Source organism: Dendropsophus ebraccatus, chromosome 6 (assembly GCF_027789765.1).
Source record: "Dendropsophus ebraccatus isolate aDenEbr1 chromosome 6, aDenEbr1.pat, whole genome shotgun sequence".
NCBI lineage: Eukaryota > Metazoa > Chordata > Amphibia > Anura > Hylidae > Dendropsophus > Dendropsophus ebraccatus.
In genome coordinates, this window is record NC_091459.1 from 91,092,049 (window position 1) to 91,236,227 (window position 144,179).

Sequence of the window (144,179 nt, forward strand, 5' to 3'; positions counted from 1 at the left end):
TAGTCCCCACTAGGTGTCACCACTGTTTTTGTCTTTTATGCACAGCTGTCAAAGGGTTAACTGTATTGTGCCATTTGTTTCTATGCTGACCAGTCACAGGTGCTCTTTCTTCCTATACTATCGTATGCTTTTTTTCTCTCACTCACACTCAGCCCCACCACTGACAGAAAGGTTTAGATTTACCCCTGTAGGAGGAGTTAACCTGGTGGGAGGAAGCACAGAGAGTAGTCTGAGGTCTCGAGTGGATAGAAATGTGAGAAGCTGGCTCTTAGAGAAACTGTCCTTATGCAAGTAACTACTTTCGTTATGCAGTATTAGGTTTACCTCGGGAGAGAAGCCACCTAGGATAAATCTAGCCCACACCAGGAACCCTTCAAAAACGTGTAGGGCAGTTTTCTGACACTAGAGGAACTGACTCCAGTAGGACAAAGCTAACAGAGTAAAGGCCTACATATCCTACTGTGCAGTGTAGGATGCCTTGGTAATCTCGGGAACCTGCTAAACAGGATAACCAACGAATGGGCCTTGTGCTACCCACCTAGGATGGGTTCTACGCAACTAGGGGGCAGAAGGCGGTCAGACTATAGTCTATATGTGAGTATGAGTATCACTTATTTCTTCTTATCTACACTTGTTCCAGCAGAGTACATATTCTACATTGGGAAGGCTCCTCTGACAACTCCTCTCCTCTTCCTTCTGTTTGCAAGGCACCTACCTCAACAAAGCATTTACTTCTACAAAGCACTGGTTCTACTCTACTGTCAGCAACTACATTTTCAATATTAAGATTTGCACGAACTGTATTAAGTGTACTGTTCACCTTTAACCTTGTTCAGTAAAGTGTTCTATTTCTACTAAACGCGCGGGACTCTGTCTTATCTATCTGCACCTACTCACACAACTGTTTTCCTTGGGTTATTTTTCCCCATTCTGTGGGTGGCGGTACCTACATCCCGGGTGGGTCTACTACTGATCCAGGTTACCGTGAGAAGTGCCCAAGGGACTCTTAATACTCCCGGAGGTTACCGACCATTTGGGCACAATAAACCGGCCAAAACAGGTATCAACATGAAGTGGCCTTAAGAACATCATCATTGGATCTGAAGCAATGGAAACGGGATGAATCACATTTCACTGTCTAGCAGTCTTATGGACAGAAACCAGTAAATAATTCCTGCCAAAGCAAGTAATACTTTGGAGAAATGATGGCCTGGGCTTGATTCTTATGTTTTGGGCTGGAGACCTTAGTTATGATAAGGGGAAATATTACAGAACAGTGTCTCCTAGAGTTCCAAAGCCGATTTCTTACAACGAGTAGAAATGACATCAAAGCACTTTCAAGAGAGTGGTCATATTTAGGCAGGGCCGTTTTAATGCACTGGCGCACCCCTCTGTGCCCCCACAGTTTTAAGATATCCCTGTGCCCCCACACAGTCATTGAAAGGGCAGCAGGTGCTTGTGCTTTTCTCTGAAGAGTTACACAGATAAAAAGAGAGAACACTATAGGAGAGTGACTAATATGTGAGGTGTGTTGTGATCTTTTATAGCAGACTTACTAACATACCACAAGAGTGAACACATATAACCTATTGCAGGAAGTGTACAAAGAAAATCAAGGAAGCAGGTCTAAAAATGTGTAGTCATGGAAATATATCATTGTTGTAGTGTGTGTTGTGAGTCCGGACTGGCAATAGAAGATAACGTCACTTTATGAAAAACACCTTGCCTCCTCCTGTTCTCATAATGCTGCAGCTGTTGGAATATCATGCTTGCTCTGAGGCTGTCATTGTTACCTCAGTACACTTAAAGGAAACCTGTCACCCCCCGTGTCGGGGTGACAGGCTCCCGACCCCCCGTTACAGCCCCCTATACTCACCTGATCCGGTCGGGTCACGGAGATCTCAGCTGCTGCAGTCCGGGGCGCGCTCTGAGAGATGAGTCCAACGCTCATAGAGAATGACGGGAGAGTCCAGCGCACCGGGCTGCAGCGTCTGAGATCTCCGTGACCCGACCGGATCCAGAATCAGGACCCGGCGGGATCGGGTGAGTATAGGGGGCTGTAGCGGGGGGTCGGGAGCCTGTCACTCCGGCACGGGGGGGGTGACAGATTCCCTTTAAAGTGATACTGTCACCCTTCCCTTACCCTATGTGAGGTTCTCCGCACCATCCACAAGCTTAGATGCTGCACATGTGATATATACCTGTATAATACTTGTCTGTGTCTTCTTTCTGCACTAAAATCGCTTAATTTCAAAGAAACAGTGCTGACATCAGCTAACAGTCCAAATATCACAAAGAGAACACACGCACAACAAGAGTTTCTTTTTAAACTGCTCCAAACTTTATTTTCTCTTCTTTTTCATATAAACATATACATGTTCACAAATAGAAGAATTGTAAATATATCACCCAGTGTGTTGTAGGGGCATAGTCCTTTTTGAACGTAATAATTCGTCTCTCAGCCATTCGGACGTAGTTCACAGCAAGGAAAGAAAATCCAACAAATCCATGATTGGCGATCTTTTCAGTCTGATACGGTGCTCTCTGCTGACATCTCTGATACCAGGTGATTTGAAAGAAAAAGATTTTCGCTGGATAACCCCTTTAGGGTGCATTCACATGTACCGTATCCACAGTGGAGTAACTGTGGCGAGGTCGTGCACTGATTGGCTGCGTGGGACCTACAGGATCCTCAGATGCAGCCGGATCGTAGAGCAGGTAAAGTACCTTTCCGGCGGGCGGTTTAATGGGGCCAGCATTTACATACTCGCAGCAGGATGACAATCCCACTGCCAGTATGTTATCACATTCACTGCAGATACGGTACGTGTGAAGGTAACCTTAATGTGAAAGCTGCAATATTTGTTTTGCCTTGTTCTTTTGTAAATATAGATGACATGGAAATAAAGAAAAACACCAAAACGCGCAAAAATATGCCTAAGTTAAACTTTTTTTTATTTTAAGGGGTACCCCGGGGGGGGGGGGGGCTGAGGGAAACAACGTCCACTCACCTCCCCGGTTCCAGTGGCGGGTCCCGCATTGCGGCGCTCCGGTTCCTGGTTCCCGGCCGCTTCCTGGTGTCTGACGCGGGCCCGAGACGTGGCGTCTCAGGTCCGCTCAGCCAATCAGTGACGGAGGCGGGATCCGTTTCAAGTCTGCTCAGATCCCGCCTTTGTCACCGACTGGCTGAGCGGACCTGAGACATCACGCCTCGGGCCCGCGTCAGACACCAGGAAGCGGCCGGGCACCGGAGCACCGCGATGCAGGACCCGCTGCTGGAACCGGGGAGGTGAGTGGACGTAGTTTCCCTCAGCCACCTCCTCCCCGGTCCCAGGAAAAAAATGCCTTCCCCCCCCCCCCAGCTGGAGTACCCCTTTAAGTAACAGGTCAATGTTGAGGGCATGTGCTACTTTTGACCAATGTAGTAACTTGTTGGGTTAAATGACTAAGGAATAGTCTTGAGGAATACACTTGTATTTAAGGGGAACTTTTCTAGTTCTAGTTCGACTTTTCTAGGAAACAACCTCATTAGGGAAATGATTTCTGGCAGACATTGTGCACACGTAGTATATATGCTGTAGAGATGTAAATATGCAGCCAGAACATTCCAAACCCACCATATAATCATCAGACTCCAATGCTGAACCTCTCACCTAGCATGGGCCATATATAACATTGGTGACCTGTGTAGCACAGGGGCTTTTGGGCCCTCCAGGCATCGAGGTGTTGTCCCTGCACCCCTATAAGCTTTGTCCCTGTTAAGCACGTCTCAAAGTTAAATTCTACAAACATATTATTTTTTTATTTCAAACACACAGATGCTTTAAAATTGCTTTATTTATTGGTAGAAAACAGTTTTATTCCTCAGTGTAAGAGCCGTGAAACACATATTACAATCTGGAACAATATACGGAACAGTGGCTGACATTTAAGAGACATGATGAACAAAAGACCTAGACAACCGCTTTCTACACTGTTACGCAATGCACAGAATATGACGACCCAAAACATTACTACAGTTTGGTTTGTAGGAGACATTACCATAAAGCTCTACTCCTTAACTATACAGTGCAGTCAGCAAATGTTAGATTTAGTTACATTACAGCTTCATTGCCTTTTCTGCTTTTTACAAAAAATTTTCTGTTAGTTTTTTCTCTAAGCAGAACTGGAAACCGTCAACAAGTAGGCTATTTACTACCAACATATATTCAGACATTATCATTATTCTCATTATAGAAGAGTAGACTGATAAATATTTTTTGCAGGTTTTCGTATGAGGGGGATCTCTTCACCCAGGCTAGGTGATTAGTGTCTCATCCACGGAGGTCTGCCCACTTGGACCCCCACTGATCAAGAGATCAGAAGTCTTCTGTCCCCTTGAATGAATGGAGCAGCTGTCAAAAATGTCCATGGATGCTTCATTTTACGTTATAAACCCAACAAAGATGGTGAAGTAAGCACCCAGTTAACGGCCTCATAATCCGGGGTGAAGCAAGTGCCGACCTGTCAGCTTAGCACTCACTTCCCCCTTCCTTAGATAGACCAGGCAGCCACTTTTACATGGAACGATGCACTGCAGACCGTTGCTGCACAAATCGGGATCCTTCAACGTGTTGAAAGACCGTGATCATCTGTCATTGTGCATGTGGCTGATCAGGGCCTCTCAACATGCGCTATTACATGATTATTGACACAAATAGTCAATAATCAGCCAAGTAAGGCCAATCATTGTTTAGTTTAATGGGGCCTTTATCTTCATCAGTCCCATACAGTTGAGCAGATATGCACATGTCTTACTACCACTCCGTTCAATAAGGGGGGCACAGGACCCATGTTCTAATGATCAGTGGGGGCCCAGCGATCAGATCACTATTTTTTTAAGAGATATAAATAAATACTAGATACTCAGTAACAATATCTATTACAGTATCTGTAATAGGCAGGGCTGCTGGGGTTATCAACATGGTAATAACTCATTCACAACAACAACTAGAACATCATAAGACTATGTTTTCATTAGAGAAAAATGACAGCCATTATAAAAAGATGGACGCTAAATCACGTTGTGGGAACTTAGCCTTAAACTAATCAGATTGCACGGCTACCCTGCTTTTTCATTTCCACATAACTACAGTTTGTAAAAACAAACAGATTAAAAAGGTCGATAAGATGTAGCATTTGCTGTCTGTAACTATGTTACTTAATGGTGGAGCTTTACTTTCATGTTTCAATGGTACATGGATAAACACTTGAATTGCACAAGAAAGCAAATAAAACAAAAACACCCAAAACATACAAAGCAGAACATTGATACTGTTGTCACCACCCCTCCATTCCGACATGTTTGATGATACCCATCCACTTTTAAGCATGTGGAAATGACTAGCAATATATATCTCATTCTTTCTAAAATTCTAGATTGGCTAATAAACAGCGTGTAAGCTAAGAGTACGAAAGCTACAGGAATATGGCGTCTTTTGCGGCATTTTTACCTTTTTTCTTTCTTTGAAAGTCATTGGGGTAGCATAGAATGCACCGCTGCATTTCTTCACTTGTGATGCATTTTATAGGTTACTAGGGTATGCTGTGTATGGGAGTATTTAAAGGCAATTTGTGGCATTGATCTCTCATAGACTCCCACTGTTTTTTGGTGCATTTATTGACATTGCAAATCATGTGATTGCAATTCAAAATGAAATCGAGTCACATAATCTGAGAGTCACATGATTGACAATAGAAAAAACACAACAGCAAAAATGCAAAAAAAAAAAACCACCACATACACTAAGATAATATTTGGGGAAAACAACACAATAAAACAATAAAAAAAAAAAAAAAAAAAAAAAAAATATTATATATATATATATATATATATATATATATATATATATATATTAAGCATAAAAAAAAAAAAAAACTGGCTTTTTTAGATGCTTAAAATTACTATAGAAAGTTGGTTGCAAATCTGGCAAAGAAACCAAACGCAACATCCAAAGAACTTTGAGCTGAGCTGGAGACATCTGGAGTGATGGTGTCAACCTGTTCCATACACTGAACATATCAGGGCTCCCTGACAAAGGCTAAGGAGGATCCACGGCTTAAATGTGACTGAACGTTGTCAAAAAATGACTTAGATAAATCATAGTACTACTGGGAGAATGTATGGACAGATAAAACCAATGAGATAACGTATATAGAGAACAAATGGAAGCCAATAAAACTGCTCCCTACCTACTATGAAACATAGTGGAGGGTCCATGCTGCTTAGGACTGGGATCCTTGGAGTGTCAGGCTAGATTAAGGCCTATACAATGAGAAATTCTATGGCATTCATTGGCAACCCTGGAGAGTGGGATGCCACCATATACCATGGCATCTCCCTACCAGATGCAATGGCTTGAACTTGCCGAATGTAGTCTAAAATGATAATGTTCTGCATATTTGTAGGCATAAGACATTTTATCTTGAAAGCGTACATTTTTAGCTTACAAGTATACCAATTTAAAGATGGTCTAAAATGTGTAGATGGAAATCCACAGGTAAAATCTACAGTGTGAAATATAATCTGCCCCTGATACCGTGAATTTGATGCTTAGGATTTCTTGGTGGATCCTATGCTGCAGCTTGTATGCTGTGTCCAATGATTGAAAGAAAAAAAAATGAATACAAAAACTTGCTGATTATACATGGTGAATTTTCTTGCGTTAAATTGGCGTTATAAGGCTGCATTCACACGTCCCATGTTCTGTCAGTAAAACGAGGACGTTGAATGCAAGTCCTGGACTGTTTGCCCAGACAGCACGATGTTGATACAGCGAGGAAACTCTATGAATCGCCGCCGCACTGTAATAACAGAGCCGCACGGCATTTCTGTCACTAGTTTATACTGTCCTCACTTAAGGTAGAATAAACCTGGTGACAGATTCCCTTTAAAGGGATTGTAGGAGACTAGTAAAACATGGTTGCTTTATTCCAGAAACAAAACTATATTCACCATGGATTATTGTCTATAACTGAAACTTGGCTAAATGTGGTTTAATGGGATGAAGATGATAAAGCCAATGTACAATAGTATTTAGAAGGCAGCAGCCATGTATTAATTATGTCATACTGCCCCTTTAAAATAAGGCTTCATTTGTATGGCGGTATCTTTCTTTAGATGATTTACTTTTGTTTTTTAGTCTGGATAAAACTTTTAACAACAAAACATGACCGCTTTCTTCCACAAACAGCACCACTCTTGTCTCCAGTCTGGATAAGGTTTTGCAACTCAGTTTCATTAAAAGTGAATAGGCCTAATTGCAAATTCCACTCAAACTGGAGACAAGAGTCATCTATATTCAGAAACCATGTTTTTCTTATCCTGGATAACCCCTTAAAGGATCATAGATACAGACACACAAGTAATGCCATGTTCACACTTTGTTTTACGACTGTCGTAATGCAATATGTTCAGTTAGCAAGATAGGAAACAATGCTCATAGCCTGTGAAGGAGAGACAATAACTTAATAGACTGAAGAGTATCCTTGTTGTATGAACTTTTTCCGCTCTATTTTGCTGCATTCTATACATTCTTGTACACTGTCCTCTATAGATCTCTCTGCTTACATGGCTGCATGTCTAGTTTTCAGATTCCACGTTTCGCTGTACAATAATGTGCTAACAGCGCACCCACCTGGTAAAAATAAGTATGACAGCCATTTCTGCACAGCACCAGCTTAGATGTGCACGGTTAATAAGAAACATTAGACTAAATGTTTATTAGGAACATCTACAGATATTAAAATCTAATTATCTGAGGCTTAGTCTGTCCTCCATTATGGTGAAGGAAGAGGCCATACGTCAGTCTTATCTCCTATATGCAGCTGAATGCACACTATTACAATTATCTATACGCAGCCATTCCAGGCTGGAGGAGAGGCTGAATACAGCTCAATGTTTTCTTCTCCATTTGATTACAATGGATCTGAATGGGGGTTCACCTGCCTTGCTGAAACCAACACTTCCATTTAGTACAGGAGCCTGTCAATAATTTTGGATTAGTCAACAGCCAGACTAATCTTCTGTATATGGATATGTTCACAAACCATATAATAAAGGTAAAATAAGCAATGTTGAGGTAAAAATACATCCGTATGAAAATATGTGATCCATTAAAGTCAATGGGGAATTGGCCGGCAGAGCACACAACGCATAGAACAACGGCCAAAATTGATTTTGACTGTCAAAACAATGAACAATGCTTATTAATTTACCTTCGGCTTTTGCAAAAACTGCCACTTTTTTTTTTTTTTTTTTATCTGTTGATACATTGTTTTATTTTCACTTAAAATTAGTCATATTTTCTTATTTTACTGTGTGAACAAAGTTTATACATACACTGGCCAAATCCACCATCTAATGTGTATATGATGGTCTCCCCACTAAGGGCTCGTTCCCACTGAGCAAAAGCAGCTGAATTTCTGCGCTGAATCAGCGCTGAAATTTCAGCCGTTAAAATAGGTGCAGAGCTAATTTCCATTGTGTTGAATGGAAATTCTGCTCTGCAGTTCACACAGTGGAATTTCCGCACTGAACTAATCCGCTTTCCGCCAGAAGAATGAACATGTTCATTCTTCCGCTAGCGGAAGCCTATACAAATCAATGGGGCTCTGATTTTCTGTTTCAGCGCGGATTCAGCGCGGAATACAAGCGTAATACAAGCGGAAATTACTCGCTGAATCAGCGCGGAAATGGGGAAAAGGGGGGGGAGGAGGATTCTAGTATATGTTCTGGTATAGTCTAGTTTACTCACCAAATACTCGCTGAATTTCAGCGCTGAATGCATGCGGATTCAGCGCGGATTCCTCGAGTATTCCGCGCTGAATTTGTCAAGAGCTGATTACGAGCTGAACACTTTCCTAGCAGAATACGCAGGGATTCTGCTTGCATTCTGCTTATATTCTGCTCGGAATTCAGCGTCAGTTGATTTCAGGCGGAAATATTTCCTTGCGTAATCCGCTCCTTTTGCTCTGTGTGAACGTAGCCTAACCCCAGGCAGTAGACACTGGAGGAGAATAGGACTGGGCATGCTGCTACGGTGTGTGATTGCACCTATGTTTTTCTTAATTCTTTATTGATCCCTTTAAGGTTTTGTTTACACAGTAAACATTTAGCATATATGCTGGGAAGACCCCCAAATGTAAAAGCCCAATAAATGTTATATAATTTTGAGGTCTTTGAGGTCTTTGTAAAAATAATGCACCATGGTTTTTTTTATAATAATGTACCATATGTAATAACACTGGTATACATCAACTTTGCTGACTACAAGACAACTTGTGATATTTTATGTATTTCGGGGTGCTAAATCCAAAAATAACATCCGTTTCCTTCAGTCACGTCCAGTTTTTTCGCAAAACGCTTTTTACAAGTCAACGTTTGCAGTTATAACGTAACATTATATGTAATTATTTGGAAAAGCTGAGTGTGAAAAAAGATAATAGTGTGCCGAAAGATATGCAGTAGGTATAACTAAATGGAAGAATACTGAATAAGTAGTCTAAAACTGCTGACGTTGGCATTTTGTGGCTATATATATTTATGGACCATAGATATCAGGGCAGATGAAACACAAACATGATGGCAGACTACTGCTGGTGTTTACAGCGTGACAACCCTGATCATAACTATTCTAGGGCATCCAAAAAAAGAATTGCAGAGGGGAGATCCCTTCATCTTACCCGGCTGGGCCTCAGAGTCGCGCTGACACTCATCCCAGCTCGACAATCTGTAGATCTGGGTTGCAGCAGCCGTAATACAGCTCTGACCTAATCAATCAGTGCTGTAATATGTATACTACACTGATCTCTATGATAGATCAGTGCAGTTGTACTATAATTCTCCCAGGGGGAATTTAAATTAATGTATGTAAAAAGGACTTTTTTTAATTAATAAAAAAAAATAAAAAATCCCATGCCCTAGTAAAAGTTTAAATCACCCCCTTTTCCCATTTAACAAAAATAAACAAACATATTTGGTATCGCCGCGTGCGTAATAGTCTGAACAATTAAATGATCACATTACGAATTATGCATAGTAAATGGTGTAAGTACAAAAACCCGCCAAAGTGCAAAATTGCAACAACAAATGCAGAAAAATTGTAATAAAAAGTGATCAAAAAGTCACATATATGCAAGCAAAGTACTGATAGAAAAAACAGATCATGGTGTAAAAATTGACACCTTACACAGCAACATACACCAAAAAATAAGTGTTATAAAGATGGGAATAGGGCAAATTGAAGTTGTTTTTTTTTTCTTTTTTAAAGCCATCAAATAAAATAAAAGTTATACAAGTTACATAATCGCTGTAATCGTACCGACTTGAGGAACAGAGATAACATGTCAGTTATACCATAGGGTGAATGGTGTAAACACAAAACCCCTCAAAATAAAAAGAATTGCACTTTTTTTTAATTTCAGTGCACAAATAATTTTTTTTCTGTTTTCACGGTATATTTTATGGAAAAATTAAGTCTGGCATTGCAAAGTATAATTGGTGTCGCAAAAAATAAGGGCTCATGTAGGTGAAAAAGTGCAAGCGCTATGGCCTTTTAAACACAAGGAAGACAAAATAATAGCACAAAAATTAAAATTGGCTCAATTAATCAAACATTTCTCATTTGTGAAAAAAAATTGACGTATTGCATATTTTTTGGCTTCAAATATGGATTGATTTGGGTAAAATCAGCAATAATAATTAGGTCAGCTGAATTTTTTTTTCAAATGTAGACCAGTGTAATTTATAATGAACCATATACACAGGTTGCTTTTCATCTGAAAAGTATACATCAATGAATCTTTATTTAAAAAAAAAAAAAAGTATTCTAATGCATGTCTGAACATATGCCAAAATTGAATTACACACTATGGATGTATTCAGTGTAAATATGATGGCTGTACATCAAAGCTTTCCATTTACAAAAGTAATGTAAACTTTTTTCAAGCAATGCCCAGACTACAGTAGGTGAACATGAGCTGTTCGGTATAGGCGTAAAACTAAAACATATAGGACCATATACAGATACTACAGCATGGGCGGTTCTATGAAACAAGTAATACAATATGGCTAACAAGAGCACAAAAAAAAAAAAAAGCCTCACACTAGTAAAACAAACACAAGTCACTGCCAACTACAACACTTAGGAATGAGCTAAAGGGGTACAGTGGAAATCATGGCTACTTTCTTTTAAAAACAGAGACGCACCTTTCTATAGGTTGAGCCTGGCATTGCTGCTCAGCTCCACTGGATTGAATAAGGCCTTATTCCCACATTCTGTGTTTTATGGACTACACAGGCCTGTAGTGGAACCCCCATCCCCCACCGCACGGCTGCGAGCGGAGAAATTGTATGAATATGCGTGGCAATGTTTATGAAGTGGCCGTGTCATTACGTGGACAGGTTTGGCGCTGTTTTTAAAAGAAAGCAGCTATGATTTCCTAATCCTTGAAACCCCTCTAAATGCTTTTTTCGACCTTTAATTTATTCTAACGTCTAAAGCTTGTGGCCACTAAATGAACTGCAAACTTAGGACATTTTGTTACAAACAGACCCATATGCGGTGTTAGGTCAGTGAGTGACAGCCTCCTGTATATTAAACCTCAGCCACATCTCCAACCAGAAGTCTAATTGCCAAATCATATGACCGCGTAATAAGGCAGTAATGTTTGGGGTTTCTTGGTCTTTCTGTACATATTGTGGATATGATGGTACTGAGAAGCCAATAAAGACATAACCAGACACAGTGAAATGTCCAACATTTATATATTCTAGATCACAAGTGTCAAATTTGTGACCCTCCAGCTCTTGTAAAACTACATTTCCCATGGTGTCTGCACAGCTAAAGCTTTGTCTGTCCAAGCATGGTGGGAAATGCAGTTTTCTAACAGTTAAGGCCCTATTCCACGGAACGATTATCGGCCGCTCCGGACAATAATTGTCCCGTGGAACAGAGTGCAACGATCAGCCGACGTCGTTTATGTCGGCTCATCGTTGCAGTTCCTTGTTTTTCAACATGTTGAAAAACAAGCGACTGATATAGCAGCGATCTGCTGCCATCGCTCCGTTGAATATGAGCGTCGGCAGCAGGCGCTGCTATATCCTATGGGCTGCCCGGACGATCAGCCATCACCCGGGTAGCCCCCCCGCAGCCCCTCCCGCACTCACCCACTCGCTGCTGCTGCGTTGAACGAACCGTGGAATAGGGCCATTAGGGGGTACAAGTCTGATACCCCTGGGAGGTTTATAGATCAGCATTTTGCAGTAGTGTACTATAGTGAACCACAAGTATTTCCTAGCTACAGTTATTTCTTTCAAGTTGGCAAATGCTAAAATCGCAGTCAGTCTTTTTTTAAAAGGGTATTCTGGTTTCCACACATAGAAGTTATTTTGTAACATTATAAGGATCCCCAGCAGGCATCAGGGATTCTATGAGGAATTAATAATGAAATTGCAGAACTCTTCATCATACAATGATTAACCTTTATTAGCGCCAGACGGACTCTGAATAGGTCCAAAGTTCTGTGCCGATCAATTTCATAGTACATCTTCACTGGGTGGATCTCGGTTTTTCTCATATAGCGCTTCATATGCCTTACACGCCACTACATGTTCAAGGCTATGGAAACCTTGGCATTTTGTGTTATATTGTTGATTTATTAGTGGAAGGATACACCCAAATGAGACAAAACTCAACCTTGGAGCAGGCTACAAACCGCATATTGGTAGGTCCTGAAATGAATGAAAGAATAAAGACTGCCTAGCCATCAGCTACCTGGGGTGGGGAAAAGGGGCCATGTTTTTGGAGAGCTAGATAACCCCTTTAATGAGAGCATGTGTATCTATGTAAGATCTGATTTTGTCTATAAATGTACCGCCTAGAAAAGTAAAGTGCTGCGGAATATGTTGGCACTATATAAATAAAATATTATTACTGCTAGTATTATTTATAAATCCGGATGACCACTAATCTGAAATGGTTTTTAATTTTTTCATTATAATGGTGTAGCCTTTAAATGAGGAACGTGTCAGCCTGCAAACAAGACTATAGGGTGGGAAGACATTTACAGAATACACATTTAGGCTACGTTCACACTACGTATCAGACCGGCCGTTCCGTGACCCGGCTGGGTCACGGAACAGCCGGTCTGTGCCTGGATCATCGCGGCCGGTACTTAAGTACCGGTCGGATGATCCGTCCGGCTGCAGAGCTCTGATGCGGGCGCATCAGAGCGCACCCGCATCAGAGCTTCCCATAGCGCACAGGCCCCCCATTTGATTCAAGGTGGTTGTGCATTACGGTCTCATTGTTGTGTGTTGGTATCCATGGAGACCCGAATTTCCAGATAAACAGAGGAGCTTGCTGATAGTCAACGTGTATGGTGCAAAATCCACCACACAAATCTGCAACAAATACATGTGAATGGGGTTTTTGCTCACTCTTATGTTCGCTCTAGGGCATCTGTAGGTATACACAAGTTCATCAATATAACACTATATACTATGTGTCTCGGTAAAGGATAGCAAGGCATTCAAAAAAAAAAAAAAAAAAAAAAAGATTCTGACCCCTATGATGCTATATTATAAACTGAACCTGAATTTGTACAAAATGTTTGAGCCAAAAAAGTGACAAGGTGTTTAAAGACAGCACTCACTTTATACTAATACAAGTTATTCCACACTAGGAGTCCTCAAACTACACAGATATGTCTTCATTGTGCAATCTAACGCATCACAATACACACAGCACATATGTACAATTAAGCAATGTCCCTAGGTTAAAAAAACAAAACTAAAAAAAAAAAAAAAAAAAGAATGTCATGTTTGATGTAATAGTTGTACACTGTTTTAAACAATTAAAAAAAACAAAAACTAAATCTGTAAATAGCGGTTTCTACTGAAACGGCAAAGTACCATGTAAAAAAGATGCAACTGCAATTGCACTAAAACACATGACACATATGGTCAGAAAGACACTCTTAGTACAGCTAATAAATGGCTGGTATAGCGCTGCTCAGCTGCCCTTATTTGAAGGGGTTGTTCAGGGTCTTTTTTTTTTTAAATGGCTGGGAACCCTGGAAAATGAAACTAAAAAAAAAAAAAAAAAAAAAGATACATTCGTTATCTCCCCATTTTAGAGACATGTGCAGTTCCCTGAGGTGGGATCTAACCAGTGGATATGCCATATATGATTGAAATGGAGGTACCCCTTTAGTCTATAGGTAAATACTGAAAAGCTTACATACAAACAGTTTTGGTATTTGACATTTTATAGCATTTTTTTAATGCTTACACTTGTATGTATTAAGCTCTGTTCAGAGAGATTCAGTTTGACTATTTTTGTAAACAGAAGCCACAACACAGATGTGAACGCCGCCTTATAGAATATACAGTACATCTGTATATTAGGCCTTGCAGATTCATAACAGCCATTTAGGTCACATTCTTAATGTAAAGGCCCAGATAATGTTTTTGGGGCTTTGTTCAATCTGAGCTTCTGTCACAGATTACATTATATTTAGCGTAGCTTCACACACACACTGTATCGCAGCTGATTTTATGCTGCGGATCCGCAGCAGATTTGATCTAAAAAACTGAACACAACATCAAATCTGCACCATCAAATCTGCTGCGGATCCTGCACGTGTGAATGCACCCTTAAAACGGACAAATATCAGCATGTAGCAATATTTTTACTGTTAAAATGATGCACATTGCACTGGAACTGACTGCCCCCCATTCAAAGTCAATGGGGTCCTATTGGCATTGGTGGAATCCATTAAAAAAATCTTAACTTTAGGATTTAACACTTTAGTAAGTGGCATGGCTGCAAAATTCTGGAGCATACTGTATCTGTCAGACATTGTTTTAACAAAGAACATAAAAGAGGCAAACGGGTGCAAATACATTCTTTGTCTAAGGTCACTGACGCATAGCGATAATTTAGTCATTACTTCACCTTAGTATTTCTAAACCAAAACTAGAGGTCGAACCTAGAACGTTCTGCACTTCATCTGTATTTTGGAACCACTCCTAGTTTTGGCTTATAAATAATGACCAAAATACAGTCATGTAAAGTGGCAGAAATCTGCTCAACACCTAAAGGTGGGATGTAACTGCAGTAAGAGGCCCAATATTCCTTCCCTCTATTTTTACACTCACATGGATCTAGGAAGCGAAGATATCAACAGATGGGCTAGGTGGTCTTTTTCTGCCAAAAACCATCTAAATGTTTTTGAATGGCCTATATAAATAGGCCAGTGATCGGACAATAAATGCCTGTTTGTTGGCTGATTGGATAATTTATGCAGGAATTATAATAATCTTTATCAGCCTCACATTTCTCGGTGTGACTGACAATAATGAAATTGAAGGGGCACATGAACAACCCACTGATTGCTTGTGTGGCCTTACTTGTGCAACAATGGAACCAGGTAAAGGCTTATTTAAACATAGCCAATTTCACCCACAAGCCTGCCTCCAATCGATGAATCCTATCAACTCCATTCTCCACTGCTAAAGCAAGCAGTATATGGAATTGCCAAACGTCCCATAGACTTAAATTGCAAGTGTACTGCAATGCAAATCTGTAGGACTTCTGGCAACTCTACTTCTCACTTTAGAAACAGAGCATGGCGACGACAAGATTTAGCACTTGGTGCCAGGAACCTGAGTGGAATCCTTTAAATAAATTCTATTCAATAAGATCAGCACTGGTTATCCAGACCTGCTCAGCTGGTGTAAAAGGCCTCTTAGTGTTATATGTGTATTATTTACACTGGGTATTCACATTATCTGCCTCTGCCCTAACTTATGAAATTGCAGGTGAGAATACAACCATAAAAACTCACCATAAAGAAATTCACTACTGATAGCATTTTCCTTCAGTGTTATAGGCAAATGCAGCTAAGGGAGCAGACCCTGTAAACAACTGCCCATACCCCACCTTCAAGAATCCCTGAGAGTGATATGGCCAAGTACAGGGAAGGGATTTGGGACAAACTGCGGTCACACCTGGAATTTCAGGTCTTGGACGGAGTCAGGCTTTTCATAAAACGAGAAACTGCGGTTAACGTAACGCAATACAATCTCTGCCTTATGCCTTACATAGAAGGCTGGCGCCTTTTCATCAATCACTGGAGTTAGCTGGACTGTGGAACAAATCTGCATGGCAGACACGCTGCTCAGCTGGCAGCTTAGTGTGGTCTGTGCTGTCAACATAAGCTGCAAAGGGCCTTAGTGTTGACTTTTATTTGCACAGTTACTGAACCAAGATGAACGCCTCTTGTCGATGTTACAATGAAATAATAGGCTTCTAAAACAACCTTTGATGACATGCATCATAGTAACTGGTACTGTTCAGGGCCGAAAACATTTCTTTCTTCACAAAGTTGACAAATTTTGATAGTGGACAGAGAGGTCGGTTTGAGTGCCTCTGGTGTTCTCTACAAAAAGAGGTCTGAAAGGTGACATCCTCCCCATTGTATAGAATGCGGATGTAGTGTTCCTTCTGTCTGTCAGTGTTCTGATATAGTTCAAATACTAAGCGGGCAGCAAATCGAGGAAACCTTGCCTCGGTGAGACCAATGGCACTGAGGATGGGGGAGAGAGTCACATCATGGGCGGAGTACAAGGCAAACACTTCGTTTTTTTTGCCTTCTGATATCCGTTGCATTCGGCTGACAGTCTGGTTTAACAAGGGGTAAGTTGCCAATAGTGCATACTTATAATAGAGCTGCTTCTCATGCCTCTCCCGCTCATCCTCAATCTGATGTGCCTTTATCACCTTAAAGTGCTCAATGTCTATACAGCCATTCTTGGTGCACGGGAACGTGACATTGTGACAAAAATGACACAGCAATGAGTCAATGGGATTGGACGCTCTTAATAGTCGAGTGGGGACCCCAACCACTTTGGCCATATTAATATATGTTTTTTCTAGCAGGGTGTTTTTAATCCTATAGCCATACTGGCGGCGCTGCTCTTCTTCAAGGTAGTGGTTCCTCATAGGACAGTCACAGTGGCTGGAGCAGAATATGCTGCTCCATTGGTGTTTAATGTTTATCTTCTTCCAGTCAAAGCGCGGCAGGAAGCTGTAGAGTAAGGCCAGCCCACTTTGCAGCGTCCTGCTTTTTCCAGTGGATTCAATGTAAAGCTGCTTTGCTGTCCAGTCATTTGATAGAAGTTTATGTTTCTTCAAGTAAGTCTCCCTTAGGATTTGTCCATTATGCAAATGCTGTACAACACCTGCATTACAGAGGTAAAAGATAAGGGATTAATAAAACAGTGAAGTTATTATGGATTTGCAGAACATGGTAAGTGCAATCATGTGACTCCCCCTAATCTACCGCTAGTCAGGCAATAGCATTTTACCATTGGTAGAAGGGACAGGTGTGTGGTCCAATAAATTCCTTCTAAAACGCCAGATTGTAGGATAACTATCAAAATAAGTAAATCTCTTCTTCATACAAGCCAAGTGGTTGGTGTTGTTTTACAACAGAGTTATCACCCCCATACCACACAGTCTTGAAAATTTTTTATTGAAGTGTTGTATTGCACCCCGAAAGCTATAAAAATTACCAATAGACACTTACTATGGGAAAGGCACATAAAGTGCTTTTTTCCCTGCACTTACTACTGCATCAAGGCGTCACTTCCTGGATAAAATGGTGATGTCACGACCTGACTCCCAGAGCTGTGCGGGCTGTGGCTGCTGGAGAGGATGATGGCAGAGGGATGCTCAGTGTCCCTCAGTGTCTCCTGCCATCATCCTCTTCAGCAGCCACAGCCCGCACAGCTCTGGGAGTCGGGTCGTGACATCACCATGTTTTCGAGGAAGTAAGGCCTTGATGCAGTAGTAAGTCCAGGGAAATAAGCACTTAATGTGCATTTCCCATATTCAGTGTCTATTGGTAATTTTTATAGCTTTTGGGGGGGCAATATAATATGTTCTCCTTTAAAGATCAGTCTATTTTGGGCTCAAAGCAGTTATCCAGCTTTTCAAAACCAATGACCTATCCTCAAAAAAGGCCGTCAATATGAGATCACTAAAGCTCCAACCCCACCAATCAGCTGACTGAAGGGACCACAACGTTTGGGCAAGCACCACAGCCTCTTCAATGTTTATACTTTCTTTGTTCCAGCACACAATGCAGGAAAATGCTGTGTTACTCTGCTCACTTGAATGCGATGACACTGCATTTCTTTACGTTGCAACTGCTAAGAGTACAGTGTATGCAGGAGTAAAGTACACAAAACAGCAAAGAGACTGCAGGGCTTAGCCATCATTATGACTCCTTTAATCATAATCATTTATTTTGAAAATCTGGATAACCACTTTTATTAAAAGCCAAATAGGAGGGTCCTCCATGCTAAACTGGTAGTATTAGGTAATCAGAAATTTTTTTACAGATCACAATGGTATCTTTCTTTTACATTTATTTTTCTTTGCAAAACTGCGACAATAGTATTATGCAAATGAGCTTCTTCAATATATTGGGGGAGTAAGTCAAGTGCACTGCTACAAACATCCTCCAGTTCCAGTTAGAAAACCTCTGCACAAATATCCATAGACCTCCCCTGCAGTGATGTAGCCCCATGAAATGTTACTGCACAGGTACATAAAGCTGGTCTTCTGGTTTTATTGGCACTATTTTGAGGTACATAAAATACATCGATCTATAATGTTCTATTATTTTTTTCTTATTTGCAGTCTACAGTGCAGTAAAAGACTAGCATATATACCATAGTTGCTGTTGTTTTTTTTATTTTTTATTATTAGGTATTGTCATAGCTGCCAATCTCTGCTAGCTCTGGAGAGAAGCTCAGAGAAAAACTGACAATTATAGATTAGCGAAGGGGAAAACAGAAATTCTGAAAAGTCACCTGGAACAACACAGCAGAAGTGACAGAAATCCTTTATTCTTCTTTTTTCCCTATAATAAATGGGAACTTTCCAAGTATTTGTAAATCTCACAGGATAATAGAGAACAAAGTTCTACCTGTTTGGGTTAATTCTCCCATCTCACACAGTGAATGGCTAGGAAAGCGAGGCAGGCTGCTCAATGTGCCATCCATCTGGGCTTCTGATCCTTTTGTCATGTGACTAATAAAATCTGCCAAGTTTGGATGGGAGGGAATCCTATAGAATGTAAAGAGAACAATAAGCAACTGGTTGTCATTAAATAATAAGGTTTGAGAACATATTAAATGAAAAAAAATAGAAACCATCCATTTATACTATGGTCTATCGCTGCTCAGAAATATATATATATATATATATATATATATATATATATATATATATATATATATATATATATATATATATATATATATTTTTTTTTTTTAAATAAACAAATAATTTTTTTTCATCACTATATATAAGCCAACATGCAGCAACAAGCAGAGGTCATTTGAAGTACATGCTATCTACCTGTCTGGCTCCAGGACACAGTCAATATCAGGTCTCTTAGTTCTAGGTATAGCGTACAGTGGATATCTATCTCCATGACGGATCATCACTTGGACGGAAACTAGTTTAAAGTTATGAGGTACGTGGCCTAGAGGCACAAAATATTTGGTTTAATAATAATCACAAATTTATACAAGAATCTAAGTTATTAAAGTTATTTCAAATATAAAAAAAAAATAAACACAAAAAAGGTAAAGCTGGAGGAACTTCTATTTCACTGGAATCTGTTACAATGGCCAGTACAGTACTGCTACATAAAAGGCTACTAGTAATGGACATTCCAATGAGCAATGAGATAAGGACTATCTTAAAGGGACATTATTGCAACTAGCAAGCACAATATTAGACCTTATCATCCCATAATGAAGGGAGGAACAATGTCCCTTTGGGATGCAAGATAACAGCTGACAGCTATGTTCCCCAGCTCTCCCATGAACATGCACTTTTGGCAGATTTTTACATGCATTTGGGATAGTAAGTGTCCGACAGATAATTCTGACTTATAAACAACCTGACAATTGATCCTTTTTCTCACTATAGAGGGGATATAAAGGATCTGTCTCTACTCACATGAGATCCTCAGATCTTGTAGTTATTGGTAGGGTTTGCCAACAATATCTCCGTAGGCACAAAAAGTGTGTAAAACTTTGTATCTTGTATATCTCCCCAAATATTCTCTGGCATTTCCAATGATTTTATATTGGTTTTATTGTGGCTTGTTCACACAGTATATTACCTTCCATACTGCGCTCAGTTACTCCAGGAGTATTGCAGTACAGGTTGGCCTCATACAGTGGATCAGGTACAGAAGGCTCAGTCAGCAGGTCAGGCATGATTCTTTTACGATTTTTGACAGTCAGTGTTTCTTCCTTCTCTCGAAGAGCGGGAATAAGTCGTACTGGTAAACCTGTAAGAAGTAATAATTAATGTACATATGAAGCCAATATCCCCAACAACATACAAATGGTTCTGGTAAACTAGCACACAAGGGGTTACAGAAGAAATTCTAATTTCTTCCAAATAATCTGCCTCTTGCCTTAAATTATAAGTCGATCTGCTAGATTAGTGCCTTCTTACAGAGAATATGAGACCACTTAATGATTGTGCTGCAAGGGCTGCACAGACATCATTAGCGATGTCCACGCAGCCCGTACTTATAAAAGTGTTAATGGGTGTCGCTATAAAGAAAATAATAAACATGTTATGTTAAACATGTTCCGCTGATTTCCTCATGCCTGGTCCCTCACTGACTGCAGCCGCCACCCCCGCAACACTCCTAAATCAGTTTCTCCACTGACAGCTTAGCCTATCACTGGCTGTGGTGCTGTCCTGTCTCAGTCAGTGATTGGTTGAGCGAGCTGTCACTGCAGAGATGGGTTCAGAAGCGTTGGTGGCAGCTGTGATCAGTGGAGGATCCCACAGACCAGGTAGCACGACACCTGGGGAGCATGGAGAGACAAGTATAATGTTTATTATTTTCTAAATGCCAGTCTTTACTCTGTTCGCAGCGTGGTAAAACGGACATGTTATCTAAGTTCCGTGATTACAACAGGAGCCAGTTTATATAAAACTTTTATTTTACCACTTAAAATAATTACTTTTTAAAAGTTAATAAATGTGCTTAAAATTTCTCTGTTCTGATCCTCTAAAATTCTTAATTTTTTGGTCTATGGCGCTATTTGGTGCGTAATTTTTTTGAGCCATAACCTGTAATTCTTAGAAGTACCTCTGTTACATAAATGTTACTTTTTATCACAATTTTTTTCTGGATTTAATGTAACAAAAAAATCTGAAATTTAGCAATTTGGCGGATTTTTGTGTTTATGCAGTTTAGGGTAGGAGATCAGGGATATAATAATTTAATATTTCGGACAATTGCACAGATGGCGTTACCAAATATGATTATTTTTTGTTTTTATTGTTTAATCCAAGAAATAGGAAAAAGGGTGTGATTTAAACTTTTACTATGGGATGGGATTTTGTATATATTATATTTTTTTTTTCAACAGTTAATTTGGAGTTTCCCTAGGGGACTTCTATGAGCAATACACTGATTGCTCATAGGGATCAATGCAGTACATATGTACTGCATTGATCCATTATCTCGTGGCTTGATTGCTCCAGTCTGCTGCAGAGGGGCTGAAGCAATCCCAAATGTCAGATAGCGGGGAGCCGATTTTGCCACCGGTCTTTATCCCTGGGCTGACAGTGTCAAAGTGTTGTGTCTCTGACACCATCTGGGGTCGCACAGCCCCTGCTATATCTTCAGGCCGCTGTCAATCATTCTAGAGGAGGCGGGAAAGCAGCATGAAGATACAGCATTGGACGAACAGCAGGGCGGGCATAGACAATGTCACAGACACACCCCTGTGACATTGTCAGCCCAGGGATGAAGATAGTTTTCTAGGAACAGGCCAGATCACAGAGCACCACGGAAGGTAAGCATGCTCTGCTTGTGTGATTGGCAACGGAAAACCTGCAGCACGGATATATGCGTATCTCGATGTTAGTTTCCCTTTAAATGGCTAAATAGCCGGAATGGACAATCAGCCTAAGCTGGCAATAAGCTGCAGCCTCTGGCTGCTGATAGCCGCCTTCTGTCTTTGAGAGGTTAGGTGTACCGACTGCACTTTCTGACAGTAGCCAATCGTTCCCTGGCCCTAGCACTACCATGCCTCACTGTGCAGTATGCCCACCCCTTTGCATAATCAGCAATGTATACTGTGCATAAAGCATAGTGAAGCTAGTAAATCAATAGGCTTCTGATAAATAGTTGTGCGGCCAGTCTAGTGGGCAGTCAAGGCATAAAAGATTTGCTTTAAAAGTAGCCTTTTTCCCCCCTACATTTTTTTCGTCCTTTAAGACAAGACTGGGCAGCAGATCACAGAGCAGTCTACTGATCAACAATGATAAAGTGATATAATCCTTATAGTGAACACCATGTGTCAGGCAATTCATAAATCAAAAATACACACAAAGTCAGCTGAGCCACATGCCTCATCTACAATGCTTCACAAGTCTACGCTGTGCACACTGCGCACATAACCTATAGCATTATAGCTTTGTGATTACAAATGTCCATTTGGCTTGCAGCAGCTATTACTTTTCTTACTTCTCTATCTAACATAGTGGACCAAAGGTTGTCAGCTAAGTTCCTTCTGGGAGCCATAATAATGACTGCTTTCCATTTATGAGCCTAAATCACAGAGGCAGAGACGCATGTGGGCCAGCAACAACTTTAGAATGATGAACACATTCATGGTTAGCAAAATTTCACTTTTCCAACTCAAAGGGCTCTGAAGAGTATTCTGCTGCTCCAGCTGAGAAAAAAGTCAGACAATGGTCACTTCCGATAATCCGCTCACCATTTATTGCATTTAGAAAAAAAAGTCACTGATAGGTGACAATGCAGCTATGGAAATCATGCTCTATATGTCCCTATTGGTTCATTTGCCTTAAAAAGTCTTTTTTTTTTTTTTCCCAATAGTCTAGGCGATTTTAGGAAACTTTGCAATTAGGTTTATTGGGCAAATATGGCATTATATGCATTAAAAAAGACTTTCCCCAGGTCCCCCGGCCTCCTCCTTTCCATTCACTGCTCATTATCAGGAAATTGTGTCTTGTTGCATCAGACATGCCCCTGTCTGTTCTATGGAGAGGGGAGGGGGGAGGAGGGAGATTAGTCGGCAGCAGAGAACAAAGGATTACACAGCGGGAGCCAAGTGAAAGCCTTTATTTAGAGGTCAGAGAGGTCAGTGCTGATTTAAGGGGAGATAGCCCAGTGATGTAGCTGTAAATTAACTCTTTGTTGTCCTGTTTTTGTTCCTTATCTCCCTCCACCCAATTACAACCCAATAATTAATAATAATAAATAAAATTTAATAAAAAATGTAATAAACCCCAATTACAATGTTTCTTAAAATCGCCTGTACTATTAATTTCTGCAAAAAAAAAAAATAAAATTAAGCGACAGGTTCACTTTAATCCCTACAACATCCGATAATGCACAGACCTCTGAGTTTGGTGGCCGGTTAAAGTGACTGTACCACCAGGCCCAGGCTGAAGCACTGGAGACAGGCCGACCCACCCTTAGTGGAAGGAAACTCTAGCCCCTCTATGATAGGGTTCCATTGATTCTAATGGAGTCACGTCATGGAGGGGCTGGAGTTTCTTCGTACTAAGGGTAGGTCGGCCCGCCTCCAGTGCTTCAGCCTGGGCCCTGTGGTACAGTCACTTTTATTTCACTAAGGCTATGTTCACACTACGTAAAACTACTGTCATAGTTCTCGCCAGGTGGGACATAGCTTTATTTTTAATGGGATCCTGTCCGGAGCGTACACACATCGTATGCGCTCCGGCCGGGAGCCCTTGCAGCACCAGAAAAAACGACATGTCAGTTTTCTGCGGCCGAAATTCAGTGAATTTCGGCTGCAGAAAGCCCTGTTAGTTCACACAGTGAAGCGAGCGGCTCCGGCTCACTGTGGGCTATGGGAAGCTCTGATGCAGGCGCGCTGATGCGCCCGCATCAGAGCTCCGTGGCCGGAAACATCATCCGTCCGGGATGATCCAGGCTAAGACCGGCCGTTCAGTGACCCGGCCGGATGTTCACGTAATGTGATCATAGCCTAACCCTGTATGTTAAAATGTGGAGAGGTGAGAAACCACAAATCATTAAAAAACATTTCAATGTAACATTTGGCATTAGTACTAAACCATTCAATTGTGTTCTGCTATTGTTATATGTGAGCATATGGTTATAACTCAGGACTGCTATAATGAACCACACAGCAGGAGGTTACTTGCCACTAATAGGGGACCACTGGCATAGCTAATATCAGGACCCAAAGCCAAACATAAATGGACATATTATTTCCCTCTGTTTATAAGTCTATAAGAACAGGGTATCTTGGAAACTATAAATAGCCTGTATACACATAATTATACATATTTTTCTATAGGCCATCCTTATAAAATACATTGCAAACACAGCTCCCAGCTGCTCTGTGCATTAGTACTGTAATTTCTAGGGTGTGGAAAGCACAGAATTACAAGTCTGCTTTATCCTGCGGTACACTCTCCAATTTCTCTGATCTCAAAGAGCAGGTCTCCTATTGCACCCTGGTGTATACAGAGTTCACCGCAATGTATTGAGGTAGCTTGGAAACAAAATGTGTTTACTTTAATTACTATCATTAAATCATAGAGAATGGTACCGGAGAAGCACGGCTACTGCAAACAAGCCGCTCCTTTACAGAAAACTAAATTAACTCTGTGGTTCTTCCACACCGGATTCCGCAACTGTAATATTGTGCCCCTCATTGTACATTACCTGGGAGAACATGGACTTGTGTATTAAGCTGCATACTGACAGGTAGCCATCTGGAGACTGGAGACAAAAATGATATAGAAAACAATTGTCACACCACAAAACAATAAAAAAAGTTATATTAAAATCATGCTTAGGATGAATGTCTGAGTTTCAGACGCTAGACCCCTGGTGACCAGCTAATGGCGCACGAGTGAATACAATGTTGCAAATATAGATACGCACCATGGTATTTCTGTATAACCCAGTAAAGTCTAGCCAAGCACAATATACAGTAATCTGTAGCAGAGATATGGTGCTGAATACAAAGAGCTGCAATAAGTCTGCCACATCTAAACGTGGCCTTTCATGTCCTTTGCCTTTTATGTAAGAACTAGCTTATTAAATCTTATTATTTTACGTATACGTTTATAATAAATATATATGTATATATATATATATATATATATATATATATATATATATATATATATAAAAAAAAAAAAAAAAAAAAAAAAAAAAAAAAAATCGCCATTTTTGGCCATTATTGAAGAGCAAAAAAAAAAAAAAAACAGAAGAAAGGGCAAGCCAACTGTGTTAAAAAATCATTCCGATTACAGACCTTTACGCAAATACTCCACTAACATTTTACTACACGGGAGAGACGGGTGCAGAGTTAGAAGAAGAATGAAGAGGTTTATTAGAGTGTGGAGAATATTCCGCTTCAATCATTCAGGGGCGCTTCTGATTATATTCATGCTAGTAAAATCCCATCAATGGCTTGGAGAGTTATACCAGTGCTTTCTTTATCCATATACCATCAAGTAGAGACTTTTTTTTGAAAGGAAAATGACACCTTAAATATACTTAAATAGCAGTATTAGTATAAGAGTAACTGCATATCAGCCAGTAAATTCAGCACATATAGCACAAAGTCAAGAAGATACCAACAATATACAAGTGGGCACGCACCTATAAGGAACAGAGATAGAAGCCAGCTGCTGCTCATGTTGTAGCCTTCCAGTAGTCCACTATGGAAATGGCAGGGATATACTCATAAACACTGTATATCTTAATGTTAGGTGGGGCACCTCCTAAAGAGGACAGGGCGGCCTTTCAGAGTTCTGCATACCTAACAGTTTATTCAGTTTCTTGCTTGGGAAAAAGGCAGACTTTAGACCACAGAAAGAAAGGATGTCTTGTTCTCTGAGGAACGAACATTAACTTAAACATCTGCAAGTGAGGTTTTGTGGTCTTTGCTCTGCTAACATGTTCAGTCCTGGCACAGTGCTCTCCAGGCCTGCCAGAACATTTAGTCTTGTGTCCTGAAAGGGAACTCTGCTCATATTTATAATAAAGGGGGTTTCTCACTAAGCAAGTTTGGTAAATTATGAAATGATATGATACATATAGTGTGTGTGTAAAAATAAGTACAAATATGCTGTAAGTAAAATGACCTTTAACCCCTTAGGGACCAAGCCTATTTGGACCCTAATGACCAGGCTCATTTTTCAAAATCTGACCTGTCTTTAACATATGCTAGCAATTCTGAGATTGTTTTTTTGTAACATATGGTACTTTATATTAGTGGCAAAATTTGGTCACTATCTTTTGTGTTTTTTGTGAAAAACATAAAAATATTATGAAAAATTTGCACTTTACAAACTGTGAAATTCTCTGCTTCTAAAAAAAGAAAGTTGTATCACATAAATTAAAATTAGTTACTAGGTCACATTACCAATATGTCCTCTTTATTCTGGCATAATTTCGTAAACATATTTTACTTTTCTTGGGTGTTACGGGGCTTAGAAATGTATCAGCAAATTATCAATTTTTCATGAAATTTCCAAAACTAATTTTTTTAGGGACCAGTTCTTTTTTTAAGTGTGTTTAGGAGGCTTGTATACTGGAAACCCCCATAAGTGGCCCCATTTTGGAAACTACACACCCTAAGAAATTAATCTAGGGGTATAATGAGCATTTTAACCCTACAGGGGCTGGAGGAAAGTATTCACAATTAGGCCGTAAAAAAATGGAAAATAGAAATTTTCCAATAATATATTTGTTAAGATTAAAGTATCTCATTTTCATAATAAACCCCAAATTTTGTAACGCAGGTTCTCCTGAGTACAACGGTAATCCATATGTGGGCGTAAACCACTGTATGGGCACACATGAGGGCTCAGAAGGGAAGGAGCGCCTATTAGCATTTCCAGTTTAGATTTTGCTGAAGACGTTTCTGAGCGCCAGGTGCGTTTGCAGAGCCACTGTAACGTTTGCAGAATAGAACTCCCCAAAAGTCACCCCATTTTGAAAAGAACACCCCTCAAAGAATTCATCTTGCGGTATGGTGACCATTTTAACCCCACAGGTATTAGAGGAAAGTATTCAAAAGAAGACAGTAAAAATGAAAAATAAGAATTTTTCCAATAATATGTTTGTTAAGTTTGAAATTTCTCAATTTCCCGAGGAACAGGGGAGAAAACTCACCCCAATATATGTAACGCAGGTTCTCCTGAGTAGAACGGTTCCCCATATGTGGGCATAAACCACTGTATGGGCACACAGCAGGCCTCAGAAGAGAAGGAGTGTCATTCTAGTTACAGGCAATATGTGGGTGTTTACTGGCTATCTGGTGTGGTTATGGGCAATCTGGGGTGGTTACGAGCAGTCTGTGCCAATCTGGGGTGGATATGGGCAATCTGGGGCACTTGACTTTGGTGACAGGGGTAAAAAAGTGCCGGCACCATTTGGAACAAGCGATCAGCGGTATATAGTATATATCGCTGATCACTTGTACTGTGACCACACCGGTTGTTCCCTGATCATTGCCCCATGCTCTCAGTCACCTCCGTTGGTGGAGAGAATGGAGCATGGATCATTTTTAGGAATCCATCACTGTGAACAGAGTCTGTTCACAGTGATGGCGGTGGCCATCTTTGATCAGATGGCCGCACAGGGAGGGGAACGTCAGTGACCAGGTCACTAGGGTGAATTCTGGGGACGGGGGGACAACATTTTTTCATCTCTCACCGTGGATTCACTGTGAGAAGAGATGAAAGCGTTCAGCTGCGCTGGCAATGCCCGTTACCGGTTGCCGCCAATACACTGTTATGAACAGTAATCGCCGGTGAGGGGACTGGCCGGGACTGAGCCCACACTCTGCCCCAAACCCTCAGCGACCTCCGGTAGCTGAGAGAAGGGGGCGGCGGGCATTACCGGCACCGCTGCACTATTCTGCACCATCGCCATAAAGAGCTGATGGCAGCAGAATAGAGCCCATTAGTGATCGCCCTAAAAATCCGTATCGGCGGTCACTAATAACATAATACATGTATTCTCTGGGTCAATACGGTTACGGCGATACCACATTTGTGTTGTTTTTTTTTTAAACTATTATCACTTTGGCGCAATAGAAACTACCTTCCTAGCAAAAACCTACAAAAACTGTCGCCACATTGCAAGATCCATAGCGTTATCTTTTGCGTGACAGAGCTGATTTGGGGCTTATTTTTTGCGGGAAGATCTGTTGTTTCTATTGATACCAAGTTTTATATGTATATGACTTTTTGATCTCTTTTATGACATATTTTCTAAAGTGGATTGATAAAATACAGCTATTCTGGTTCTGTTTTTTTTAGTTATTTTTTACAGCGTGTGTCGTGCGGTATAATTATTGATATAGTTTTATAGATTGGGTCGTTACGGGCGTGGCGATACCAAATATGTATAGGACTTGTGTTTTTGATCTTTTTTGTGTAACTTTTTATTGTGTATGGGGAATGTAATGCATTTTTATTATGGGGGAGGGCTGGGGGGGGGTATTGTGTGTGTTTGGTGCACTTTTTTTCACTTTTACACTAGTGTACATTACTGTACACTAGTGTACTACTGATCAGTGATCAGTAATCATTGATCACTGATACAATACACTGCATTACCGATGTAATGCAGTGTATTGTGTACACTTTCAGACAGGCATCTGCTCGGCCATACCTCTGTATGGCCGAGCAGAGGCATATCCATGGTGAGCCCGGGGGCCTTCATTAGGACCCTGGGATCACCATGGAGACCGTCGGGTGCCGGACTTCGCCCTAGGACTTCTGATCAGGTCAGTATACCCGCGGCGCCGACCGGAACCAGTTAGTTGCCGCTGTCATGCTTTGACAGCGGCATTTAACGGGTTAAACTCTGCTCCGGACAATTACGGGGGGGGGGGGGGGGGGGGGGGGGGGATCAGCTGTCACACTGACCGCTGATCCCCCGCTCTGCAGCCGCCACCGGGCAGCAATTTATTCTGATGCGTCCACCGTTAAAAGGCGTACACATCAGAATAAAGCCCATTAGTGGCCGCCGCGAAAAGGCAGCATGGCGGTCACTAAGGGGTTAAGGGTCCATGGCTCCATAAATGTAGCAATGTAAAAAAAAAAATAAAATTATATATACAAGGTACCTTGGTTTAGGAGTAACTTGGATTAAAAGCGTTTTGCAAGAGCAGCTCACAATTTTTCAAAATTGTGACTTGGTTTAAGAGCAGTGCTTTGGTTTAAGAGCCATTCACACTGTTGCTATAATGTGCCTGCACTTACACTCAGCTATACACATTGCTGCGATAAAGTGCCTGCACTTACACTTAGCCATTCACACTGCTGTATAGAAAAGTTTCTGTCCCTGTCCTCCTGCACAGCTCTGTGATTCTCACTTCCTGATTGGTTCATGCTGAACATGCCACCCTTTCCCATTGCTGTCATGTGACCACACAGACCTCCAACAGCAGCCCTGCTTCTCTAGTCTAGCCTGTAGCAAACTATGCTACTGCATCATGGTTATCTGTAGTTCTATCCTGTATCTACAAACTGCTGCTGTTTTCTCAGTTTTATGCACTTACAGTACTATTCAGTAACTGATAATATGACATATTCAGCTGTTTGTTTCATTTGTTTTACATGTTATTCAGAATAAAAAAAACATTATTTTGGGGGTGTACAACCAATTCTCTGCACTTTAATGATTTCTTATAGGAAAATTTGCTTTGGTTTAAGAGTGGATTTGAATTACAAGCACAGTCCCGGAACGAATTACATACACACACACATACACACACACACACACACACACACACACACACAGACCAATAGACTCTTAAATGAGTACTCCATTGGATTTTTTTCACTGATCTACCCGTGTATAGTGATTGTTGCGTTTTGTTGGTCTATTTTTCATTGCCCCTGGTAGCCAGAATCCTGCTCCACACTGACGAGGGGCAAATACCCCGAAACAGCTATATTAGGTAGAATGCCTTTTGTTGTTTAGTTTTGGCCTGTAGAACAGAATATGATCACATCCTAAACCAGTTAGTTATTCTCCATCTCCCCCCCCCCAAAGAAGCCACTCAAGGAAAAGTACAATAAACAATCTTATATTCAATAAAAATGATATAAAAAGTAATGACTCATACAAAAAGCTATTTTGTCAATTATGGTTAATGGTAAAGTGTCAAAGCTGCTGAAACCCCTTCATCTATGCTTTAAACAGCTATAATAAGTGGCCCACAGAAATATACTTCTGGCAATTCTGTATACAGAAGTCCCATAGACGGCCGTGAAAAATGTCAACCATTTGCCACAGCTGTTCAGAACAGAGATGAAGGTGTGCAGCCATGCAGTTTGGCCCCTTCATTACAGCGATCAGTGTATTAACTTTTGACTTGTCAAAAATTTGTCCAAATAAAAGCTACGAATAGACGAATCTAACCTGGTGATAGCTCCCAATAGCACCCAGGACACTGAGGTACGTGTCGTCTTACCTTCCTCCTTGGCGCTGGTCCTGCGCCTTTAGTCTGTATAATATTCGTCTGGGAGCACTGTAAGGAGCAATGCCTGAGTGGGCGGGCCAGATGACACTGTAGGGACGGGAAAGCACTCCTGACAGTGCTCCCGACTGAAGATTATGCCGACTAACAGAGTGAGACTGGCGCAGAGGATAAAAGTAAGACACATACCTTCCTCCTCAGCGTCCCAGGCACCATAGATTCATCTAACCTGCTGATAGTTCCCCTTTTTTTCTAGGACTTTAAAATTGATGGCCTGTCCTTATGCTACGTTTACACAGACAGATTTATCTGACAGATCTTTGAAGCCAAAGCCAGGAACAGACTATAAAACAGAGAATGGGTCATAAAGGAAAGCCTGAGATTTCTCCTCTTTTCAAATCCATTCCTGGCTTTGGCTTCCAAAATCTGTCAGATAAATCTCTCGGTGTAAACACACCATTGGGATAGGCTATCAGTTTTAAATAGTGTGGGTCCAACTCTTTGCATCCCTGTTGATCAGCAGATTTCCATGTCATGAGTGCCATTTCCCCTTTAGGCTAGGGCTCCACTGTGACTTTTTGTAATGCTACCAATTTTTTTTTTTACTTTTGATTGACAGCCACAGTACACAACACTGCATGAAACTCAGTGTATTGTTTTATATATACTTGTAACGATATAGATAAAGTTTTCCCTATCCGGATAACCCCTTTAAGGCCCTTTTCCTCATGGAAGCGAGTATTCATAGAAATGCTCCTTGCAGGTAGTTGGCTCCGGTAGAAAGCGATCAGCTTGTTTGTCTGATGATTGAATATTTTGTGTGGCCTATAAGATCATTGGTATTGCCTACACATCTCCCTAAAAGGGGACTTGCAGCCGATGATGAATTTGAATGGCTGAGTGATAGATAGAGCCTTGTAAAGACTATCTGATTCGTGTGTGTTATCATGGTGATGTCAGGATTTTGTGTCATTGTTTATATAGCTATACACTACTTTTTGTAGTGAAGAATCTGGTATTTCAGCTCACTGCATCTCTGTCCTGTTTAAGGAAATGGAAGTAAACTGCAAGACTATCCACAGCCACTACTAAAAGGTATAGAGCAAAGATGGCAGGAAGACACTGAGGTTACTGAACACCATGGTCCCTGGCCATCAATGAAAGTCCTGGAAAAGCTGACTACAAATATGGCTATATGACATCCTTATACACAGTTATGTGAAATCCAGAGCACAGACCTACACAGGTATTAAAATAACACATAAAAACATACCAGTCACTACAAGCCTTTTCAGCAAGGTTACACTGATCATCATACTTACAGAACTGAAGACTGAGACTTAGAAAGGCCAGAAGGGCAGCCAGGGCCAGCAGTAGGATAAAGCGGTTTCGGAGAAGCATTCTTCAATTTCTTCTACTTGGTCTTCATGGTTTCTTTGTTTCTGCCATTAAACATCTTCAAAAAAGATAGTAGATAGTTATTTCTCTGCAATGAGACGCATTTCTAACATAGTTGTAGTTACAGGACTGGAAACTGCCAAAGTGCTGCTCCTATACTCTGACCTCAAACGTCCAGTCCATCCTATGGCTCTAGCTCTTACTGTATGGGTGTATACAGTATGAAGGCCTAACTAAAGAGGAACATTACAGTTTAGGAGCCTAACAACATACAGTATAGTGGCTACCCTAAAGAGTGGGAATGCAGTGTAGGAGCATACAGTGTTTCTTCTAAAATAAGACCCAGCCCTTTACTGGAGAAAAATATAAGACCCTGTCTTATTTTTGAATAAATACGATAGATAGATAGAGCAACAGACAGCAAAATAACATGGACTTAAAGTGTAACTACCATTTTAAAAATCTTCTGACATGTCATAGTAAAGTGTATATCGGTCAGGGTCTGGCTGCTAAGAGCCCCGCCAATAGCTAAAACTAAGGGGCTGCTGTGTGTCGAAACATACGCTCTGCCCCCTAATCTCTGCTAGAGGGAGCTGAAATTGCTAATAAAAAAGTGCATGCTCCAGCACACATCAGCCCCTCCGTTTTAGCTATCAGCGGGGATCTCATCAGCCGGACCCCGACCGATAAACACTTCTGACATGTTGCTATGACATGTCAAAAGTTTTTTAAAATTAGTTATACTAGTTACACTTTAAGGCTATGTTCACACTATGTATCTGTGCGGTTGTATTTTTTATGCGGCTGGAAATGTGCGGATGAAACTACGGCCGTGGGAAAAAATAGACATGCGGCTGAAAACATACGGTCATTTACTTGGAAATCTGGTTCAACTAAAAATAAAATAAAATCTTTAGAAAGTGATGCAAACACCTCTGGATGCATCTGGGAAAGCAGGGAACACAGTTTACAGGAATCGCTATTACCAGGGTTTGCGATCCTCTGCAGTAATGCCAATGCCTCTCATGGTTAATATATTCAATTAATAACACACATTTTCGTTGTAATAAAGTCACTTTCGTTGTTCAATAATTTAATTTAATTTAAACAAATCCATCATTTTGCAATTAAATATACTGTTAAAATAAATATATATATAAATAAATGTATATTTATATATTTATTTTTTGACAGTATATTTAATTGCACAATGGTGGATTCGTTTAAATTAAATTATTGAACAACGAAACTGATTTTATTACAACAAAAATGTGTTTTATTAATTAAATATTAATTAGTACAGGAAGCTCCATTAGGCCGTTAATTCATATTCCCGGTAATAGAGCATTCTGTACTAATCAACACTTTAATTAAAACATCAAATGTTTCTTCTAATTATGTTATCACAATAGCATTATTAGAAGAAACATTTTGAATTATATGTGCGCTCAGCTGACTATATGTGCGCTCAGCCGATCAGCCAAAGAGCCGGTCCGCAGTACAGTGACTTCATTGTGCTGCGGACCAGCGAAGAGGACACATCGGGGTGAGTATAAAGCTCTCCCCACCCCCTCCCCAGCACTGCACCCATCCCAGCAAGGAAGGGGGGGGGGGGGGGGGGGGGTCACTTAACCCCTTCCTTGCTGGGATGGGTGCAGTCTGGCCCCCAAGGGGTTAAGGGGGATGCAATACATCCTCCCTTAACCCCATGGGGGCCAGATTGTAAGCAGCGATCTGTAAAGATGCTGCATACTGTAAGGTGCACAACACCGCTCACAATGATGGGTGTTGTGCTCCTGTTTGTGTGTTTTTTGTGTGTTTCTCCCTTTGTTTTTCAGATATCGGTATCCTGTGGATTACATCGGATTCCGTGGACTACGTCGATGACCAGCGGTTGTTTGGTGTTTTTTTTAATAAAATGGTCAATGAGGGGTGTTTTTATTTGAATAAAAAAAAATTCACTTGTGTGTTGTCTTTATTTCTTTACTTTATAGACTTAGTAGTGGAAGCCGTCTAATAGACGGAATCCATTACTAAGTCGGGCCCTAGTGTTAGCCGGTATAAAATGGCTAACACTAACCCCCTATTATTACCCCAGTACCCAATGCCACCAGGGGTACTGGGAAGAGCCGGGTGCCAGTGGTCCCGGAGCGTCAAAATTGGCGCTCCAGGACTGGGGCGGCAGCAGGCTGGTAAGATTTAGGCTGGGGAGGGCCTAAACCAATGGCTCTTCCCACCTTGGTGTTACCAGGCTGCTGTCGCTTGGTTTTTAACCCGGCTGGTTATAAAAATAGGGGGGACTCTATGCGTGTTTTTTTTTTTTAAATAAATAATTTAAAAAAACGCATAGGGTCCCCCCTATTTTTATAACCAGCCGGGTTAAAAACCAAGCGACAGCAGCCTGGTAACGCCAGGGTGGGAAGAGCCATTGGTTTAGGCCCTCCCCAGCCTAAATCTTACCAGCCTGCTGCCGCCCGGTCCAGGAGCGCCAATTTTGACGCTCCGGGACCACTGGCACCCGGCTCTTCCCAGTACCCCTGGTGGCACTGGGTACTGGGGTAATAATGGGGGGTTAGTGTTAGCCATTTTATACCGGCTAACACTAGGCCCCGACTTAGTAATGGATTCCGTCTATTAGACGGCTTCCACTACTAAGTCTATAAAGTAAAGAAATAAAGACAACACACAAGTGAAATTTTTTTTTTATTCAAATAAAAACACCCCCACACCCCTCATTGACCATTTTATTAAAAAAAAACACCAAACAACCGCTGGTCATCGACGTAGTCCACCGAATCCGACATAATCCCCAGGATACCGATATCTGAAAAACAAAAAGGGAGAAACACACAAAAAAAACCCACACAAACAGGAGCACAACACCCATCATTGTGAGCGGTGTTGTGCTCCTTACAGTATGCAGCATCTTTACAGATCGCTGCTTACAGTCTGGCCCCCAAGGGGTTAAGGGAGGATGTATTGCATCCCCCTTAACCCCTTGGGGGCCAGACTGATGTCAGACTGCACCCATCCCAGCAAGGAAGGGGTTAAGTGACCCCCCTTCCTTGCTGGGATAGGTGCAGTGCTGGGGAGAGCTTTATACTCACCCCGATGTGTCCTCTTCGCTGGTCCGCAGCACAATGAAGTCACTGTACTGCGGACCGGCTCTTTATATGTGCGCTCAGCCGATCAGCCAATCAGCTGAGCGCACATATAATTCTAAATGTTTCTTCTAATAATGCTATTGTGATAACATAATTAGAAGAAACATTTGATGTTTTAATTAAAGTAAAGTGTTGATTAGTACAGAATGCTCTATTTACCGGGAATATGAATTAACGGCTTAATGGAGCTTCCTGTACTAATTAATATTTAATTAATAAAACACATTTTTGTTCTAATAAAATCAGTTTCGTTGTTCAATAATTTAATTCTAACGAATCCATCATTGTGCAATTAAATATACTGTCAAAAAAAATATATATATATATATTATATATATACATTTATATATATATTTATTTTAACAGTATATTTAATTGCACAATGATGGATTCGTTAGAATTAAATTATTGAACAACGAAAGGGACTTTATTACAAAGAAAATGTGTTTTTTTAATTTAATATATTAACGATTAGAGGCATCGGCATTCGGCATTATTGACGGCTATTTTTGAAGTACTCCGTACGGACCGCCTGTCAATCCACGGCCGTGAATTTGCACAGTTCCAGCAGCAAACAAACAATGGTCTTGTTCATTTTTTACGGGTCCGTTTACGATCGGGCCGTAGGCTCATACATAGTGTGCACTGTGCAGCCGTATATCGTATACTTTCCAGCGTACGCATGAACCAGAAAAATACGGCCGATGATTTACCGCCCGCAATACAGCCGCACAGATACATAGTGTGAACCTAGCCTAAGGCTGCGTTCACACTACGTATATTTCAGTCAGTATATGTATATTTCAGTCAGCATATTTCAGTCAGTATTGCAACCAAAACCAGGAGTGGATTAAAAACACAGAAAGGATCTGTTTACACAATGGTGAAATTGAGTGGATGGCCGCCATATAACAGTAAATAACTGCCATTATTTCAATATAACAGCCGTTGTTCTAAAATAACAGCAAATATTTGCCATTAAATGGCGGCCATCCACTCAATTTCAACATTGTGTGAACAGAGCCTTTCTGTGTTTTTAATCCACTCCTGGTTTTGGTTGCAATATGAGGACCACAATACTGACTGAAATATACGTAGTGTGAACCCAGCCTATGGGTAAATTCACACTGGCGGATCCGCCGGGAGTCTCACGCACGAAATCCGCAATACACGTATTAATAATAATAATACATGTATTGCAGATTAGCTGCGGATTTCATGCGCGAGACTCCTGGCGGATCCGCCCGTGTGAATTTACCCTAATAGTTGTTTCTGGACATGTTTTTTCTTTGCGCTGATAGACTCAGCCTGCCACATGTCTTCTTACTTTAAATGGTCACTGTTCTTTCAAACAACTTGCCTCCACTAAAAAAAAAAAACAGCTCTTAAGCGTTGGCCACTAGGTGTCTCCCTTCCTTGTAATCTGCTGTCCGCTGCCTGTTGGGCGATATACGTCTCCAGTAACAGCCTCAGCAAGACAGATTACAGGAGGGGGGACATACTATGTACCCTGTGTAGACAATCTGCACTCTCCAGGTGAAGTCTCACTTTAGCAGCAGTAGAAGAGCTTACTGTAACCCTTCGCCTGCTGTGCAGAACTTTATTTCCTTTTTTCTCATCTAGCACGCTACAAACCCAGTCATTCAGTAATTCCTTCTCCACATGCCATCTATAGTAGTGTAATATAGGTCATCCTGTCGGAAATAAAATGTTGGACCAGTTCAGTGCTAACTGCAGGTTGGATTTACCATGGTTTACAGATTTGTGAGGATTGTAATGCAGATTCAACTCTTAAGGCCAAGGGTGAAATGAACATTAGAATCCCCCACCTTCCTGCAACATACTGCAATAATATTCTCTTCTGACAATGTAATTCAAGCCTAAATACTGTGCGGATTCACAATGTGTTTTTATAGCATAGTACAGTAGTTTCCTGCAGATATGCAGTGCAGAGTCAATGTGATCTATTGTGCCCATTGTGAACAGATCCTAAAGGTGACCCTCTATTCTGATCCGCAGAACAGTACATTCTGGTCTCATTGTAGAATTATTTTAAATGTTTTATAAAGGACAAAGCACACAAGAAAAAGCATTCTTGTGATGTTTCTCCGTAATTGCCTCTATTATATTGCAGGCCAATAAACTACAGACAACTTGGCGGGGAAGAGTAAGTGAAATGTGACATGGGCAAAAAGGAAAACGCAACTTTTTCCAAGCAAAATGTGTCTCCAAGTCATTACAAGAAATCCGCCATCAGATAGACCCTTTCATTTCAGGGCACTTAAAGGATTCATTACTAAGGAGACGCTAGTCCACTGAATGCTCCCCGAGTCCTGTGATCACCGTATCATTAGCACTGGATTTCAGCCCTGCTTCAAGGACGCTCACATGTTGGCTTTGCAGTCTAATTCTTCTCTTGGTTTTCTAATGGCCAAGAAGGGTTTATTCCAGTAAATAATGTATAAGAATCATTATAACATTGCATAAAGCAGTAATATTGTAGATATACTGCAGAAGGTATGTTTGCTGGCCAGTTGCATCCTTAGGCTAGTTAAAGGGGGTTATCCAGCACTACAAAAACATGGCCACTTTCCCCCTACCGTTGTCTCCAGTTTAGGTGGGGTTTTGAAAGTCAGTTCCATTGAAGTAAATGGAGCTTAATTGCAAACCGCACCTGAACTGGAGACAACAGTAGGGGGAAAAGTGGCCATGTTTTTGTAGCGCTGGATAACCCCTTTAAAGCAAACCTGTCAGATCGAATAACTATTCATAAATCCATGCCAGGTGAGGTCCGCACATGAGCCCTAGTGAATGAGAATCGAGCTTGTGCACAGATCTCACCCCATGTGGACTTATCCATGGTTACACAATCTTCCTATGACAAGAGATCAGGAAAAGCAGTAGAATGGTACGTTTTAAATAGGAGCTGTAACCTACCCCAAACAATTAGATTTTTCTATTGTTAATTTTTTTTTTTTTTTTTTTTGCAGACATCAATAGTACAGGCAATTTTAAGAAACTTTGTAAGTGGGTTTATTAGGCAAATATGTCATTATCTGCAGCCAAAAGACTTTCCCTAGGTCCCCCCCCCCTCCTCTCTCTCATTCACTGCTCATTATCAGGAAATCTTGACTCTTTTACATCAGTCGGCCCTGTCTGTTCTATGGAGAGGGGAGGGGGGAGGAGGAAGATTAGTCACCAGCAAAGAACAAAGGATTACACAGTGGGACCTGTGTGAAAGCCTGTATTCAGAGGTCAGAGAGGTCAGTGCTGACTTCAGAGGAGATAGCCCGGTGATGTAGCTGTAAATTAACTCTTTGTTGTCCTGTTTTGGTGCCTCATCTCCCTCAACCCCTCCCCTCTCCATAAGAGAAACATGAAGACAGGGGGGAGAGCTTCAAACAGATGGGCGCAAATTTCATTTTAATAAAGGAAGTGAATATTAGGTAATGGGTGTACAGTCAGAGGATGTTAACATATGTCTGTGCCCACCCCTGCAGCTTCTTATGGTAAGATTGTGACCATTTTATTTATGTTGCAATAATAGATATACTTTTACATTGTAAGGCTATGTTCACACAAAGTATCTTTTACATAAATCCCGTCCGTTGTTGCAATTTGCAACAGATACGCTTTATTTGAATTAATGGAATCCCGGCCGGAGTGTATACACATAGTATAAACTCCAGCCAGGATCCCTAGCGGCTGTAGCGAAAATTTATTTATTTCTGCAATTCAGGAATCTGTCAGCTGCAATTCAGATTCCAAATTGCTGAAAGTGTTACATAGCTGTTAGGTCAAGGAAACACAAGGTACCTTTATATATCTGTCTGTTCTTCTACAACGTAGAAAAAGAATGTTTTTATTCTTCTGTGCAAAGTGTCAGAGAGGCCTTCCCAAGCTACAAGCTGGGATACCTCTTCTCGCCCCCTCCCATACTTGATCCTGCTTAGGATTTAGGCTATGTTCACACTACGTAAAGAGCCCGGCCGTTCCGTGAACCAGCCAGGTTACAGAACGGCCAGTCATCTGCCCAGATCATCGCGGCCGGTACTTAAGAGCCGCTCGCTTCATTGTGTGAACTGACAGGTCTTCCTGCGGCCGCAGTTCACCGAATTGCGGCTGCAGAAAACTGACATGTCAGTTATTTGCGGCCCCGTACAAGATCCCGGCCGGAGCGTATACGATGTGTATACGCTCCGGCCGGGATCCCACAGAAGATAAGGCTATGCCCACACCTCACAAAGTACGGCCATTGTTGCCGATGGCAACAACGGCCGTACTTTTACGTAGTGTGAACATAGCCTTAAGCTGAGCTTTAATCAAGGCAGGACAGAGCTAGGAGGGGGGAGTGAGGAGGCACTACAGTTTGCAGCACATCTGAGGCTTGAGAATTTTTTCTACAGATTCATAGAAATAAAAACAAAAACATTCTTATACAGAATGGAAGAACAGACTGGTATATGACAGACAGGTATATGCCGGGTTAGGCTAGGTTCACACTGCGTTTTCAGCATCTTAACGGATCCGTTTTTTTTAACGTCCAGAAAAATAGGGTCAGCAACGTTTTTTGGTCCGTTTTGGTCTGCCAAAAAAAACGGATCCGTTTTTTTTTATAATGGAAGTCAATGGAAAAACGGATGCACACAAATGAATCCGTTTTTTGCAATCCGTTTTTCATGCGTTTTTTGCAAAAAATGGATGCTGAAAACGCAGTGTGAACCTAGCCTTACCTAACAGGTATCTGGCAGCGTCAGCTGTTTGGAACATGAATTACAGCTGACAGACTGCCTTTAATACCAATGTCTTCTTTGCAGAATGTGATAATGGAGCACTGTAGAACTAATGTGTGTGTTTTCCCTTCTCATCTAAGTATTCCCTTTTCTAAAGAACACCAGTAGACTCTACACGGCAAAGTAAATATTTATTGGGAATATAAATGTGTATTTGGCATGAGCTGGAAAGAACAGATACTTGGCAGCAGCTCACATGTACTGGGCACTGCCTACCAGTAAATCAGTTCATGAATAACAAAAGGATCGGTTACATAGGAGCTGTATGGAGCAAAGAGCACAAACTACAGCTGCAAATTATAAAGGGTTACATACAGACTGCTGGGGGTGTACTATATATCATAAACCAAGGCTATGTCTATATAAAATTGTATCCTCTTAGCAACAAGTATACACAAGCAGCATACATTTTGGGCTATAACACAAGGTAGCTTACGTTCCAGATGCATACTGTGCCTTCCAGAAACAACACAAAACTGCTTAGAGGGTTTTGGAGATTATGCAAATAGAGATGTGTGACTCTTTGACTTTCTATTCCTCATCGTGTCTCAACAATGTTTTTGCAGTGAATCAAATCATGTTTATATTCAAAGACTAACAATCTTTCTTCCTGGTTATGTCTTTTAAGGGTGCGTTCACACGTACAGGACCTGTAACAGAACTGCAGCAGATTTGATGGCCCAGATTTGATTTGCTTTTAATCTGCAACTTCAAATCTGCGCCATCAAATGTGCTGCAGATCCTGTACATGTGAACGCACCCTTAAGAGGTTGTCCAGGAGTAAGAGGAAAGAAAACATACCACGAGAGTTCTCACCAAATGTGGGAGCGATCATGTGATGTACTTAGCATAACTGATGGTCCTCACACCCAGGATGTAAGGAAACACTGCCAGGGGAACAATGAAGCATTTGCACCAGAGAAGTGGGGGATGGAGGGATACGTCTTTTTCTTTTACTATTTGCTATTTAATTACAAATAATTTTAAAGAGTTAAAAAAAAAACTTCAGTGGACCGTGTCAGAGGAATGAACTTTCTATAAATCTGTACACCACATTGAGTGAAAACATACAGGTACAGCACACTTATTTAATCAATGTTGCCCATCTGATTGGTGGGGGTCTTTGCTCTGGACTCCAGACAGTCAAAGCTTTTGCATGTGGTTATGACATGAGAATAATTTCAGATAGATACCCTTTAACCTCCAACATCCCCCTAAAGGAGCAGCACATTTGCACCAATTTCAGCCCCCCTCCCCAGCCACATACACAATCTGTAGATACATGTACTCCAACAACAGATGCTGCCCTAAGGCTGCCTGGAAGACATTGGCTATATTCATGTTTTCCAGGACTCAAATGCCACATGCTGGAGGTTCGCTCATTTCTACAAGTATTTTGGGCAGTGTCAGGAATGGGTGCCAAACAAAAAGGTACGAATCTTTCCATTATAGTTTCTAGTGTCATTTCCACCCCAGACCACTATAAAGTGACCTGATAAAATGAAGAGTAGATACCAACCAAAGTAATGTGTGTAAACCCAGCCTCACCATATTTTATTAGGTACCCACAATCTGCCCCCCCCCCAAACTGCTTGTACTTTCGGATAGCTGCTTTTAATCAAAGATCTGTCCTGGGGTCTGTTCAGCAGGTGATGCAGTTATTGTCCTGAAAAACAACTTTTAAACTTGCAGCCCTGTGCCAAACTGGCGTGACCTAGAGTGTCAGTGCATTAGGCTGGCACAACCTCTCTGTTCCTCCTCCCCGCCCTCCTCATCATCATTAGGAATGCTGTAGCCAGGTATTCTCCTATTCCTCACTTGTCTGAACATTGCACAGGTGCCTAAACGATCCAGCCCATGTGCTGTGCTGTGACAGGTGATGAATAGTAGAAAATCTGCCTGGAGCATTTCTAATGATGAGGAGGGCGGGGAGGAGGGATGGAGAGGGTGTGCCAGCCTAATGCATAGACACTCTAGGCCACGCCAGTTTGGCACAGGGCTGCAAGTTTAAAAGTTGTTTTTTTCAGGACAATGACTGCATTACCTGCCAAACGGACCCAGGACAGATCTTGGATTAAAAGCGGCTATCCAACAGTACAAGCAGTTTGGGGTGGGTGGGCAGATTGTCGGTACAGTCACTTTAATGCCCCTGACCCAAACACCAAACACTGAAAAGCTGTATGTTTAGACTTTTCATCGCACAATATCAAACTCTGGTGCATGGACAATAGAACACAAGTCAGATATAAGTGGCTCGCACCTAGTAATGGACTGTGCACATTCTAAGCCTGTGCTCTTACATCAAGACTGATTATTACATTATTAAATCAAAAATGATTATCTTGAGAAATGTCCCCCAGTGTATGAATCCAGTCTTAAAGCGACTCTGTAAGCACAATCTGACCCCCCCAAACCACTTGTACCTTCAGATATCCGCTTTTAATCCGATATCAACCCTGGGGTCCGTTCAGCAGGCGATGATGCAGTTATTGTCCTAAAAAACAACTTTCAAACTTGCAGCCCTACGGGCGTGGATTAGAATTTCTGTGCCCTAACTTTGCACCACCCCTCCATCCCTCCTCCCCACCCTCTTCATCATTAGGAATGCCACTGGAACATTTTCTCCATGCTGAACATTTGCACAGGTGTCTTAACGATCCAGCCCATGTGCCGGGCTGACACAGCTGACGAATAGTAGGCAATCTACGTGGAGCATTCCTAATGAGGAGAGCGGGGAGGAGGGACAGAGAGTTTGTGCCAGCCTAATGCATACACAATCTAGGCCACTACCGTAGGGCACGGGGCTGCCAGTTTAAAAGTTGTTTTTAGGACAATAACTGCATCACCTGCCAAATGGACCACAGGACAGATCATGGATTAAAAGCAGCTATCTGAAGGTATAAGCGGTTTGGGGAGGGGGTGTCAGATTGTGGGTACAGAATCGCTTTAAAAGGTACTCCAGATGGGAGGCGTTTTTTTAGTATAGCCAGGGTGGGGGTGGATGAAGACAATGAAGTCCACTTACCTACCTGGTTCCAGCGTTCGGGCCCGACTCGCACCTCAAAGGGAATCCGAGAAAATACAATTCTTGCATCTGCTCTTTTCTTAAATTTTACAAGAATCCTGGGGTTTATGCCCTTAATGATATCCAGTCTGGACTATGACAACACCCTTCTCTGTGGCCTCCGATCTAACACTCTTGCTCCCCTCCAATTTAGCATCAACTTTTCTGTCTGGTAAATTCACATCTCCCCCAGCTTCTCCTCTGCCTAGCCCCTTACTGGCTACCCATTGCCCAACAAATTCTGTTTAAACAAGTGCTTCTCAGTTCCAGTCCTCATAGCCCAAAAACAAGTCATGTTAGGAGGATTATACTCAGTGCATCAGGTATTATCACAGGTATTCTTTGTAAGGGAAATCCTCAAAACATGACTAGTTGGTGGGCCATGAGGACTGGAATTGAGAAGCACTGGTTTACACTGCTCCCAATGACATGCAAGACTATCCATAACTTTCCCCCTCCATACATCTTTAACCTAATCTCCTGACAACTCAGCACATGTAGCATCTGGTCCTCACAAGACATTCATGCTTTTGTCTTGTCCGCTTCTAAAACAGCCGTCTCCAAGGGCCCTATTACACCAACAGATTATCGGACAGATTTTTTGGAGCCAAAGCCAGGAACAGACTATAAACAGAGAACAGGTAATAAAGGAAAGACTGAGATTTCTCCTCTTTTCAAATCCATTCCTGGCTTTAACTTAAAAAAAAAAAATCTGTCAGATAATCTGTTGCTGTAATAGGGCCCTACGAAATAGGGCCCTAGGGCGCCCGACGAAAATAGGTTCTAACCTATATCAACGATCAGCCGATGATCGTTGTCATCGGCTGATCGTTGCATTTATTACACGGAGCGATAATCGGCCGAATCGGGCCAATTCGGCCGATTATCGTTCCGTGTAATACCACCCTAAGACTGCTCCCGTGCTTCCTAGCTATTACCCCTTCAAAACTATTTCTTCAGAAAATCACCTACAACAAAGTTAAATCCTACAACATGATAAATTTGAAGTACACTTTATTAAAGAAAAGCTAAAAAACGGCTTTAAAACCAGACCAGGAGGCCTGAAAAACATTGGATACAGATATAACCAGTATCTAAGGTGCCTCCAAAATCACACATATATATTGCATGTAAATTGGCCCTCTGGTGACAGGAGAGATAACAATATGCAATGTGCTAAATAGTACTGCCTCCCATCCCAGGCCAAACAGTGCATATGTAAATATATAGGGGCTTATGTATCATTCTTTTTGCTCTATTATTCTGGCATATTTAGAGTATATAGAGTATATTTTTGCAATAAAACGGATGGAAAAAATGGATTGCAAATACACAGTTTGAAGCTAGCCTAAGGAGGTATGTATCATTAGCACAAAATTGTGCTAATGATACATACCCCTTAGGCTAGTTTCAAACTGTTTTTGCAATCCATTTTTTTCTATTCGTTTTATTCCCCCCAAAAAAATGAAAAAACATGCGTTTGTGTGCATCCGTTTTGATACATTTTTCCATTGACTTACATTTTAAAAAAAGGTTAAAAAGTACACAAAAATATAGTCCACCATTTTTTCATTTTTTTTTTTTTTTTACCCAGCGTAAGAGATGCTCCTACAAGTTCAATACTCACTGGTGTGAACTGTCCCAGCCTCGTGGCCTCCAAAATACCCACAGCCGAGCTTCCACACCCAGACCAAGCACTCCTGATCCTCATGCTGATGCAGGAGGTCATTTAATGCGGCAGCCTCAATGCTCCCAATAAATCAAATAACTGTCCAGTACCATTCCGTATACAAATATATATTTGTGTTAGTCAGCATTCCCTACTTGTATAGTGATATTCTGAACATTTCACAGTAGATCTTTAATAACCTAATTTAGTGAGTGTTACCCAAGTGTGCGCTCAGCAAAGATCTCATTTACATCAACTGAAGAATCTGCCTTTAATACCTGTTATTTCAGCTCTGTCATTATGCCAGAAAGCACAGCCTCTGAAATCACTGTTTTCTTCACACAGCGCAGCATTTATATTGGCAATTACCCCTATTGTGCCATGGGATAAAGAAAAACAAAGTATACTGGAAGAACTCAGACCTTTTTCAGTACAAAATAGCATTTATGTGAACTGGTCTATTTTGTATCTCAAGTTTCCCAAGATATATATAGGACAGAGTACCAGAAAACATTATTGGAAAGAGGTAGAATTGTATAAAAAAAATCTTGTGGAAAGCTAACCATTTACAATAAAAGTCAGCGTAATCCATAGGTTTGGCATAACTGGGCGACCGTCCAAAAGGTTTAAGGGCCTCCCTACCCCAACCCTCCACCCTACAGAAGATACAAGCACACCCAGCCAAGCATGCGCGTATACTGGTCAATGTGGCGTGATGGCTGTTGGCCAAATGAGCGTTTGTCTAGTAGCCATCTATTGTGTTGACAGCTTAAAGGACAACTCCCACAAAATTTTTTTTAGCTTATTTAACACACGTTACAAAGTTATATAACTTTGTAATGTGGTTAAATACCCGGTCTGGCCCCCTTCCCTCACTTTCGGACCCCCGACCCCCCCGGAAGTTAAAGAATGTATACATTACCTATTACGGTCATCACGGTCCTCTTCTCCCGGGCAAGCGCACTGGCAGCCTTTTCTATCCCCTGGACCCGGAAGTCAGAGACATTGCCGGACGGCGGGCGAATCGAGTGGGGATCGTCACCGGAGGGATGGTGAGTATGGGTGTCTGTGTTTGGTTTTTTTGGGGGGGTCCCGCAGGAGTTGTCCTTTAAACTATATATCACATCAGATGACTTCCAGAATATGCTACTTTGTGTACACGGGAACATTTTACATATTTAATTCTAGCCACTACACCTACTATTAGAGGGGTATTTTGGCATCAGAATACTTTTTATATATTGCCACAGTTTATATAGAAAATATAAGGATGCTATTCTTACCTCGCACTCTCCCAGTGTCCTCCTGTGACATCTTATAGTCCCCTGCTGAACAATCCCACCACCACTTCTAAGATGGACTCGTCTTGGCAGTGACAGCCCGCTCAGCAAATCATTGGCAAAGGACCCTGTCCCGTCTCAGTCAGTGATTAGCTGAGTGGGCTGTCAGTGCAGAGGCAAGTCCTTCACGAAAGTGGCAGCAAGATCATTCAGGAAACCCGAAGACATCTAAAGAGGACACCGGGGGAGCACAGTGAGATAAGGATAGCATCTTTATCATTTTCCAATGTATGTTGTTAGGTTATATATAAACAGAAATGTATAAAAAGCTTTTTAATGCCAGAGTATCCATTTAATTTTTCTGTTTTGTACAGATCACTTTCCAGCAGTCCCCTCCTTATAATTACTGACAGGATTACAGTGAATAGTGGCACCAGTATATAAATAAGGCAGGATCTTCATAATAGGTGATGCTCAAAGTTTAGCCTCCCTCTGCACAGGTCACATAGCATGCCCATTAACCTCTTCATGTTTTGTAAATAGGGTCTGGGCCAGACTTGTGTCTCTGATGACTATTATAAGTCCTCTTGTTCCAAAGTGCTAGTAAAATGGTTGGTGTGCTATTCTGATGTGCAATTATTTGTTTGTAGCGTATATATCCTCTGTTATGTTATCATCTTCCACTGGCGTATGCTGTGTCTTAGTTTACAATTAGGGGTTGTGAGTCAAAGAAATCCTTCTGAACTTTGCTTTGCCCCTAGTGTATATTAGAACCATGACCCTCTGATATATTTTCATTAAACCTTCATGTCCCTTTCATCGGCATTGTCTTAGCCCATAGGGCCCAGACAATCAATCAGGGCAGGAGCTGACAGATGGGCTTATGATGTTGACCCTCATGACACATAATGGTCAGAGGCCTATGGCTTAAATCCTATTATCAATGTGTTTTATTGTACTGTTAACAGCAGCAAAATCTGGAGGCTCTGAACGGTGTAGAGGTTAATTATAGGTCATGTCACTTAGGAAATCTTGTCTTATATATAGACCGCTGTTCTGTTGCGATAAAGAAGTTGCTACCACTGATACCTGCTCCCAACCTTCAAAAAAAAAATCTACGGCTGTTTTGGTAGAAAGCAATGAAATTAATTTATTCCAGCATTTGCATGAATAATGACTCCCAATCTTTATTAATGACTGCATTAAAAATCTGACAACACAGTAAATAGTACACCATGAACAAAATGTCCATTTGCTGATGTTTTTGAAGTGCCTAAAGCACTCTTAGGGCCCTATTATATAGGGGAATTATCATTCAAAGAGGCCGATACTGTCCAGTGTAACAGGCCTCGCAATCAGCTTGTTCAATGGATAATGGCATAATTGGCAGATTAAAAAAAGAAAAAAAAAATCCTATGTCTTTGGCTGCACATCTCCTTGTATAATAGGGGATATGCAGCCAACAAATAATTGAAGGGGCCATATAAAAGACATCAGACCTGCTGGATGCCTTAAAATTTTCTATTGCTAAAATACTGCGGAGACACCATCGTGTTTCTTTATGTCAGTAAGCTAGCCAGACCTTTCTCCAGGAAGGAACAACAAAGCAAAGGAATGTCTCCAGTCAACGAAACCAGTCAAGGAAGCAAGGTATCTATCCACAGACAGCTGTTTCAGGGTGTTTGCCCCTCATCAGTGTGGAAAAGGAGTCTTCCTAGTGGGAGCTATGCCTAGTAAGAGCATGCAAAAGGATGCTGGTTGACCTCAGGGAGATCAACCAAAACACTGCAGAGACACCATCACGTGTCTCGATGTCAGTGTATCTAGGACATTGCCCCTGGAAAATCAAATATGCAAAAATACTGATAACTAATGCAGTGCGGTTCAAGAGTTTTGCAAGTTTGGCATCTAGAAGACTGCTATAGATATTAATGGTAGAAGTACACATTTAAAAATTGCCAATATAGACCATACAAAAAATGTGTCAATTCCTAACGCTTGATAGAGTAATGTTACAGAAGCACACGTCAGTACCTGTCTATATGAAGTCCACGTACACGTTGCCACCCTCACAATAGGTTTGTTCTTTACTCGCAGAGACCAGTAATGCATTCAGCTTGCATAATGTCACGCATGAAGTAGAGTGCATCCTATCCTCACGTTACCCTTGGTTACATTTGCCTTTTTTATATAGAAGTGTTCCCTGTAAAAAAAGATTAGTATTGTGTAAAACATCTGGCTCCAACAACAATCAATAGCAGCGCTCTGTGTCTGTCTCCAGTAAAGTACGGGACTAATTCTATCAGATGGCTCCAGACATTCACCATTATAAAAAGTAGACTGCACTTACTGAACACTCGTGTGTGTATTAAAAAGGATCTCAGTCAAGAACCAAGGGATTAATTATGAAACCCTTCACCGTAATGCTCAGCACTGAGGGAAAGGATGAAGTGGAGGTGCGCTGTACACACACAGCTATCTGTCTACATTTCTATATATCTATTCCAGCCATTTGTTCTAAATGTTTTCAGGTGTGCCTTTAAAACACTACAATAATAAGAAGAACAACAACAGACTGTAGGTCTTACCATCTAATAGGGCATGTACATATAATTTCTTTTATAATGATGTGACTCATGGGTGTCGTTAGGGTTATTATATCCTTGTCATTACTGGATATTACCAGATACTATAGGGAGACAAACCTGTTATTGTGTATTGGCCTAAAATAATTGTGCTTCATTAGAATGCAGTGTAAGAAATCTCTCCAAATAACTGATTGCAGGGGCCGTCACTAGACCCCCACCAATCACTAGAGTGGTAGCCATGGGTCCCTGTTCAACGCATTACTGTATTATGGTGTGTATGGCAATGGACATGTCCACTTATTGTGCCATGTGTTGGAGGACATAGTCATTCTCTGATCACTTCAGGACAGTCAATGAAATTAGGCTTTCTCTATATCTATGAAGAACCACAGCCTTTACATTACCAAGGCAGTATAACCAACAAGACGACTTCTCTGCTTGCTGGGATTGTATTGATGGATTGGAAAGTAAGAGGGGACGGTCTTTGAGTTGCCAAAGGGAGACCAATTCTGGCCAGAGGACAGCCCCAGCACACAGAGTATACATAAACGCAAAAGATGATGAAAAAGGTCATTTTTATGGCAGGAGCAACCGAGGCAACTGCTTCTCTATTCATTGTCTATGGAATTGCTTGAGATAGCAGACTACTGTACCCACAACTCACTCCCCATTCTCATTATTGTGGAGGGTCTGACTGCTCTGGATAGGGGATACATGTCATTAGTTGGCATACCCCTTTAGGCTGCGTTCACACTACGTATATTTCAGTCAGTATATGTATATTTCAGTCAGTATTGCAACCAAAACCAGGAGTGAATTAAAAACACAGAAAGGATCTGTTCACACAAAGTTGAAATTGAGTGGATGGCCGCCATATAACAGTAAATAACAGCCATTATTTCAATACAACAGCCATTGTTTTAAAAAAACAGCAAATATTTGCCATTAAATGGGGGCCATCCACTCAATTTACACATTGTGTGAACAGATCCTTTATGGGTTTTTAATCCACTCCTGGTTTTGGTTGCAATACTGACTGAAATATACTGACTGAAATATACATATACTGACTGAAATATACGTAGTGTGAACGCAGCCTTAACCAGTATTTCAGGATTGCAAGTATGATTATTATTCCTAGTATTATTCCTTATCAGATCACAGTACAATATTTAAGACAAGAACAAATTTCTAACGTAAACAAGAACACAAGAAACAAGATCTACTAAAAATTCACTGAAATTCAATGGAAAATTCCAAAAAAGCCACCACATTTATGGATGAATGCATGCCTACTGTGTTAAGGCTTGGAACTGGAATGCACCAAAGTCATGAACTTTTTTTGAGAATAGAGAATATGGTCAGATAACAAGTGTGTCCTTCAGTGGACCCTCACCTCCCCCCCCCCCCCCGCCCCCCATGCATGGTATAGGTCTAAATCCTGCAACAAACTCTGCTAACTCTGTAGTGTCTGCATCATTCATAGAGTTAGAAGTAAGGGCCCTTTTACACAGAAAGATTATCTGACAGATTATCTGCCAAAGATTTGAAGCCAAAACCAGAAACAGACATTAAACAGAGATCAGGTCATAAAGGAAAGCCTGAGATTTCTCCTTTTTTCAAATCCATTCCTGGCTTTGGCTTCAAATCTTTGGCAGATAATCTGTCAGATAATCTTTCTGTGTAAAAGGGCCCTTAAGGTCAGAAGGTTTCACCTGCAGAGCAGTACTGGGGATGTGTGTAATGGTGCATTTACACAGACAGATTTATCTGACAGATCTTGGAAGCCAAAGCCAGGAATGGACTATAAAGAGGGAACAGGTCATAAAGGAAAGACTGAGATTTCTCCTCTTTTCAAATCCATTCCTGGCTTTGGTTTAAAAAATCTGTCAGATAAATCTCTCTGTGTAAACGCACCATAATAGACACTGGTTCCCTTCTGATCATACGGGAACAGTAGCAGAGCCCGCAGCACAGACAGAGGAGTGCGTATGCTCATCATAATACAGCTTCTGGCTGACGCTCACACATACGCATTACAAGCTGGCATCATGTTAAAGACTTGTCATTTTTGCGATACAAAACACTGCTGTGCTGAGTATATATGTTTGCCGGTGATATTTGGAGGAAAAGTGTCAATCGACATCAACAGGTAGTTGTGCCACATATGTTAATAAATTGGAATAATCTGTAATGTTTTCACCCATCCTATGAATTCATTCACCCTAAGGCACTATTAATAAACCTCTCCTATACTAGCTAAAAATTCTAAATGGTTTATTTCATGGTACATTAATATAACTCAAAGTTTGTCAAGCAGAAAAGGAGAAATAAAAATCACATGAATCTAATAAGATTAAAGTGCGCTTTACTGGCATAACAGTAGTGAGATTTAATATTCCCAAATCTAGCTGCTTAAGAATTCTTGAAGATATGATGAAAGGTTCCGAACTTGTCCTGAAGATTAGGATAGGGCTTAAAGTGTGTGTAGCCTGGTGTTCTTCAATGCTAGGATTCTCTCAGGACACAGTTAATAGAAGGTTCCTTTATTTTCAGGCTCATTTGGCTCAGTATGTGTCTGAATGTTAGCAGATAGTCAGATTTTTATCACTGGTGATTTAGTTTATAAGCACTTTATCCTTGATGTATGGGAAGTCAGCTCTTGGTGTACTGACATGGGGATGATCCCAGCTGTGGGCTGTGGCTGCTTAGCCTGTGTTTACACTGTTGCCTTGTTGCATTTTTTTAAGGGGTACTCTGGAAAATGTATTTTTCAGATCAACTGGTGATAGAAATAATTTACAAATCTTTATAACTTACTATGTATTAAAAAAAACAGAAAAAAAAAAAAACACAATTCAAATATTCCAGTACTTATCGTCTACTTTATGTCATGCAGGAAGTGATGTATTCTTTCCAGCCTGACGGTGCTCTCTGCTGCCACCTCTGTCTGTTTTAAAAAACTGCCCAGAGCAGTATCCAATCCCAATTAAAAAAAAAACACACAAAACACACCTCTCCTGCTCTGGACAGTTCCTGACACGGACAGAGGCGGCAGCTCAGCTGTTTTTGGTGTCTACACCAGCTTCTGCATATACAAGCAGGCTGGAGAGGATTTAGGAGCCCTTGTTCTCAAGATAGGTGAAGGTCAAGGTGGGACTGGTGTCTTTGATAGAGCAGCAGTCTAGAGATATGCCTAGAGGTATGCCATAAATGCATAAATTAGGAGCAACCCTTTTAATAGGTTTAGCAATACAGCTCAGCAGTACAGTCATTTTACCGTTATTTATATGGTAACATATTCTACAGAAATGACTACATCATAGTCACTCATGTCATTCCTTGTCACCATTAGAGCTAACAATGTAATTTCCCTCCTTTGGAAACACACAGTCTAAAGGAAATATTCCATTCATTAGAAAGCCTATTAGTGTTATTGGAGAGTGGGAGGAAAAACACAAACACATAGGAAGTACATACAACATCCATGTAGAGCTTTGGCTACATGGCCATTTTGACCACAGCATGGGTTGTGTCGCCAAAGATCACAGTGTCGCATTGCAGGGATAATGTTGCATTGTAGTTTAGGTGTGAATGGGATTGCACAGCAACCCAGAAATGGCCACGACCGCAACACAACAGTCCCAAGAAATCCAGTTTACATAGTCATGGTCACTGGTGGGTCACAACACAACCCCATTCACTTATCTAAGCTGCAATGCGGCACAATCCCTGCAGCATGACAACCATCATGGCCACAATGTTGTCCACAGCAGCAAGGTAACAGTATCAACCACAGCACCGCCAGCGGCTAGTAGAAGGCCACCCATTTACTGTCCGTCCACTATCCTGATATAAGCCATAAGGGCTGTTATTATGCAATAGAATCATACATAAAACATAGACCATGTGCCTTACAGATACACACATACCAACATAATACCTATACAGAAAAATCATCTGCACAGAACTATGCTATCGGGAACCTGCAGCTTTCATTAGTATCCAGCAATTGTCCTTGGATCATCTCACAATACCGATTCTACCATAATGAGATTAAATGACAGACTATGGAGTGTGTAGCAATAAAGTATTAATGGGTGCACAAGCCCATGAAATGCAACCAACTGTTTAACACTCTCTGTCCTAAAATCGTCTTCACACCGGTCACTTGAAAATGAAATATGTGATCAGAGAAAACCGCAGAAGGCAAATTCTTTCAAGTGTAACGCTGCGTGACTCTGCCTAATGATTATTTACAGTTTTATTATTTTCAGCTATTACTGCCGGTACCGTATAGATCTTGTTCAGAGCTAGAATCACAAGAGGAAATTGGAAATATGGTTTTCACGGATTCTTCTCAACCTGCTTTTCAAAGTGTCCTTCAAAACTTCAAGGTCCCAGAGGGAATGCCTAAGGGCTCATGGCAAAAGGAACAAAAGGTCACTGTGGTATAGTCCTTTTTATTGGGGACCCAGCGGGACCATTATGCTGCTTGATCTCACAGTGTCAGGGGAACATGCTGAGCTATATCTATCTGATTCATGTTTTCATTTGTGGTTAGGGCTTAGCTTCCGAGCACAAAAGGTGTAAAGGGCAGAAGAACTGAAGAACTGACAACCTTCCCTGCATACAATGTAACCTTCACTCATCGGAACACACAATATTGGAGGGGTAATGATAGCCCATGCACAAAGCTAGCCATACACATGACACGGCTATCTCCTACAGAAACATCAACACTTGAGTCAATGTCTTTATTTGACTAGATAAGCTGCTGCCGCATGTACCTTGAAAGATATGACATTCTCAATTCTTGTAAAGCTTTATAACAGACATTAGAGTACCCTGCCATTATTGCCAGATTTGAGAAATTTGTATCCAGTATGTTTGGGTAACTTCAAAGAGGTTTACATATGACTAGAGTGGTGGAAAAGTAAAAAAACAATGTACACTTTACTCACCTACCCTGATCTCCCACTGCTCCTGCATTATCACTATGGGCCTCTGGTCCTCTATGCTATTTCCTGGTTCATGATGACACATGGGCCCTGCAGAAATACACCCCCCCCCACCCCGCATCCAATCATCTAGAAGGCACAATGCATCACCAGGAATTATGAAGTTGCCAAGAGGATTACGAGTGTTGGTGGGGCAGCTGCAGGAGTGAGTACACAGTCTTTTATTTTTATACCCCCATGAATATGTAAATAAAATTTGGATCACCAGAAAACCCCTTTAGGCTATGTTCACACTGCGCATGAGTCCGGCCGCATTTCGTACGCCGCCGTACATGTGCGGCTGAAACTACGGGCGTGGGAAAAATAGTCATGCGGCCGGATGCGTACGAACCGCGAACATACGCCCGTAGTACAATTATGCTTCCCTAGCTTGTTTCGAAGCGATCTGAAAACAGGTCATTTACTTGGAAATCTTCGCCCAGCCCATAAAACTCACAGAACCTTTTGGATCGAAAAATCAAGTTCAATTTGGCTGAAATAAGTACTTCGTACGGGACCGCATGGAAATCCACGGCCGCAAACAATGGTCTTGTTCATTTTTCACGGCGCGCCGCATACAATCCGGCCGTAAGCTCATACGTAGTGTGCATTGTGCTGGCGTATATCATATACTTTCAAGTGAACGCATCAACCTCAAAACTATGTGCGTTTATTCGCGGTTCGCACTACGGCCGGACTCATACGCAGTGTGAACATAGCCTTAAAGTGACTAAATACCTTGGAAAGCTGGTGGCTGGCCTTTTTTTAAAAAAAGGGGGAAGCGAACAAGCCCTTCTGGTAGCTTATGTCCCATGAGAACAAAGCATCGGGCATAGTAAAATCCAACAAGCCGGATCCTTCCCTCTCCCAACATCTGCCAATAGGGGAGTTTCGGGACACCACATAATTGTTGGGTTTGTTTCCCTTTGTAAGGATACTTGCAGAACTAAGTTACAGGTTTGCCTTAAGAATAAACTGGAAATTATATTTTCTAAAAGAACTAGAGGCTTCGGTTCCTAATAAAAGATGCAGTACCATGGACTGTTGTTGGTTCTACTCCATTACTTACTCCCGAAATGATATATGAAAAACCAAACCCCACATATCCCATAGGAATCAAATTGAAATTACATTTTGAAAACTTTTAGCTAGACACTTCTTTCCCTAAAAGATGCAGTGCTGAGGATTATGGTATATGTTGCTGGTTCTGCCCCATCACTTTCTCATGCACAGATGTGTGGCGGGCCTTCTTTTACACAATGTGTATGAAAGAAGGATCTAGCAGACGTGCAGTGTACCTGCTATTCGCATGAGCAAAAATCTATAATTTGTTAATTCTTAATGTAACATCTACAGAAAAACAACTGTGCCGCTATTGATAAATGACCAGAGCACAAAGTTGTCCAGAGAGGACAATGCAAGTCTAAGGCCTTATTCACATGTCCCGTAAAGTTGTCCGTAATTGCGGATCCATAATCACGGTTCAACTTAGACCGCATTGATTTATATTGGGCTATTCACACAGTCCATGTTCATTTTGATCCGTAATCCATTCCGTAAAATAAAGGACATGTCCTAGTGCAGATTGTAGTTGCAGTACGGATTACCAATAGAAGTCTTTTGGAGTCGTATTTTTTACGGACATCACAATCTATGGAAATCTATGCAAACTAGTACTATTTTACAGATATGGAAAAGGATGCAATTACGGATACAAGGAGGTTCTGCGGCCCAGAAAAATCACTGATCGTGTGAATGAGGCCTTAGGAAATAAATAAAAGAAGGGTATTTTTCTAAAGCACTGTACCATTATATATGGACCAAGTGGCAACTCTACAAAAAGGATTCCACACCCTGTATGGATAAGCTTGTCTCCTTACACTTTCTTCTTACAAAATATGACATAACATGCCTTTATATTCTGTACAGTAACGTCCTTCATACCCCAGGCTAACACAGCAGTGCTATGTAAAGTCTGATAGAAGCCGTATCGAGCTTCTCATCTCAATATGTGTTTGTGAAGAGCTGTTCCCTGGAAAGCAAATCACTTTTTCCATTTGCCACAATTGGAGATCTGTAGTGGGTGGCTGCATTCAGAATAATTGGCATGATACAAGGCAAATGTTGTAATCTGAGCAGATGTATTGAAAAACTGTAAACTAAATAAATAATCAATAGACGTATTGAGGCTGGAAAACAAAGTGGGCAGAATGAATTATTAAACTCCCCCGTGTTTTCAGTAATAACTATTAAAAGGCTTTTCGCAGTAATCACTATATATGCACAGAGGGATTAGGAAGAGACAAGCGATTGATTTCAAATTGAGCCAAGTCTCTGGGAGTTATTTCTAATGATTTGTGGTTTACAGAATGATCACTGTCTAATAGTTACAGGGTACAAAGTATGTTATTACAGAAATAGACAACATGCAAAGTTCCCTTGTAAAACACCCATTCATAGAGTACAGTACCTCCCGTGCAACTGGAGACACCATTAATGAACGGAATACAATAAGGAACTATCGGTAGGGTAGGCCATCGATGATCACTGGAAGTCCAACCTATAGGACCCTAACTCATCAGAAACAAAGGCGGCGATACAGCGCAGCAGAGATGTATGCGCCACAGCCCTATCACTTGCAGACGTCCCAACTGATGTTTATTCTAATATTTCCATCTGGGGCATTTGATCAATATTTGATAGATCTATGTTTCAGCTCTGGGACCCGCACCATCTCAAGATTAGGACATAGACTCATATCCTGGTCCATTGCAATATGTCTACAGCAAAATGCATACTCTTTATCAGGCAGTAACTTTCCCTGTAAAGACATACAGGGAAATGGATGTAAGGCTTCATGCACAGGATTCCATTATATATCCAGAATACTAATGCTTTCAAACCTATATTGAGACATCCAGTTTTTTTTATTTTATTTCTTATAACCTTATAGGTGTATATTTTCTTCAACCAATCTGCAGTAGATCCAAAGCAAAACAGTTTGTAAACATACATTCAAAAGTAAAGGAGAAAATGGTGCCTCCAGCAGACACTATACCAACATATGATATGTCTCTACTCCAGGCAGCTGCTTTTCTGCATGTCTATGCATGGATGTGGCTACTAGGACAGAGTAATGTATTAACCACACTGTGCCCTCCAAAGACAGCTGAATTCCAAGGATTATTTTTGAAAAATTGCTGATCCACCTGTATCTACTTGTACAAATCAATAATATAAACTACTGATACTCATGAAGTCATTGGTTCAAGTCTGGACCAAGGATCTGGTCTAATAGATGCACAGGGAAGAGGGCAGAAACAGGGTCCAGCACATGAGGTCCTGACCCTGGCTAGCATTAAAGGGGTAGTGCGGCGGTAAAAAATTATTCACAGAATAACACACATTACAAAAGTTATACAACTTTGTAATGTATGTTATGTCTGTGAATGGCCCCCTTCCCCGTGTCCCACCACCCCCACCCGTGTACCCGGAAGTGTGGTGCGCTATACATACCTGTCACGTGCCGACTCGTCTCCGATCTTCAGTCAGCGATGTCGTCTTCGGACGGCCGGGCCGAATCCCTCCAAGCGTCCTGGGTGCCGGCCGCCCTCTTCAGCGTCATCAGATGCTCAGCCGCGATTGGCTGAGCACAGTTATGCTCAGCCAATGGCGGCTGAGCAGCCAATGACGCGGCAGCGGGCGGCCGGCACTCAGGACGGACGGAGGGATTCGGCCGAAGACGACATCGCAGACTGAAGATCGGAGACGAGTCGGCACGTGACAGGTATGTATAGCGCACCACACTTCCGGGTACACGGGTGGGGGTGGTGGGACAAGGGGAAGGGGGCCATTCACAGACATAACATACATTACAAAGTTGTATAACTTTGTAATGTGTGTTATTCTGTGAATAATTGTTTACCGCTGCACTACCCCTTTAAGACATTGTACACAGCAGTGTCTGGAAGAGGACTGAGAAGCTGTAAATATACAGTATTCAGTTATTTAGTATTTTCTGGGGTCTTAACCCCTTAAGGACGGGCCAATTTTCGTTTTTTCCTCCTTGTGTTTAAAAGGCTATAGCACTTGCATTTTTCCACCTAGAAACCCACATGAGTCCTTATTTTTTGCGTCACTAATTGTACTTTGCAATGACAGGCTGAATTTTTGCATAAAGTACACTGCAAAACCAGAAAAAAATTCAAAGTGTAGTGAAATTGAAAAAAACAAAACAAAAAAACAAACAAACCGCATTTCTTTTATTTGGGGGGGGGGGGGGGGGGGAATGGTGTATTTACGCCATTCGCCCTGGGGTAAAACTGACTTGTTGTGCATGGTCCTCAAGTCGTTACGATTAAAATGATATATAACATGTATAACTTTTCTTGTATCTGATGGCCTGTAAAAATTCAAACCATTGTTAACAAATATATGTCCCTTAAAATCGCTCCGTTCCCTTCCCAGGCTTATAACGCTTTTATGCTTTGGTCTATGGGGCTGAGTGAGGTGTCATTTTTTTGTGCCATAATGTGTTCTATAGGTACCTTAATTGCGCTTATACGACTTTTTGATCGCTTATTACATTTTTTCAGGATTTGATGCGACCAAAAATGTGCAATTTTGCACTTTGGGATTTTTTTGCGCTTACGCCGTTTACCGTGCGAGATCAGGAATGTGATTAATAGTTCGGGCGATTACGCATGCGGCGATAGCAAAACATGTTTGTTTAGTTACTTTTATTTAAAACATGGCAAAAGAGGGGTGATTCAGACTTTTATTTTTTTTTATTAGGGAGGGAGCTTTTTACTAATAATAATCCTTTTTTTTTTTTTTTTTACGTGACGTCTCAGGTCCGCTCAGCCACTCAGTAAAGGAGGCGAGATCAGTTTCAAGTCCGTTCTGATCCCGCCTCCTTCACAGAGTGGCTGAGCGGACCTGAGACGTCACGTCTCGGGCACGCGTCAGACACCCAGAAGCGGCCAGGAACAGGGAACCGGAGCGCCGCGATGCGGGACCCGCCGCTGGAACCGGGGAAGTGAGTGGACGTCTTTTCCCTCGGCCACCTCCTCCCCGGTCCCAGCAAAAAAGTGCCCCCCCCCCCCCCGCTGGAGTACCCCTTTAATACATTTAAGGGGTCTGGTCTGTGTCCTAAATCAATCTTAAGAGTCTGGTCTGGCATCTGAATTCATTTTAGGGGTCTGATCTGACTTTCCCCCATACCAAACAATAAGGGGGAATTTATAAAATATCATATTTCCCCCATGCGGCTGCCTTGGATATCTACACCAGCTCTAAACTGGCAGATTTTAGCTAGAATTGTTATGCCTGCACGAAGGTGTAATAATAAATCTCACAGAATGCCAAAACCACTTCCCTCCCACTTGGTGGACAGGGAATAGACCGCTGCAGAGTCTTAACTTTTGTAGGACGGAAACAATTCCAATAGGCTCCGGGAACCGATTTTTGTCTAGCTCGATATAGAACAAAAGTCAAAATGCTGTTAAAAGTAATAATCTGATCTTTTTCCTTATGAAGCCAAATATCCCTCTTAGAGATATCCATTTCAAATCCTTTCCAAAAAGTATGATTTTTGTGTAAGTATATGTTATAATGTATAGACATTGTATATCCTCATGCCTGTGTTCCAAAAAACAAACAAACAAACAAAAAAACTAACAGATGTGGTTAAATCCATTTCAGAAACTCTTTTACAGTGTAACACCATAAATATCATCAGGTTGTAGAGATTATTATCCCGACATAGTGAGGTCATAAGACTCTGCTCATTCAAGTGTCATGTGTATTTTTTAGGCAATACTGCTGCTCCATCAGGTGTTACATATAGTTCTCCAGCAGCATAATGCTTCTGACTACTCTACAATAGAAAGAGACCATAAGCAGTATCAATGGGCCGGATCTGATATGTGTAACTAACATATGGAGAAAACAACAAAGGGCAGCGTATTGCATCATAAATGCTACTCCAACAAATTACTTTATATAGATGTGAAGGAACAGAAAAATAATAATATACAGTGGTACCTTGGTTTAAGAGTAACTTGGATTGAGAACATTTTGAATTAAGAGCTCTCTGTATAGGGTGGGAGGGGAAGCGGGGGGGAAGGGCATGGTCTGCATAGCGGGGTCTACAGCACTGTACTCTGACCAGGAAGTCTCCCTCACCTTCCAAATCATGGGAGATCCACTTCAGGCTGGGGCTTGTATCAGGGGACAGGACTGTGGAGGTAATCTCTTCATAGCTGTAATCCCTCTTTCCCTGGACAGAGAGTGCAGCTGTACTGTGCTCACCCTATACCCTGCTTATTCCTTCCTGCAGTCTCTGTCAGCCCTGGTGTTTCCCATCCTCTCCATTCCTGCTATAATATGCCTGTACTTACACTAAGCTATACACACTGCTGTATAGAGAAGTTTCTGTCACTGTCCTCCTGCACAGCTTTGTGATTCTCACTTCCTGATTGGATCATACTAAACACACCCCTTCCCCATTGCTGTCATGTGACCACACAGACCTCTGACAGCAGTCCTGCTTCTCTATTCTAGCCTGTTGTACTACGCTAATGCATTATGGGGATCTACAGCTCCTTCTACAAATTGCTACTGTTTTTTCATTCTTATGCACTTACTATACATTATACACCACATGCTGATTGCTTTACTCTACAGTAAGTTATAATATGACATATCTAGCTTTCTAAATGTTAGTTTCATATCTTTTCCTTGTTATTCAGAATAAAAAAAGTCATTTTTTTTTTTTTGGGGGGGGGGGGGTGGACCCTATTTGTCTGCATTTCAATTATTTTTCATTGGAAAATTTGCTTTGGATTAAAAGCACGGTCCCGGAATGAATTATGCTTGTATTCCAAGGCAACACTGTATGTAGATACAGATGTATAGTAATATTTGGTTATAGACCTAGTTGGTGGTATCAGTTAGTGAACCCTGACGTAAAAAGGAGAAATAGAACCAGGTCTTCTTATAATCTGACAAGACAGTGAGGAAGGAAACACAACTAAGAAGATAACAACAGGGAACATGTGACAACTGTATGACTAGAAGATATAGTAAAATATGCAAAAAACTTTTTTTTACAAACATGTGAAGAGCTGCAGAATCAGTTGGCACTATACAAAATAAAAGCATTATATACTATAATGGGGCAACTCTGTGACCCATTATTGCTGTGCATAACACATGTCCGCCTCCAGTTTACATTTCTCATACTTTACAACCTACAGTTCCTTGTACCCAGCGTGGGTTATTGCCGCCTGCAGGCTTCCCTCCTCCTCTGTTTGCCTTATGGGAGTGTATCTCTACACCAGGCACTGTACAGTAATAGTCTTCAGAACCTCTGCCCCTATTTTATATGAGCTCATCTAAGAGCTGCTCATCGAAGAACTCTGAATACAGCTCTGGATTATAATACTGACTATTGTGCTACATGGAGGTCATGAAAACAGTTCCTCAGTTGTTGCTGATGCTCTGGAGAATTCGCAGAGACCATGTATATTACAAGGTCTTGTGTTCATTTTTATAGGTGCCATGTGATAATACATAATACATGTGATGCTGCAGTAAGATCTGCCCGCAGCTTCCCCCAGTAATAGTTCATTTCATATATGATCTAATGCCGGAATATGATCATAACCTTTAAGGCGGGCGACTGGAAAGAAGGAAATATTACTGTAATAACTAAGCATTTCTGAAAGCCTGTATGAGAGTGTAGTCTCACTGCTGGCCCAAGGGCAATGCTGGAGGTGGAAAAACGTACCATGATGAGAACTGTCCGTTAAGTACATCCCATTGACTTTCAAAGGTATTCGTAAAAAAAAGTAGGAAATAGAACTGCTTATTCTTTATAGATACAATTGCCTAATAAAATTCTAAGAAGCGGAGGAGCACATCTATAAAAAAAAAACATCTTGAGTGGATTAGTATAGGGGGCTGGGAAGGGACATGCTCATACACTCCTGGCATCTAGCTGCCATTGGTATATACTTTCCGGTGACTGACAGATTTGGGGGAGCACTGAGTCCTATAGCAAACAGGTGGTAGACATATAAAGCATGGGTGACATTTCCTACACTAAGGTTGTGATGTGTGACATGACATACACACAGAGGGAGATAAATAAGAACGGTCAGTTCTCTTTTCTTTATCCCCCTGCCCCCACACCCACAGTATTGGTAGCAAGGTGAACAAAACATAGATACCAATGTCTTTGCGGTTATTTTTATAATCTGATAGCAGCTACATGTAACACATTCTACCTTTAAGTCAGGATGAGACGAGTTCTATGAAGATCAAATAAACTTTATAGAGATTGGACACTGATCTCAAGGACAAGGACTAGAACATTCCTGGACATCTATCTGGATCACATGTATCCTATACAGCCGAGGTACAATTGTATAAAATAACAAATTACAATCCAAAGAAGGAGACATTTACACATACCCCTTTTAAAGGGGAACTCCAGGTAGAGGTAAAAAATGAAACTTCTGCAGAAGCATAAAGCATTGCTTACCTATCGATTCCAGTTTTAAAACAACCAAAAATTCATTTGTTTCGGGAAGTTTTGTTCTGTTTTGTGTTTCTGCACTTCCTGGTTGAGCAGTTGTACACAGTACTACAGGTTCCAGAATGCAATGCTTTCCCTCAGCTGTTCATCACAGTCCTCCACCATGCCTATTCCCCGCCCAAAGCTGTTGCAAAACATCTAGGCTGTGTTCACACATTGCAGTCTCATTGTGTTACTGAATTATTTGCAGTAATTTATCATTTCATTGTGTTCCACCCACACAGCACGCTGTATTCTCTACCTGTAACACCACACAGCACACTGTATTCTCTACCTGTAACACCAGACAGCACGCTGTATTCTCTACCTGTAACACCAGACAGCACGCTGTATTCTCTACCTGTAAAACCGCACAGCACATTGTATTCTCTACCTGTAACACCACACAGCACGCTGTATTCTCTACCTGTAACACCACACAGCACGCTGTATTCTCTACCTGTAACACCACACAGCACGCTGTATTCTCTACCAGTAACATCACACAGCACGCTGTATTCTCTACCAGTAACACCACACAGCACGCTGTATTCTCTACCAGTAACACCACACAGCACGCTGTATTCTCTACCAGTAACACCACACAGCACGCTGTATTCTCTACCTGTAACACCACACAGCACGCTGTATTCTCTACCTGTAACACCACACAGCACGCTGTATTCTCTACCTGTAACACCACACAGCACGCTGTATTCTCTACCTGTAACACCACACAGCACGCTGTATTCTCTACCTGTAACACCACACAGCACGCTGTATTCTCTACCTGTAACACCACACAGCACGCTGTATTCTCTACCTGTAACACCACACAGCACGCTGTATTCTCTACCTGTAACACCACACAGCACGCTGTATTCTCTACCTGTAATACCACACTGTATTCTCTACCTGTAACACCACACAGCACGCTGTATTCTCTACCTGTAACACCACACAGCACGCTGTATTCTCTACCTGTAACACCACACAGCACGCTATATTCTCTACCTGTTATACCACACAGCACGCTGTATTCTCTACCTGTAACACCACACAGCACACTGTATTCTCTACCTGTAAAACCACACAGCACGCTGTATTTTCTACCTGTAAAACCACACAGCACGCTGTATTCTCTACCTGTAACACCACACAGCACACTGTATTCTCTACCTCTAACATCACAGCACGCTGTATTCTCTACCTGTAACACAACACAGCACGCTGTATTCTCTACCTGTAACACCACACAGTACACTGTATTCTCTACCTGTAACACTACACAGCACACTGTATTCTCTTCCTGTAACACCACACAGCACACTGTATTCTCTACCTGTAACACCACACAGCACACTGTATTCTCTACCTGTAACACCACACAGCACGCTGTATTCTCTACCTGTAACACCACACAGCACGCTGTATTCTCTACCTGTAACACCACACAGCACTGTATTCTCTACCTGTAACACCACACAGCACGCTGTATTCTCTTCATGTAACACCACACAGCACACTGTATTCTCTACCTGTAACACCACACAGCCCGCTGTATTCTCTACCTGTAACACCACACAGCACACTGTATTCTCTACCTGTAACACCACACAGCACTGTATTCTCTACCTGTAACACCACACAGCACACTGTATTCTCTACCTGTAACACCACACAGCCCGCTGTATTCTCTACCTGTAACACCACACAGCACACTGTATTCTCTACCTGTAACACCACACAGCACACTGTATTCTCTACCTGTAACAATACACAGTACACTGTATTCTCTACCTGTAACACCACACAGAGCACTGTATTCTCTACCTGTAACACCACACAGCATGCTGTATTCTCTGCCTGTAACACCACACAGCACACTGTATTCTCTACCTGTAACACCACACAGCACGCTGTATTCTCTACCTGTAACACCACACAGCACACTGTATTCTCTACCTGTAACACCACACAGCACACTGTATTCTCTACCTGTAACACCCCACAGCACACTGTATTCTCTACCTGTAACACCACACAGCACACTGTATTCTCTACCTGTAACACCACACAGCACACTGTATTCTCTACCTGTAACACCACACAGCACACTGTATTCTCTGCCTGTAACACTACACAGCAAGCTGTATTCTCTACCTGTAACACCACACAGCAAGCTGTATTCTCTGCCTGTAACCACACAGCACGCTGTATTCTCTACCTGTAACCACACAGCACACTGTATTCTCTACCTGTAGGTTGGGATGTCGCAGTGGCTTTCCTCTTTCCATGCATTACCCTAATGGCATACTGATTGTAAAGGAGTGCAGCAACTAAGGGTCCATTTACACAGAAAGATTATCTGACATATTATCCGCCAAAGATTTCAAGCCAAAGCCAGAAACAGAGATCAGAGCCTGAGATTTCTCCTCTTTTCAAATCCATTCCTGGATTTGGCTTCAAATCTTTGGCAGATAATCTTTCTGTGTAATGCTGAGTTTACACAGAGCGATAATTCGCCCGATTAACAATTTCGAAGTAACGATTTTTTTTAATAACAGTCAGCGTTTAGACGGAACGATATATCGTACAGAAAAATCGTTTTGTGATCGCTTAAGCCTATCTCGCACATAGGTTAAATCGGTGAACGACTGTTTACACAGAACGATCTGCGAATTTTTAGTGAACGACGATTTAAGAACATGTTGTAAGATCAAAATGAACGATTTCTCGCTTGTCGTTTGATCGTTCGCTGCGTTTACACGTACGATTATCGTTTGAATTTGATCGTTATTGTGCAAATTCAAATGATAATCATTCCGTGTAAACGCAGCATAAATGGACCCTAAGGTTTATATCTAAATGTGCCCAGGCTGTGCTAAATAACTTGTACCCACCTGCCCCAATTCCCTGCCACCACTGCTGTTCTGAAAATACATGTTTTTACCAGCCTGTTCGCATGTAGACATACAAAAAAGTATCTGTAAAACCACTTCAATAGATTATATAAAGAGGTGCAAAAATAAAACTGAAGTAATACTCCCCTACCCCAAACACCTGTAGCTGCCATTCTGAGAGCATCCTGGTCACTGCTTCATCCTACTTCCATTGGCACATTGTCCCGGAAAGTGCTGCTCGCTTTGCCAGTCACTGTAGCGTCTAATGATTGGCTGAGCAGGGCGGTTCCTGTGGGGACAGAGAACGTCCCAAGAACCTGGCAGGAGCAGTGCCAAGCTGCAACCAGGAGTCAACTGAACTGCAGCTATGGAGGATCAGTAGGCGACTATCACTTCTTTTGAGACAATTCATGTACCGAGCACTTGCCTGCAGTAAAAATGCCCTTTACTAAATACTATACAGAACATTATCATACAGCCAGTGCTACAATAATAACCTAGATCTCATATAGTGTCAGATGGATCAGAAATAAGTCCACTACAGTAAATATCTGCTAATATTCTACAACTTCTTGGATACATTTCTACACATAAATGAATAGTAATATTTAAGGACAATATTATCTGCCTATAATGTTCTCCAAAGAGAACTTTACATCCCATACTGGCATCCCAATGGTTGATGAATAGTAAACAACTCATAAAACTCAGTAAAAACTCATAATAAATACTGCTATATTTCTATATATCATTAGACTTTAGAACAGAGTTTATCAACTGTTGCAAAACTACGACTCCTCTTTTGCCGAGATGGTCTTCAGCTGTCTGGGCATAATGGGAGTTGTAGTTCTGGAACAGCTGGAGGTTGGGCAACACTGCTTTAAAACCACAACTCTTGATGGGGATGTAAAGGAAAGCCTGTACATAATCCATGCTGCACCCACCACAAGCATGCCGAGCTGTCATAATGCAGAAGGTGGGGGCGGGCTGCAGCCCCCCAGGGACAGGGTCAGCATCAGCACAATGGGGGTGTCATGGAGAAGAACAGAAAACTGCTGACCAAGATAGCGAGGAAAGCGGCACATCAGATCTCTCCTGACACAAATGTACAAGGGACACAATGACCGACATCTTGTACAGACACATATACTATGACGGCTCCCAAATGACCACCTCTCTGCCATACATGACCACTTTCCAATGCAATATTGGGTGGTCTTTTCAAGGAGGTTTCACTGCATAGGGTCTCATTCTATCCAAAGACAGCGTCATCATGATGAATATACTTCCCAGCCCCCCACTTTTCTCCATGAAGCCCCCAGTCCCCATCCCATGGTCCGCAGGTTACACAGAGATCTCAGCCCAGGAATCCTCACCAGCTGCTCAAACAAATGGGGGGAAGAGACCACCCAGAGGGTCCTGGTGACATCACTGGGATCTGAGGGAGGCCACCCAATGGGTCCTGAGGACATCACAGGGATCCCAGAGACATTTAAAGGTTAACCATAAGGGAGTCAGTGACCTGGAGCTGTCTGCTGGGGACAACTAAATCATAGGGAAGCAACATGTCCCCCCAGAGCAGCACAGGGACCCCCCCAGCCATAGAGCAGCACAGGGACCCCCCCCCCAGCCATAGAGCAGCACAGGGAGCCCCCCAGCCCCAGAGCAGCACAGGGAGCCCCCCAGCCCCAGAGCAGCACAGGGAGCCCCCCAGCCATAGAGCAGCACAGGGACCCCCCAGCCATAAAGCAGCACAGGGAGCCCCCCAGCCATAAAGCAGCACAGGGACCCCCCCCCCCCAGCCATAGAGCAGCACAGCGAGCCCCCCAGCCATAGAGCAGCACAGCGAGCCCCCCAGCCATAAAGCAGCACAGGGACCCCCCCCAGCCATAGAGCAGCACAGCGAGCCCCCCAGCCATAGAGCAGCACAGCGAGCCCCCCAGCCATAAAGCAGCACAGGGACCCCCCCCCAGCCATAGAGCAGCACAGCGAGCCCCCCAGCCATAGAGCAGCACAGGGAGCCCCCCAGCCCCAGAGCAGCACAGGGAGCCCCCCAGCCCCGGTGCCTCATACAGGGGGAGAAGTAACATTGCCTACCTGGCAGCCTGATCACTCAGCCGGATGATCGCAGAGAAGAGGAGGGTGGATAGGACTGAGCAGAGAAGGGAGGAGGCGGGGACTGAGCGATGAATGAGAGAAAGTGGTGGAGGGAGGAAGAGGAGGAGACACGGAGGGGACTGGAGCGGCGGCGGCTGCTGCAGGACACGGCGGGCTAACAGCTGTGCCCCTCATGCCCTCCGCTCTCCAGTTCTATGTGCCTGTCTGAGCCGCAGCACCGCCCCCCGCTCACCTTGGAGGACTCTTGGTGCTGCTTAGTAACCGTTGCTATGTAAACGTCACTTGTCTGCTACTTTACGTGTCCTCAGGTGGGCAAAAAGGAATGCTTTCCGCCATTTTTGTCTCGGGCGAGAGGGACCCCATGTGAACGTGAAATAGTTAATCCTCACATAGACTTGGCTGAGTAATAAAAGCTAACGCGGACGTGTTCCCCATAACTAGTGAGAGGATGAGGGCAGAGAGCTGCAGGGAAGCTACAGACAGCCCCTCCTGCCTGGTGGGACTAGTGAGCCCCCAGCAGGGCCGTCTTATCAATTGGGCAGGGTAGGCGGCTGCCCGGGGGCCCTTGCGTCCTAGGGGGCCCCTGCCCTCTGTCACCTGTATTTTTGGCTTTATAAGACGCACTTATAAAACTAAGTGCGTCCTATAAAGCAAAGACGGCTCCCAAGCAGTGCTGAGCACCGCAAGGAAGCCGTCCTGCCCGCCCCCTCTATTGCCGCTCACTATGCTTATGCATAGTGAGCGGCCCTGAGCCGCCCCCTCCGCCCGCCCCTTCTATCGCTTCTCAGCTGACAGCCGATCAGAAGCCCAGGAAAGTGCAATGAGCAGCACTTTCCTGGGCTTCTGATCGACTCAGCTAAGCGGCGATAGAAGGGGCCGGCAGTCTAGTTACTCACCCGTCCGCTGGCCCCAGCAGCTCCTCTCCCGGCAGCGCGCGCTCCCGTCATCCTCCGGCACAGGCAGCGGGGTACAGAGACGCTGCCTGTGTCCTGGATGTGTCGTGCAGCCGGACACTTCCGGCACAGGCAGTCTCTCCGTACCCCGCTGCCTGTGCCGGAGGATGACGGGAGTGCGCGCTGACGGGAGAGGAGCTGCTGGGGCCAGCGGACGGGTGAGTTACTGGTTTGTTGTTTTGGGGGGAACTGGCTACTATGGGGGGGCACTGGCTACTATGGGGGGCACTGGCTAATATGGGGGGCACTGGCTACTATGGGGAGGGACTGGCTACTATGGGGAGGGACTGGCTACTATGGGGGGCACTGGCTACTATAGGGGTGCTGGCTACTATGGGGGGCACTGGCTACTATGGGGAGGGACTGGCTACTATGGGGGCACTGGCTACTATGGGGGGCACTGGCTACTATGGGGAGGGACTGGCTACTATGGGGGCACTGGCTACTATGGGGGGCACTGGCTACTATGGGGAGGGACTGGCTACTATGGGGAGGGACTGGCTACTATGGGGAGGGACTGGCTACTATGGGGGCACTGGCTACTATGGGGGGCACTGGCTACTATGGGGAGGGACTGGCTACTATGGGGGCACTGGCTACTATGGGGGGCACTGGCTACTATGGGGGGCACTGGCTACTATGGGGGCACTGGCTACTATGGGGGGCACTGGCTACTATGGGGAGGGACTGGCTACTATGGGGGCACTGGCTACTATGGGGGGCACTGGCTACTATGGGGGGCACTGGCTACTATGGGGGGCACTGGCTACTATGGGGAGGGACTGGCTACTATGGGGGCACTGGCTACTATGGGGGGCACTGGCTACTATGGGGGGGCACTGGCTACTATGGGGGGGGGCACTGGCTACTATGGGGGGGGACTGGCTACTATGGGGGCACTGGCTACTATGGGGGGCACTGGCTACTATGGGGGGCACTGGCTACTATGGGGGACACTGGCTACTGTCGGGGACACTGGCTACTATGGGGGGCACTGGCTACTATGTGGGCACTGGCTGCTATGGGGGGCACTATATGGGGGGATTGGCTGCTATGGGGGGCACTATATGGGGGGATTGGCTACTATGGGGGGCACTATATGGGGGGGATTGGCTACTATGGGGGGCACTATATGCAAAGATGTGGGGGATTTGATGGTGGCGGTTGGGGGGGGGGCAATTCTCACCTCTGCCCAGGGGCCCATAATACTGTTAAGACGGCCCTGGGGGCACTGGCTACTATGGGGGGCACTGGCTACTATGGGGGACACTGGCTACTATGGGGGACACTGGCTACTATGGGGGCACTGGCTACTATAGGGGCACTGGCTACTGTGGGGGGCACTGGCTACTGTGGGGGGCACTGGCTACTATGGGGGGCACTGGCTACTGTGGGGGGCACTGGCTACTGTGGGGGGCACTGGTTACTATGGGGGGCACTGGCTACTATGAGGGGCACTGGCTACTATGGGGGGCACTATATGGGGGGATTGGCTACTATGGGGGGCACTATATGGGGGGATTGGCTACTATGGGGGGCACTATATCGGGGGGATTGGCTACTATGGGGGGATTGGCTACTATGGGGGGCACTATATGCAAAGATGTGGGGGATTTGATGGTGGCGGTTGGGGGGGGCCAATTCGCACCTCTGCCCAGGGGCCCATAATACTGTTAAGACGGCCCTGGGTATACATCACATTATACTGATGGACCCACCAGCATAGTCACCTAGAGAGGACATTCCGTCTCTTTTCTGGATGTGGTTGTAATATTGCAGGACTTGTAACATATACATTCAGAAAAGAGACAGATTGTACTTATCTTGGTCTATTAAACTCTGTGGGGCCAGAATCCGGAGTACGCTATGGTATATGTGTGAATCCCTTTTATAACAGGGCAAACGGTGGGGGGGGCATAGCCTATGGTGCCTTCCACATCATGCTTTTGTGCATATGTTTCTATTGACCTCTGGCTCTATTAGACAAGGCGACATTTGTAAGATAATTTAGCAGATAATCTTTCTGTGTAATAGGATCCTAAAGTGTACCTGTCGTTTGTAAAAATGTTTGACATGTCCGTGTCGGAGAACAAGGAGAACGACCTGGATGAAGACCACGCTAAGCGCTGTCCTCTCCTGGCTCCATGTCACGTGATGAGTTTGGCTCATAGTGTAAGTCTATGGAGCCCAACTCTTTTTTTCCCACCCAGAGCAGGGTGCGGATGTTCTGCAGCTGCGATCCTCTCCCAGCTCGCTCTCCCGACCAGTATGGGTTTTAACGCTCAGACCCAGACCGATCAAAAGTTTTGAAATGTCTCTATAACATGTCAAAGGTTTATACAAATGACAATGACATTTTAACTCTGATCCCGGCTGTCTAAAGGGGTTGATGATATGATATCAGGTGTGGCGAGATGCACTGTATGTTGGATGCAGATTGTAATTGCAGCTGAACTTTGATGAGCCAAGCTTGCTTCAATTCCATTCATATGAAGCATGACACTCAGCTTTTCAATTCCAATGTCTGAGTGCTCTGTGGAAACAGCCCAAGGATTGACTGTACGGATAGCTTCACACGTACCGACTCGCAGCGTTAATAACACTGCGAGTCGGCTAGGTCCTGGCAGATCACTTTCACTACATACACGCAGCGGTCTGAACGACCCCTGCGTGTATGTAATTCTGCCGGCCGCTTAACCCCTTCAGCTCCCGCCCAGCTCCCACTCTGTATACATTACCTGTCCTCGCTGCACGGGGTCCCGGCGTACTGCTCTCCCGCCCAGGCAATCAGTGTGTTGCCCTGCCGCCGGGCGGCAGCTGAAGGGGTTAAGCAGCCAGCAGAATTACATGCACGCAGCGGTCGTTCAGACCGCTGTGTGTATGTAGTGAAAGTGATCTGCCAGGACCTAGCCGACTCAGAGCGTTATTAACGCTGCGAGTCGGTACGTGTGAAGCTACCCTAAAACATGTATGCATGGAGGCTTTCTCCTCTTTTCAAATCGATTCCTGACGTTGGCTTCAAATCTTTGGCAGCTAATCTGTCAGATATTCTTTCTGTGTAGGCTGACCATTTATATAATGCTCACTGCATGCTGGGTGGGGTGGGTATGCTCAGTGAGTATAATGCATGGGCCCCATTAATTAGAATTGGACCTGTATGACACCTGCCTGATGTAGGACAATTGCCTTGGTAACTGGTCCATCCAACAGGGCATCTTGCCATACGTATTGTCATATCCAGTCAACCTCTTTAAATTACCTCACATAGACTTGGCTGAGTAATAAAATCTAACGCGGACGTGTCAGAGGCACTTTATCAAAAGAGGTGCAGAGGAAAAGTGGCACAGTATCTAAATTATCCAAAATCCCTTTGGAAAAAGAGAGCGATCCAGTCAGGTGGCAGACTACGCAGGGCAAAAATCAAAAAATACCATAGCACACCTAGATAGTCCTTCAAAGACTCAAAAATGATGAAAGAATTGTATAAAAATTAGATGAAACAAAGTTACCATTCCTGTAGTCCGTCAGGACAAAGTCCATAGAAAAAATGCAAAGGTAACAGCATCAAGGCGTAGTAAAGTGCAAAAAATGAGATATTTATTCCCTCATGGCAATAACATAACAGCAACGTTTCGACAACACGGTCTTTCTCAAGCTGATACAATATACAAATGAACAGGGTATATATACAACATACAACCAATCACATGTTAGGGCTAGCCAGTAGTTGCCAAGTACATAATTAACTTTATTAACCCTCACCACCCAAATAAAGTGTGTCAGTGAACATAGTAACTCACGTATTAAAAGCAGACAATATCCCAGGACTTGTATCCAACCAACTCCACGGTACCGCTAAAGCGCGCTGACATCGGCGTCTTGCCGGTGTCACTGCGCATGTGCAGGGTTTAGCCAATCAACAGTCCGCTGATGCTAACACATCGGTCAGCTGACCGGTGCTATAGCAACCGCGACGCTCACACGGCATGATAGTACAAAACAGAAAAAAGGAGACAGAATCAGGATAAAAACCAATATAATTCAGTTCACATGATAAGTGGACCTCGGTCTGTATCATGTAGCTTCCATTATCTGAAAAAATATAAAAAGTAAAAATAAATAAAGTCCATGATCGTTGCGGGCAAATCAACAAGCATACATCGGTAACAAACCGCAGAAGCTGTCACGGAGCAGCGTTGTCCAACTTGTGTATCTTCACCATATGAGGCTAGACCCGCAGTCCTTCAAGTCCAACTAACGGCATAGAGGCGCTTTAGTGTGTACCGTCCCAATATGCGCCGTCCTGTCCCACTCAGCTTCCCGATGGACACGGGGACCAACATACAAATGTATGAATGTACAAACTCTTACGCAGTGGCACAGGAACTCCAGATGGCAATATGTAGAGCTTTAGTTGAGAGCACGCCAGACTTGCCGTAAATATAGCATTATATGCTTGGCTGTCATCATCACCGATTCCCCACCTATGGAGGTCGTGCAGGTATCAGAGCCCGCTCCGGGCGTTCCATTTCTGCTACACGGTGACGAACTGATAGCGTATCACATAGCTCACCTAATCCATGCCAGATATAATGTCATCATAAGACGCATCACTTTCATGCCTATGTGAATGAACGCCAAAGAGGTCGCTGAGAAGATATCGGCAGCACGCAGTCATAGATGACTCCTTGAAAAGGCTTCATGCACACTATGGACTGTAATTCATGACGGTAGCCATTCCAGCTTGCTAAATGGTGGTATGCTTGTGCCCAAAAAAAGAGGAAAAGAGAGAAAGAATAATTCTTCATGATCATGGTACACATAGATAGTGTGAACTGCAAAATTGCAAAAAAAGGAAAAAGGAAAAAACACAAAAAGAAAAAAACACAGCTAATTTGGGTATACTCATCATGCCATTCAAAAAGTAAAAACCCACAAAAGCTGAATCCAACCAATGGAGAGTCGAGAACAAGTCACTGGGGTAACTGCAATGAACAAAGTAAAATAGTTAATATACATGATCTAAAAACATTTAAAATCAAACACAAATGTATATTGTAAAAATACTGACGAGGAATATCACATACCTGGAAGTACCTTGTACTCAAGGTTGAGTCCCTTAGGACTCAGCGTCTCAAGTACAAAGATCCATCTAAGCTCTAGTTTTTTAAGCCTCAGTTCTCTGTTTCCGCCTCTAACCAGTGGGGGTACATGGTCAATCACTCTGAACCTGAGTTGGCTCACTGTATGCCCTGCTTCACTAAAATGTTTCGGAATGGGCAACTCTGTTTTCTGTGTCCTTATCGTGCTTTTATGTTGTTGTATTCTATGTCTGACCTCCTGCGTGGTCTCACCGATGTAATATAGACCACAGGGGCATACGATCATATATATGACAAAGTCCGATCTACAGGTAAATCTCTGTTTTATTGTAAATTGTTTGGTGGTGTGTGGATGTGCAAATGTCTCACCTTTCAAAAGGTTACTACAACATGAGCAGCCAAGACAGGGAAAGCAGCCCATCTTGGTTAAACCTAATGTAGTTTGTCGCGGTCCCCTGGATACTCCAATATCTGATTTCACAAGCAGATCTTTAATGTTCTTAGTCCTCTTATATGACATCATCGGAGGGTTATTAAATTCCACTACCTTGGGACAACCTTTACTCAGTATACCCCAATTACTCCTCAAAATGCCACCAATACGTCCACTAAGGGGACCATACGTAGATACAAACGGTATACGTGGTGTGGCCATACGTGTCTCTCTCCCGTGTATAGAATCCCTATTCACATTTTTAACCTTTTCACAGTGTCTCTTGACCAGTGCTACAGGGTAACCACGTGCAATGAATTTACCACACATCTCATCTAATCTGTGGTCAACCACAGATTCGTCAGCCACTACCCGCCGGACCCTTAATAACTGGCTCCAAGGTAACGAATCAACCATTTTCCTGGGGTGATTACTTTGATAGTGTAAGAGTTACTATCAAAGTAATCACCCCAGGAAAATGGTTGATTCGTTACCTTGGAGCCAGTTATTAAGGGTCCGGCGGGTAGTGGCTGACGAATCTGTGGTTGACCACAGATTAGATGAGATGTGTGGTAAATTCATTGCACGTGGTTACCCTGTAGCACTGGTCAAGAGACACTGTGAAAAGGTTAAAAATGTGAATAGGGATTCTATACACGGGAGAGAGACACGTATGGCCACACCACGTATACCGTTTGTATCTACGTATGGTCCCCTTAGTGGACGTATTGGTGGCATTTTGAGGAGTAATTGGGGTATACTGAGTAAAGGTTGTCCCAAGGTAGTGGAATTTAATAACCCTCCGATGATGTCATATAAGAGGACTAAGAACATTAAAGATCTGCTTGTGAAATCAGATATTGGAGTATCCAGGGGACCGCGACAAACTACATTAGGTTTAACCAAGATGGGCTGCTTTCCCTGTCTTGGCTGCTCATGTTGTAGTAACCTTTTGAAAGGTGAGACATTTGCACATCCACACACCACCAAACAATTTACAATAAAACAGAGATTTACCTGTAGATCGGACTTTGTCATATATATGATCGTATGCCCCTGTGGTCTATATTACATCGGTGAGACCACGCAGGAGGTCAGACATAGAATACAACAACATAAAAGCACGATAAGGACACAGAAAACAGAGTTGCCCATTCCGAAACATTTTAGTGAAGCAGGGCATACAGTGAGCCAACTCAGGTTCAGAGTGATTGACCATGTACCCCCACTGGTTAGAGGCGGAAACAGAGAACTGAGGCTTAAAAAACTAGAGCTTAGATGGATCTTTGTACTTGAGACGCTGAGTCCTAAGGGACTCAACCTTGAGTACAAGGTACTTCCAGGTATGTGATATTCCTCGTCAGTATTTTTACAATATACATTTGTGTTTGATTTTAAATGTTTTTAGATCATGTATATTAACTATTTTACTTTGTTCATTGCAGTTACCCCAGTGACTTGTTCTCGACTCTCCATTGGTTGGATTCAGTTTTTGTGGGTTTTTACTTTTTGAATGGCATGATGAGTATACCCAAATTAGCTGTGTTTTTTTCTTTTTGTGTTTTTTCCTTTTTCCTTTTTTTGCAATTTTGCAGTTCACACTATCTATGTGTACCATGATCATGAAGAATTATTCTTTCTCTCTTTTCCTCTTTTTTTGGGCACAAGCATACCACCATTTAGCAAGCTGGAATGGCTACCGTCATGAATTACAGTCCATAGTGTGCATGAAGCCTTTTCAAGGAGTCATCTATGACTGCGTGCTGCCGATATCTTCTCAGCGACCTCTTTGGCGTTCATTCACATAGGCATGAAAGTGATGCGTCTTATGATGACATTATATCTGGCATGGATTAGGTGAGCTATGTGATACGCTATCAGTTCGTCACCGTGTAGCAGAAATGGAACGCCCGGAGCGGGCTCTGATACCTGCACGACCTCCATAGGTGGGGAATCGGTGATGATGACAGCCAAGCATATAATGCTATATTTACGGCAAGTCTGGCGTGCTCTCAACTAAAGCTCTACATATTGCCATCTGGAGTTCCTGTGCCACTGCGTAAGAGTTTGTACATTCATACATTTGTATGTTGGTCCCCGTGTCCATCGGGAAGCTGAGTGGGACAGGACGGCGCATATTGGGACGGTACACACTAAAGCGCCTCTATGCCGTTAGTTGGACTTGAAGGACTGCGGGTCTAGCCTCATATGGTGAAGATACACAAGTTGGACAACGCTGCTCTGTGACAGCTTCTGCGGTTTGTTACCGATGTATGCTTGTTGATTTGCCCGCAACGATCATGGACTTTATTTATTTTTACTTTTTATATTTTTTCAGATAATGGAAGCTACATGATACAGACCGAGGTCCACTTATCATGTGAACTGAATTATATTGGTTTTTATCCTGATTCTGTCTCCTTTTTTCTGTTTTGTACTATCATGCCGTGTGAGCGTCGCGGTTGCTATAGCACCGGTCAGCTGACCGATGTGTTAGCATCAGCGGACTGTTGATTGGCTAAACCCTGCACATGCGCAGTGACACCGGCAAGACGCCGATGTCAGCGCGCTTTAGCGGTACCGTGGAGTTGGTTGGATACAAGTCCTGGGATATTGTCTGCTTTTAATACGTGAGTTACTATGTTCACTGACACACTTTATTTGGGTGGTGAGGGTTAATAAAGTTAATTATGTACTTGGCAACTACTGGCTAGCCCTAACATGTGATTGGTTGTATGTTGTATATATACCCTGTTCATTTGTATATTGTATCAGCTTGAGAAAGACCGTGTTGTCGAAACGTTGCTGTTATGTTATTGCCATGAGGGAATAAATATCTCATTTTTTGCACTTTACTACGCCTTGATGCTGTTAGACTACGCAGGGCATCCTTGTATGAGATAAATGGGGACGGGTCTAGTTATATCTCACTTACAGCCCCTCCAGTATCCTCAGCCTCCCCTGATTACTAAGCTGCAATCACAGAATCACTAGGCAACATTAATACTAATAATATCAGTGGAAGCCACATAGAGCTTCTATATTGTTTCCATCAGGAAGGACAAGCGAGCCACGTTTGGTGCAGCCAAATTCATTGTCACTATGGAAAAATACGAGTCACCATCTAGGGACCTTATAGAAAAGGTTAACTTTTCCAGTGCTAAAAAATAAGATTTGAACAAAAAAGATGGCAGCTTTTTCCAACAGCTGTGTCTCTTGTATAACCAATTGAAGATGAAAGTCATCCACTGATCTTATGTGCATTAAGTAAATGGGGGTCACTCACATCCAGCCCTTTGATGCTGCAGGTGATAGGAATTCTAAGTCTTCAAAGACCGCAGTAAGTAGATTGGTTGGTTTCCTTCTTGAGACAGGATATAAAACTCAAGACAAAGAAAACCAGCCGAACTTGCAGGGGACTCATTCCTTATGACTGCTTTGAGATGCCTTCAGCAGAATGCGAGCCCCATTTATGAGAGCCCATATTCTATTTATGGAGTGGCAGATGATATTTATGCAGTTCCCTAACTTTATTAAACCAGCAGTGATGCTTTGCCATCATAAATGTAAGTGAATAATGAATGAACAATACAATACTGCCAGTATTTTCAGTGTATAAATAAATGGATGCTTGGAAACATAATGATAAAAACAGTAACCTATAATTCAATAAAAAGAAACTATAGCGGAATATTTAGGTTTATTCAGAGAGCAGTGACATCCAGGGGGAGGAGGATATTTATATTCTATTCTTGGTGTTACATTTACCTTCATCGTATTGCTGGTATGAGTATAGTATGACTGTTGTCTGAGTCTTATGTAAGAAGGGTCATAACAGCACCCAACGAACGCCTTTTACTTACAATGTGATCTTTTGGGATTCCATAGAGGGCTACATTATTTTCTATAGAACAGTATTGCATTCATAAGAGAAAAAAAAAACTTGTTGATATGTGAACATAGTCAAAGACGCGACCGCTTGTAGCTAGAAGTCCTTTTGTTGTCCCAATATCTACTAGATATTCAGTGATAATTCCCCTGCTCCTGTATCGCTGGCTGAAAACAATTCAGCTTTTGTAGAAAACAGATGAAAAGAATTTTTTGACAGTGTGACGGGGGAAAACATCTCAGGCGCATAAATTTACATATATACAATGCTGTGAAAAATGTTGTGTTTTTGCTAATTTATCACGTTCAATTGAAAGCTAAAAACTGCTGACATGTCTGCTGTCATTTTTCTGTTCGGAGCCGTTCAGAGATGGACTTATCCTGATGCATAACCGAACTGCGCTGGAACTATAGGTTGTTGATGGCCGAAAATCCCCCTTTAGGAGGGAGAGAAAAATTAATGGCTCCATCTGTATTGACAAGTCAGGCTGGAATCACCCACTGCAGTTTTTTAGAGTACTACCACTGCAGTTTTTTTTTTTTTTTTTTGCCAAAGCCAGAATTTGATTCAAATTGGATGGGAAATACAAAGGGAGGATTTGTACTTCTCTTTCCTGTTGGATCCACCTTTGGGCCAGGTCCTGGGGAAGCAAAGAAGTCCGATACTCCATTACACCACTACCACTATTCCAAAAGTAGAGATGAGCGAACCGGCCGAGGTTCGGGTTCGTATGAACCGGAACTCTCGGCTTCTGATTCCCGCTGTCTGCCCGCTCCGTGGAGAGGGTGGATACAGCCTAAGGACCGCCTGGAAAACTGGGATACAGCCATAGCCAAGTTGCTTTTATTAAATAGGTTTTCTGGATCCTGGAATATTGCTGCCCTGGCTCCTATTCACTTCAATAGGAGCCTCAGGCAACAGTGCCGCTGCAACACAGGGAATGGAGCCAACTCTTTCTGGCTCCATTCACGTTGTAGTGCAGGTGCCAAACAGCTGATCAGCAGGGGAACCCACCGATCAATTATTGATTGCTTATTGAATCCTGTGCATAGGCTATACATTGTTTTATTCTCTTTAATGCCTTTTCACTTGGCATTGATTTAGGACATCATGTTCTGCTTTTTTGCATCCTTCTAGCAGTTTTGTATTGTCTGGCTATGTCCACACTAGGTTTAACATAGCAGCGAGCAATGTTAAACTGCCGGCCGCCAGTCTGCTTTTAGGACGTTCCTGCAGCTGATACCTCTGCATCGGCTGCAGGAACGTTCTTTTTGTACTATTGATTTGCGGGCAACAGCGGGTGTGCCCGCAAATCAATTAGTCATTCACTTCAATGTAATGTGTGGCCGCCGCAGCCCATTACATTGTGTTAACAGCTATTATTTCCATTGCTGTTCACTGAACAGCATCCGGAAATAATAGGCAGGTACATTATTTTAACGCCCATTCTAAAGAACAGGTGTTAACATAACAGTATGTGAACACAGCGAGTGGCATTGCATTGACTTCATTGCATTGCCACCCGTGCAGTAAAGAACGGACACTGATTCCATTGCTATCAGCATCTATTCTTTACTCAAAAGTTACGTAGTTTAAACATAGCCTCATATATATATACACCATATATATATATATATATATATATATATATATATATATATATATACACACACACACACAGTATATATATTTGCTTCCATTGTAGTGGCCAGAACATGGATATTTAATTATAATCTTGTAAATGATCACCTAGTGCATGATGTACTTATTGGTTTTACAATATACAAGGTCATCAACGGGAGTGATGTAATTATGCTCAATAATAAGACAAGCGCTGTACATAGATTATCCTTGTTAATACAGTGCATGTACAATATATCCATATGATCATTCTCATTGTTTAGCTGTAGAGCCCTCTATAGCATACAGTAGCCAAATACACATCTTATCTTTATGGTACACAAACTGCATTAAAAACTGAAAGACTTTACAAGTATATGTGCTCTGTTAAATAGTTACTTTCTGTTTGCACGTCACAGATGACCAGGTAAGGCAATGAGCATGTGATCCCCTTTACTGAATGTAACTCTTTAAAGCATCTTTGCATGGAAAATGGCAGCAAGGAAGACAAAAGATTTTTCCCTTTTTCAAGTAATGATCCAATTTCCACTCATTATTGTGAATGATGTTTTCTCTAGGAATTACTAATATAAAATATTGTGTTACCAAAAAAGAATGATCTGATTACTGTTTGCCTGCTGCAATGTACACGATAATGACTATATGGACGGAAAAATCTTTAATGTAAATCTCCATGCTGTTCTCAGGATCATTTGCTTCTGCATACCAGTGGCACTTGGTACTTCATCTTCTTTTTCTCGTTTGTGGATTCATTTATAATCATTATATACTTGCGGTAATGGAAATCAGAACTCTCTGTCCTGGTGATGTTAGGTTGGGCAGCCCCAGTAGATGATTATAGATGTGACCTAATGGGAAAAATGTAAAAGGCATTCAGCATTAGGCAGCATTCACACTGTGTTTTTGCATTTGCATTTTTAACATTTGCTTTCTCTTTTGACTGATGGACTCTTATGTCAATATATACAGTAACCCGGGCTATCGAGGTGATGTTAGCTAGGGCAGATGGTAGCATACCTTCTCAGCTCTTGCCAAAGGGCCTGAGTGGACTTGAGAGGAGAAATATCTGCATCCGCAGCTATGAGGAGCCGTCTAACATTTTCCGTGGGCACAGAGTGACACAGAACCAGGAACACAGGTCCCACCTAATAGGTAAAGCTAGCCATCAGAAAGACCCCTAAGGAAACCTGGTAGGTTACAGCAGAGTTCTCGGCTTTACTTGCTCATACCTAACTGTTGTGTTAAAGAGAAGATAGTCCCCCAGTGTATATAGGCCAGATCCTGGAAAATCTCTTCAGAAAGGACAACACTCTTGCTTTTTTTTCTTAGTTATAGCATTACTGATCTGACCTTAACCTGCCCTACCTCATACTCCATACCCTTCAGGGCGCTATCTTATTGGAGAAAACACATCAGGAGACATAACATCAGGGATTAGCCCTCAGTGAGTGCAACAAACAGCAGCATACACAGGAAAATACACTTTCACAGTTAACCCCACAAAAACTTTGCTTTAGCTTTGCCAAATAGTACCTAGGCCAGACTCGGGCAAAGTATGGGCTGTATGCGGCCCGCTTACCATTTCTGCCCACCCGGTGTCTGCCTTTCAGCACCCCTAGAAGCTAAGGCCACACAGCTTCTAGGGATACGCCGCTGCTGTTATGTTCAGCCTGCTCACTGTAGTGTGAACGGGCTGAACATAAGGAGAATAGAGCAGAATGACCTGTCTATTCATTGTCTTAGGCTGTGGGCACCTTGTGAAGAGCTGCTTTTTTCCTGCAATAGCATAGTTGACAACAGTCCCAGTTTTGTGGAGACAGTCCCGGGAAAACCATGGCCTGGGAAGCCCCACGCCTTAACTTATAAGCTCCCGCTGCGACAGTATCTCTTGTGGTTGCAGGCAGTATCTGCCTCCAGCCACAAGGGGCCGCTCTCTTGTCCTGGCAAACAGCGCTAGTGACGTCACTCATGCAGAGTAGGGAGAGGAGTCGCTGGGGGACTAGAGGAACCATACAGGTGAGCTTTTTTGTTTTAATTTCAGATGAAATGGGTAGCAGTGTGATGATAAAGGAGCAAGAGAATGAAAGGGGTAGTAGTATAATGATGGAGAGGCAGGAAGATGAAGGGGGTAGTAGTATGATGATGGAGGGGCAGAAGGATGAAGGGGTAGTAGTGTGATGATGGAGGAGCAGGAGGATGAAGGGGGTAGTAGTATGATGATAGAGGAGCACGAGGATAAAGGGGTTTTAGTATGATGAAGGGGGTAGTAGTATGATGATGGAGGGGCAGGAGGATGAAGGAGTAGTATGATGATGGAGGAGCAGGAGGATGAAGGGAGTAGTAGTATGATGATGGAGGGGCAGGAGGATGAAGAGGGTAGTAGAAAGACGATGGAGGGGCAGGAGGATGAAGGGGATAGTAGTATGATGATGGGGGGCAGGAGGATTAGGGGGGGTAGTAGTATGTAGTTTGCATAGCAGGGGACATTATTACTATATGGGGGACACAGCAGGGGGCATTATTACTATATAGACGTCATAAAAGAGTATATTATTACTATATGGGGGATACACCCCCCTCCCCGCCCTCTAGGTATAAATGTATAGTATTGTTATAATTTGGGCTCCTCTTCTAATTATGTACTTCAGGTGTTAAACATTGGTAGTAGTATGGGTCATATTTAACGGCACTCTTGGCACTGTCATATGTGCCACCATTGCCACAAGTCAGATTGGGAGATTTCTGCTCCACAAAAATAATACTGATTATGATGGACATGAACTGTAGAAATACTGAAATACTGTTTGATGAATGATAGATTGATACATGTGAGTCTTCTATGTATTGCCAGCTTATAAGTGCAGTGTTATATATACATACACACAATACAGAGCTGTAGTAGCAGTGTGTACGAGGCTGTACTATATTACTGAACCTGCTGTTTGAAAAATTGTGGCTTTTGCCTGTTTTGTCAGCTATGCCAAATTTAATAGGTAGAAGGGTAGGTATATGATATTCTAATTTGGTGAAATGCTAACACTAGTTGGTTGTGGTTAATATAATGTAAGAATTGACTGATTTTACATAGCATGTAAATAGATGACGTTGGTAAATATGCTGTAGAGCAGATGTGTGCACGCTACATGTAGACAGGGAGCAGCTGGCTGTGCTTTGCCTTTGTCCTGGCCACTCCCGATCCAGAGCCTGCTGGAACATTGTGAGACCTTTTAGAAAGAACGGAAATATGAAAATCCTAATTTACAGCTCTGCAGAGAACTGTTTTATACTGCACAGCAATCTTCAGCGGCGTTATTAATCCTTCTCTTGTGTTTTATGAAAAAAGACCCAGACAAAATACTGTTTTGCAGGCAGCACAAGTTTTACAAAGCTGCAGAGGTCATTGGGTCTAAGGTTTATCCGTATTGTATTACCGTAAAAGGTTGAATTCTGTACAAGGCTTTTGGGACTAAATGAATAATTAGGATTCACACTGATAGAATATCCTCAGGTAATATACTATAAAGGGTATATACACATTCACTGCTATTCTCTTTATTAATCCATCTAAATTTAAGAAATTAAAGGGATAAATCTAACCTGCTTATTATAGCGCACAGGGTCTCTAACCTTCATCTTGGTTCTGTTTCCATGCAGTTTGTAGTTGAATCTAGTACCGCCACCAGAGCAGTCCATCCCTAGTCGGCCCACTCATTCTAATGCTTATCAATGTAGCGGTGGGCTGGAGTGGTGCTCTGTAGGTTGTAGCCCTGCCCCCAGTGCTCCAAACAGCCTTACTAGGCATGGGATTAAACTACAAACTGCACAGAAATGACTTAGAGGAAAGAGACTTACCTTCATCCTCAGCACAACATGTGCTATAGGGAGCTATCAGCAGGTTAGATTCGCCTTAGCTGCTGATAGTTTTCCTTTGGAGTGCCTTTACATACTCGGATCCGCAATGGATTTCACACAGCAAAATCAGCTGGGGATCTAGTGTCAGTGCATCCCTATGAGAATACATACTCGCAGCGGGATTGACATCCCGCTGCAAGTATTTAAGTTAACCCCCCGGCAGCCGAAGCATACATCACCTGTTCCCTGCTCCGGCTTGCTTCGAGGGTTCCCGGCGTCTGCTCGTCCCACTCAGCCAATCAGTGCCCTGCCCTGCTGCAGACACTGATTGGCTGAGCGGCACGTCCTGCCGAGAACCCCTGAAGCAAGCCGAAGCGGAGAGGAGGTGAAGTATGCTCCGGCCGCTGGGGGGTTAACTTACATACTCGCAGCAGGATGTCAATGCTGCCTTAAATGAGGGTAGCATAAATTATTGACAGAAATGCTGAACAGATCTGTGTATTACTTACATCATTTTGTTCAGCCGTTCTCCTGATATGCAGGAAAATAGGATTCTTGCCACCCCTCCCCCCGCCCTCCAGCAGCTGATTGACAGTTGACTGCCTATACACAGCATGGATAGATAACTGCCAATCAGCAGCTAGTGGGTGGAGTTTTCTGCTTCTCATGAATAATGAGGACTACTGGGCTCATGGACATAATGGAGAGGACTTATTGTCCATGCTATTCAGGAGGATATCTCTGAATGAGCTGCACAGAACAATGTAAGTAATACATCATTCTTTTTAGCTTCTCTGTCACTAGTTTATGCTACCCTAAGATAGTACACCATAAACCTACTGACAGAGCCTCTTTAATTTCTGCAAGAAGGAGGAGATGGAAGAAAGTAGAACATTATTTTTACAGTAGTACAATATTATTATTTTTTATTTTACTGTTAAGTGATCGCCAAAATGCCTTTTTACAGTAGTTACTAATGGGCCTAATTCTGACCATTATGCTTTTTTTTTTTTACAGAGTGGTTGGGGTAAGGTGGTGCAGGGCTCCAGCAAAGCTCTCCAATCCTAGCCGTTTAAACTGTTACCTGCCATGGTCATATCATCACTGCATAAAATCTGCTGCCCTTCAAAGCTGCCGCCTGAGCAATATATTGATTTCACGTCATGGCAGAAACGGCCCTGTTTGAAGTTCAATGATGGACAAGAGTCTTTTGTGTTGAGGCGATGAGTTCAAACGTAACTGCAGGACTAAAGTATACACATCTGCCTGGGAGCTGTGTCAGATTGTCAAGTACATGAGGCCAATGTCATTGCAGATAAGGAAGCCATTTTTATACATAGGTAAACCGTATATTGGGGAATTGCGTATTGTGATTGATATACTTGTGACAAAAATGAGACCACTTATAGACGACATTCACTGAGCTTTTTTACCTCATAACAAACACACACATCACTTGTATGGCACAAAACAGTGTTTAACAGCAGAACCTTCTGGATTCGTCAGCCACACCTCAAACACACTGAAAGAAATTATTTTAATTAAGATCATTTGTTTCCTATGTCAAGTGGAGGAAAACACCATGGAAACACTCAATGCTGAAAAATGATTTTGCCGCCCTGTAATTAGCATTTTAACCCCTTAATGTTGCAGCCTGTTTTTTGCATTTAATTTTCCTCTGGTATTCCTGCTGAATATTTATAAGCAAATTGGCAATTGGCCATTACCATTCACTTTGTCAAAAAGGTGTGCCTCAGGACAGTCTGGCTTTGTCATCACCGATCTGACTGGGCCACAATCAATAGATTGGCCACAGCTTGGCAACTCCCAGTCATTCGTAAATGAACATTTTTAGGAAAAATAACAGAGGAACTTTTTTTTTAATTACCATGTTTCCTTGAAAATAAGACATCCTCTGAAAAAAAGGTGATGGATTTGCATGATATTTTAAAATAAGGCATCCCCCTGAAAACAAGACACCCCCCCAAAATAACACATTCCCCAAAAATAAGCCCCCCCCCGAAAATAAGCCCCCCCCCCCCCAAAATAAGGCATCCCCCTGAAAATAAGACATCCCCTGAAAATAAGACATCCCCTGAAAATAAGACATACCCCCAGAAATAAGAACCTCACCGTCATCATTCTGCTACCCTCTGCCACCAGCCCCTTGTGGTATTTCACTGCTGATGCCGCAGGCATACCACTGGTCTATGGCCCCCACATCCCACCGCACGCCCAAGGTCACGTCCTGCAACTCAGCAAGATTACGCCTGTGGTGTGAGGGGAAGAGGCGGCCCTTTATGAGGGGAAGATACAGGCTACCAGCGTTATAACATCTATGCACCACTATGTGAAGAGGCCGGGAGGCGTAATGGGAATGCAGAACATGGGGGAGTGAGTAGCTACTGCCACTCTGCTGTCTCCACCTAGAGGTTTGGCAGTTGCCGCCTTGTGCGACCACCGTGGTCTCACACTTGTCTCTGCACCACAATGCTCTTACCAAGACCCGGCAGAGGTACATGGACCATTCCTGAGGGGGACTAAGCCGTGAGGGGAGAGTCAGGACTGATGGGACAGTGAGGGGAAAGTCAGGATGGATGGGACAGTGAGGGGAAAGTCAGGATGGATGGGACAGTGAGGGGAAAGTCAGGACGTATGGGACAGTGAGGGGAAAGTCAGGACGGATGGGACAGTGAGGGGAGAGTCAGGACTGATGGGACAGTGAGGAGAGAGTCAGGACTGATGGGACAGTGAGGAGAGAGTCAAGACTGATGGGACAGTGAGGGGAGAGACAGGACGGATGGGACAGTGAGGGGAGAGTCAGTACTGATGGGACAGTAAGGGAAGAGATAGGACTGATGGGACAGTGAGGGGAGAGTCAGGACTGATGGGACAGTGAGGGGAAAGTCAGGACGGATGGGACAGTGAGGGGAGAGTCAGGACTGATGGGACAGTGAGGAGAGAGTCAGTACTGATGGGACAGTGAGGGGAGAGTCAGTACTGATGGGACAGTGAGGGGAGAGTCAGGACGGATGGGACAGTGAGGGGAGAGTCAGTACTGATGGGACAGTGAGGGGAGAGTCAGTACTGATGGGACAGTAAGGGAAGAGATAGGACTGATGGGACAGTGAGGGGAAAGTCAGGACTGATGGGACAGTGAGCAGAGAGTCAAGACTGATGGGACAGTGAGGAGAGAGTCAAGACTGATAGGACAGTGAGGGGAGAGACAGGACTGATGGGACAGTGAGAGTCAGGACTGATGGGAGAGTGAGGGGAGAGACAGGACTGATGGGACAGTGAGGGGAGAGACAGGACTGATGGGACAGTGAGAGTCAGGACTGATGGGACAGTGAGGGGAGAGACAGGACTGATGGGACAGTGAGGGGAGAGACAGGACTGATGGGACAGTGAGGGGAGAGACAGGACTGATGGGACAGTGAGGGGAGAGACAGGACTGATGGGACAGTGAGGGGAGAGACGGGACTGATGGGACAGTGAGGAGAGAGACGGGACTGATGGGACAGTGAGGGGAGAGACAGGACTGATGGGACAGTGAGGGGAGAGACAGGACTGATGGGACAGTGAGGGGAGAGACAGGACTGATGGGACAGTGAGGGGAGAGACAGGACTGATGGGACAGTGAGAAGAGAGACAGGACTGATGGGACAGTGAGAGGAGAGTCAGGACTGATGGGACAGTGAGAAGAGAGACAGGACTGATGGGACAGTGAGGGCAGGGCTGTATTACCAGCTGCTGCCCTAGGCACTTTACCTAAAGACGTCCCATTTTGGGGAGCGTGGAGGAGAGTGGTTTTGGCCACATGCATTTCTCTACATGGAGAAACATTATATGAATCACGTTTTTCATGGTTTTTAACAGATTAAAACAAACAACTTTCCACATTGTGGCTGGGTTCACACTACGTAAATTTCAGTCAGTATTGTGGTCCTCATATTGTAACCAAAACCAGGAGTGGATTAAAAACACAGAAAGGCTCTGTTCACACAGTGTTGAAATTGAGTGGATGGCCGCCATTTAATGGCAAATATTTGCTGGTATTTTAAAACAACGGCTGTTATATTGAAATAATGGCCGTTATTTACTGTTATATGGCGGCCATCCACTCAATTTCAACATTGTGCGAACAGATCCTTTCTGTGTTTTTAATCCACTCCTGGTTTTGGTTACAATATGAGGACCACAATACTAACAAATATACGTAGTGTGAACCCAGCCTGAATCAATGATTGGAGCAGTCTGCATATTGTCTAAAGTAATTGGTAGATAATAACCGCCCCCACCCCAAAAGACACCAGATTTACTGCCAAGCAGGGGTGATCCTAGCCTCTCTGCTGCCCGAGGCGAACTATAGGATGACGCCCCCCCCCCCCGTCAATCCGCCCACATTATAATCCAATACTGCCCCCCCCCCCCCCCCCCCCCCCCCCCGATGCTGTCCCCAGTAAACATAATGTTTGGTCCCTTGCTGCACAGAGGATGTCTGGAGAGGAGGGGGCTGATCTTATAGGGGAGGTCACAGCAGCACAGAGGAGGTCAGGAGAGGAGGGTGCTGATCCTATAGGAGAGGTCCCAGCAGCACATAGGATGTCAGGAGAGGAGGGTGCTAATCCTATAGGAGAAGTCCCAGCAGCACAGAGGATGTCAGGAGAGGAGGGTGCTGATCTTTTAGGAGATGGTCCCCCTCTTCCCCCCTTATAGATGGTCCCCCTCTCCCCCCCCCCTTATAGATAGTCCCCCTCTCCCTCCTCCCTTATAGATGGCCCCCCTCTCCCCCCTCCCTTATAGATGGTCCCCCTCTCCCCCCTCCCTTATAGATGGCCCCCCTTTCCCCCCACCCTTATAGATGGTCCCCCTCTCCCCCCTCCCTTATAGATGGTCCCCCTCTCCCCCTCCCTTATAGATGGTCCCCCTCTCCCCCCTCCCTTATAGATGGTCCCCCTCTCCCCCCTCCCTTATAGATGGTCCCCCTTTCCCCCCTCCCTTATAGATGGTCCCCCTCTCCCCCCTCCCTTATAGATGGTCCCCCTCTCCCCCCTCCCTTATAGATGGTCCCCCTCTCCCCCCTCCCTTATAGCTGGTCCCCCTCTCTCCCCTCCCTTATAGATGGTCCCCTCTCCCCCCTCCCTTATAGATGGTCCCCCTCTCCCCCCTCCCTTATAGATGGTCCCCCTCTCCCCCCTCCCTTATAGATGGTCCCCCTCTCCCCCCCTCCCTTATAGATGGTCCCCCTCTCCCCCCTCCCTTATAGATGGTCCCCCTCTCCCCCTCCCTTATAGATGGTCCCCCTCTCCCCCTTCCTTATAGATGGTCCCCCTCTTCCCCCCTTATAGATGGTCCCCCTCTCCCCCCCCCTTATAGATGGTCCCCTCTTCCCCCTTTATAGATGGTCCCCCTCTCCCCCCCCCCCTTTATAGATGGTCCCCCTCCCTTAGAGATGGTCCCCCTCTTCCCCCCCCCCTTATAGATAGTCCCCCTCTTCCCTCTCCCCCCTCCCTTATAGATGGTCCCCCTCTTCCCCCCCCCCCTTATAGATGGTCCCCCTCTTCCCCCCCCTTATAGATGTTCTCCCCCCCCCCCTGCACAGCAGATAAAACAAAAACAAAAAACAGCACACAACTCACCTGCCATCCGTTCCCTCGTCGAGCCTCTCTGGTCTGGTCCCAGGCTGATGCGCGGCTGCCGGAGGTGTCCCGTCCTGTCCCTGGCAGCGCACGCATCACAGAGCTCCCCGTGTGCCTGTGACTTCCGGCGCACGGGGAGCTCTCTGATGCGCGCGCTGCCGGGGACAGGATGGGACACCTCCGGCAGCCGTGCATCACCCGGGGGACTAAAGATGCATTCCCACGTTCCGTGATCCTGGCGGATCACGGACGTGGAATGCCGGTACCGGAGACCCCCGCGCCCGGACAGTATCTGTAATTAGATGCTGGGAGCGGAGGAGACTGTATTCATAAGCGCCGCGCTGTAGTAACAGCACCGCACGGCTGATTCATTACAGCACGGCGCTTATGAATACAGTCTCCCCCGCTCCCAGCATCTAGTTACAGATGCTGTCCGGGCGCGGGGGTCTCTGGTACATGCATTCCGGGAATGCAGCTAATCAGTGGCAGATTATAATGTGGGCGGCGGGGCATGGGCCCCCTGGAGCCTCGGGCCCAAGATGACAGCTGGTGGCGCCGCCTGAGGCAGACGACTCAGGTCGCCTCATCATTGCGGCGTCACTGCTGCCAAGTCTAAACAGGAGGTGGGAGACTAAAACAAAAAAAAAAAGCAAAAAAGAGTTGTTTTCTTCCTTCTGCTTCCTAGTGCTGTCTCCCCTGCAAGGTGCTGCCCTAGGCACAGGACCACGGGTGCCTAGTGGTAAAAACGGCTCTGAGTGAGGGGAGAGTCAGGACTGATGGGACAGTGAGGGGAGAGTCAGGACTGATGGGACAGTGAGGGGAGAGACAGGACTGATGGGACAGTGAGGGGAGAGACAAGACTGATGGGACAGTGAGGGGAGAGACAGGACTGATGGGACAGTGAGGGGAGAGTCAGGACTGATGGGACAGTGAGGGGAGAGTCAGGACTGATGGGACAGTGAGGGGAGAGACAGGACTGATGGGACAGTGAGGGGAGAGATAGGACTGATGGGACAGTGAGTGGAGAGAGACAGGACTGATGGGACAGTGAGGGGAGAGACAGGACTGATGGGACAGTGAGGGGAGAGACAGGACTGATGGGACAGTAAGAAGAGAGATAGGACTGATGGGACAGTGAGGGGAGACACAGGACTGATGGGACAGTAAGGGGAGAGATAGGACTGATGGGACAGTGAGTGGAGAGAGACAGGACTGGTGGGACAGTGAGGGGGGAGAGACAGGACTGATGGGACAGTGAGGGGAGAGACAGGACTGATGGGACAGTGAGGGGAGAGACAGGACTGATGGGACAGTGAGGGGAGAGACAGGACTGATGGCACAGTGAGGGAAGAGACAGGACTGATGGGACAGTGAGGGGAGAGTCAGGACTGATGGGACAGTGAGGGGAGAGACAGGACTGATGGGACAGTGAGGGGAGAGACAGGACTGAGGGGACGGTGAGGGGAGAGACAGGACTGATGGGACGGTGAGGGGAGAGACAGGACTGATGGGACGGTGATGGGAGAGACAGGACTGATGGGACGGTGAGGGGAGAGACAGGACTGATGGGACGGTGAGGGGAGAGACAGGACTGATGGGACGGTGAGGGGAGAGACAGGACTGATGGGACGGTGAGGGGAGAGACAGGACTGATGGGACGGTGAAGAAAGAGACGGGACTGATGGGACAGTGAGGGGAGAGACAGGACTGATGGGACAGTGAGGGGAGAGACAGCAGGAGTGATGGGACAGTGAGGGGAGAGACAGGACTGATGGGACGGTGAGGGCAGATTATAATGTGGGCGGCGGGGCATGGGCCCCCTGGAGCCTCGGGCCCAAGGTGACAGCTGGTGGCGCCGCCTGAGGCAGACGACTCAGGTCGCCTCATCATTGCGGCGTCACTGCTGCCAAGTCTAAACAGGAGGTGGGAGACTAAAACAAAAAAAAAAAGCAAAAAAGAGTTGTTTTCTTCCTTCTGCTTCCTAGTGCTGCCTCCCCTGCAAGGTGCTGCCCTAGGCACAGGACCACGGGTGCCTAGTGGTAAAAACGGCTCTGAGTGAGGGGAGAGTCAGGACTGATGGGACAGTGAGGGGAGAGACAGGACTGATGGGAGAGTGAGGGGAGAGACAAGACTGATGGGAAAGTGAGGGGAGAGACAGGACTGATGGGACAGTGAGGGGAGAGATAGGACGGATGGGACAGTGAGGGGAGAGACAAGACTGATGGGAAAGTGAGGGGAGAGACAGGACTGATGGGACAGTAAGGGGAGAGACAGGACTGATGGGACGGTGAGGGGAGAGTCAGTACTGATGGGACAGTGAGGGGAGAGACAGGACTGATGGGACAGTGAGGGGAGAGACGGGACTGATGGGACGGTGAGGAGAGAGACAGGACTGATGGGACAGTGAGGGGAGAGACAAGACTGATGGGAAAGTGAGGGGAGAGACAGGACTGATGGGACAGTAAGGGGAGAGATAGGACTGATGGGACAGTGAGGGGAGAGAGACAGGACTGATGGGACAGTGAGGGGAGAGACAGGACTGATGGGACAGTAAGGGGAGAGATAGGACTGATGGGACAGTGAGTAGAGAGAGGACTGATGGGACAGTGAGTGGAGAGAGACAGGACTGATGGGACAGTGAGGGGAGAGACAGGACTGATGGGACAGTGAGAAGAGAGTCAGGACTGATGGGACAGTGAGGGGAGAGTCAGGACTGATGGGACAGTGAGGGGAGAGACAGGACTGATGGGACAGTGAGGGGAGAGACAGGACGGTGGATGGGGGGGGGGGGGGGGAGTGTGAAAATAAGACATCTCCTGAAAATAAAACATATGACATCTTTGGGAGCAAAAATTAATATGACACTGTCTTATTTTCGGGAAACAGGGTACCTGGATTAGGGGAATTGTTAATTTAGATAAATGTCTTGTATTGTTATGCACTTGTTTGTTCTGTTTGTAAATGTCAATGCATATTCCATTTTCTAAGCCTTGCTAATGAAGCAGTAAAGCAGAATTCTGCACAGGAAAGGGAAAACATTCATTTGCATAAATTAAGAGCAAAAGGCATCAGGCAGCAAAACTCCTGCACACCCGACCCTTTCAGACAACTATAATAAAGAGTGTATGTGCCACCACCGTGGTCTCACACTTGTCAAGACCTTTAACTTTAAAGGGAACCTGTCACCCCCCGTGCCTGGGTGACAGGCTCCCGACCCCCCGTTAGAGCCCCCTATACTCACCTAATCCCGCCGTGTCCCGCTTCTGGAGATGGTCGGGTCACGGAGATCTCAGCCGCTGCAGCCTGGGCTTTGGGCGCCGATATCTCCGTGACCCGACCATCTCCAGAAGCAGGACCCGGCAGGATTAGTTGAGTATAGGGGGCTCTAATGGGGGGCCAGGAGCCTATCACTCCGTCACCGGGGGTGACAGGTTCCCTTTAATATAGTGTGTATGTGCAATTCAAATGTCCACTCTTTATTATGGAACACAATCAGTCCAGGACATCAGGTGGTACAGAAGTCCTAAAGCCAATGTGTTTCTGGCAGACACCACCCTTATTCATGGCATAGTGTCAGGTAACAACACAAAACTATTTATAAAAAAAAAAAAATCAACCAATGATAGCCACATGATCACAGGCATTTCATGCACAGTAATGAGCCTGTAAACATGCATGTCACGTTCATTATCCAATTCCCTTTGTGCAATATTTGCTACGCATTAGATTAATTAGAACCCATCTAGGAACCAACAGGCAATTCAACAATGATTACAGAGACAGACTGAGAATATTGTTATTATCAGATCACATAATAAGTGAAATCCTTGTGCAATACTTCCCATTATTTACAAGTTGCATCCTACCTCCAACCTGAAATATTGCATGACATCCTGAGGTCTGGTGTAGCCATCATACACAGTAAGGCTAGGTTCACACTATGTAACTGTGCGGCTGTATTTTTTATGCGGCTGTAAATGTGCGGATGAAACTCCGGCTGTGGGAAAAAATAGACATGCGGCTTAAAACATACGGTCATTTACTTGGAAATCTGGTTCAACTAAAAATAACAAATAAAATCTTAAGAAAGTGATGCAAACACCTCTGGATGCATCTGGGAAAGCAGGGAAACAGTTTACATGAATTGCTATTACCGGGGTTTGCGATCCTCTGCAGTAATGCCGATGTCTCTCATGGTTAATATATTAAAATAATAAAACACATTTTCGTTGTAATAAAGTGCCTTTTGTTGTTCAATAATTAAATTTAAACTAATCCATCATTTTGCAATTAAATATACTGTTAAAATAAATATATATATATAAATAAATGTATATTTATATATATAATTATTTTTTGACAGTATATTTAATTGCACAATGATGGATTCGTTAGAATTAAATTATTGAACAACGAAACTGATTTTATTTCAACGAAAATGTGTTTTATTAATTAAATATTAATTAGTACAGGAAGCTCCAGTAAGCCGTTAATTCATATTGTCGGCAATAGAGCATTCTGTACTAATCATCACTTTACTTTAATGAAAATATCAAATGTTTCTTCTAATTATGTTATTACAATAGCATTATTAGAAGAAACATTTAGAATTATATGTGCGCTCAGCTGATTGGCTGAGCGCACATATAATGAGCCGGTCCGCAGCACAGTGAGTTCATTGTGCTGCGGACCAGCGAAGAGGACACATCGGGGTGAGTATACAGATCTCCCCACCCCCTCCCCTGCACTGCACCCCTCCCAGCAAGGAAGGGGGGGTCACTTAACCCCTTCCTTGCTGGGATGGGTGCAGTCTGACATCAGTCTGGCCCCCAAGGGGTTAAGGGGGATGCAATACATCCTCCCTTAACCCCTTGGGGGCCAGACTGTAAGCAGCGATCTGTAAAGATGCTGCATACTGTAAGGAGCACAACACCGTTCACAATGATGGGTGTTGTGCTCCTGTTTGTGTGTTTTTTGTGTGTTTCTCCCTTTTTGTTTTTCAGATATCGGTATCCTGGGGATTACGTCGGATTCCGTGGACTACGTCGATGACCAGTGTTTTGTTTTTGTTTTTTTTTTAATAAAATGGTCAATGAGGGGTGTGGGGGTGTTTTTATTTGAATAATTTTTTTTTTTAACTTGTGTCTTGTCTTTATTTCTTTACTTTATAAACTTAGTAGTGGAAGCCGTCTAATAGACGGAATCCATTACTAAGTTGGGGCCTAGTGTTAGCCGGTATAAAATGGCTAACACTAACCCCCCATTATTACCCCAGTACCCAATACCACCAGGGGTACTGGGAAGAGCCGGGTGCCAGTGGTCCCTGAGCGTCAAAATTGGCGCTCCTGGACCGGGCGGCAGCAGGCTGGTAAGATTTAGGCTGGGGAGGGCCTAAACCAATGGCTCTTCCCACCCTGGTGTTACCAGGCTGCTGTCGTTTGTTTTTTAACCCGGCTGGTTATAAAAATAGGGGGGACCCTATGCGTTTTTTTAATTTATTTATTTTTTTATTTAAAAAAAAAAAAACCGCATAGGGTCCCCCCTATTTTTATAACCAGCCGGGTTAAAAACCAAACGACAGCAGCCTGGTAACACCAGGGTGGGAAGAGCCATTGGTTTAGGCCCTCCCCAGCCTAAATCTTACCAGCCTGCTGCCGCCCGATCCAGGAGCGCCAATTTTGACGCTCCGGGACCACTGGCACCCGGCTCTTCCCAGTACCCCTGGTGGCATTGGGTACTGGGGTAATAATGGGGGGTAAGTGTTAGCCATTTTATACCGGCTAACACTAGGCCCCAACTTAGTAATGGATTCCGTCTATTAGACGGCTTCCACTACTAAGTCTATAAAGTAAAGAAATAAAGACAAGACACAAGTTAAAAATTTTTTTTATTCAAATAAAAACACCCCCACACCCCTCATTGACCATTTTATTAAAAAAAAAACGCTGGTCATCGACGTAGTCCACGGAATCTGACGTAATCCCCAGGATACCGATATCTGAAAAACAAAAAGGGAGAAACACACAAAAAACACACAAACAGGAGCACAACACCCATCATTGTGAACGGTGTTGTGCTCCTTACAATATGCAGCATCTTTACAGATCGCTGCTTACAGTCTGGCCCCCAAGGGGTTAAGGGAGGATGTATTGCATCCCCCTTAACCCCTTGGGGGCCAGACTGATGTCAGACTGCACCCATCCCAGCAAGGAAGGGGTTAAGTGACCCCCCCTTCCTTGCTGGGAGGGGTGCAGTGCAGGGGAGGGGGTGGGGAGATCTGTATACTCACCCCGATGTGTCCTCTTCGCTGGTCCGCAGCACAATGAAGTCACTGTGCTGCGGACCGGCTCTGAGCCGATCAGCCAATCAGCTGAGCGCACATATAATTCTAAATGTTTCTTCTAATAATGCTATTGTGATAACATATTTAGAAGAAACATTTGATGTTTTCATTAAAGTAAAGTGATGATTAGTACAGAATGCTCTATTGCCGACAATATGAATTAACGGCTTACTGGAGCTTCCTGTACTAATTAATATTTAATTAATAAAACACATTTTCGTTGAAATAAAATCAGTTTCGTTGTTCAATAATTTAATTTAAACGAATCCATCATTGTGCAATTAAATATACTGTCAAAAAATAAATATATATATAAATATACATTTATTTATTTATATATATATATATTTATTTTAACAGTATATTTAATTACACAATGATGGATTCGTTAGAATTAAATTATTGAACAACGAAAGGGACTTTATTACAAAGAAAATGTGTTTTATTAATTTAATATATTAACTATTAGAGGCATCGGCATTCGGCATCATTGCCGGCTATTTTTGAAGTACTCCGTACGGACCGCCTGTCAATCCATGGCCGCATGTCCAGCCGCAAACAATGGTCTTGTTCATTTTTTACGGGTCCGTTTACGATCGGGCCGTAGATTCATACATAGTGTGCACTGTGCAGCCGTATATCGTATACTTTCCAGCGTACGCATGAACCACCAAAAATACCGCCGCACAATTACAGCCGCAAATACAGCCGCACAGTTACATAGTGTGAACCTAGCCTAAAGGTAGAACCAGCGCCTGTCACCTAGCATGTTCTGAAGCCAAAAACAAAGCAACAGAACTTGGTTACATACCACAGGCAACTTCAGATGCGGACACAATATCTGCAAAACTTGTCATCATATGCAGATTGAAAGATCATTTAAATCCTTGGTGTCAGGAGCTACTTTTCCAATCAAAGGTTATATCAATTGTAACACCACATTTGTAGTGTATTTAATCACCTGCAGTACTTGTCAGCTACAATATGTGGGCTGTACTACAGGTGCGTTAAAAATTACGCATATGCAGACATATGTCTGATTGTAGCAATGTGAACATGGTTAACATCTTCGCGGTCTCTAAACATTTTTCCTCTGTCCACCAGGGTAATTTAACAAGTTTTTCGTACACAGGCATTCAACATGTTTTTCAGCCCCCTTGTGGTTGAGACAGACGGAAGATGCTTTTGAGCCGTGAAGCCTTCTGGATTTTCACTTTGAAAACTAGACATCCTGCGGGTCTGAACCATCAATATGATTTAATGTACCAATATTGATTTATATATCTTTACATACATATCTCCGCTTGTGATGTCCTTTATGCATTTTTCCATTTTTTTTTCTTCTCTTTTTTACTTCTATTTTCCTTTCTGGTTTTGTATGCTTATTTTAAGTTTTTTGTATTTCTCATGCACTTGTAGCATACGTTGTAAGGGTTAAGACGTTCCCCCTCCCCTGTGTGACTAGGAAGAAGGTGTTACTATGTACTTGTATTACCTATATAAGTCAGAGTATGATGTATACACCCATGCTACGATTAAGATCTGTTTAGATCGAAACGCGTCAGCTACTGTCAAGCTACCGTCAGGTTTTATTGTTTTAACCGGATGTTACAATAAAGAATTCGTTATGGACTTTTATGGTGCTGGAATCTTCCTTTTTGCATCCTACCTCTGTTACTAATAATGGAGGGCTAGATCATGCCAATCCTTGGTCACTCACTCTCACTGGCATAACCGTATGTTTGAAATACTGAACTTTCACATGTGTAATGTCAGCAGTGTGAACTGTTGCAAAATAATGATTGCTTCCTTAAAGGGTTTCTCCGACCTGTTCTGCTACCTGGCGCTTTGGCCCTTGGGTGTTATATCCAGAATATATAGGTCATGCTTCTATGACTATTAAGAGTGGGAATAAAAAGCATTGTTTTAGGTGATGGCAGCCTTGGACAACTAAAATAAAGGTAGTGAAGATAATCCTACTGCTTAGACATATAAGCAGTGTAAGACTTCTTTTCTAGCTGGCAGTTTCCCTATAAAAATATAAAAAAAATATATCTCTTACAGTTTACTACAAATAAACTTAACCCCTTAGGGACCAAGCCTATTTGGGCCTTAATGACCAGGCTCATTTTTCAAAACCTAATCTGTCTTACTTTATGCGCTTATAGCTCAGTAATGCTCTAACATATGCTAGCGATTCTGAGATTTTCAATTTTTTTAGGGTGTTACGGGGCTTAGGGCTGGGTTCACACTATGTATATTTCAGTCAGTATTGTGGTCCTCATATTGCAACCAAAACCAGGAGTGGATTGAAAACACAGAAAGGATCTGTTCACACACTGTTGAAATTGAGTGGATGGCCGCCATTTAATAGAAAATATTTGCTGTTATTTTAAAACAACGGCTGTTATATTGAAATAATGGCAGTTATTTACTGTTATATGGCGGCCATCCACTCAATTTCAACATTGTGTGAACAGAACCTTTCTGTGTTTTGAATCCACTCCTGGTTTTGGTTGCAATATGAGGACCACAATACTGACTGAAATATAAGGGGAGAAAGGGGAGAGTCAGTACTGATGGGACAGTGAGGAGAGAGTCAGTACTGATGGGACAGTGAGGGGAGAGATAGGACTGATGGGACAGTGAGGGGAGAGACAGGACTGATGGGACAGTGAGGGGAGAGACAGGACTGATGGGACGGTGAGGAGAGAGACAGGACTGATGGGACGGTGAGGAGAGAGACAGGACTGATGGGACAGTGAGGGGTGAGAGAGGACTGATGGGACAGTGAGGGGAGAGACAGGACTGATGGGACAGTGAGGGGAGAGACAGGACGGATGGGACAGTGAGGGGAGAGATAGGACGGATGGGACAGTGAGGGGAGAGACAGGACGGATGGGACAGTGAGGGGAGAGACAGGACGGATGGGAAAGTGAGGGGAGAGACAGGACGGATGGGACAGTGAGGGGAGAGACAGGACGGATGGGACAGTGAGGGGAGAGACAGGACTGATGGGACAGTGAGGGGAGAGACAGGACTGATGGGACTGTGAGGGGAGAGTCAGGACTGATGGGACAGTGAGGGGAGAGTCAGGACTGATGGGAAAGTGAGGGGAGAGTCAGGACTGATGGGACAGTGAGGGGAGAGACAGGACTGATGGGACAGTGAGGGGAGAGACAGGACTGATGGGACAGTGAGAGACAGGACTGATGGGACAGTGAGAGACAGGACTGATGGGACAGTGAGAGACAGGACTGATGGGACAGTGAGGGGAGAGATAGGACTGATGGGACAGTGAGGAGAGAGACAGGACTGATGGGACAGTGAGGGGAGAGACAGGACTGATGGGACAGTAATGGGACAGACAGGACTGATGGGACAGTAAGGGGAGAGAGTTAGGACTGATGGGACAGTGAGAGGAGAGACAGGACTGATGGGACAGTGAGGGGAGAGACAGGACTGATGGGACAGGAAGGGGAGAGACAGGACTGATGGGAGAGTGAGAGGAGAGTCAGGACTGATGGGACAGTGAGAAGAGAGACAGGACTGATGGCACAGTGAGGGCAGGGCTGTATTACCAGCTGCTGCCCTAGGCACTTTACCTGAAGAGGTCCCATTTTGGGGAGCGTGGAGGCAGGGCCGCTTTAACCAGAGGGCACATGGTGCACGTGCACCGGGCCCACTGGTTAAAGGGGCCCCCCGAGCAGGCCGGCCGTTGCTATGTGCGACCAATGCGGTCGCACAGGGCTCCAGCCACCAGCCTGTCAGGGGGGAGCGCCATGGATGGGTAATCTACTTACCCCTCCATGGTGCCCCCTGCAGGGCCCCCGCCCACTGCCCCCGCCCGCTGCTGCTGCGGCGCTTCAGCGCTGCAGCAGCAGCGACACTGACAGAGAGAGAGCCATTGGCTCCCTCCCTGTCAGTCACTCTTGTGGCCGCACTTCCTGCGGTCACAAGAGGCCGCACTCTCCCTCTAGCGCCCGACGTCACTGGAGCGTCGGCACGAGGGTAAGGGGAGTGCAGCCTCTTGTGACCGCAGGAAGTGTGGCCACAAGAGGGAAGAGAAGAGGAACGCGTGGACCTAGGTGAGTAACAGTGTTTGTTTTTTTCAATGTTATATAGCAGCTATATACTATTGGGGAGCACAGGGGGCTATATACTATGGGGGAGAACAGGGGGCTATATACTATTGGGGAGCACAGGGGGCTATATACTATTGGGGAGCACAGGGGGCTATATACTATGGGGGAGCACAGGGGGCTTTATACTATGGGGGAGAACGGGGGCTATATACTATTGGGGAGCACAGGGGGCTATATACTATGGGGGAGAACAGGGGCTATATACTATTGGGGAGAACGGGGGCTATATACTATTGGGGAGCACAGGGGGCTATATACTATGGGGGAGCACAGGGGGCTATATACTATGGGGGAGCACAGGGGAGCTATATACTATTAAGGAGCACAGGGGAGCTATATACTATTGGGAAGCACAGGGGAGCTATATACTATGGGGGAGCACAGGGGAGCTATATACTATGGGGGAGCACAGGGGGCTATATACTATGGGGGAGCACAGGGGGCTATATACTATGGGGGAGCACAGGGGAGCTATATACTATGGGGGAGCACTGGGGGCTATATACAATGGGGGAGCACAGGGGAGCTATATACTATGGGGGAGCACAGGGGGCTATATACTATGGGGGAGCACAGGGGAGCTATATACTATGGGGGAGCACAGGGGAGCTATATACTATGGGGAGCACAGGGGGCTATATACTACTGGGGAGCACAGGGGGCTATATACTATGGGGGAGCACAGGGGGTTATATACTATTGGGGAGCACAGGTTAGCTATATACTATTGGGGAGCACAGGGGGCTATATACTATTGGGGAGCACAGGGGAGCTATATACTATGGGGGAGCACAGGGGTCTATATACTATGGGGGAGAGCACAAGGGGCTATATATTATGGAGAGCACAGGGGGGCTATTTACTATTGGGGAGAGCACAGGGGGGCTATATACTATTGTGGGAGAGCACAGGGGGGCTATATACTATTGTGGGAGAGCACAGGGGGCTATATACTATTGTGGGAGAGCACAGGGGGCTATATACTATTGTGGGAGAGCACAGGGGGGCTATATACTATTGTGGGAGAGCACAGGGGGGCTATATACTATTGTGGGAGAGCATAGGGGGGCTATATACTATTGGGGGAGAGCACAGGGGGGCTATATACTATTGAGGGGGAGCACAGGGGGGCTATATACTATTGGGGGAGAGCACAGGGGGGCTATATACTATTGTGGGAGAGCACAGGGGGGCTATATACTATTGGGGGAGAGCACAGGGAGCTATATACTATTGTGGGAGAGCACAGGGGGGCTATATACTATTGTGGGAGAGCACAGGGGGGCTATATACTATTGTGGGAGAGCATAGGGGGGCTATATACTATTGGGGGAGAGCACAGGGGGGCTATATACTACTGGGGAGAGTGCACAGGGGGACTATATAATAATGGGGGAGCGCACAGGAGGGCTGTATATAACTGGAGGAGCACATGAGGGTCTATATACTACAGGGACACCTTAAAACTATGGAGGCACAGAGGGGTGTAACTATGTAGGAGTACAGAGGGGTGTAACTACTGTATAGGGGTACAAGGGACCTAACTACTGTATATGTTGGAGCCTAAAATATTTGTCTGGCAGATTCTGGAGAGAAGATTCACAGCCAGTAGAAGACTTCAAGGTGGCCCAGGCTGGATGGAGAGAAAAAGAAAAGGTGACAGACTCTGATTGGAGAGTCACTGGATGTAACTGCACTCTGTTATAGGGTTGTAGTGTTAGGGGTCATGGTGTGGCGGTATTATGTAATGGTATCATTGGTGATATCTTTCTGTTTTGTTTAGTGCAGTTTTTATGTAATATGTAATCACTGAATGGTGGAAATAGTGTTATAAGGTAACTACTGTATGTATTGGGGCTCTTGATACAGTGTGGGGGCAAATTCAGTACATTATACAATGTGCAGAAAGGTAAGGGGGGGCCCACTCTTGAGGGCTGTGCACTGGGCCCACCAATGTATTAAAACGGCCCTGCGTGGAGGAGAGTGGTTTTGGCCACATGCATTTCTCTACATGGAGAAACATTATATGAATCACGTTTTTCATGGTTTTTAACAGATTAAAACAAACAACTTTCCACATTAGAAATGTATCAGCAAATTATCAAGTTTTCATGAAATTTCCAAAACTGATTTTTTTTTAGGGACTTGTCTTTGGTGACAGGGGTAAAAAGTGCCGGCACTATTTGAAACAAGCAATCAGCGGTATAGAGTATATACTGCTAATCGCTTGTACTGGGACCACATCGGGTGGTCCCCGATCATTGCCCCATGCCCCAAGAATGGAGCTTTGATCATTTTTAGGAATCCATCACTGTGAATAGAGTCTGTTCACTGATTTTTTTTTAGGGACCAGTTCTTTTTTTAAGTTGATTTAGGAGGCTTGTATACTGGAAACCCCCATTGTGACCCCATTTTGGAAACTAGACACCTTAAAGAATTAATCTAGGGGTATAATGATAGTAGGCATAATGAGCGTTTGCAGTGCCTCTGTAACGTCTGCAGAATAGAACCCCCCCCAAAAGTCACCCCATTTAGGAAAGTAAACCCCTCAAAGAATTCATCTTGGGGTGTGGTGAGCATTTTGACCCCACAGGTATTGGAGGAAAGTATTCAAAACTAGACTGTAAAAATGAAAAAAAAAAATAATTTTTCCAATGACATGTTTGTTTAGTTTGAAATTTCTCAATTTCACTAGGAGAGAAAAATCACCCCAACATTTGTGATGCAGGTTTTCCTGAGTACAATGGTACCCCATATGTGGGCATAAACCACTGTATGGGCACACAGCTGGGCTCAGAAGAGAAGGAGTGTCATTTCAGTTACAGGCAATATGTGGGTGTTTACTGGATATCTGGGGTGGTAATGGACAATCTCGGGGTGTTTACTGGCTATCTGAGGTGGCGACAGGCAATCTGGTGTGGTTATGGGCAATCTGGGGTGGTTACGAGCGGTCTGTACCAATCTGGGGTGGTTACGGGCAATCTGGGGTGGTTACGGGCAATCTGGGGGGGTTTACTGGTTATATGGGGTGGTTATGGGCAATCTGGGGGTGTTTACTGGCTATCTGGGGTTGCAACGGGCAATCTGGGGTGGTGACAAGCAATCTGGGGTTGCAACAGGCAATCTGGGGTGGTGACGGGCAATCTAGGGAGGTGACGGGCAATCTGAGGAGATGATGGGCAATCTGGGGTGGTGATTGGCAATCTGGGGTGGTTGCGAGCAATCTGGGGTGGTTACAGGCAATTTGGGGTAGTTAAAGGCAGTCTGTGGCAATCTGTGGTGTTTACGGGCAATCTGTTTTGGTTACGGGCTATCTGGAGTTGTTACGGGCTATCTGGGGTGGTTGACAGGCAATCTGGGATGGTTATGGGCTACCTGGGGAGATTACGGGCAATCTGGGGTGGTTACAGGCAATCTGGGGTAGTGACAGGCAATCTGGGGTGGTGACGGGCAATCTGGGGTGATGACGGGTAAACTGGGGTGGTTATGTGTAATCCGGGGTGGTTACAGGTAATCTGGGCTGGTTACGGGTAATCCGGGGCACTTGTCTTTGGTGACAGGGGTAAAAAGTGCCGGCACTATTTGAAACAAGCAATCAGCGGTATAGAGTATATACTGCTAATAGCTTGTACTGGGACCACACTGGGTGGTCCCCGATCATTGCCCCATGCCCCAAGAATGGAGCTTTGATCATTTTTAGGAATCCATCACTGTGAACAGAGTCTGTTCACAGTGATGGCGGCGGCCATCTTGGATCAGATGGCTGCCCAGGGAGGGGAGGGTCAGTGACCAGGTCACTAGGGTTAATTCTGGGGACGGGGGGGGGGGGGGGGGACATTTTTTCATCTCTCACCGTGGCAATGCCGTTACCGGTGGCCGCCACTATACTGTTAATAACGGCAATCGCCGGTAAGGGGACAGGCTGGGACTGACTCCACACTCTGCCCCAACCCCTCAGTTACCTCCAGTAGCTGAGAGGAGGGGGCTGCGGGCCTTACCAGTGCTGCTGCACTAGTCTGTGCCATCGCCATAAAGAGCTGATGGCAGCAGAATAGAGCCCATTAGTGATCGCCGTAAAAATCCATATCGGCGGTCACTAATAACATAATACATGTATTGTCTGGGTCACTACGGTTACGGCGATACCACATTTGTGTAGGTTTTTTAACTATTACCACTTTGGCGCAATAGAAACTATCTTCTTAGCAAAAACTCACAAAAACTGTGGCCACATTGCAAGAACCATAGCGTTCTTATCTTTTGCACCACAGAGCTGGTTTTGGGCTTATTTTTTGCGGGAAGATCTGTAGTTTCTATTGATACCAAGTTTTATATGTATATGACTTTTATGATGTATTTTCTAAAGTGGATTGATAAATCCAGCTATTCTGGCAATGTTTTTTGTTTTTTTTACAGCGTGTGTCGTGCGGTATAATTATTGATATAGGTTTATAGATTGGGTCGTTACGGACGTGGTGATACCAAATATGTATAGGATTTGTGTTTTTGATCTGTTTTATTTTACGTTTTATAGTGTATGGGGAATGTAATGCATTTTTATTATGGGGGGGGGCTGGGGGGGGTGTTTTGTGTGTTTGGTGCACTTTTTTTTCACTTTTACACTAGTGTACATTACTGTACACTAGTGTACTACTGATCAGTGATCATTGATCACTGATACAATACACTGAATTACCGATGTAATGCAGTGTATTGTGTATACTTGCAGACAGGCATCTGCTCGGCCACACCTCTGTATGGCCAAGCAGAGGCATATCCATGGTGAGCCCGGGGGCCTTCATTAGGACCCCGGGATCACCATGGAGACCGTCGGGGGGCCGGACTCCGCCGCGGGAATTCTGATCAGGTCAGTACACCCGCGGCGCCGACCAGAACCCGTTAGATGCCGCTGTCATGCTTTGACAGCAGCATTTAACGCGTTAAGTTGCCCGGAGCGGAGAATCCTCCGCTCCTGGCAGTTTCAGGGGGGGTCAGCTGTCACACTGACAGCTAATCCCCCGCACTGCTGCCGCAGCGGAGCAGCAATTTATTCCGATGCATACGCCTTTTAACGGCGTATTAGTGAACGCGGTGAAAAAGCAGCATGGCGGTCACTAAGGGGTTAAAGTGTGACTGTTGTTGTTTTTTTTTTTTTCTTTTTTTTTTTTTCAGAAATCAATAGTTCAGGCGATTTTAAGAAACTTTGTTACTGGGTTTATCAGGCAAATATGCCACTATCTGCATTCAAAAAGACTTTTTACACGTCCCCCCCCCCCTTCCTCTCTCTCATTCACTGCTCATCATCAGGAAATCTCGACTGGTTTACATCAGTTGGGCCCTGTCTGTTCTATGGAGAGGGGAGGGGGGATAAGGGAGGAGGTAGATTAGTCGGCAGCAGAGAGCAGATAACAAAGGATTACACAGCGGGACCTGTGTGAAAGTGGTATTCAGAGGTCAGAAAGGTCAGTGCTGACCTCACAGGAGATAGCCTGGTTATGTAGCTGTAAATTAACTCTTTGTTGTCCTGTTTTAGTGCCTCATCTCCCTCCACCCCTCCCCTCTCCATAGAGAACAATGAAGAAAGGGTTGGAGAGCTTCAAACTGCTTTTTCATGATAAAAATGCATTTTTCGGCTAATAAACCCAATTACAAAGTTTCTTTAAATCGCCTGTACTATTGATAAAAATTTAAACGACAGTGACACTTTAAACCACCAGATTCAAGGCACTCTTTTCTGCCTCTGTTAAGCAATAGGGGTCTTTGAGGAAGTCTACTATATGCAATGGGAGATTTCCCAATGCACATGGCAAGCAGACAGTGAAAAACAAATGTAAAAATAGCCCTATATGACTAATGTTATTAAAAAAAAAAATCGGATTGAGAGAGATGTCTGATGGTGGATAGTAAAAGCATTCCCACAAAAGTGCAATTTTCCTAGTATTAAGAAGCAGCTGCAGTACTGATAAGGATTTTTCTTAAATTAATGTTAAGTTGTGATTTTAGACAGCAAATTAGAATATGGAATAAACTAAAAAGGGAAAAAGTGAACAGACTGAATAACTGGTGTAATTAATGCAACAGCGCCATCTAGTAGTCTAGCTGTACACTGCAACTTCAATAGTTAGAACCCCTGGGTATTAAATAGGTTCTTTGGGAGTCTGAGATTAGTTTTATGATCCATAACACATATGATGGATCCGTTATAATCCATTTCCCTGCACTGACAATAATACAATAATAGTTTTTTTGCCCCTCACGATTTTTGCTGGCCGCGGTGACAGATTCCCTTTAAATGAACAGATAAGCACAAATAAATTATACTTGACAAAGATTCCAGCACGAGTTGAAACGTGGTATTTTTACTTGAATGCCCCAGTTGGAAGAGTAGTAGCTGTGTGGATGCTGTTGGACCCTCTCTTTTACACGATTTCAAGTTGGCTACCTCTGGGGTTGTGGCCGGTCCAGTGCACATCCCCTAAACTTCTCAAGGCTTGGCCCACTGGTGTTGTTTGAAACCCCTCTGTTTTCCTATACCGTTCATGAATTATGAGTCAAACACAGGCTTGAACACACTCCAGAGCTGGTCTCGCACTGCATTTTTGCTGTCAGTTTAACACATCCGCTTTTAAATGGTTACTTTTCAAGCAAAAAAAAAAACCTGTTTCTTTTTTTTTTTTTTTATAATAAATGTCAATGGAGAAATGGATCCAAATAGATTGCACACAAATGCATCAGTTTTTGCCATTAAATGAATGTGTTAAAAGGACTGCAAACACGCAGGGTGAATCCAGCCTAAGGCTGGGTTCACACTACGTATATTTCAGTCAGTATTGTGGTCCTCATATTGCAACCAAAACCAGGAGTGGATTAAAAACACAGAAAGGCTCTGTCCACACAATGTTAAAATTGAGTGGATGGCTGCCATATAACAGTAAATAACGGCCATTATTTCAATATAACAGCCGTTGTTTTAAAAAAACAGCAAATATTTGCCATTAAATGATGGCCATCCACTCAATTTCAACATTGTGTGAACAGATCCTTTCTGTGTTTTTAATCCACTCCTGGTTTTGGTTGCAATATGAGGACCAAAATACTGACTGTAATATACATAGTGTGAACCCAGCCTAAGCCACATTTTCAGGGGACACACCTACTAAGGGGCAGAGGATTAAACACAATATCTAAACCCCACTACGACTGACATTACTCTTTATTCACATTAAAAAGGCATATACTGTACAACCGACTTCAGAGATCCCTCTTGTGGACATTAAAATTATTACAGCATTAATAATCAAAACTTTTTCTGGCAACTATATGGCTACGTGCCCTACATATCCTCAATGTAATCCACTGAGGGGCAGACACTTCATTGTATATATCCAATAGTATTCCCATTTGTTTAATTGCAAGCATCTATGATTAACCCCTTCATTTATCTGCTCTAAGGGGTGAAATCATTGTAATGGTCTAAAGCCAGGTGATGTGACCCACTATGTTCTAAATCAGTGCTTCTCAAACTTTTTCTACTGGAGCCTCACCCAACAGACCAAGGCAATGCCTGGGCCTCACCAGACTGACCAAGAGGGCACCTGGGCCTCACTATCTGTGGTGAAAGTCCATTTAAAAGCTGAAAATATTTGCTAGGGCTACCAGTCACCTGTCTCCAAAGCTCTATATACTAATAAAGCAAGTACAAAATAAATTAATATTGTTGCTAAAATGGAGATTTTTGCAAACACCAAAAGGACTGTGCAGATCATAGTTACCTTGTGAAAACTGGCTCCCCATCTGGGCCTCACCAACAACTAGGGGGGCCTGACTGGTGAGGCCCGCCTCACAGTTTGAGAAGCACTGTTCTAGATAACTTTTTTTTTTGTGTGTGTGTTATGCCTTTGGAAATTAATCCTTCTATTGAGTGCTTCTTATATACTGTAATCCATATTCACATTCAAGCAAGTGGATGATGAATGAGGAGTAGCATTGGAGCCGTTCTCCCGAATTTGTGCATCTTAAGTTTTTTTGTTGTGTGTGATATTTTTGAAACACAAACAGTAAATTTTCCCACAGTGGTAGGCTCCTATGGTCGCCTTTTTTATCTTTTTTTTTTCTTCTTCTGTCATGCCGAGAGGACAAAGGTAAGTATCATTCTCCCACCTGTTAGGGAAACTGATCGGGACCCCCATAGTACTTCTCCTTTCACTGACTCCTTTTAATGCCGGAATTGCTATAGATTAGACGCAATATATGCTATATACAGTATATACTATAGATATAGACAGCCCACTGACCTACTCTGCCCAGCCCGCATGCCCTTTTAGCATCTCAACCTGTGGGCGCGCAGCTTTTAGGAATGTGCATACGATGTAAAGTTCAGTACGCTCACTGCAGGATAAAATGGCTGAATGTAAGGAACACAATAGAGCAGCAGGATCTGTCAGTGTCCTGCTGCTCTATTCATTGCTATAAATCACATACTGTATGAGCAACCGGGACGTGATCTCCCCAGCAGGCGCAATGATGTGATGTCATTGCACCTGCTGGAGGATCTGTCCTCACGACTGACAGACACTGAAGCCAGGAGATAGAGAAGAGCTGATAAAACTGACTATATTGGGGGGGGGGTGTCATAGAATGGGATATTGTTACTATATGGGGGATCCTACACACGAGGGGCCACACATTTACCTACTCACTTTCTATAAGCATGACACCAAACAGCAGAATTACTACTGTATGTTACCTTAGGTCATGGGTCTCAAACTCGCGGCCCTCCAGCTGTTGCCAAACTACAATTCCCATCATGCCTGGACAGCCAAAGCTAAAGCTTTGGCTGTCCAGGCATGATGGGAATTGTAGTTTGGCAACAGCTGGAGGGCCGCGAGTTTGAGACCCATGCCTTAGGTAGAAAAAAAGGGAAGGAAGTTGAAGGCAAAGTGCGGAGCCTAAGATATTTGTTTGGCAGAGTCAAGGAATGTTTTTTTATTTTGTAGAACATTATTTTGAAGGGGTAAAAAAAGTTGGGAACAGGCTCGGACTGGCCTACAGGGGAACAGGGGAATCCCCTGGTGGGCCCTACCCCTTGGTGGGCCCCTGGCAGGAGGTGGGCCTCCCTGTCTGACCCTTTCTACCAGAAAATAAAAACAATTTCTATGCTATAGAAGCGCAGACAAATATATGTAAGGTACCATGTGTCTTCTTGACCTAACAGCATCTAACAGTGTCAGCAGTTTGGAACGCGAATTACAGCTGACAGAAGTCTCGTAACAAATGATAGTCAGGCAGTGGAGTCTGGGAAGATAATAAAAAAACTATACTCACCAGCCCCTATGCCCCCGGACCGTGCTCTCTCCCACAGCTGCTGGAAGTTTTTCAGTCATTTTCGAACAGATTCTGTGTATGTCACGGCCCCAGCTCAATGTCACATACTCCCCTGATGGATTGCCTGCTCAGCCAGTCAATAACTGCAGCGGTGTCCATCCCCAGTCAGTGATTGGCTGAGCGGGCACATTAAGGAAGAGCTTGGGGGGCACAGGGATGGGTAAATATATTTTCCTTATTATGTTCCTGCACCCCCCTGCCTACCTGAGATTTGTTAGTTTCATGGGACTTCTCCTTTCAAGAAACTTAAGTGGCGGGTTATACTGTTCGCATAGACTGACTGAAGAGTTACTAGTAGTGAGCCAGCATCGCTGGTCACATACACAGCTATGTGCAAGGTCACTATAGTAATGTGAAAGGTTTGGTGCTTATTATATCTGGTGTAAGGTATGGTGGGCCCCAAGAATCAAATTCCCAGGTGGGCCCAAGGTGGTGCTCCCCCTAAAATCCATAGGATAGGGGATGTCAAGCTAAGAAAAAAATCTTTCAAATCAACTGGTGTCACAAAGTTATATAGATTTTTAATTTATTTCTACTAAAACCCCTCAACCCTTTCCAGTACTTATCAGCTGCTGTATGTCCTGCAGGAAGTGGTGCATTCTTTCCAGTCTGACACATTTCTCTCTGCTTCCACCTTTGTCCATGCCAGGAACTTACTTTGGACAGTTACTTACTTTAGCAGCAGATATTAATGTGTCAGACTGGAAAGAATAACCACTTCCTGCTGAACATACAGCAGCTAATAAGTACTGGAAGACTGGAGATTTGATTTTGATAGAAGTACAAATTTCTGGCACCAGTTTATTTGAAATAATTTTTTTGCTGGAGTACCCCTTTAATACTGTGGACTATTTTACTTTTAAACAACTTGACAGCCCCTTTTGTACAGTCAGTGCAGTTTCTCCATTGATCAACTAATCAGGTGATCACCGCTTTCCTATGACAGCCTGGGAAATGTAGTAATACTTTTTGGCTTCCACATTCAACGAAATCAGATTGTCAGCTGTCTCATTCATGTTATCAAATCCGCCGTATATAACTGTATACCAGTGGTTTTCTAAACTGTGTATAGAAATGTCTGTGAACCACAAGTGTCCCTCCAAAAAGTTGGGAGGTATGGAGGAAGGGCTGACTGCAAAGCATTATGGGGAAGCTTGATGTCATGTGTTTTCAGTCATCATCATCATCATCATCATCATAAGATTTTACAGCAATGGAGCAGCTTTATCAACCTGCCAGAGACAAAACACAATCTGATTCGCCTATAGCAACCAATCACAGATCACCTTTCATATATTAACAAGCTCTTATAAAATTAAAGCTGAGCTTTGATTGGTTGCTATGGGCAGATTAGACTGTCTAAATTGTGCATGGCAACCAATCACAGTTCAGCTTTTATTTTACCAGAGTAATTTGAGAAACGAAAGCTGAGCTGTGATTGGTTGCTATGGGCCACATCAAACCATATTTAGTGTCCTTAGTGTGGCCTAACCATAGGCTGTTTGCTTGGTCACAAGTGTGTAGTGACCTCTGCAGTAAAGCACATCGCCAGTCATTAATGGGTTAATGCTTCAGATGTGTTTACCTGCAGTAACCATGGCAACCATGCACTGTGATGACAAGCGCTTATGTCATAAAGAAGGTTCCATAAAGCAATGCACCGCACCCTGATCAGTGCCATCTTGGATGCGCCACAGGACCTTGAGCTTGACTAATTTACTGCCCCCTACCCTTGATGAAATTTGGAGGTTCTAGCAGGGGACCTGGATCTGTGAAGGAGAAGAGATACAGCCGCCTAGCCATCAATAAGGTGACAGATATTGCAGCCTCATCTCTCTCACATCCAATTTATTATACTTATAGTATGGTATTACCCTCTAAGCCCAGGGGAGGGGCAGCTCTCCAGCCATGGCTCCCTCGAGGTTTCCCCCACAGGGGTTTTTTCCTCGCCTGAGTGCTGGAGGGTGACTCTTCGTGAGTCGGGGGTCTGCCATTTTCAGTGTCATGTAATTTTAAATAAAATTGGGACCCTTTGACACCTGATTACAATGTGTTGTGTCTTTATTTTGCGTTCTTTGGTTTAACTTGGGGGAGTTGGGGGTCCATCACATATTGCAGGACATCTGCCTGCTACACAGATCTATCACCTGCACAATGCGCAAAAAGTAGGATGGAGCGATGGCTGGTGGAACTCCGGCTTGTATGTGCATATCCCTGGATTAAAGGAACACTTAAATCTTGAAGAAACAACATGCATCACAAGGTTTATACCTACATCTACAAGGCTTGGCAAAAGGTTTTATCAAGTGCCAGGGTCACACCAATCATAGCAACACGGACACCACCATAAATATACACTATATATACATAACCCAGTGGCTCCTGTGTGTGTGGGCAGGATCAGGGGTGAGGCAGAGTATTGTGCCCCCACACCCATACATGCAGGGGTGGGCTAGATAGCTGCCCCCCCCCTGCAAAATCCACAGGGTAGGGGATATCAAGCTGATTGGTTGGGGTCCCAGTGGTTATGAGAATGTGGGAAACATATCCCCCTCAAATAAACAGTGGGGACAGTGCTCCATTAATTCTCTATAGGTCTTGTTATCCCTTATCCTGTGAATAACTAGGAGAGGGGTTTGTTCTCCTGTACTATATGGCTGGACTCAGACTAGGCGTGTTTCAGAAATATGTCATATGGCATTTTTGGGGGTCAAACACGCAGAGACCAGATGTTAGTCAGTGGGGAAAATCGAAACACAACACCCATAGGACATTTTTCTGCTATGGTGTTTTTTGTGTTTTGCCACAAGCTTCTATAGGGGGGAATATTGTCATGTCTATATGGAAATTAGTGTTTTTTCCTAGTTCTTCAACATAAAACCTGGAATCACATGATAAAGAATCACATGATTTGTGCCGAAAAAGCCCCACAGGGGATAAAATGAGAACTAAACATTACACTAAAATGAGAACATGGCAGAAAAAGTGCCAGAAAAAACACCAAAAAGCAGGGAGATGTGCAACAGTCTTAATCTTGGTTCACATTTGTAGTGAATTCAGTAGAATTAAATTGGTACTTTTTTTTTCTTTCAAATCAACTGGTGTATAAAGATTTGTATTTAACTTTTATTTAAAAAAAAAGAATAGTACTTATCAGCTGCTGTATGTTCTGCAGGAAGTGGTGTATTCTCTCCAGTCTGACAGTCAGTGTTCCCTGCTGCCACCTCTGTTCATGACACAAACTGTCCAGAGTAGAAGAGGTTTTCTATGGGGATTTGCTACTGCTCTGGAGATTTCCTGTCATGGACAGAGGTGGCAGCAGATACTGGGCACTGTGTCAGCCTGGAAAGAACAGAGCACTTCTTGCAGGACATATACATACCTCCCAACTTTTGCAAAAAGCAAAGAGGGACATGTGCGCCGTGGTCCCCATAGCCACGCCCCCATAGTGACCCTCCATAGCTACACCCATAGCAACCCTCCATAGCCACTCCCCTACAGTCACCACATGCTGCTGACTGAATAGTGCCCTATACAGTATCCAATGCCCCCATATAGTGCCCCACATAGTATCCAATGCCCCCATATAGTGCCCCACATAGTATCCAATCCCCCATGTAGTGCCCCACATAGTATCCAATGCCTCCATATAGTGCCCCACATAGTATCCAATCCCCCATATAGTGCCCCACATAGTATCCAATCCCCCATGTAGTGCCCCACATAGTATCCAATGCCTCCATATAGTGCCCCACATAGTAGCCTATGCCCCCATATAGTGCCCCACATAGTAGCCTATGCCCCCATATAGTGCCCCACATAGTAGCCAATCCCTATATAGTGCCCCACATAGTAGCCAATCCCCATATAGTGCCCCACATAGTAGCCAATCCCCATATAGTACCCCACATAGTAGCCAATCCCCCCATACAGTGCCCCACATAGTAGCCAATCCCCATATAGTGCCCCACATAGTAGCCAATCCCCCCATATAGTGCCCCACATAGTAGCCAATCCCCATATAGTGCCCCACATAGTAGCCAATCCCCATATAGTACCCCACATAGTAGCCAATCCCCCCATATAGTGCCCCACATAGTAGCCAATCCCCATATAGTGCCCCACATAGTAGTCAATCCCCATATAGTGCCCCACATAGCAGCCAATCCCCCCATATAGTGCCCCACATAGCAGCCAATCCCCCCATATAGTGCCCCACATAGTAGCCAATGCCCCCATAGAGTGCCCCACATAGTAGCCAATGCCCCCATATAGTGCCCCACAGAGTAGCCAATCCTCCATATATGCCCCACATAGTAGCCAATCCTCCATATATGCCCCACATAGTAGCCAATCCCCCATATATGCCCCACAGAGTAGCCAATCCCCCATATAGTGTGGCCCCAGCTAAAAAAACAATAAACCAGTAACTCACCTAACCGCCGGCCCCAGCAGCTCCTCTCCTGGCAGAGCGCGCACTCCCGTCATCCTCCGGGGCAGGCAGCGGCGTACAGAGTCACTGACTGTGCCGGAAGTGAGTCATGACAGAGGCTGCAGGTCACTTCCGGTACAGTCAGTGTCTGTATACCCCGCTGCCTGCCCCGGAGGATGACGGGAGTGCGCGCTCTGCCGGGAGAGGAGCTGCTGGGGCCGGCGGACAGGTGAGTTACTGGTTTATTGTTTTTTTCACTGGGGCCACATATAATGCGGGACAAGGGGGGGCGTTCCGGGACCGCGGGACAGCACCCCGAAAACGGGACTGTCCCGCGGAATCCGGGACAGTTGGGAGGTATGCATATAGCAGCTGATAAGTACTGGAAGACTTTTAAATAGAAGTAATTTACAAATCTATATAACTTGCAGACACCAGTTGGTTTGAGAAGAAATAAGTTTTGCCAGAGTACCTCTTTAAATTAAATAAAAAAGTCAATTAGCTTGACAGTGGAAACCTAAACTAGACGGTGTAAAAAAGCACCATTTTAAGGTCACCACGTTTTTATTCTTTTTGCTCCATGACCTCCATACCTTCCCATATAGTTATGATGGAGGCCACTTTATACCATCTGTTCTACATAGACTCCCAAAATTCATACTGAAATACCTCCCATTCTTGCTTTTTTTTTTTTAAATCACCCTCCTTTTCCTATTTTATGAATACAAATAAATAAATAAACATATTTGGTATCGCCGCTTGCATATTCTCCCAAACTATTAAACGATCACATTCCTGATCATGCACAGTAAACAGCGTAAGTGCATAAAAAATACGAGGGCACGGGTACATGTAAGTATACTTTCGTTATTATGTTCTTGCCTGCCTGAGATTTGTCAGTTTAAAGGGAAACTCCGGATAAAAAAACTTGTTTTCTATTAAAAATAAATTTAAAGTTAAATATATGTATCTATACAATTTATTACTGTATCTGTATGTTTCTGTCACACTGGTTGCTGATAGAAATCTAGGAAGTGATACAGCTGTGTGGTGTTACAGGTAGAGAATACAGCGAGCTGTGTGGTGTTACAGGTAGAGAATACAGTGCTGTGTAGTGTTACAGGTAGAGAATACAGCGTGATGTGTGGTGTTACAGGTAGAGAGTACAGTGTGCTGTGTGGTGTTACAGGTAGAGAATACAGCGTGCTGTGTGGTGTTATAGGTAGAGAATACAGCGTGCTGTGTAGTGTTACAGGTAGAGAATACAGTGCTCTGTGTGGTGTTACAGGTAGAGAATACAGCGTGCTGTGTGGTGTTACAGGTAGGGAATACAGCGTGCTGTGTGGTGCTACAGGTAGAGAATACAGTGCACTGTGTGGTGTTACAGGTAGAAAATACAGTGTGCTGTGTGGTGTTACAGGTAGAGAATACAGCGTGCTGTGTGGTGTTACAGGTAGAGAATACAGCGTGCTGTGTGGTGTTACAGGTAGAGAATACAGCGCGCTGTGTGGTGTTACAGGCAGAGAATACAGCTTGCTGTGTGGTGTTACAGGTAGAGAATACAGTGCACTGTGTGGTGTTACAGGTAGAAAATACAGTGTGCTGTGTGGTGTTACAGGTAGAGAATACAGCGTGCTGTGTGGTGTTACAGGTAGAGAATACAGCGTGCTGTGTGGTGTTACAGGTAGAGAATACAGTGTGCTGTGTGGTGTTACAGGTAGAGAATACAGAGTGCTGTGTGGTGTTATAGGTAGAGAATACAGCGTGCTGTGTGGTGTTACAGGTAGAGAATACAGTGTGCTGTGTGGTGTTACAGGTAGAGAATACAGCGTGCTGTGTGGTGTTACAGGTAGAGAATACAGTGCTGTGTGGTGTTACAGGTAGAGAATACAGCACTGTGTGGTGTTACAGGTAGAGAATACAGTGTGCTGTGTGGTGTTACAGGTAGAGAATACAGCGAGCTGTGTGGTGTTACAGGTAGAGAATACAGCGTGCTGTGTGGTGTTACAGGTAGAGAATACAGCGTGCTGTGTGGCATTACAGGTAGAGAATACAGCGTGCTATGTAGTGTTACAGGTAGAGAATACAGCGTGCTGTGTGGGACCACAATAAAATCATAAATTACTGCAAATAATTCAGTAACACAATGAAACTGCAATATGTGAACACAGCCTAGATGTTCTGCAGCTGCTTTGGGCGGGGAATGTGCAGGGTGGAGGACTGTGATGAACAGCTGAGGGAAAGCATTGCATTCTGGAACCTATAGTACTGTGTACAACTGATAAACCAGGAAGTGCAGAAACACAAAAGAACAAAAAAAAACAAAACAAATGGATTTTTTGTAGTTTCAAAAATGGAATAGATAGGTAAGTAATGCTTTATGCTTCTGCAGAAGTTTCCTTTTTTTAACCTCTACCTGGAGTTCCCCTTTAATGGGACTTCTCCTTTCAAGATACTTATGTGGCATCCTATACTGTTTGCATAGAGTGACTGACAAGTTACCAGCAGTGAGCCAGCATTGGGGGTCACATACACAGCGCTGTGCAAAGGTTTGGTTATATCTGGTATATGTAGGGTGGGCCCCTAGAATTAAATTCCCTGGTGGGCCCAAGGTACCCCAGTCCAACACTGGTTGGGAAACACTGGGGGGAGGGGTGTGGCCCTTGAAAACCGTTTCCGCTTCTTATGTGGCCCCAGTGTGACCATCTCCTCTCTGACGCAGCTCTATTGATTCTAATGGAGCCCGTAGCTTTTTTAGTATTTTAGATGATGGTTTTATTAATATATCTTTTATTGCCTCCCAACCCTGTGACCCAGAAGAAGCTCCCGGGGTCCGGCACGGACACCGTGGGATATATAGTGTTTGCATAAAGTGGTTTTATGTCTGACGGTGCCTGATGTTTTTGTCACCAGGGAGACATTCTGTCACCATTTCGAATATAGACAAAACATCCTCCACTCTACACTGGGATACTCGGGTGCAGGTCCAGGTATAGGCAACTACGGTATAAATTCTAAAAACTTATATGAAAAATTTACACATCGCGTTTCAAGACTATGATGTTCTCCTTTTTCAAGTGTCAAATGATGACACTTTAGAAAGAGACTGTCACTGTCTCAAAACACATTGGGGGAGATTTGTGAAAGGGTGTAAATATACACCTGGTGTAAACTGCCCACAGCAACCAATCACAGCTCAGCTTTCAGCTTTGGTAAAATATAAGAGGAGCTGTGATTGGTTGCTGTGGGCAGTTTACACCAGGTGTATATTTACACCCTTTCATAAATAAAATTCATACTGTAATTGCCTATACCTGGACCTGCGCCCGACTATCCCAGTGTGGAGTGGAGGATGTTTTTGTCTGTTTTGGATCCCTCTGTGGAGACACCTGGGGAGTGACTCCGGTACACATTACATGCCTGTTTGAGTGTTGTCCCTTTCAATCACATAACACTATCAGGTAAGAGTTTCTGATAGCTATTCTCACACCATTTTGTTATAGTCTGACCCATGCTATGGAGCGCTGTTCCTTTTTTGTTACCTTTTAGAATATGGCTCGACTGAGCATTCATGTCCTGTATATGGAGTGAATACGAGAGATAGATGTTGGTCAAACAAATGTTAGGCTGACAGTTATTGTCATTAAAGGCCCTTTTACATGGAACAATGACTAGGCAAATATATGTTCTACAAATGTTCTTCCCTGTCCATATCCCAGTGTAAACACCGCAGTGATCAGCTACTTTATAGGCTGATGGCATCTTTCATTCAGACATTAACATCTTCATTTTCAGGAGCACATCTCCGAGTGTAAATGGGCATTGCACTGCCGGCAATGTATGTCTAATAGAGGAAGGGCTGGAAGAATGATCACAAGAACGATCACTCAACCTCCCTAGACAGGGCCGCCGATAGGGCAGTACAACTAGTACTGCCGTATGGGGCCCGGACCCTAAGAGACACGGGGGGGGGGGGCCCGGCGGGCCCGCCGGCCGCCGCCCCCCGACCGCTACGCTAGGGGGGCCCGCACGGCCCCCCTTGCCACCTGTTTTTGAGCATCCCGAGAAGCTGCGGCCACGCAGCTTCTCGGGATGCACTGATCGCTTTAATGTTCCGCCCGCACAGCGGGCGGAACTTTACAGCGATCAGAATACAGGAGAAGGACCTGTCAGCGTCCTCCTCCTGTATTCTCTCCCATAGGCTGCCGGCACTTCATACCAGCAGCCTATGGGAGGCCGGGCCGTGATCATGTGCCCCTCCGGCAGGCGTGATGATGTGACGTCATCACGTCTGCCGGAAGTCCCGTCCCTGCGGCTCGCAAGATGGAGCCCGAAGAGGAGGAGGAAGAGCTGCTGCCTGCACAGCGCGGATTAGGTGAGTAGGATGTTTGTTTTTTTTAGGGGCACCTCTGGGGGCATTATTGGTGTATGGGGGCACCTCTGGGGGCACTATTAGCTCATGGGGGCACCTCTGGGGGCATTATTGGTGTATGGGGGCACCTCTGGGGGCATTATTAGTGTATGAGGGCACCTCTGGGGACATTATTAGTGTATGGGGGCACCTCTGGGGACATTATTAGTATATGGGGCACCTCTGGGGGCATTATTAGTGTATGGGGGCACCTCTGGGGACATTATAAGTATATGGGGGCACCTCTGGGGACATTATTAGTATATGGGGCACCTCTGGGGGCATTATTAGTGTATGGGGGCACCTCTGGGGGCATTATTAGTGTATGGGGGCACCTCTGGGGACATTATTAGTATATGGGGGCACCTCTGGGGACATTATTAGTATATGGGGGCACCTCTGGGGACATTATTAGTATATGGGGGCACCTCTGGGGGCATTATTAGTGTATGGGGGCACCTCTGGGGGCATTATTAGTGTATGGGGGCACCTCTGGGGGCATTATTAGTGTATGGGGGCACCTCTGGGGACATTATTAGTATATGGGGGCACCTCTGGGGGCATTATTAGTGCATGGGGGCACCTCTGGGGACATTATTAGTATATGGGGGCACCTCTGGGGGCATTATTAGTGTATGGGGGCACCTCTGGGGACATTATTAGTATATGGGGGCACCTCTGGGGGCATTATTAGTGTATGGGGGCACCTCTGGGGGCATTATTAGTGTATGGGGGCACCTCTGGGGGCATTATTGGTGTATGGGGGCACCTCTGGGGGCATTATTGGTGTATGGGGGCACCTCTGGGGGCATTATTAGTGTATGGGGGCACCTCTGGGGGCATTATTGGTGTATGGGGGCACCTCTGGGGGCATTATTGGTGTATGGGGGCACCTCTGGGGGCCTTATTGGTGTATGGGGGCACCTCTGGGGGCATTATTGGTGTATGGGGGCACCTCTGGGGGCATTATTGGTGTATGGGGGCACCTCTGGGGGCATTATTGGTGTATGGGGGCACCTCTGGGGGCATTATTGGTGTATGGGGGCACCTCTGGGGGCATTATTAGTGTATGGGGGCACCTCTGGGGGCATTATTAGTGTATGGGGGCACCTCTGGGGGCATTATTAGTATATGGGGGCACAGCAGGGGATCCTACATACAGGGGGCCTCCCACACAGCGCAGTTACTATGGGAGCCTACAGGGGGGAGAAAGGAAAGGAAGTTGCTAGAAATGTGCGGAGCCTAAATTGTTTGTCTCGCAGGTTCTAAGGGGATGAAACGTATCTGGAAGAAATCATCATGGAGGTCTGGGCCGGATGGAGAGGAAAAGGGAAAGTAACGCCTCAGATCAAAGAAGACGTCACCTGTGAGTCCCTGTATGACACTTTTCTTATTTTGTAGAACATCATTTAGTAGGAGTGCCCCGAGGTGACAGCTACTACATTATCTGTACTCAGAGGTATCACTGTGTTATCTGTTGTATTACATAGGACTGCAGGTGACTACTACATTATCTGTACTCAGAGATATCACTGTGTTATCTGTAGTGTTACATAGGACTGCAGGTGACAGCTACTACATTATCTGTACTCAGAGATATCACTGTGTTATCTGTGGTGTTACATAGGACTGCAGGTGACATCTACATTATCTGTACTCAGAGATATCACTGTGTTATCTGTGGTGTTACATAGGACTGCAGGTGACATCTACTACATGATCTATACTCAGAGATATCACTGTGTTATCTGTGCTGTTACATAGGACTGCAGGTGACATCTACTACATGATCTATACTCAGAGATATCACTGTGTTATCTGTGCTGTTACATAGGACTGCAGGTGAAATCTACTACATTATCTGTACTCAGAGATACCACTGTGTTATGTGGTGTTACATAGGACTGCAGGTGATATCAGGTGATTTCTCCAGGTTGCAGAAGTTCAAACTTCATCGTGCCCTGGTGTGCTGGTGTCTGTATGTCTGTATACATGTGTGCTGGTGTCTGTATACATGTGTGCTGGTGTCTGTGTGTGAGATCAATTCTAGAGAACTGGCTCATATACTCCATTTTCCCCAGTGGCTTAAAATGTAACCTCTGTTATACAGTTATAGAATTGTAGAAATTAAATGTGAACAAGGTGCAATTCAAATAGACACTTGCTTGTATAGCTGCCTCTTGTGCTCTGTATGCAGTGCATTATATTCACCCTTGCAACGTACAATTTATAGCGTGTCTACAAGCCCAGCGGGGCTCATTATGATGGAGACTAAAACTTATACAAGAGTGGGGTAGGGGTTCCCCTGTATTCAGAATGCTGTTGAGTGCTCGGCAATGCCCCATCTGGGATTATTGAATTTCGAGGGTCTATGCAGAGCAGGATAAAGACACCTCTGCTGCACAAACAGGATCTCCTAGAAAGCGTTCTCACCGCCATGTATTCGCTATCACTGGCTTGGGTGAGCTAAACTAGTCTGTCTTGGGGGGGGGGGGGGGTGATTTGTATATGCTCACTAACATGGAACAGCCTCATTATATTAGCCTTATCAACATATTCTATGTTAGTGAGCATACCGGGGGGGGGGGGGGGGGGGATATTGGTGAACATATACAAATCAAACAGCCCCCCCAGACCCTCGAAATTCAATAACCCCAAACGGGGCATTGCCTAGTACTCAACAGCATTCTGAATACAGGGGAACCCCTACCCCACTCTTGTATAAGTTTTAGTCTCCATCATAATGAGCCCCGCTGGGCTTGTAGACACGCTATAAATTGTACGTTGCAGGGGTGAATATAATGCACTGCATACAGAGCACAAGAGGCAGCTATACAAGTAAGTGTCTATTTGAATTGCACCTTGTTCACATTTAGTTTCTACAATTTTATAACTGTATAACAGAGGTTACATTTTAAGCCACTGGGGAAAATGGGGTATATGAGCCAGTTCTCTAGAATTGATCTGAACCAAATTATACCTCCCAGCAAGGCGTGGGGCGAACACACAATTTTTTCTTTTTTTTTTTTATTAATGTGGGGGGCCCAGACACTTTGGTTGTATGGGGCCCCGAAATTCCTGATGGCGGCCCTGTCCCTAGATAATTGGAAATGTAAATGAAAGTAAAGAAGCGCTGATTGACTTAATATAATGTCATTTGACCCTCATTGCGGGCCATTTATCTGCCTGAGGAAAACAACATTAACTCTTCCTGCCCTTGAGTTATAACAGTACATGTCCTCCAGCTCTGCACCTACAGACGCAGCTGCAGTCAGGTATGAGAGTAGCGTTGTCTAAGGGTACTATTACACGGGCCAATGGGGGCCCAATAATAACAGTAAACAGATCAGCACTCTTTTACTGGGCCTATTACACGGCCCGATAATCGTTTAACAACGGCTGCATGGACATCGTTACCGATGTCCTTGCAGCCCTAGCTAAACTGGCATACATTACCTATCCCGGGTCCAGGGCTCCTCTTGCGTTCCGCTTCTCCCTGGGTCCCACACGCTGCAGCTTCAGAGTGGCCTGTCTTAACTGACAGGCCGCTCAGCCAATCACTGGGCGCGGCGGTCATGGCCTGTGATTGGCTGAGCAGCTTGTCACAGCTAAGACAGGCCACTCTGAAGCTGCAGCGTGTGGGACCCAGGGAGAAGCGGACCGCAAGAGGAGCCCTGGACCCGGGATAGGTAATGTATGCCAGTTTAGCAAGGGCTGCAAGGACATCGGTAACTATGTCCATGCAGTCCTTGTTAAACGATTATCGGGTTGTGTAATAGGCCCAGTAAACGAGCGCCGATCGGAAAAAAGAGGAGCAAGAGGAGCCTGGACCATGGGTAGGTAATGTATTTGTTTTGCAAATAGTCAGCCACCGGCCGTGCACCGCTATTACTCGTAGCGGTGCGCGGTCGGTGGCCAACAATTATAGGTCAGAACCTATATCAACAATCAGCCGATGACAACGATCATCGGCTGATCGTTGTGTTTATTACATGGAACGATAATTGGCCGGATATGGCCGATTCGGCCGATTATCGTTCCATGTAATAGTGCCCTTACAGTGATCAATTGCTGGTGAAATGCTCCATAAGGAGGATTAAAGTGAAGCCTTATTTACAGACACAGACTTGTAGGCTTTCTGGGACAGGGAGACTGTCAGATTAGACAGGTTTTTTCAGATATCACTTCAGATCTTGTTGTAACGTCTCTGTTGGGTTCAATTCAGGACACCGAGTAGAACGGTTCATTGTTTAGATATAGACAAGATTTTTCTTTTCCTTTTGTTTGCATTACAGTATATTCGTGTACAGTAAGAATAGCATGTTTGTTATGTTCTCAGCCAGGGTAGAAACCTATCAAAAGTTTTACAGGGCTGAAGTACCCCTTTAAATGTATCCATAGGCCCCAATATATATATATATATATATATATATATATATATATATATATATATATATTCATAGACATAACACACATTACAAAGTTGTATAACTTTGTAATGTGTGTTATTCTGTGAATAATTCTTTACCGCCGCACTACCCCTTTAAAGTGAATGGAGCTGAACTGTAATACCACACAAAACCTGAGGAGGAGCGGGGGCTGTTTGGGAAACTAGCTTTTTCTAATCTTAGATAACCTCTTTAAAAAATAAAGTAGCACCAGCATTCAGTGGGTTAAGTATAAGTTCTATAAAGCTGAACAACATTTCGGCCTGTTGTAAGCTATTGTTTTGCTCTATGGAGGAATGAAACAGAACTTATACTTCACCTCTGGACACTGGTACTACTTTATTTTTTCCTATGTGATTTTTGGGTAAGTTGGATTCCTTAGCCAGGTACTGTTGCTGTCCTATGGGTACAAAGGTACAAAGCTGCTGCATTTTTCTAACATACTTTTGATGCACACTGGAACACAGTATGACTCTTTTCTTACAGGAAAATGACCATTATTCCTATTAAGACAGAATATCAATTAAAGGGAACCTGTCGTCCCCCGTGCCGGGGTGAAGGCCGCCGACGGCTCCATTCATTCTCTATGGGCATCGGACTCATCTATGCAGCACGCGCCGGGCTTCCGACAAGGATATTTCTGTCCCGGCACGGGCTCCAGGAGCGGGACTTGGCAAGTTGGGGTAAGTATCTTGGGGGGGGGGGGTTCGGGCGGCCTTCACCCCTGCACGGCAGTGACAGGTTCTTTTAACATATGAAATAGACAGTATACAACTGAAACATCGCTACTACCAATGTGTTATACAGTAGATGTAATTAAGTCTGATTCTAGTTTTTGCTGTTTATTTATATTCATATAATGGCTTATGAAGCTTAATATAGCCAGCAGCTCATTAGCACATGAACATTCAGATATTCTAATGAACCTGTGAATAACTAACACTTTCATTGCATATTCATGTTTTAATAAGCAGGGCTGCCGAGGTTATAAGGGTCTTATTAAGCCAATCAGACCTGCGGCACATGTATAACAGGACATGCATTCAAAGTAGTAGATAAAGAAGAAGAATCGTAGATCTGTGAACAGCAACTTGTTGATGCAATAGAATATGCTTCTTGACTGTATAACACCATGGGCCCCACACAATGGCCATATTTACTATTTCTGATACACCAGAACTATAGCTATACATGTGACAGAACTCTAGTACACAACAACTTAGACACAGTTATTAAGCTGAGTGTCAAGAAGAACAAATGCACCTAGTTTATCACAGGGTTTGGCCCAACATGAAAGGGGCATGGCAAGGGCCCAAAGGGGATGTGGCCTAAAATGCCATGTTATGCAGCAATTGTTCCAAAATTTTGGCACATTACCTTTTGCCTGGAGTAAACCAACTTAGGCGATGTTCCCACAATGTCTTTCTTTTTATTTTTAGGACGAGGGTCATTTGAAGGACAAATATAGGCTGTTATTTTATAATGATGGCTGTTATTACACAAAATGATGAACATTCTAAAAAGCAGCTGCAAAACAGCGAAAAAAGATGTGGAAAATAAAACTGAAAACATTGCAGATTTAGGGCCCTGTTACACCAACAGATTATCTGACAGATTTTTTTGAGCCAAATCCAGGAAATATATAACTATAAACAGAGAACGGGTAACAATGGAAAGACTGAGATTCCCCATCTTTTCAAATCCACTCCTGGCTTTGGCTTACAAAAATCTGTCAGATATTCTGTTGGTGTAATAGGGCCCTTAGACTAGATGTCTACAGGCACAAGGTTTATCAACCAGCCTGAGGGTCCATTTACACAGAAAGATTATCTGGCAGATTATCGGCCAAAGATTTGAAGCCAAAGCCAGGAATGGATTTGAAAATAGGATAAATCTCAAGCTTTCCTTTATGACCTGTTCTCTGTTTATAGTCTGTTTCTGGCTTTGGCTTCAAATCTTTGGCAGATATGCACGAATGTGCGGGTCAGATTAATGCAATGTTCCTCCCCGCCTTCTAAGAGCCATAGCGCTTTTATTTTTCCACCTACAGGGCTGGATGGGGAGTAATTTTTTGGGCCATGATCTATACTTTTTATTATATTATATCATATTGGTGTAACAGAAAAATTTTGATCGCTATTTACAATTCTTTTTCTGATATATAATCTTGGTGTTTTTTCCCCGTTTACGCTGTTCACCGTGTGGGAACAAAAATGTTATATTTTAATAGGTCGGACAATTCCGCACGCTATGAAATACAATATGTTTATTTATTTTTTTATATATTTTTAGTTTTATAATGGGCAAGGGTTTTTAAAAACCTTTATTGGGAGGGGGGTTTATAAGGTTTTTTTTAATAGGGTGTAGTGCCCTACTGTGAGGCTCGACCGGTCACTTGCTAGGTGGTACTGTGTGATGCCACTACTGTGGTAATTGGTCAAATATTGTACTGTCGTGACGCCAGTGCCAGGTGGGCACACAGGTATGGGGCGCACCTGCTTTTATTTTAGAGTGGAGAGTTATACCTTTTCCCCTGTGGTCGGTGACCTGCCGGGCTGTGAGAGGGTCCCTTGGGTGCTTATCACGGTGGTCCGGGGTGGAGTTGTGACCCAACCAAACTATTGGTACCGCCACCCACAGAAAAGGGGAGATGACCCAAGGAAGGTGCAATTACTGTGTCAGTGTTTAAAGGACAAGTGCCATGAACAACTTTTTCCCAGTATTTGAAGCACATTACAAAGTTATATAACTGTGTAATATGCTTCAATCACCTATCTGCCTCCCTTCCCTGTCTTTCCCCCCTCCACCCCCCACCAGGAAGTGTCCTGACTCACACAGACCTGATTACTGTCGTCACCGTCACCAAGCTCCTCTCTCAGCTCCTTCTCCTGTTACACTAGCCTCCCCCCTCCCCTGCCTTGTCAGGTGACAGGCTTGCTCAGCTCCCATTGGCTGAACAACTGCAAGCCATCACTTGTCACATCTCACTTGCTTATCTTCCCTCCGACTGACTCCGGCACTTAGGCAGCTCCCCCCTCCCCTCATACCCTCTCTCCTGCTGCTGTGGACTCAGTGAGGGAGTCATGTCACTAGAGAAGATTAGCTGAGCAAGCAGAGTCACCTGACAAGGAGGGGGAGGCTGGTGTAACAGGACCTAGAGCAGCCCTCCTGCTGATGACTCATCCTCACAAGAAGGAGCTGCCTGGTGACAGTGACATCAGGTCTGTGTGAGTCAGGACACTTCCTGGTGGGGGGTGGAGGGGGGAAAAGACAGGGAAGGGAGGCAGATAGGTGATTGAAGCATATTACAGAGTTATATAACTTTGTAATGTGCTTCAATTACTGGGAAAAAGTTTTTCATGGCACTTGTCCTTTAAGTAATAATCACTAGGTCCTGTTACCATAAATAAACTCTTCTTTACTTCAGGAAATCTTGATACAGTGATATGCAATAGACTTCTTACTTGACAATAGACTTTAGACTTGACTGACAAGACTTGTGCTGAGAGCTTGAGACATAGTATAGCCATGCTGGCTTGGTTGCATGCTGAGAAGTAGAGTAAGTGCAGAGGAGTAAAGAGGAGGATGTCTTGAGAGTCCCTATTCAATGTAGTACTGTGTTCTGCCGAAACTTTAGAAGTAGAATACTTGAGAGTAGAGAGAATACTTGTGCCCGTGTTTTGACTTCTTGTCTTTGCACCACCTATTGCCCCCCAGTGTCAGGTTACCCATCCTATGAGGGTCACACAAACCCCAGACCTTATTACCTGGGTTGAGCAGAGTGGTCAGAGTTTTCTGATTATACCCGCACTGCGAGATAGAGTACGTAGGCTTCTAGCAACTCTAGCAACTATCCAGATCAGTTCCTTTTGCTTCAGGATACTGTCCTGGACCTCTAGACTTGTTCATGGCAAGGGCTAGGATGATCTCTGACTTTGTCCTGTCTGAGAGTGTTTAGCACTGCATAGTGTTTAGAAGTGCTGCTTTCAAGAAAAGAGTGTCCGTGCTTCCCATACGTGTCTGTAGACTAGACCACACTGGTCCTCTAACAGGAGACTGTAACTACTAGAGACAGTGGATCCGCGTAGCCCACACAAGCGATAGTATTAAGCCACACCAGGGAACGGAGTCTAAGGGGCCGCTGGTCCTCACCAGAGCCTGCCCCAAGGCAGGATGGGCTTGCTGCGGCAGGCGACCCCCAGGTCGCTACCCCTGGTGCGACTTGCTTGTGTTGGTGGCAAGGAGAGGCGAAGTACAAAGACGTTAGGCAGGGAAGTAGTCAGGGACAGGTAGATAGATCAGGGCAGGCGGCAAACAAAGATGTAGTCAGGGAACCTGAGCAAAGAACTGGTGCACTTAGAAATCACTGTAACTGACAAACGCTTTCTCTGATAGGCAATGAGCACTATAGATCCAGCAAAGGGAACAGAAAGGGGCAGCCTTTAATAGGGGCAGGGAAATAGCTAGACCAATTGTGGGGACACTGTCCCTTTAAGACATAGCAGAGTCGGCGCGCAGGCCCTAGGAGGCAGGTACCCACGTGCGGGCTCAGAGACACTGAGACTCCGCCGCGTGCAAAGCAGACACTGGGGGTCGAGGACGGAAGAGTAACCGAAGCCCGAGGAGGTGCAGGAGACCTCCTGCTACAAGTAAGGAAGGGGGTTGGGCGTTGCGCGGCAGTGACAGCAGCACGGGTGGCCGTGACAGGGACCTGGCATAAGCCGGGGCCCAATGTGACTGCTGTAGAGACCGTTCTGGCTTGCATCCTCTCTGTACAGGAACCAGACTAAGTGTGTTACTACATATTCTCTCCCCATGTGACAACCTCGTAAAGGGTATGTAATGCCTGCTGTGAGTGGTGGAGAAGAGAGTGCAGAACAAGAAGGAGGATAGAGATAGGTGGTGCACCAATCACAAAACAATAACCCTTGAGTACTACAGCTGTGCAATACATAGGTACAAGACATACATACTAGCAACATCTAGTGGCAAAAGTGGCTTTGACAGTATACTATATAGACCCCCTGTGTGCTGCTCCAGTTGTATATAGACCCCCTGTGTGCTGCCCCAGTTGTATATAGACCCCCTGTGTGCTTCCCCCAATCATATATACCCAATGTGTGCTGCCCCCAGTTGTATATAGGCCCCCTGTTTGCTGCCCAAGTTGTATATAGACCCCTGTGTGCTGCCCCCAGTTGTATATAGACCCCCTGTGTGCTGCCCCTAGTTGTATATAGACCCCCTGTGTATATAACACAAAAAAAACCCAAACACTTATACTCAACTGGGTCTGCGCCTCTCCGGAGAGAGCGGCCTCTTGTGCAGGCAATTACAGGCCTCTTGCAGGCAATTACAATCTTGGGCACCAGGGCACACAGGCACCAGAGCGTGGCGTGGGGTCCCTCCTGGATGTTGGGGACCCCACACGATTGCGTGGGATGCGTGGTGCCTAAGACCGCTACTGCTGACAGGGAGAAGCCAAACACTCTGTCTGTTACCTGATTAACAGGAGGGAGAGCAGCATTGTGCATGTAACTGAAAAATATAGTCATGGCTGTGGTGAATAAATGTCATTCTCTGCACTCCAGATTGCGGAGCTCTCATGAGAACAGTGTCAGCATGCTCTTCTCTTAAAGGGGTACTCCCCCCAAGAGCTAAAAAAAATGAAATGCTCCCAAACCTAGCTGGTCTTACTCACCAAGTCCCCCTGAGTATTTTGAGCCGTCTCCCATCTTTCTAGCTGCTGCCGTTCCTGAGTTACAAGTTTTTCTAATAGTCGATCTATATCCAAGATAGGAAACTACATTTCCCATCATGCAATGCTGATGCCTGATGATGGTGAAGTAGCAGAGCTGAGACAATGAAGGAGATGATGACGGTGTAGCAGAGCTGAGATGGCGGTGTCGGTGTAGCAGAGCTGAGATGGCTGTGTCGGTATAGCAAAGCTGAGTTGGAAGTGACTTTGTACCAGAGCTGAGTTGGGGGGATGGTGTAGCAGAGCTGAGTTGGGGATGACGGCGTAGCAGAGCTGAGTTGGGGATGACGGCGTAGCACAGCTGAGTTGGGGATGACGGCGTAGCAGAGCTGAGTTGGGGATGACGGCGTAGCAGAGCTGAGTTGGGGATGACGGCGTAGCACAGCTGAGTTGGGGATGACGGCGTAGCAGAGCTGAGTTGGGGATGACGGCGTAGCAGAGCTGAGTTGGGGATGACGGCGTAGCAGAGCTGAGTTGGAAGTGACGTTGTAGCAGAGCTGAGTTGGGGATGACGGTGTAGCAGAGCTGAGTTGGGGATGACGGTGTAGCAGAGCTGAGTTGGGGATGACGGTGTAGCAGAGCTGAGTTGGGGGGACGGTGTAGCAGAGCTGAGTTGGAAGTGACGTTGTAGCAGAGCTGAGTTGGGGATGACGGCGTAGCAGAGCTGAGTTGGGGATGGCGGCGTAGCAGAGCTGAGTTGGGGATGACGTTGTAGCAGAGCTGAGTTGGGGATGACGGTGTAGCAGAGCTGAGTTGGGGATGACGGTGTAGCAGAGCTGAGTTGGGGATGACAGTGTAGCAGAGCTGAGTTGGGGGGACGGTGTAGCAGAGCTGAGTTGGAAGTGACGTTGTAGCAGAGCTGAGTTGGGGATGACGGCGTAGCAGAGCTGAGTTGGGGGTGACGGCGTAGCAGAGCTGAGTTGGGGGTGACGGCGTAGCAGAGCTGAGTTGGGGGTGACGGCGTAGCAGAGCTGAGTTGGGGGTGATGGCGTAGCAGAGCTGAGTTGGGGGTGACGGCGTAGCAGAGCTGAGTTGGGGGTGACGGCGTAGCAGAGCTGAGTTGGGGGTGACGGCGTAGCAGCGCTGAGTTGGCGGGGACGGCGTAGCAGAGCTGAGTTGGGGGGGACAGTGTAGCAGAGCCGCGGACGGATGGGGGGGGGCGGAGCTTGCTGCTGGCGATGGGGGCGAAGCTTGCCGCGGGTGCTCGCGGGGGCGGAGCTTGCCGCGGGCGATTGGAGCTTGCCGTGGGCGATCGTGCGGGGGGGGGGGGAGCTTGCCGCGGGCGATCGCGCGGGGGGCGGAGCTTGCCGGGGGTGTGTGCCGCGGGTGAGTGCAGCGGCTATGCCTCCGGTGAGTGAGGGATGCCACGGGTGATGGGGGGGGGGGGGCGGTTGGTTGTGGGGCGGGGGGCTGTGTGCTGCGGGTGAGTGCTGGACGGTGGGGAGGCTCTGGACACAGGGGTTAGCTCTGGGCTGGGGGTGACCGGGTGGCTGCTGTTAGAGAGGGATGCAGTCACAGCTGCGCTGATCACTGTCTCCCTCTGTAACAGCAGCCACCCCATCAGTGTTCTCAGTCACTTCACTGTGCTGGGACTGAGGACACGTGACGCCGTCTCGGAGGGTCGGGGCCAGGAGCAGGGAGCGTGTCGGTGTGGACTGAGGTCTGATGATTTTATGCAATCTGTGGAGGTGAATGCAGCTGGATAACAGCAAAACTGTGCAGAATCCGTAATAACTTTATATTGGAAAGATGGAAAGCTACGGGTGGGCAACGTATTAATGCAAAAATAATTTTGGGGGGAATACCCCTTTAACATGTCAGGTCCCAGGGTCTATTTAATTCCCAGGAGACTCAGTGAAAACTCATTGCTTGTTGGCTTGAATTTGATCTGTTGATCTTATGCCTTTTGGCAGGTAGAGGCTGTCTCTCAATAATGATCTAATGATCTTCTTGTTGAGTTGTAATCCTTGGACATCCACTGCTGAAATGCTGACTGACATTCCCACCCAGTGGCGGATTATAATATAGGCGGTATGGGCGGCCGCCCGGGGCCCGAGGCTTCGGGGGGCCCATGCCGTCCACATTATTACTATGCATGAGGTTACACAGCAGTGGGCCCCTGAGTGATCTGCTGCTGTGGCGCGCTGTCCCTGCTCCAGGTGGGCGGGACGCAGCGCAGCGGTCAGAGGAAGCTGGTGATGCAGGAAGTGAGGCTGAGCTGACAGAGTCTGTGCCTCATTGCAGCCAGCAGTCTGGGGCCCTGTTTCCTCCCCTATCTGCTGTCCTCTGCTGTCGGGGGAGGAGTGGAGGAAGAACCCGGTGCCCACCTGGATGAAGGTAGAAGCAAAACTGCAGTGAGCCTGCATGGGGCTCATGGGAGGAGGGGGAGGGACGGAAGAACCCAGTGCCGGGACCAGGAGGAAGATGGAGGAGGTAGGCAAGAGGCTGCTGTCTGCTGACAACCAGGAGTTTCTTTGTAATAAGTAAGTGTGTGTGTGTGTGTGTGGTGTCTGTTACACTGGGTCAGGCTGTATACTGTGTGTGTGGTGCCTGTTACACTGGGTCAGGCTGTATACTGTGTGTGTGGTGTTACACTGGGTCAGGCTGTATACTGTGAGTGTGTGGTGTTACACTGGGTAAGGCTGTATACTGTGAGTATGTGGTGTTACACTGGGTAAGGCTGTATACTGTGTGTGTGGTGCCTGTTACACTGGGTCAGGCTGTATACTGTGTGTGTGGTGCCTGTTACACTGGGTCAGGCTGTATACTGTGTGTGTGGTGTCTGTTACACTGGGTCAGGCTGTATACTGTAGTGCAGGGCCGTCTTATCCATTGGGCAGGGTAGGCGGCTGCCCGGGGGCCCTTGCGTCCTAGGGGGCCCCTGCCCTCTGTCACCTGTATTTTTGGCTTTATAAGACGCACTTATAAAACTAAGTGCGTCCTATAAAGCAAAGACGGCTCCCAAGCAGTGCTGAGCACCGCAAGGAAGCCGTCCTGCCCGCCCCCTGTATTGCCGCTCACTATGCTTATGCATAGTGAGCGGCCCTGAGCCGCCCCCTCCGCCCGCCCCTTCTATCACTTCTCAGCTGACAGCCGATCAGAAGCCCAGGAAAGTGCAATGAGCAGCACTTTCCTGGGCTTCTGATCGACTCAGCTAAGCGGCGATAGAAGGGGCGGGCAGTCCAGGAACTCACCCGTCCGGCGGCCCCAGCAGCTCCTCTCCCGGCAGCGCACACTCCCGTCATCCTCCGGGCACAGGCAGCGGGGTACAGAGACGCTGCCTGTGTCCTGGATGTGTCATGCAGCCGGACACTTCCGGCACAGGCAGTCTCTCTGTACCCCGCTGCCTGTGCCCGGAGGATGACGGGAGTGCGCGCTGACGGGAGACATCAGCTGCTGGGGCCGCCGGACGGGTGAGTAACTGGTTTGTTGTTTTGGGGGGCACTGGCTACTATGGGGAGGGACTGGCTACTATGGGGGCACTGGCTACTATGGGGGGCACTGGCTACTATGGGGGGGGCACTGGCTACTATGGGGGGGGACTGGCTACTATGGGGGCACTGGCTACTATGGGGGGCACTGGCTACTATGGGGGCAGTGGCTACTGTGGGGGGCACTGGCTACTGTGGGGGGCACTGGCTACTGTGGGGGGCTCTGGCTACTATGGGGGGCACTGGCTACTATGGGGGGCACTGGCTACTGTGGGGGACACTGGCTACTGTGGGGGGCACTGGCTACTATGTGGGCACTGGCTACTATGGGGGGCACTATATGGGGGGATTGGCTACTATGGGGGGCACTATATGGGGGGGATTGGCTACTATGGGGGGCACTATATGCAAAGATGTGGGGGATTTGATGGTGGCGGTTGGGGGGGGCAATTCTCACCTCTGCCCAGGGGCCCATAATACTGTTAAGACGGCCCTGGGGGCACTGGCTACTATGGGGGCACTGGCTACTATGGGGGCACTGGCTACTATGGGGGCACTGGCTACTATGGGGGACACTGGCTACTATGGGGGACACTGGCTACTGTGGGGGCATTGGCTACTGTGGGGGGCACTGGCTACTATGGGGGGCACTGGCTACTGTGGGGGCACTGGCTACTATGGGGGGCACTGGCTACTATGGGGGGCACTGGCTACTATGGGGGGCACTGACTACTATGGGGGGCACTGGCTACTATGGGGGACACTGGCTACTATGGGGGGCACTGGCTACTATGGGGGCACTGGCTACTGTGGGGGGCACTGGCTACTATGGGGGGCACTGGCTACTATGAGGGGCACTGGCTACTATGGGGGGCACTATATGGGGGGATTGGCTACTATGGGGGGCACTATATGGGGGGGATTGGCTACTATGGGGGGATTGGCTACTATGGGGGGCACTATATGCAAAGATGTGGGGGATTTGATGGTGGCGGTTGGGGGGGGGGGGCAATTCGCACCTCTGTCCAGGGGCCCATAATACTGTTAAGACGGCCCTGCTGTAGTGTGGTGTCTGTTACACTGGGTCAAGCTGTATACTGTAGTGTGGTGTCTGTTACACTGGGTCAAGCTGTATACTGTAGTGTGGTGTCTGTTACACTGGGTCAAGCTGTATACTGTAGTGTGGTGTCTGTTACACTGGGTCAAGCTGTATACTGTAGTGTGGTGTCTGTTACACTGGGTCAGGCTGTATACTGTGTGTGTGTGTGTGTGTGTGGTGTTACACTGGGTCAGGCTGTATACTGTGTGTGTGGTGTTACACTGGGTCAGGCTGTATACTGTGTGTTTGGTGTTACACTGGGTAAGGCTGTATACTGTGTGTGTGGTGTTACACTGGGTCAGGCTGTATACTGTGTGTGATGTTACACTGGGTCAGGCTGTATACTGTGTGTGATGTCACACTGGGTCAGGCTGTATACTGTGTGTGATGTCACACTGGGTCAGGCTGTATACTGTGTGTGATGTTACACTGGGTCAGGCTGTATACTGTGTGTGATGTTACACTGGGTCAGGCTGTATACTGTGTGTGATGTTACACTGGGTCAGGCTGTATACTGTGTGTGTGGTGTCTGTTACACTGGGTCAGGCTGTATACTGTAGTGCAGGGCCGTCTTATCCATTGGGCAGGGTAGGCGGCTGCCCGGGGGCCCTTGCGTCCTAGGGGGCCCCTGCCCTCTGTCACCTGTATTTTTGGCTTTATAAGACGCACTTATAAAACTAAGTGCGTCCTATAAAGCAAAGACGGCTCCCAAGCAGTGCTGAGCACCGCAAGGAAGCCGTCCTGCCCGCCCCCTGTATTGCCGCTCACTATGCTTATGCATAGTGAGCGGCCCTGAGCCGCCCCCTCCGCCCGCCCCTTCTATCGCTTCTCAGCTGACAGCCGATCAGAAGCCCAGGAAAGTGCAATGAGCAGCACTTTCCTGGGCTTCTGATCGACTCAGCTAAGCGGCGATAGAAGGGGCGGGCAGTCCAGGAACTCACCCGTCCGGCGGCCCCAGCAGCTCCTCTCCCGGCAGCGCACACTCCCGTCATCCTCCGGGCACAGGCAGCGGGGTACAGAGACGCTGCCTGTGTCCTGGATGTGTCATGCAGCCGGACACTTCCGGCACAGGCAGTCTCTCTGTACCCCGCTGCCTGTGCCCGGAGGATGACGGGAGTGCGCGCTGACGGGAGACATCAGCTGCTGGGGCCGCCGGACGGGTGAGTAACTGGTTTGTTGTTTTGGGGGGCACTGGCTACTATGGGGAGGGACTGGCTACTATGGGGGCACTGGCTACTATGGGGGGCACTGGCTACTGTGGGGGGCACTGGCTACTATGGGGGGGGCACTGGCTACTATGGGGGGGGACTGGCTACTATGGGGGCACTGGCTACTATGGGGGGCACTGGCTACTATGGGGGCAGTGGCTACTGTGGGGGGCACTGGCTACTGTGGGGGGCACTGGCTACTGTGGGGGGCTCTGGCTACTATGGGGGGCACTGGCTACTATGGGGGGCACTGGCTACTGTGGGGGGCACTGGCTACTGTGGGGGGCACTGGCTACTATGTGGGCACTGGCTACTATGGGGGGCACTATATGGGGGGATTGGCTACTATGGGGGGCACTATATGGGGGGGATTGGCTACTATGGGGGGCACTATATGCAAAGATGTGGGGGATTTGATGGTGGCGGTTGGGGGGGGGGGCAATTCTCACCTCTGCCCAGGGGCCCATAATACTGTTAAGACGGCCCTGGGGGCACTGGCTACTATGGGGGCACTGGCTACTATGGGGGCACTGGCTACTATGGGGGGCACTGGCTACTATGGGGGACACTGGCTACTATGGGGGGCACTGGCTACTATGGGGGCACTGGCTACTGTGGGGGGCACTGGCTACTATGGGGGGCACTGGCTACTATGAGGGGCACTGGCTACTATGGGGGGCACTATATGGGGGGATTGGCTACTATGGGGGGCACTATATGGGGGGGATTGGCTACTATGGGGGGATTGGCTACTATGGGGGGCACTATATGCAAAGATGTGGGGGATTTGATGGTGGCGGTTGGGGGGGGGGGGCCAATTCGCACCTCTGTCCAGGGGCCCATAATACTGTTAAGACGGCCCTGCTGTAGTGTGGTGTCTGTTACACTGGGTCAAGCTGTATACTGTAGTGTGGTGTCTGTTACACTGGGTCAAGCTGTATACTGTAGTGTGGTGTCTGTTACACTGGGTCAAGCTGTATACTGTAGTGTGGTGTCTGTTACACTGGGTCAAGCTGTATACTGTAGTGTGGTGTCTGTTACACTGGGTCAGGCTGTATACTGTGTGTGTGTGTGTGTGTGGTGTTACACTGGGTCAGGCTGTATACTGTGTGTGTGGTGTTACACTGGGTCAGGCTGTATACTGTGTGTTTGGTGTTACACTGGGTAAGGCTGTATACTGTGTGTGTGGTGTTACACTGGGTCAGGCTGTATACTGTGTGTGATGTTACACTGGGTCAGGCTGTATACTGTGTGTGATGTCACACTGGGTCAGGCTGTATACTGTGTGTGATGTCACACTGGGTCAGGCTGTATACTGTGTGTGATGTTACACTGGGTCAGGCTGTATACTGTGTGTGATGTTACACTGGGTCAGGCTGTATACTGTGTGTGATGTTACACTGGGTCAGGCTGTATACTGTGTGTGGTGTCTGTTACACTGGGTCAGGCTGTATACTGTGTGTGTGGTGTCTGTTACACTGGGTCAGGCTGTATACTGTGGGTGGTGTCTGTTACACTGGGTCAAGCTGTATACTGTAGTGTGGTGTCTGTTACACTGGGTAAGGCTGTATACTGTGTGTTTGGTGCCTGTTACACTGGGTCAGGCTGTAAACTGTGTGTGTGGTGTTACACTGGGTCAGGCTGTATACTGTGTGTGTGGTGTTACACTGGGTCAGGCTGTATACTGTGTGTGATGTTACACTGGGTCAGGCTGTATACTGTGTGTGGTGTCTGTTACACTGGGTCAGGCTGTATACTGTGTGTGGTGTCTGTTACACTGGGTCAGGCTGTATACTGTGTGTGTGGTGTCTGTTACACTGGGTAAGGCTGTATACTGTGTGTGTGGTGTCTGTTACACTGGGTAAGGCTGTATACTGTGTGTGTGGTGCCTGTTACACTGGGTCAGGCTGTATACTGTGTGTGTGTTGTCTGTTACACTGGGTCAGGCTGTATACTGTGTGTGTGGTGTCTGTTACACTGGGTCAGGCTGTATACTGTGTGTGTGGTGTCTGTTACACTGGGTCAGGCTGTATACTGTGTGTGGTGTCTGTTACACTGGGTCAGGCTGTATACTGTGTGTGGTGTCTGTTACACTGGGTGAGGCTGTATACTGTGTGTGGTGTCTGTTACACTGGGTCAGGCTGTATACTGTGTGTGGTGTTACACTGGGTCAGGCTGTATACTGTGTGTGGTGTCTGTTACACTGGGTGAGGCTGTATACTGTGTGTGGGGTGTCTGTTACACTGGGTCAGGCTGTATACTGTGTGTGGTGTTACACTGGGTCAGGCTGTATACTGTGTGTGGTGTTACATTGGTTTAGGCTGTATACTGTGTGTGTGGTGTCTGTGTCCCCCAGTGCATACAGATGTACATTAGTAATAACATCCATATATGTCCCCCAGTGCATACGACGCTGCTGCAGAGAACATCTATTCCTCTAAGTTTGGTCTTTGACATCTCAGACGTTGTTCATAGAGGACCACAGTAAAGAGATATGGAGACAGCATCCAAAAATCGTGAAAGTGTAGCATTATTCACCAAGCCATGCAACGTTTCGGCTGTATATCAGCCTTTCTCAAGCATGAGAAAGCATGGAAGGAGGGGAGGGGGGGCCCAGGTAGGGCAGACAGCCCGGGGCCCAGGGTACATTTAATCCGCCACTGTTCCCACCCTGTTAGAACCTATGCCAGACTCTAGAAGACACATGTCCATCAAGTTTAACCATGGGAAAGGAGAGGAAGTGAATGAAAGGGGAGGGGGTAAATCTTACAATTTTTTTCCCTCTCAATGCATAAATCAATCTTCCTACAACAAAAATCTGATCCCAAATGGTGATCAGACTGGATCAATATTTATACACCATGGGGACATTTATTAAGTCCGGCTTTTTTTTTATGCCGGGCTTACAAATGTCCCTGCAGCTCCGGAGCTCAGAGGATTTATGTAGAGGTGCATTGCTCACAGCGCATCTTACACGCTAGAGAGGAGGTGAGTCACACAGGAGACAGGAAGAGCTGGGCAGTTATAGTCAGTAACCCGCATGGGTAGGACGCAAGAGAGCGTCACAACTTTCTTACAAGTAACACTCCAAAGCACTATGCACTGTTAAACTCCTCTGAGGAGAGGACTAGCCAGAGACAACCTCAACACATGCCGTGGACAAGAAGAAGTCACGGAGCAGGACAGTATCCACTACAGAACCAAAGAGCTAGGAACTGATCCGGACAGAGCAAAGTTGCAGTAGCCTATGAACTCTGTCTCGCAGCGAGGGTGTCAGCAGGGAACCCTCAGCATTCCGCTCATCCCAGGTAACAAGGTCTGGGGCCTGTGTCACCGATTAGCAAGGTTCAGCTGAGTCTAGTGGGCATAAGGTGGTGTGAAGACTAAAGTAAAGGTCAATACACGGGCACAGGTGCTCTTCTTCTTCTTCTAAGTATTCTACCTCATCCTCCAACATCCCGGCAGAGCACAGTACTACATGGGTTGAGACTCCCACAGCATCCTCCTCTCTGCTTCTCTGTTTCTTGTATTACTCAATACAACTCAACCAATATGACTATAACCTACACTGCACTTCTACTACAGATCTGGTCATTCTATTGTCAAGTGTTTATTGGGAACTTTGTCAAGTGTGACTTGGAGACTTTATCTAAAGGAATCTCATTCTGTTGAACCTGCAGGCTCGGACTGGCCTACAGAGGGAATCCCCCGGTGGGCCCTACCCCTTGGTGGGCCCCTGGCAGGAGGTGGGCCTCCCTGTCTGACTCTTTCTACCAGAGAATAAAAACAATTTCTATGCTATATAAGCACAAACAAATATATGTAAGGTACCATGTGCCTTCTTGACCTAACAGCATCTAAGAGTGTCAGCAGTTTGGAACGCAAATTACAGCTGACAGAAGTCTCGTAACAAATGATAGTCAGGCAATGTGGGAAGATAATAAAAAACTATTCTCACCAGTCCCTGTGCCCCTGGACCGCACTCTCTCCCACAGCTGCTGGATGTTTTTCATTGGCTGAGTGGGCACATTAAGGAAGAGCTTTGGGGGCACAGGGATGGGTAAATATACTTTCTTTATTATGTTCCTGCACCCCCCTACCTACCTGAGATTTGTTAGTTTCATGGGACTTCTCCTTTCAAGAAACTTAAGTGGCGGGTTATACTGTTTGCATAGACTGACTGAAGAGTTACTAGTAGTGAGCCAGCATCGCTGGTCACATACACAGCTCTGTACAAGGTCACTATAGTAATGTGAAAGGTTTGGTGCTTATTATATCTGGTGTAAGGTATGGTGGCCCCAAGAATCAAATTCCCAGGTGGGCCCAAGGTGGTGCTCCCCCTAAAATCCATAGGATAGGGGATGACAAGCTAAGAAAAAAAATATTTCAAATCAACTGGTGTCACAAAGTTATATAGATTTTTTATTAATTTCTACTAAAACCCCTCAAGCCTTCCAGTACTTATCAGCTGCTGTATGTCCTGCAGGAAGTGGTGTATTCTTTCCAGTCTGACACATTGCTCTCTGCTTCCACCTTTGTCCATGCCAGGAACTTACTTTGGACAGTTACTTAATTTAGCAGCAGATATTAATGTGTCAGACTGGAAAGAATAACCACTTCCTGCTAAACATACAGCAGCTAATAAGTACTGGAAGACTGGAGATTTTTTTTGATAGAAGTAAAGTACAAATTTCTGGCACCAGTTTATTTGAAATAATTTTTTTGCTGGAGTACCCCTTTAATACTGTGGACTATTTTACTTTTAAACAACTTGACAGCCCCTTTTGTACAGTCAGTGCAGTTTCTCCATTGATCAACTAATCTGGTGATCACCGATTTCCTATGACAGCCTGGGAAATGTAGTAATACTCTTTGGCTGCCCTTTCCACATACAACGAAATCAGATTGTCAGCTGTCTCATTCATGTTAACAAATCCGCCGTATATAACTGTATACCCGTGGTTTTCTAAACTGTGTATAGAAATGTCTGTGAACCACAAGTGTCCCTCCAAAAAGTTGTGAGGTATGGAGGAAGGGCTGCCTGCAAAGCATTATGGGGAAGCTTGATGTCATGTGTTTTCAGTCATCATCAATCATCATCATCATCATCATCATCATAAGATTTTACAGCAATGGAGCAGCTTTATCAATCTGCCAGAGAAAAAACACAATCTGATTCGCCTATAGCAACCAATCACAGATCACATTTCATATATTAACAAGCTCTTATAAAATTAAAGCTGAGCTTTGATTGGTTGCTATGAGCAGATTAGACTGTCTAAATTGTGCATGGCAACCAATCACAGTTCAGCTTTTATTTTACCAGAGTAATTTCAGAAACAAAAGCTGAGCTGTGATTGGTTGCTATGGGCCACATCAAACCATATTATTTAGTGTTCTTAGTGTGGCCTAACCATAGGCTGTTTGCTTGGTCATGAGTGTGTTTAGTGACATATGCAGTAAAGCACATTGCCAGTAATTAATGGGTTAATGCTTCAGATGTGTTTACCTGCAGTAACAATGGCAACCATGCACTGTGATGACAAGCGCTTATGTCATAAAGAAGGTTTCATAAAGCAATGCACCGCACACTGATCAGTGCCATCTTGGATGCGCCAGAGGACCTTGAGCTTGACTAATTTACTGCCCCCTACCCTTGATGAAATTTGGAGGTTCTAGCAGGGGACCTGGATCTGTGAAGGAGAAGATACAGCCGCCTAGCCATCAATAAGGTGACAGATATTGCAGCCTCATCTCTCTCACATTCAGTTTATTATACTTATAGTATGGCATTACCCTCTAAGCCCAGGGGAGGGGCAGCTCTCCAGCCATGGCTTCCTCGAGGTTTCCCCCACAGGGGTTTTTTCCTCGCCTGAGTGCTGGAGGGTGACTCTTCGGGAGTCGGGGGTCTGCCATTTTCAGTGTCATGTAATTTTAAATAAAATTAGGACCCTTTGACACCTGATTACAATGTATTGTGTCTTTATTTTGCGTTCTTTGGTTTAACTTGGGGGAGTTGGGGGTCCATCACATATTGCAGAGTCATAAAGCTGGACATCTGCCTGCTACACACATCTATAACCTGCATAATAAGTAAAAGTAGTATAGAGCGGTGGCTGGTGGAACTCCTGCTTGCATTTAATTTGGATTAAAGGAACACTCAAATCTTGAAGAAAAAAACATGCATCACAGGGTTCATACCTACATCTACAAGGCTTGGCAAAAGGTTTTATCAAGTGACAGGGTCACACCAATCATAGCAACATGGACACCACCATAAATATACATCATATAAACATAACCCAGTGGCTCTTGCAGTAGTGAATTATAATAGGGGCGTTACGGGCGGCAGGCCGGGGCTCTGAGCTCCTTAGGGGCCCATGACCACCCAAAAAGACTTATACTTTCAGTGGTATACTGTCTCCTGGCTACACTTCCGCCATGATTTGCAAAAAATCACAGTTTTTTATGGCAATTTTGCACAAATCAGGACATCATGACATTATCTATACTGTACTATGAACGCCAGGCTAGTGCTGCCATAGTTACAGTGGGGTGGGGGGGGGGGCAGGCTTGGTGAACAGCCCTGGGCCTATGGTAAAGTGAATCCGCCCCTGGGCTCTTGTGTGTGGGCAGGATCAGGGGCAAGGCATAGTATTGTGCTGGTGTGGGCTAGTATTGTGCCCCCCCTGCAAAATCCACAGGATAGGGCATATCAAGCTGATTGGTTGGGGTCCCAGTGGGTATAAGAATGTGGGAAACATATCCCCCTCAAATAAAAAGTGGGGACAGTGCTCCATTAATTCTCTATAGGTCTTGTTATCCCTTATCCTGTGGATAACTAGGAGAGGGGTATGTTCTCATATACTATATGGCTGGACTCAGACTAGGCGTTTTTCAGAAATATGTCATATGGCATTTTAGGGGTTCAAAAACGCAGAGACCAGATGTTAGTCAGTGGGGAAAATTGAAACACAACACCCATAGGACATTTTTCTGCTATGGTGGTTTTTTTGTGTTTTGCCACAAGCTTCTATAGGGGGGAATATTGTCATGTCTATATGGAAATTAGTGTTTTTTCCCCAGTTCTTTAACATAAAACCTGGAATCACATGATAAAGAATCACATGATTTGTACCAAAAAAGCCCCACAGGGGATAAAATGAGAACTAAACTTTACACTAAAATGAGAACATGGCAGAAAAAGTGCCAGAAAAAACACCAAAAAGCAGGAGGATGTGCAACAGTCTTAATCTTGGTTCACATTTGTAGTGAATTCAGTAGAATTAAATTGGTACTTTTTTCTTTTAAATCAACTGGTGTATAAAGATTTGTATTAAATTTTTATTAAAAAAAAAAAACAGTACTTATCAGCTGCTGTATATCCTGCAGGAAGTGGTGTATTCTCTCCAGTCTGACTGTGTTCTCTGCTGCTACCTCTGTCCAGAGTAGAAGAGGTTTTCTATGGGGATTTGCTACTGCTCTGGAGAGTTCCTGTCATCGACAGAGGTGGCAGCAGAGACTGTGCACTGTGTCAGCCTGGAAAGAACACAGCACTTTCTGCAGGAAATACAGCAGCTGATAAGTACTGGAATACTTTTAAATAGAAGAAATTTACAAATCTATATAACTTTCAGACACCAGTTGGTTTGAGAAGAAAAACATTTTTGCCAGAGTATCTCTTTAAAATAAATAAAAAAGTCAATTAGCTTGACAGTGGAAACTTAAAGTGTCACTGTCGTGAAATTTTTTTTTGCAGAAATCAATAGTCCAGGCAATTTTAAGAAACTTTGTAATTGGGTTTATTATCCGAAAAATGCATTTTTATCATGAAAAAGCAGTTTGAAGCTCTCCCCCCTGTCTTCATTGTTCTCCTATGGAGAGAGCTAAAGAAAAGACCAAAACAGGACAACAAAGAGTTAATCTACAAATCCCTCACGGGATATCTCTACTGACCATCACCAGTGACCTGTCTGAGCTCAGATTACAGCTGTCACCCAGCTCTGTGCCTGTAATCCTCTGTTATCTGCTTTCTGCTGCCGGCTAACTCCCTCCTTCCTCCTCCCCCCTCCCCTCTCTATAGGAATAGACAGGGTACGTCTCCTGCAACAAGTCACAATTTTCAGATTTTTCAGAGTGGATGAAAAAGAGGAAGGAGGGGGGGACCTGGGAAAAGGCTTTTTACATGCAGATAATGGCAGATTTGGCTAATAAACCCAATTACAAAGTTTCTTAAAATCGCCTGGACTATTGATTTCTGCAAAAAAAAAAAATACGACAGTGACTCTTTAAACTAGACGGTAAAAAATGCACCATATTAAGGTCTCGTTCACACCACGTTTTTATTCTTTTTGCTCCATGACCTCCATACCTTCCCATATAGTTATGATGGAGGCCACTTTATACCATCTGTTCTACATAGACTCCCAAAATTCATACTGAAATACCTCCCATTCTTGATTTTTTTTTAATCACCCCCCTTTTCCTATTTTATGAATACAAATAAATGAACATATTTGGTATCGCCGCTTGTATATTTTCCCAAACTATTAAACGATCACATTCCTGATCATGCACAGTAAACAGCGTAAGTGCAAACAAATACAAGGGCACGGGTACAGGTAAGTATACATTCATTATTATGTTCTTGCCTGCCTCAGATTTGTCAGTTTAAAGGGGAACTCCGGATAAAAAAACTTGATTTCTATTAAAAATACATTAAAAGTTAAATATATGTGTCTATACAATGTATTACTGCATCTGTATGTTTCTGACACACTGGTAGCTGATAGAAATCCAGGAAGTGAAAAAAAATGGCCCCTGTGCAAATCCAGATTGTCTCCTGCTCCTTCTGCTATCCTCCCTTAGGAGACAAATCTTCCATGCCTCTGTCTCACATTGTGTGTGTTTGCTGAGATCAGGCTGATGATGCAGACAGGGGGCAGGGCGTGATGTCACAGGAGGCTTGGCTGGATCCCCCAATCCCCTGAGTGATTCACCATCTCTGACCGGCCAGAAGCAGGTGCAGCACTGATTTCTCTAATTGTGCAGAAGTGTGCAGTGAAATTAGGGCTGTGTTCACACATGTGGGAGTGTCATCGCAGTACTGCAGCCTATTCCCAAAAATGATGCAGTAACACATGTAAATGATGCTAAATGGCAGAGAGGATCAGAGCCTTATTGTGGGGCTCAACTTCAAAGATAAAAGATGCTTGATCATAATATGTGCGTGGAAATGAAAAGAAAAAAAAATCAAAAAGTTCTTTACTTTATTTTTAATATCAGCATTACAGGTAGAGAGTACAGCCTGCTGGGTAGTGTTACAGCTAGAGAATACAGCGTGCTGTGTGGTGTTACAGCTAGAGAATACAGCGTGCTGTGTGGTGTTACAGGTAGAGAATACAGCATGCTGTGTGGTGTTACAGGTAGAGAATACAGCGAGCTGTGTGGTGTTACAGGTAGAGAATACAGTATGCTGTGTGGTGTTACAGGTAGAGAATACAGTGTGCTGTGTGGTGTTACAGGTAGAGAATACAGTGTGGTGTTACAGGTAGAGAATACAATGTGCTGTGTGGTGTTACAGGTAGAGAATACAGTGTGCTGTGTGGTGTTACAGGTAGAGAATACAGTGTGCTGTGCGGTGTTACAGGTAGAGAATACAGCGTGCTGTGTGGTGTTACAGGTACAGAATACAGCGTGCTGTGTGGTGTTACAGGTACAGAATACAGCGTGCTGTGTGGTGATACAGGGAGAGAATACAGCGTGCTGTGTGGTGTTACAGGTAGAGAATACAGCGTGCTGTGTGGTGTTACAGGTAGAGAATACAGCGTGCTGTGTGGTGTTACAGGCAGAGAATACAGTGTGCTGTGTGGTGTTACAGGTAGAGAATACAGCGTGCTGTGTGGTGTTACAGGTAGAGAATACAGTGTGCTGTGTGGTGTTACAGGTAGAGAATACAGCGTGCTGTGTGGTGTTACAGCTAGAGAATACAGTGTGCTGTGTGGTGTTACAGGTAGAGAATACAGAGCTGTGTGGTGTTACAGGTAGAGAATACAGTGCTGTGTGGTGTTACAGGTAGAGAATACAGCCTGCTGTGTGGTGTTACAGGTATAGAATACAGTGTGCTGTGTGGTGTTACAGGTAGAGAATACAGCGTGCTGTGTGATGTTACAGGTAGAGAATACAGTGTGCTGTGTGGTGTTACAGGTAGAGAAGACAGTGTGCTGTGTGGTGTTACAGGTAGAGAATACAGCGTGCTGTGTGGTGATACAGGGAGAGAATACAGCGTGCTGTGTGGTGTTACAGGTAGAGAATACAGCGTGCTGTGTGGTGTTACAGGCAGAGAATACAGTGTGCTGTGTGGTGTTACAGGTAGAGAATACAGCGTGCTGTGTGGCGTTACAGGTAGAGAATACAGCGTGCTGTGTGGTGTTACAGGTAGAGAGTACAGTGTTCTGTGTGATGTTACAGATAGAGAATACAGGGTGCTGTGTGGAGTTACAGGTAGAGAATACAGCCTGCTGTGTGGGACCACAATGAAATCATAAATTACTGCAAATAATTCATTAACACCAGGGCCGATTCTAGCTTTTGTGCTGCCTGAGGCAAAAATTTAAATGGCGCCCCCCCCCCCCAATCCTAGAATCAATTGTTTATCAACTATCCCCATGTGAATACCGCAGCTATCAGTAAACGTATTATTTTTTCAATGTGTATTATGATGCTATGCTGCTATGATGCTAGTACCTCATACTACACCTCAGCTGCTGCAGAACCTCATCATACACCTCAGCTGCTGCAGAACCTCATACTACACCTCAGC

The 144,179-nt window shown here is 44.7% G+C and overlaps 1 protein-coding gene across 9 annotated transcripts; it reads right to left on the reverse strand.

The window, feature by feature from the left end:
• Positions 1-13,677: 13,677 nt before the first annotated feature.
• Positions 13,678-83,634, reverse strand: PXYLP1 (2-phosphoxylose phosphatase 1). Of its 9 annotated transcripts, XM_069975367.1 has the most exons (10): positions 83,569-83,630; positions 80,225-80,352; positions 79,914-80,055; positions 48,034-48,202; positions 31,954-32,087; positions 24,844-24,900; positions 20,251-20,421; positions 19,476-19,602; positions 19,042-19,181; positions 13,678-17,287 (listed from the first exon to the last, which is right to left on the reverse strand). In XM_069975367.1, exons 5-10 carry the CDS (start codon positions 32,030-32,032, stop codon positions 16,356-16,358), a joined length of 1,506 nt encoding a protein of 501 aa, XP_069831468.1. In that variant the 5' UTR covers positions 32,033-32,087; positions 48,034-48,202; positions 79,914-80,055; positions 80,225-80,352; positions 83,569-83,630; the 3' UTR covers positions 13,678-16,355. The 9 variants fall into 9 exon arrangements, with proteins under 9 accessions (XP_069831468.1, XP_069831466.1, XP_069831469.1 ...); XM_069975365.1 differs by lacking the exon at positions 80,225-80,352 and having other exon boundaries at positions 83,569-83,634; XM_069975368.1 differs by lacking the exons at positions 79,914-80,055; positions 80,225-80,352; positions 83,569-83,630 and adding exons at positions 65,223-65,436; positions 67,169-67,413.
• Positions 83,635-144,179: the final 60,545 nt, after the last annotated feature.

Bases quoted from the DNA above. Each gene is read 5' to 3' on its own strand.
- PXYLP1 (XM_069975365.1), bottom strand. From the start codon at position 32,032: ATGCTTCTCCGAAACCGCTTTATCCTACTGCTGGCCCTGGCTGCCCTT. The intron at 24,901-31,953 runs GTAAGTATGATG...TTTTGTCTCCAG, and splicing joins AAGTCTCAGTCTTCAGTTCT to TCTCCAGATGGCTACCTGTC. The intron at 19,603-20,250 runs GTAATATACTGT...TTGTGCCTCTAG, and splicing joins AACTGAGCGCAGTATGGAAG to GCCACGTACCTCATAACTTT.